This window comes from Capricornis sumatraensis, chromosome 3 (assembly GCF_032405125.1).
Source record: "Capricornis sumatraensis isolate serow.1 chromosome 3, serow.2, whole genome shotgun sequence".
Taxonomy (NCBI): Eukaryota; Metazoa; Chordata; class Mammalia; order Artiodactyla; family Bovidae; genus Capricornis; species Capricornis sumatraensis.
This window is the reverse complement of record NC_091071.1, coordinates 115,106,501-115,250,679: the sequence shown is the minus strand read 5'-3', so window position 1 is coordinate 115,250,679 and position 144,179 is coordinate 115,106,501. Positions and strand designations below refer to the sequence as shown.

Here is a 144,179-nt window from a genome sequence, read left to right as displayed (position 1 = left end):
TCTAAGAATTCCCACTGAAAAAACATAAATCTCAACTTTCAGGTTGTGACTATATTTCTTAGTTGACACCCCTAAAATGCTGTGTATGGGCCTGAGTTAGGCCTCCAGACCCCTGCCTAAGGGCCTCACTAGTAAAATAACAGTTTGGAAACAGGACATTGACAAGCAGTGAGTTCAGCACAAATTGTTTCCTTTTTCAATTCTCCTTTTATCCTTTTGTTTCCCTTGAGGGAACGGGATTTCCCAAGGTTTACAACAGGGGTCCCCAAAATGGGATGCATCAGCCCCAAGGCTGTGCGAGAGAGTCTCTGGGGACAAGAGAAGAAAGTGCAGGAACATGTAATTATAGTGAGCTCTTATCACATAGCTCTCTAGGCGATTCAGTCTAGGTGTGTGAGCTCAGTTGTTCAGCTGTGTCTGCCTCTTTTGTGACCCCATGGACTGTAGTCCACCAGGCTCCTCTGTTCATGGGATTATCCCAGCAAGAATACTGCAGTGGGCTGCTATTTCCTCCTCCAGGGGATTTTCCCCACCTAGGGATGGAACCTGCATTTCTTGCATCTCCTGCATTGTCAGGCAGGTTCTTTGCCACTGAGCCACCTGGGAATTCCGATTCAGTTTATGGGTATGTGCAAAGTACATTAGTAAGACCATGTGTGTACTAAATTTACAAATACCTATGTTGGGAGGTGTTGTTAAAATATTGGGAAATGGAATGGGCAACAAAAATACATTTGGAGTTCATTGACCCACAGAGTAAAAATCCCAAACTCCATGACATGGCTTACAACTGCCTCACCATGGCTTCCTGCTTCCCTCCCTTCCCTATATCCTCTGTTACAGAAGAGCCTTCAGATCACCTACTGTTGTTCACTGTGGGGATGGGGAGTATGGAGACTGCTGGAAATTGTTAATAGACTTTCAGACCTCGGCCTTCCCTGAATCATCTCCCTCTCCCCCCTCCCACACCTGCTACCATCATGTCCAGGACAGATTCCTGAAACACTTCATTGCTCCTATTTATCCCCAGCTTGTCCATCTCCTGTGGTTGTGAGCACCTTGGGACAGGGGTGGTGATTTATTGGTCTTTGGATCTCAGGGTTGCCAGAATTAGCAAATAAAAATACAGGGTGCCTAATGAATAAATTTTTTACTGTAAGTATGTCCCCTGGGAAGTATTTGGGACACATTTATAATATAAAATTATTAATATTTGTTGTTTATGTGAAATTCATATTTAACTGAGATTTTATATTTTAACTGGCGACCCTCTTGTACCTCCAGGGCCTGGCTCAGGTGTTGTCATGGTGGAGATGTTTGATAATTACCTTTTGAAACAACATCTGAATGAAGAAATGAGGTGGCAGTTAGAATGATTCCCTCCATGTACCCTCTAGAACAGAGAGATGTGAGGATTTATCTTTCATCTGTTTAATAATTTGATTCTTTAAAGGGGACTCTGACACCATTAGTAGTGTGTATGTGTATATGTTCAGCTCTGTCCACTTACTGGGTCTGGAAGCAATAAGCAAGGACTCCTTAGCAGCATGAACACACCTAGTGCCCATATCTGGGTTTCTGAATGTCATTTCTCTCTAAAAGTTACATGGAGAAATGGCTGGAAATCTCAAGGACTGCCTGGAACATCTCCCTTTCTCAGAAAAACAGGGTGAACTTAAAGATTAATTGGGTTGATATAAAGGTATGGGCTTCCCTGGTGGCTCAGCGGTAAAGAATCCCACCTGCTATGCAGGAGAATTGGGTTCCATCCCTGAGTGGGGAAGATCCTCTGAAGGAGGAAATGGCAACCCACTCTAGTATTTTTGCTTGGAGAATCCCATGGATAGAGGAGCCCAGTGGGCTACAGTCCGTGGGGTCACAAGAGTCACACACGACTTAGCAACTAAACCACCACCACTGTAAAAGGCATAGGACCCACTAGAAGAGGTTTCAATGCATCAATTTTTGATGATTTGAGCATCAAAAAGTATAATGTCTGTAATGAATATTAACACATTGAAAAACTAATGTATTCATAGTGATGAGAGAGAGAGAGATAGGTGGATATGAGAGAGAGAGAGAGAGAGAGAGAGAGAGAGAGAGAGAGAGAGGGAGAGAGGGAAAGAGTGAGAAAATGAGAGACAGAGAATAAGAAGGTGGAAAGATCCTTGTTTCCAGGAGAATGCTAGCTAATAAATATGGAAGGAACAATAGAGTTAGAAAATCACCATTTTGTAACCAGCAATATAATAGCTGATTCAGGTGAATATAATCAAGGCTGATAAAAAATTTGATAAGAGAACAGGATATTCACATAGACTTTAATTATCCCCCCACAGATTATTTATAATTATCAAGGGGAAGTGAATGTGACCACAGCAACATTCAGTAGCCCTGGCCTAACCATGCAGTCAAACATCACCTACGAGGATCCTGGTATCATATGTCTTCTGATGTGAATCAATAAGAAGTACCAACAATACTTATATAATATTCTTGGCTGAAATGATTAACCAGAATCGACATGAGGAAATAGCCAAATCCAGAATGTGGAAAAATTTAAAGAACAACTGGCTTGAAATCTTCATAAACATCAATGTCATAAAAGGCAAAGAATAGGGCTTTCCTGGTGGCCCAGGGGCTAAGGATCCATCTGCCAGTGCAGGGGACATGGGTTCAACCCCTTGTCCAGGGAGACCCCACGTGCCACAGGGCTGCTAAGTCTGTGCACCACGACCACTGAGCCTGTGCTCTGGAGCTCACGAGTTGCAACCACTGAGCCCATGTACCTAGAGCCTTTGCTCTAAAACGAGAGAAATCACTACGGTGAGAAGCCTGTACGCCCCAATGAAGAGTAGTCCCTACTCCCTGCAACCAGAGAAAACCAGAGTGTAGCAACAAGGACCTAGTGTAGCCATATTAAAAAATGCAAAGAACTACACATGTGTACACACCCCACAGATACACTGAGTGCATGTAAAACGGGTGGAGTCTGAATAACACTGGTGAATGTGACGATGTCAGTTTCTTTAAAAAAAGACAAAGAACAGTGAGAGAGTTGTTCTAGGCTAAAAGACACTAAAGGGACACAGCAACAAAAAGTCATGGGTAAACACTGATTGGATCCTGGATTGATGGAGAGGACGTTTGGGAAACAATTGAGAAAATTCAAATGGTGTTGAATTGCTGTTAATTTTCTCACATGTGAATGCTTTTGGGTAGTTCAGTAGAAGAATATTCTAAATCCAGGAAACGCCTGCTTAAGGATTAGAGTTGAAGTGTGGTGATGTCAGCAACTTAATTTCAAATGGTTCAGAGAGAGAAAATGAATCTAGATGAAGGGTTTTAAAACATTAAAAATAAAAAACACCAAAAAAAAAAAAAAAAAAAGAACATGAGGGTATTCAGAGGAGAAACGATCCAGAAATTGGAGAAAGGCTGGGACAAGCAGAGGAAGGCAGAACGTTTGTGAACTGCCAAACAGGCTGTGGAATGAAGTTGTCCGAGACCCTCCCTCCCCTTTTCATCTCCTTCCAGAACATTCCTCCTACCCAATCCCGGCTGAACCTCCACACTGTAAGATACCCCTGCCTGGAGCAGAGGTGAACAAGTGATGTAGAAGCTAAAAGCTTCTATGACACATTTGGTCCTTCTAATCAGAGCTTAATATTTTGAAGCATCACATTGTCCTTTAATATCTTTATTAAAACACATATGCTAATGCACACGTACATGCTCATAGAAATGTACAGCAATCCAAAGTATATGTGCAGCCCCCTCTTCCCGCCCCAGCCCATCTGAAATGACAGAGTGCACCATCTGAGCAATGACTCCTTTCAAGACAATAATTACAAAACACTTAGCGGTATTTCCAAATGATTATACATTTTATTTAAATATTTATCTTTCTCAAATTTGACTTGAAATCTATAAGTAATTAGTTATCAGCCCAGCTACCAGGCTGATGGGCGGTTTTCTTAATTTCTTATGCAGTCGACAGGTTTTAACTCTGAAATTATTCTAGTCACAACATACTTCAAAGGTCTAAATGAAAAAAAAAAGTTAAATGCCTTAATATCTTTGAGATTTGCAAAGATATTTGAGGATTTGCTGAGGGATTCAGTGTAGGGATGAAGAAAGTGTTTTGTTAGCAGGCAGACAAACTTGCATCTCCAATTTGAAAGGAAATGTGAAATCCAAATGCATAAAGATTATTTAGATGAGAGAGAGCACTGAACAGTCACTGTTATTCCTCTGCACCCAGGGCTCTGAGTCCTAGGTTTTAGAGGTTTGGAGAAAATATGGGAGGATTCGCTTCCCTCCTGGGCCAAGGGTAACTGTGTTTTCACAAGTAAAACATGCAAACTGGCACACCCTAATTATAAGGCGTCTAAACTAAACTGAAGCTCAAATCCTCTCCTGGACAAACACACACCCTCTGGCTACATTTGGGCCTCAACAGTGTGGCTCTGAGATGCTCTGGTGTCCTGGGCTGGGTCACCCACCCAGACCTTCCTGTTGGCCTGGTTCCTGGCTTGTCTGATGCAAGGTTTCTGGGTGTCCAGTGGTCTGTCCCCACCCCTACCTCCCCAAACTTTCTCCTGCCACACCTTTGCACTATCTGTCTCCTCCACTCACAACCCTGCAGTTCAGCTCCTCCAAGCACAAAGCTCACATTTGTTACCAGGAGAGACTAGTCCCAGAAAACCTAGCCTAAGGCCAAGGCATGGGAGTTCCTGAATGAAGATTTAACTTGTCAGCTGAATTTAACTTGGCTGATGGTCTTTGGAAATTACCTTTTGACTAATATCAAATTGTTCACTGCCATATGTCACTGTCCTGTGAAAGCCAAATGCTGAAAAGTGGTTCGGGCTAACTGGGAATTTTGGTCAATCAACAATCAACACTGGTTTCTTTCCTCTGTCTGAGGGTTAAACTCACCTGGAAAAGATGATTTTACCGATTCACATGACTCCCCTAGTGATTCAATGGTAAAGAATCTGCCTGCCAGAGGAGATGCAGGAGACACAGGTTCTATCCCTGGGTCAGGAAGATTCCCTGGAGGAGGAGATGGAAACCCATTCCTGTATTCTTGCCTGAAAATCCCATGGACAGAGGAGCCTGGTGGGATACAGTCCATGGGGTTACAAAAAGTCAGACACAACTGAGCTTGCATGCAATGCAATACAAAATAAAAAGTTTAAAAAAAAAAGTGTTTTGCAGGCCAAACAAAATACATCAGCCAAAAAGCTCCATGAGCTACCAATCTGCCACTTGTAAGGACAGGGAGGATGAGGCCCAGAGTGGGAAGTGATTCGCCCCAGACTGTCCAGCCTGTGCTGGATACACAGCAATCCCAGGAACCCAGTCTTTCTCCCAGGAACCTGACTTAGTACCTGGCTGCCGGGACTCCATTCTCTCACCCCAGCAGGCAGGGACCTGGGAGCCTGAGCCTCTCGTGAGCAGACACTCTTGGTCAGCCCTGCTACATTGTCTGCCAGGACGCAGGAGCGGGGCTTTCTGGCTGTCAGCCCACAGCACGCCCATCACAGTCTAACAGGCTCTGATGAGAAAGTTTTGGTGGGGCTTCCTACGAATCCAGAGTCATCATGAAAGGATTCTTTAGCTCTGGCTCCCACGGGAGCAGGAAGAGGCTTCACAGCCCTGAGGCTCAGCACCTTTCTATACCCTGTTTGCCCTTAGATTACCCCCCCATACCTCAACCCACCTACACTGCTTCCTCCATCACCATACCGAAAGGACAGCTGGAGACACCTCTGAGAAATGGACTTTGGTTTTTATTTATTTCAGTCAGGAGACTGCATCCTCAGATGTCAGAGGGCAGGAGACAATCGCTTTGGTGTGATTTGGGTTCCAAGAACCAGAGGGGGACAAGGGGTCCTCTGAATCAGAGCAGAGAAAGATTGAAACCCCATATGGCCCACTCTTGACGTCTTGAGCCACCTGGTAAGCTGTCACCGGGCCAACCCAGGGACATGGAGGCAGAGGTTCTGGCCCCCTGAGCCCTTTCCTCTACCTGGCCCCATGAGCTCAGCCATGGAAACTGAGAGGTTTGGGCTGGAACCGCAGGTCCAGCTCACCACAGGGGCGAGCACTGAACATGCCTCTCTCCCCTCTTCCATGACGTGGGTCTGCTGACATCCACCCCAGAATATCAGTTCCCCACCCTCAGCCTGCCAACCTCTCCCTCCTGCTTGGTGCAGGCATGCCTCGCTCACTCAGTCATGTCTGACTCTTTGAGGCCCCATGGACTGCAGCCCGCCAGGCTCCTTTGTCCATGGGGTTATCCTGGCAAGAATTCTGGAGTGGACCTACTGATAACTCTCAGCTTGCAGCACACTCTCTCTCTGACCTGGCCTCACCCTTTAATTTCAGTCTTCATGAACCTAGTCACTGTTCCTCAGAATGCGTTTTCTAACCTGAGTTTTCCTGATTTTGCCGGATGAGTGCTTGATACCTTGGACTAGTCAAACTTAAGCAAAGTTCTAACCTCAGAGTTGGGCTTCTTCCTTGCATCAGCCGCTCCCTCCTCTGCCTGGAGCCCCTGCAACCTCCCTACTCTGCTGTCTTTTCCCCAATTAACCCAATCGCTCCCTTGCATCCACACCCACAAAACTTGCTCTCCAGAGAGGTTTGGTTTCCACTCATTTACACCCTGACATGAGCCAGTGGCACCTGTCCCAGGTATTGACTCTAAATCTGGTCCCTGGATATGCAAAATGAACATCAAGTCCCAGGGAGTGGGAAGGAGCTGGTGGTGGTGTGGCCGACCACCTTCTGGTTGGGCGGCCCTCAAGCCATCAGAGCAGGAGTGAGATAAAGAGCTCTAAACTGCTAAGTGAGAGCTTGCTCCTCCTGAGAATCAGCAGGCAGACTGGGAGGCAGGACTCTCCAGTGTTCAGCATCAGCTGTCTGATTGGCAAGGCTGGCAGAGGTATGGCATTTGTTTGTTCATTCAGCAGATATTTGTTGAGAACCAACTATGTGCTGGCTTGGAGAATGAAGCAGAGAACAGGCACACAAAATCCATGCCCTTGCGGAGCTTGTATTCTAGTGGGGGAGACAGCACTTGTGAGCTTCACCTGCCTAGGAAGGCAGGGAGGAATTTGGGCTTTAGATCTAGGGATCCTAAACCATGGAACATTGAATGAGGACAGGCTCACTGTGGCCATGCTGATCACTGGGCTGAAGGAGATAAAATAAGGGGCAGACAGTCTAGATCAGAACTAATGACCCAGGGTCATAGCCAGGCAAGCAAGACAAGGAAACATAAGGAATAACAGTGTCAGGGAGGATGCAAAGAGAGACCTCATGGTTTGTTGGTGGAAATGCAAATTGGTGAGGCCACTGTGTGAAACAGTATGGAAGATAGGCAAAAAGTTAAAAATAGAACTGCCTTGTGACCAGCAATTCCATTTCTATGTATTTGCCCAGAGAGAAAAAACCCCACTAATTTGAAAAGATAGATGCCCTCCTATGTGCATTGCAGCATTATTCACAACAGCCAAGATATGGAAGCCACCTAAATAAGATAAACAAGTAAAAATATGATTCTTTAGAAGGTGATAAGTGTTAAGAAGAAAAAAAAATGAGGAGGATACAGTGTTGAGATGGAGTTGAGTTTTAAACCTGATTGCCAACCTTGCTGAGAAGGTGAATTTTTGAGCAAAGTTCTGAAACAAGCAAGGAAGGCTGTGGAGCATCTATCTGGGGGAAGATTCCAGGAAGATGGAACCGCAGGTGCAGAGTCCTGTGGAATGTGTGTGGGACAGAGAGGAGGCCATCAGCCAGCACAGAAGAGAGAGAGATGGAGAGCAACGGGTGAGGTCAGGGGCTGGGTGGCAAGGATGCCAGATAGGGACTTGGTTTCAACTCTGAGATGGGAGCTATGGCAGGATTCTGAGCAGAGGGAGACTTGGTCTGACTAGTGTGTTAACTGGGTCACTTTAGATGCTATGTTGAGAAAAGACGGCAGAGGGGTAAAATGGTTAGGAGGGTACTCCAATATCCTTTTACACAGTTTATGAGGTTCTAATGGCAAATACACTGGGGTGGTTTGCATTCCCTCCTCCAGCGGATCACATTTTGTCAGAACTCTGGCAAAACACTATGACCCATCTGTTGGGTGTCCCTGCATGCAGGGCTCATAGCTTCATCGAGTTATGCAAGCCCCTTTCCCATGAAAAGGCAGTGATCTGTGAAGGGCTGACAAAGGTCTGTATAGTCAAGGCTATGGTCTTCCCACTGGTCACGTATGGTTGTGAGAGCTGGACTGCAAAGAAGGCAGAGCACCAAAGAATTGTGGTGCTGGAGAAGACTCCTGAGAGTCCCTTGGACAGCAAGGAGATAACACCAGTCAATTCTAAAGGAAATCACCCCTGAATACTCACTGGAAGGACTGATGCTGAAGCTCCAATATTTTGGTCATCAGATGTGAACAGCTGACTCATTGGAAAAGTCCCTGATGCTGGGAGAGATTAAGGGCAGAAGGAGAAGAGGGCATCAGAGGATGAGATGGTGGGATGGCATCACCAATGCAATGGACATAAACTTAGGCAAACTTTGGGAGATGGTGAGGGACAGGGAGGCCTGGCATGCTGCAGTCCATAGGGTTGCAGAGTCAGACATGACTGGGTGACTGAACAACAACAACAACTACTGGTACCACCCCAATGACCCGAGTGAAAGATGATGGTACCTTGGACCAGCCCGGACAGTGGGGAGGTGGAAGGGCTCAGATTGTTGAGGGTGGGAGGGATGGAGGTGGGGGAGGGAAGAAATAAAAAAATGCAGGAAGGAGGGAGGGAGGGAGGGAAGGAGGATGAAGGGAAGGAAAGAAATGTTAACTGTTGGTATTATTCATTAGTATGCTGTTATTTATTGGAGTGCTTTAGCACCTTGATTTACAGCCTACTTATATCAGTTAGCTACTGTGATAATAATGCTACACAATAAACTACCCTGAAATTCAGTGGCTAAAACAACAATCATTTATTCTTACTCTTGCTGCTGAGATCCTGTGGATGTAGGATGGATTCAACAGAGTGGCTCTAGGATGCCCTTGGCTCCAGATTCTTGGACTTGTTATTCTCACACAGCTGCAGAAGCAGGGTAACTTCAGATGAGGACAAAGCCCAATTGTACAAGCATATTTCAAGTCTTTGCATGCATCGTGCTCACTGATGTCTCTTTGTAGAAGTAAGTCACACGGCCAAGCCCAAATTCCAGGAGCAGAGAAATCAACCGTCTAGTGGGAGCAAAACACAACGAAGGGTATGAATGTAGGGAAGGTGAAGAATTCGGGCCAATTATTCAGTCATATCACTCTCCATTGCCTCCTACCTTTCTATGAAGAATCGTTTGGGATCATCAAGGGATAGGAAAGTGTCTAATGGGACCCGAGTGTCTTTTCCACTCCAGCTTCTTCTATCGCTTTCTTCTGCTCAGTTGTGCTTTTTCAGGGCTGTGACTTTGTGTTCCTTTGAAGAAGCATCAGTCAGCCTTCTTTGCTTGCAGGCCACAAAAACCTCTGGTAGACTTCATCAAAAAGGGAATTGGACGAAGTGCTATTAGGCAGCTCACAAAACTGGCAGGTGGCTAGAGAACGAGGCTGGAAACAGAACAGATTATAGGTTAGCTCTGGGGATCCAGGCACTGATGGTGGGGTGGGGAGGGCACTCCAACGGGGCTTTCCATCACCGTGTCTTTGTTCTCAGAATTCAAAGTTTTGGCAGCGAGGGTCCCATTGGCCTAATGCCCACCTCTTGGTTTGGGGTACAGCAGGGCATCACAGCTTATTGCTTGCCAAGATTACCCACAGTAAGGAAGAGGAGTTTTCCAAAAGGAAGTCAGGAAGCAATAGGAGGGATAACCAAAAAAAAAAAAAAGTCAGCGTCCTCTATGTCAGGCTCCTAGGGCAACGGATGTAACAGAAAGAGGCTTGGAGTGCAGACAAGAAGCCAGATTCCCTCCCCCTGCTCTGCTACCAATTTGCTTAGAATATTGCATTCAAGGTGGATTTCTTCTTCTTTAACAAACACTTGAGTGGAACTTACAATGTTCCAGGCCCTGTTCTAAGAACTTGACAAACATTAACTCAGCAGTCCCTGATCTCAAGGAGTCCTTAGCGAGGGCGACGATGTACCTGACCTCACAGCTTAGTTGTAAGGATTAAATGAACAGCATGTGTGAAACATCCAGGAGAACTCTGGCATGCAGAAAATACTCAATACATGTGTTACCTTCTCCCAACCAGCTCTCACTTCCACCCTGACAGAGGACTCCATGAGACAGGGTGATGCTTGAGGTTTCAGGGGCCATCCTAAGCCTCTAATATTGACATCAGGGACACTTCTGCCTCCAACAGCACAGCCAGCCTGCCCACTCAAGTCCAAGGAGCAGTATGGCGTTTGGTGAGCTGTGCTAGGTCATCGTGAGAGTGGAAAGTTATGAAGCCTCAGGACATCTTGTCGCCACCATCTTCGGTATTTCTGATGCCAGGGAAGATCTGGAACTCATTTTCTAGGCTATATGCCCTCCAGTGTGATGGTGGAAAAGTTCTCCATCTGTGAGGTCCAGGGTGGCAGCCAGTAGTCCCTATGGGGCTACTCAGCACCTGACAAATGGCTAGTTTTACTGAGGAGCTAAGCTTCTCTTTAATTTTAATCGTTTGAATTTAAATAGCTGTTTGTGGCCAGTGACTGTCAAATAGGTAGTGCAGCTCAAGTTTTGCTGCTTTTTCTAATTTGTTTATTTGGCTGCGCTGGGTCTTTGTTGCAGCATGTGGACTCTCTAGTTGTGGTGTGTGGGCTCAGTAGCTGCAGGGCACGAGTCCAGCTGCCCTGAGGCAGGTGGGACCTTAGTTCCCCAACCAGGGATCGAACCCTGTTCCCTGCACTGCAAGTGGATTTTTAACCCCAGACCACCAGGGAATTAACCCTCCCACCCCCTCCCCGGCTAGAGTTTTCGATGGAACCACCTAAGAGGTGCTGATGCCTGGAGTGAGAGTGGCGGGATGGAGCCTTTAGAGAAGGACAGAGCAGCTCACTCTCCATTCTGGGAGGCAGCCCCAGAAAGGCCCCCGCCGTGGCCATCGCTGAGCTCTGGCTCCTGCTTCGCCCCTCTCACCCTGTTCTCTTCACTCCCCAGCAGTAACCCCTGGCAGCCGACCGACACCTTGGGTAGGAGTCATCCCGTTTCAATCCTACACTCAGGTTTCTCACAGTAAACAGACCCAAAGGTTAATGGAGGTGAGATAAACGGGAAACACTCAGAGAAAAATTAATTAATCTGGGGTTTCTGCTCCCTTAGTGTGACTCATCCCTCCAGAGCCATCCGTCTACTGGCTGGTTTTGCAGATTGCATTTTATTAATATAAAAGAACAACAATCCCGTTTACATCAATACTAATACCTAGAACCACTGAATGTCAAAGCTGGACGGAACCTTTAAGAGCAGCTGAGTCGGCATCCTTATTTTGTGAATGGGGTGACTGGGGTCTAGGTAGGATGGGGAACCTGAAGAGCTGACTCCAGTCCTGTAGGAGGAGGTGTGGAAAAGGAAGGTGTTTCCCTTCTGCAATTGAGCTGATGGAGCTAGAGGGAAGAGCCAGAGAAGTGTGTCCAAAAGGCATCCTCTGAGCAATGTATGGGGAGCAGAGGTGGGAGGCTCAGGGAATCAGAGGGCTGGGAATGCTGAGGTCAGCCAGTGATATGGACCCACATTCTGGACAAATAGAGCATCTCAAGGGCTGTCTTGGTCTGTTCTGGCTGCCGTAACAAAAATACCATGGACTGAATGTTTGAACAATGAACAACAATTTATTTCTCATAGTTCCAGAGACTGGGAAGTCCATGATCAGGCACCAGCAGATTTGATGTCTGGTGAGAACCCACTTCCTTATTCCTGCTGTGTCTTCATATGGAAGAAGGGATGAGAGAGCTCTGCAAGGTCGCTTTTATCAAGCACTAGTCCCACACTTGTGGGCTCCATGTTCAAAACCTAATTATTCCAAAATAATTATATCTCTAATTATACTGACACCATTGCAATGGGGAATTGGATTTCTATAAGTGGATTTTGTGGGACACACATCACTGTTGTTGTTCAGTCACTAAGTTGTGTCTGACTCTGCAATGCCATGGGCTGCAAAATGTCAGGCTCCTCTGTCCTTCACAAGCTCCCAGAGTTTGCTCAAACTCATGTCCATTTAGTCAGTGATGCCATCCAACCATCTCATCCTCTGTCTCACTCTTCTCCTTCTGCCCTCAATCTTTCCCAGCATCAGGATCCTATACTTTGGTCACCTGATATGAAGAGCTGACTCAATGGAAAAGACTCTGATGCTGGGAAAGATTGAAGGCAGGAGAAGGGGACGACAGAGGATGAGATGGTTGGATGGCATCACTGACTGAACGGACATGAGTTTGAACAAACTCTGGGAGATGGTGAAGGACAGGGAGCCTGGTGTGCTGCAGTCCGTGGGGTCGCAAAGAATTAGACACAACTGAGCAAATGAACAAGAAATTTACAGGAAATAGGCTTAGGAAGACCAAGCAGCTGATTCCAGGATGCACAGCGAGTGGGGGTTCAGAGCTGAAATTTGAGCTCTGTGTGTGTGACTTCATAGCCCGTGCCCTTGTGCGCCTTGGGAGTGTAGTGGGACAGGCTCACTAGCACCATTTGCCAGACTAGAAAATGGAAAGGTTGTGTGACGGTCTGGGGACATAGTGCTGGGGAGTGACATAGAGGTGGGAACGCAGGACTCCTCCACCGAGTTCTGTGCTTCCTCCAGAGCCCATATTTTCGCTTTCTCATACGTACTGGTCTGGAGTATCTTTTGAACTGGGTGACTTCACAGTTTGTTTTATTTGGCAGGTGGGGAGGGATGTGTCCTGCTGTGGTCTCCAGAGCCGCCTGGGTAGTGAGTATTGATTTGGGGAGTCAGGAGTGTGGTCTCAATTTCTGAAAGCAAATGACTTCTTGAGTGGTGTCCCCAGCTAAATTATGATGCCTTGTCCTTTTGGCTGGCTGGCTGTCTGTGAAGGGAGGTGGGGCTCCCAGCAGACGGCAAGGAAAGGTTAGGAGCCCACGTAGCATCCTGGATGCTCGCTGGGGCTTGCCCCACACAAATGAACGTCTCAGCAAAGAGCACTCCTGCCTGATTAATAGGTACACACTTGGCCTTGATGGGGGCTGGGCCCAAGCGGCTGTTAATCATCTCACCTCATGCCTACACAGGAGCTTGAGTTCCCAGGGGGGAAGCGCTGCCATGGCTCAAATCCTTGGAGACGCCACGCCACTAGCCTCCAGTCCACGCTGCTGCTCCCCAGGGGCCCTGTGAGGACTCGGAGGGCCTGGCCCAATGGCGTGTCCCCTGCCTCCCTCACTGTATGGTCACTAAGTACTTCCCCACCCCTCCTGAGAGAGAGCTCAGGGACGACCCCCGGGTGGTGACCCCTGGTGGTGTCCTCTGCCCTTGGGGTTGGGTGAGAAGTAGCAAGAGGCTAAACATGCCTAGGGTCAGGGGAGGTGAGCATTCCACTGAAGCCAGAAGACTTCACTCCCTTTTCCAAAGGAATAAAAAGAGATAAGCTTGTCTTTTGTTTGCTTTCATGTTGTTTTGCTTTACTGTGGTAAGATGCATACATAAAACAATTTACTGGTTCAAGTGGGAGGGGTCATATGTATACCTATGGCTGATCCATTTTGATGTATGGCAGAAACCAGCACAAAATTGTAATTATCCTTCAATTAAAAATAAATAAGAAAAAAATTTACTGGTGCAAGAGGGAGAGGACTTATGTATACCCATGACTGATTCATGTTGATGTATGGGAGAAAAAACAATATTGCAAAGCAATTATCCTCCAGTTAAAAATAAATTAAAAAAAAATTTTAAAACAAAATTTACCATTAGTGACATATAGCACATTCACAGCATTGTGCACTCATGACCAGTATTTCCAGGATATTTTCATCATCCCCAAAAGGAAATATCATACACATTAAGCTGTTGCTACCCATTTCTTCCTCCCCCAACCCCTGGCAACCACCAATCTGCTTTCTGTCTCTGAATTTGCCTATTCTAGACATTTCCTACAAACAGAATCACAAAATACGTGACCTTTTGTGTCTGGTTTTTTTAACTTAGCTTTATGTTTTCAAGGGGCTTCCCTCATAGCTCAGCTGGTAAAGAATCTGCCTGCAATGCAGGAGACCTGGGTCAGGAAGTACCCCTGGAGAAGGGATAGGCTACCCACTCTAGCATTCTTGGGCTTCCCTTGTGGCTCAGCTGGCAAAGAATCTGCCTGCAATGCAGGAGACTTGGGTTGGAAAGATTCCCTGGAGAAGGCAAAGGCTACCCACTCCAGTATTCTGGCCTGGAGAATTCTGTGTACTGTATAGTCCATGGGGTGGCAGAGTCGGACACGACTGAGTGACTTTCACTTTCACTTTCACTATTTTCAAGGTTCATACAGGTAGCATGTGTCAGTACTTTATTCCTTTTTTATGACTGGATATTATTCCATCATGTAGATAAAATAAATTTTATCCATTCAGCTGTTGATGGGCATTCCGTTATTTCTACCTATGGACAGTATGAATAATGCTGCTGTGAACAACTCATGGTTTCAAGTCTCTGCCCTCTGATGCTCTCTTGCAATACCTACCATCGTACTTGTGTTTCTCTTACCTTGGACGTGGGGATCTTCACAACTCAGATAGTCATGATGATGTGATCACTAATCTAGAACCAGACATCTTGGAATGTGAAGTCAAGTGGGCCTTAGAAAGCATCACTACGAACAAAGCTAGTGGAGGTGATGGAATTCCAATTGAGCTGTTTCAGATCCTGAAAGATGATGCTGTGAAAGTGCTGCACTCAATATGCCAGCAAATTTGGAAAACTCAGCAGTGGCCACAGGACTGGAAAAAGTCAGTTTTCATTCGAATCCCAAAGAAAGGAAATGCCAAAGAATGCTCAAATGACCACACAATTGCACTCATCTCACATGCTAGTAAAGTAATGCTCAAAATTCTCCAAGCCAGGCTTCAGCAATACATGAACCGTGAACTCCCTGATGTTCGAGCTGGTTTTAGAAAAGGCAGAGGAACCAGAGATCAAATTGCCAACATCTGCTGGATCATGGAAAAAGCAAGAGAGTTCCAGAAAAACATCTATTTCTGCTTTATTGACTATGCCAAAGCTTTGTGTGGATCACAATAAACTGTGGAAAATTCTGAAAGAGATGGGAATACCAGACCACCTCACCTGCCTCTTGAGAAATCTGTATGCAGGTCAGGAAGCAACAGTTAGAACTGGACATGGAACAGCAGACTGGTTCCAAATAGGAAAAGGAGTACATCAAGGCTGTAAATTGTCACCCTGCTTATTTAACTTCTATGCAGAGTACATCATGAGAAACGCTGGACTGGAAGAAACACAAGCTGGAATCAAGATTGCAGAGAGAAATATCAATAACCTCAGATATGCAGATGACACCACCCTTATGGCAGAAAGTGAAGAGGAGCTAAAAAGCCTCTTGATGAAAGTGAAAGAGGAGAGTGAAAAAGTTGGCCTAAAGCTCAACATTCAGAAAACGAAGATCATGGCATCTGGTCCCATCACTCCATGGGAAATAGATGTGGAAACAGTGGAAACAGTGTCAGACTTTGTTTTTGGTGGCTCCAATATCACTGCAGATGGTGATTGCAGCCATGAAATTAAAGACGCTTACTCCTTGGAAGAAAAGTTGTGACCAACCTAGATAGTATATTCAAAAGCAGAGACATTACTTTGCTGACTAAGGTCCGCCTAGCCAAGGCTATGGTTTTTCCTGTGGTCATGTATGGATGTGAGAGTTGGACTGTGAAGAAGGCTGAGCGCCGAAGAATTGATGCTTTTGAACTGTGGTGTTGGAGAAGACTCTTGAGTCCCTTGGACTGCAAGGAGATCCAACCAGTCCATTTTGAAGGAGATCAACCCTGGGATTTCTTTGGAAGTAATGATGCTAAAGCTGAAACTCCTGTACTTGGCCACCTCATGCAAAGAGCTGATTCATTGGAAAAGACCCTGATGCTGGGAGAGATTGGGGGCAGGAGGAGAAGGGGACAACCGAGGATGAGATGGCTGGATAGCATCACGGACTCGATGGACGTGAGTCTGAGTGAACTCCCGGAGATGGTGATAGACAGGGAGGCCTGGCGTGCTGCGATTCATGGGGTTGCAAAGAGTCAGACATGACTGAGCGACTGAACTGACTGAGCCACATATGGATATTTAAATTTAAATTAATTAAAACAAGGCTTCCTGGATGGCTCAGCATGTAAAGAATCCACCTCTAATGCAAGAGACACAGGAGATATGGGTTTGATCCTTGGGTGGAGAAGATCCCCTGGAGGAAGAAATGGCAACCCACCTCAGTATTCTGATAATTAAAATAAAAACTTCAGGTACCTAGTTGCAATGATTATATTCCAAGTGCTTAATAACCACATGTGGCTAGCAGCTACCATATTGAATGGCAGTGCAGATATAGAACATTTCCATCATCCCAGAAAGTTTGGTTGGTAAACTCTTGTCTAAAATGTACTATTAATGGAAATCCTGCCAGTCCTTCAACAGGTGTTTCAACTCCAATAGCTTTTCAATAACTTGAGCCTCCCTGATCTCTCCCTTTCCTTGGGTTACCTTCTGAGAGCAAGGCTTTTTCCCTGCCATTGTCCTTTCTGGAGGAGGGGGAGTATTTTTTTCTACTTGCCTTTTTTCTCTCTTCTTTCCAAGACAGTAGAAACTAGAGATCTTGTTTTGTCCCCTAACTTGTATACACTGATGGACACACTCTAGCACTCAGCATTGCAGGCACTTTGCACCCACGTCCTGGCCCTTTAACAGCAAACCTCCCAACCCTGATAGGGCTTGGCATTGCCAATGTAACCCAGTGTGGGTAGACGTCCTAGTCTGGGAAAGTTAATGCTGTCACATCAGAATCAATTGTTATAAGTTCTTGCTTTTGCCCCTTCCTGCACTGGCCCATCCAAGTCAAATCATCTCCAGTAGAGCATTCCATATGCATCTGCATGTCGATGTCAGCTGCAGGTACCAAGCAGGGTCGCTGGTGTCTCTCTACTCTTCTGGCAGCCTTTGTGGATACCTACCCATTGCTTTCTTAGGTCCTCAAAGGAGCTCTCTGTCAACAGTGGCCTCTGGAAGAATGTCACTGTCCAATGAGGACAAGGAAGGCTGAGGATGGGCTCCCGGGTCTCAGCCTCTATACCTGATACTGACCTTCATGCTGGGAAAGAGTGAAGGCAAAAGAAGAAGGGGAAAACAGAGGGTGAGATGGTTAGGTAGCATCACTGACTCAACAGACATGAGTTTGAGCAAACTCCAGTAGATAATGAAGGACAGGGGAACCTGACATCCTGCAGTCCATGGGGTTGCAAACAGCTGGAGACAACTTAGCGACTGAATGATAACAACAACCTGATACTCAGTGCCCGAATGGCTGGGGCTCAGTTTGTGCTGTGGACCATGAAACGCCTGAAGCAACCAAGGGTCACACCTGAGAAGACAGTGTCTAAAGGTTAATTAAGGATGCTCATGTGTTGCGGACCAAGAGCTGAGAATAGGGAGGAGCTAGCTGGTCCATGGGCTCTTTGGCCAATCCTGCCTGGGCAGAAGCATCCATTCTGATAAGCTCACTTGACTGAGCCAGTAAGGCATAAACTAGCAGGCCATCTAGTCCAGTTCCCCTGTTTGATAGAAGAGGCTGAGCCCCAGAGAGCCTTGAGCAGCTCCACTGCCGCCTACGGGTGCAATCACGTCGCACCTTGGAGGTGCTGCTGGCACAAGCAGTCCCCATCAGTGTCACCACAAGCCAAGGTCCACAAGCCTACCCCCACTCACCCTGCTCCAGAAAGCCATGGGTATCAGGCTCAGCCAGCCCCCAGAAAGCGGTTGCAAGAGACTCATCAGCACAGCCAGCAGGGACCGAGAAGGCCATCGTAAGGAAAGATACTAATAGAAGCCAGAACATGGCTCAAGACCCTGGCTAACATGACAAGGACCCGAGGTGGGCTTTTGTCATGTGGCGAAGGAGTAGGGGGTAGGTCTGGGGGGTAGTTTTTGGGTGCCAGCAGGTAAAATGGCCATTCCTATGTTAAAAGGATTCTCCACTTCACACTAACAGCACTACTGGAGGAAGGAGAATGAGTGGAGGAAGAGGGAATGGGGTTAGGTCCCGGAGAGCCAGGCTCAATGGCACCTTCCCACCTGGGCTCAGGCAGCAGTCCTGCCTCCCAAATGTGGATGCCCAGTGGGTACTGACCCCAGGATCCTGGTCCTCCCGAGGCGGTCAGTTTGCAGCAGAACCAGGCAGACAATCAGGGGACACATGATGTGCCTGTGTCCAGGCCGTGGGCTACCATTCCACAGGCTCCCTCCCTAAGGCTGCCCAGCCAAGCAGTAGTGATTTGGATAAAGAGATACAAGTCCCCAGCCAGCAGTCTCAACATCACTAGCATAGTTATCCTGTACACGTCCACAAACCCCATAAGAGGACAAAAAGACAAAAGCCCTATTATCTGAGAATAAGTACCTTCCTAAAACTGATTAGGGCAGGGAGAAATATCAATAACCTCAGATATGCAGATGACACCACCCTTATGGCAGAAAGTGAAGAGGAGCTAAAAAGCCTCTTGATGAAAGCGAAAGAGGAGAGCGAAAAAGTTGGCTTAAAGCTCAACATTCAGAAAACGAAGATCATGGCATCCGGTCCCATCACTTCATGGGAAATAGATGGGGAAACGGTGGAAACAGTGTCAGACTTTATTTTTTGGGGGGCTCCAAAATCACTGCAGATGGTGACTGCAGCCATGAAATTAAAGACGCTTACTCCTTGGAAGAAAAGTTACGAGCAACCTAGATAGTATATTCAAAAGCAGAGACATTACTTTGCCAACACATGTCCGTCTAGTTAAGGCTATGGTTTTTCCTGTGGTCATGTATGTGAGAATTGGACTGTGAAGAAGGCTGAGTGCTGAAGAATTGATGCTTTTGAACTGTGGTGTTGGAGAAGACTCTTGAGAGTCCCTTGGATCGCAAGAAGATCCAACCAGTCCATCCTAAAGGAGATCAGTCCTGGGTGTTCATTGGAAGGAGTGATGCTAAAGCTGAAACTCCAGTACTTTGGCCACCTGATGCAAAGAGCTGACTCATTTGAAAAGACCCTGATGCTGGGAAAGATTGAGAGTGTGAGGAGAAGGGGACAACAGAAGATGAGATGGTTGGATGGCATCACCGACTCAATGGACATGGGTTTGGGTGGACTCCAGGAGTTGGTGATGGACAGGGAGGCCTGGTGTGCTGCAGTTCATGGGATCACAAAGAGTCGAACACAACTGAGCGACTGAACTGAACTGAGGCAATGTTAGCTATTCCAAACATCAGCCACTGTGGGCAGCCAGTAAATAATAATAAACCTGAGACTCCAGCCATAGGATGTGAATAAAAGAAGTTGGCACTGAGTACAAAACTGCCTGTTGACAAAATAACTAGCAATATCCAGGCAACACAGAGCTTTTATTTTGTTTTCATCCACAGACTTCTTTTTTTCAGTAATGACAAACATGATGTTTTCAGAAGGCTTTGTTTCACATCTTGACAAGTAGAGATTTTAGACTTTTAAGTCAGAAAATCTTTCCAGACTAGGAAAGTCTCCTTTGGATCTGTGGACCATGATGGAAAAATCTATCTACCCTAGACTTCCATGCTATGAGGAAGCCCAGACCACATGGGAAGGCTGTGTGCAGGCGCTCTGGTTGATAGTCTTGCCTAAACTCCCAGCAGATCACCAGCATCAGCTGCCAGCCTTCTGAGTGTGCCAGCTTGAAAGTCCAGCACAGTCAAGCTTTCAGAGGACTGCAGCCCAGCCAGTCTCTGGCCTTTGCAACCCTACTTAAGTCTCCAAGTTTGAACTGCCCACTGGAGCCATTTCTGAAATCCTAACCCACAAAATAGTGAGCAAACAAAATGATTATGTTAAGTAACTTAAAAAACCCAAAAATAAAAAAAATACCAAAAAACCCAAAAATAAAAAAAAAACAAAATAAACAAAACTACCTTGATACAACTAGAGGTATTTTCAAGTCCACAAACTGGATGAACTTGCCACTAAGGGTCTTAAATTTTATGATCAAGAAAGATACTGAAGGGACTTCACTGGTGGTCCAGTGGTTAAGAATCTGCTTTCTAATGGAGGGGACATGAGTTCAATCCCTGGTCAGGGAACTAAGATCCTGCATGCCACAGGGAAACTAAACCCTCACACCATAACTACTGAGCTTGTGTGCTCTAGAGCCCATGTACTACAATGAAAGGTCTTGTGTGCGCCAACTAAGAGCTGATGCAGCCAAATAAGAAAATAAAATTTTGGAAAAGAAGAAAGATACTGAGTCTCCAAACTGGGGAGCGCCTTGCTCAAGGACACCCTACTCTGGATCCCAGGCTTCCTGTCCCCTGGGCTGTGAGATCTGATTCTTGCCCCCCTTGGTCCCCATTTGCTGGCTGGCTCATCGAACAGAGGCATCTACCGCTGGACCACAGAGCACCCTCTGCCTGTCTCATTTGTTTACAGAAGATTGTGCTCTAACAACTCTTTTCCTCAATGGAAATATCAGTGAGCAGATCTGTCAAATGAAACGCCACCGGCGTCTGAGGCTGCCAGTTCCATAAGAGCAGGGAGGCAGTGTAGCGGTAGAGACAGAGCAGGTGACGTTTCCCTGTGGCCTGAAGGAGGGAGCTTGGCTGGGTCACCGGGCTGGCCTCCTGTCAGGAGCAGAAGTGGAGGAACCACGCTGAACCAGCACTACTTAGTCAAGCAAATGCAAGTGGGAAACCAACCAAGGAGCAACTTGCCAGCTTCCTAGTGTGGGGGCAGTCTCAGGCACCCCACAGGGGGCCCCAAATGGGCTTTTAGGCATCTGGAGGGTAGCACTGCCTTCTGAAAAAGCAGATGCACTCAGGAGAGATAGACAGATCCCAGGAGGTTTGTCAAGCCCTTGACTCTCATCAGAGGACGGACAGGAAAAGTGGCCTTGTGGATACATGGGAGTGAGGGATTGGTCAAAGTCTGTGCCCAGGGCAGAGACAGAGGTCCCGTGGGCCTTTCTATGTGAAAGAAAGTCCTTCAGGAAAGCTCCAGGCCTGGGATCACAGGCCACAGGAGAAAGCCAGGCTGCTGTTGGTCTGGGGCCTGGCCTAACAAGGCTTCATGAATCCAATCAATTCACTCCCTCCTCAGAATCCCATTTTTCTCATTCATATAAGAGAGAGCAAGCCAGAGATGACTGAGATCACTGGTTTTCAGCTTTCTTTCTTTGGTCAAGGAATTCTTTATTCAAATGAAGTCTAATGAAGAATAAAGCAGAAAATCTTCCAAATAATAAAGCAAAATAAAATAAAGCAAAGCTGCCTTGGTTACAGATGATGGTGGTGGTGGTAGCGGCCAAGGACCCAATCACTGGGCTCCAGCTCCACCTTGACTTCTTCTGATTTCTCATTTCTAAGTATCTATGATTTTAAAATCATATTCCCACTAGCTTTCTCAGGGAAATTTTGGACTTGTGTAAACCCCAGGTTTAAATTGCTGTGTTTTCTTTCAGTCTGTTGTAATTTGCACCAAGTAAAACACCTACTTTACACTCTGTTTCTTCATCTGTAAAGTGTGCCCTGTATTATTTACTCTCCAGGGTTCTTAGGAGATTGAAGTGCCCTGGCAGAGAATCTGGCATCCATCACATTTGTCCTGCCTTCCGTTCGCATAGGCTGGTTTTGCATCCCATATCTCCTGCAGGCTCTGTTCTGGATGGATTGTGGGCCAAGGCACTGTGTTGGGTAGTCGGTAGTGGGTTTTTAAAAATAAATAAGGCAAGATCAATTACTTCATGGAATTCAGACAAGAAACTGAAAATTTCCATACAACTGGTTTAAGCAAATGAATATGTTTAAACCTAGATGCAGAACTTATTTATCTTGACTGATGTTCACTTTATAGCTTTGGGCTATGTCTTCTGGCTTGGTTTGAATTTTTTTCCATCTTGAAACTTAATAGTTTTCTTATCTTTCTTATCTACAAGTGTAATAAAGTTCAGTTCAGTTGCTCAGTCCTGTACGACTCTTTGTGACGCCATGGAGTGCAGCACTCAAGGCTTCCTTGTCCATCACCAACTCCTGGAGTTTGCTCAAATTCATGTCCATTGAATCAGTGATGCCATCCAACCATCTCATCCTCTGTCGTCCCCTTCTCCTCCTGCCCCCAATCCCTCCCAATATCAGGGTCTTTCCCAATAAGTCAGTTCTTCGCATCAGGTAGCTAAAGTATTGGAGCTTCAGCTTCAGCATCAGTCCTTCCAATGAATATTCAGGACTGATTTCCTTTAGGATTGGTTGGATCTCCTTGCAGTCCAAGGGACTCTCAAGCGTCTTCTCCAACACCACAGTTCAAAAGCATCAATTCTTTGGTACTCAGCTTTCTTTATGGTCCAATTCTCACATCCCTACATGACTACTGGAAAAATCATAGCTTTGACTAGAAGGACCTTTGTTGGCAAAGTAATGTCTCTGCTTTTTAATATGCTGTCTAGGTTGGTCATAGCTTTGCTTCCAAGGAGCAAGCATCTTTTAATTTCATGGCTGGAGTCACCGTTTGCAGTGATTTTGGAGCCCCCAAAATTAAAATCTCTCACTGTTTCCATTGTTTTCCCATCTATTTGCCATGAAGTATGATCAAAATTGTTCCCATATCTTCCTGTTATCATGACTGAGATGGTGAAAAGCACTAGGCCATGAGCAATGGTGTAGATCTTCCCACCAAACTGGTTCTAATATTTTCATCAACCCCATGGCAGTTCAGCCAGTTTGAAAGTTATCTCTCTCTCTTATGGTCACTCCTATACCTATAAAATAAAATATTTTATAATGCTGTAAAGTGAATTTTTTATATACACAATAATAATTTCACATGTGTGCGTAAATATAACTATTTCATACACATTTTCAGAAGAGTCCCATTTTGTTGGGCTTCTCTTCCTTCTCCAATCTTCTGCTCATGACACTTTCCACTACCAGCACTAGGCCTGCTCTGGGTAACCTAGGTTAACAAACAGTGTGTGTTGTATACACACACACCGTATACACACACACATGCATACACGTGCACACCATATGAACACTGTTGCTTTTTAAAATATTTACTCGCTTATTTCTGGCTGCACTGGGTCTTCACTGCTGTGTGTGGGCTTTCGCTAGCTGTGGTGAATGAGGGCTACTCTAGCTGCAGTGCATGGGCTGCTGACTGTGGTGGCCTTTCCTGTTGCAGAGTACAGGCTCTAGGGCACACAGGCTTCAGTGGCTGTGACACAAGGGCCTGGCTGCTCCATGGCATGAGGGGTTTTCTTGGATGAGGTCTTGAACTTGCGTCTCTCACATTAGCAAGTGGATTCCTAACCGTTAGACCACCAGGGAAGTCCAAACATTGGGGTTATTTTTTCCCTGGTTTACATTAATTGGATACTGTCTTACACACTTTTCTTTATCTTTGTTTTCTTATCATCAATAACTTGTAAAAATTATTCCTAGTCAACCATCAGAGCTCTAATATACTCTGTTAAAGGGTTATATAACAGACTATCCAATGAAAAATGGGTCGTTATTTATTCAACTCTTCCTAATTGGATAGGCATTTACCCTTTTTCTATATAAGCAATAACTATTCTTGCATATATGTCCTCATGAACTGGTGCTTTTATTTCTAGGGGATAAATTATAAAAAATGAGATGGCTCTTAATTTTAATATCTAATTTTAATAGACATTGCTGGCTCATTTCCCAAAATGACCCTAATAATTCAGATTTTCATAGCCAAGCCCAGAGTGGGTGTTCCCACTGATGGTTCCCCAGAGTAGGTCTTTTAATTTTTGCATACCTGGTATATTAACTTCTTATATTTTAATCTCTCTTGTCTTTGTGTTTTTGTTTACTTTTACATTACTAATCTCTTTCATTTCTCCTAATCAAGTTTGTGAGGAGATATTTCACCTTATTGTTCTTTCCAAAATACTGTTTTTAGATTTATTGCCCCTTTCTCTTATTTGAAATCTTTTCCTAGTTCAATTTCAACTTTTGTCTTTATGAGTTTCCTATTCTTAGATTAAAAAATTTTTCTTTACTTATTAATTTCTTGAATTCTGAAATGTTTTAACTTTAATTTTAAATTAAAAAGGCATTTTAAGCATGTTCATTTTTATTAGCATGGCTTTTCTGACTCATAGGTTATGTATAAAGTGTTCTTTTCACTGACTTGTACAGAATTTGTAATATCTCTTTTGATTTTTCTCTCAGTTCAATGATTTTTTAAGATTGTATATTTTAACTTCTGACTGGTTAAGATTCTGGTCATTTTTTATTACATATTTCTATCTTGTTGGAATAGCATCAGAGAATGTGGCCTCTATTTTAATCTATATAATGTCTACTTCTCAGAATATTCAAAACATTTCTTTTGGAGAAAGAACATGATCAATATTTTATATGGTTTGTTAACACAGAATAAGTATATTCTGATTCAAAGCAATTATAGATTTTATATATAGTCAAGATTATTGATTTTAAAAAATTTGTCTATGCCCATATTTAATTTATTGGATATGAAATATTCAGATGGAATTATATTGAAATCTTTCTGTATAATTAAAAAAATCAAGTTCTTCTTACATTTCTAATAGCTTTAGCTTTGTAAGTTTAGCTGATACATTGTTTTGAGCATACCTTTTATGAAATAACTTCTTCATCAATTGCACTACTTGTGTTATGCAACATCCCATTTTTGTCCTGATTTGTGTTTAACCTTGAATTCTACTTTGTCTATTATTAAACATTTCCATTCTTGCTTTTTATTTGTTTGCATTTGCCTGGTATTCCTCTTCTCATTGCTTTAATTTGAACCTTTCATTAACTATTTCCTCTAAGTGTATTTATTTAAACAGTGTATAAATGTTTTTGGTTTTTAACTCTCTGTGACATTTAGTGAGACAATTCTGTTTGTTCACATATGGTTCAATAACTTACATTCCTGCTTTTTCTTCCCCATCATATTGTTTTATAGTTATAATTTATCTCACATTACTTTTCTTTGTCTTTATTTTCATTGGTTTAATTAAATTGTTACTCATCTTATTTTTCCCTTTGTTAATTTATAGGTCTTAACACAACTGTTAGATTAATGTTTTCCTTTACTTTCCTTGTATTCAAAGTCAAACACTGTTCTCTCTATTGTTATTTGAAGCAATAATTTTACCAACTATTTTACCAAGCAAGGCAGTCTATTTTCATGCTACTTCCCTATTCTTACTATGAGATAAAACCATTAGAGTTCCATCACTTTTTTCTCCCCCATTTCCTTTCTCCCAGTCCTGGAAGAGGCATCTGGGATACCTCTCACTCCCTTCCCCATCCATTGCTCCTGTTAACTTGGCGTTGCTGAAATAGTTTAGTGCCATTAATTCTAGATTATTCTTATGATGCATATTTCCATGGAATTCATTATTCTCCATTCAGAAACCTTTTCCTGTTATTTGCTTAACTATTATCTTTTTTGTCATGTTCTTATATTTCTTTAAGAATCCTGATACTAGAGCCCTAATATTAGGTTACACTGTTCCATCCTCCAACTCTTTGGTTTTTTCCTTTGCAATTTTCATCTCTTTATATTTTTACTGCATGCATTAGTATCTACAATTTCCATTATGAGCTTCCCAGGTGGCACCAGTGGTAACGAATCTGCCTGCCAATGTGGGAGACACAAGAGACATGGGTTCGGGAAGGTTCCCTGGAGCAGGAAATGGCAACCCCCTCCAGTATTCTTGCCTGGAAAATTACATGGACAGAGGCCACTAATTCAGGCCTCAACCACTGTCATCTTTTCCTTTCCTTCCCCTGTCATGTTGCTTAGTGGGAAATCTTTATTTTAGCTTCAGAATGTCTTTGTGTGTGTGTTTGCTGCTCTTGATTATCAAGTGCTCTATTTTTCTGTTCTGTCTCAGCAAAAAGGAACTTGGAGGCAGTTATAACCACGGATATAAAAGAAATTAAAATACTTAAAAGAGAATAATATATGCAACATACTGGCCATAACTTTAAAATCTGGAAGAAATGGATGATTTCCTAGCCAGTAGATTTTCAAAATTTACCCTAGAAGAAGTAGAGCACTTCAAAAGACTAATTATCATAGAAAAGAAAGTCATTAAATATCTGCCACCTAATAAACACCAGGGGTGGGGGTCAGAGGTGGGGATTATAGCTGGGCTTTATCTAACGTTTAGGGTCAAGCGAGGAGCTTTCTTTGCCTTGGTATGCATTTTGTCTGGTAGGTCGTCCTTCTCTGGACCCCAGAATGGTGTCACAGGTGAGGTTCCCTGGGAAGAAGACTGAGAGGGAGAAGGGCTCATCCCTGAAGGGGAGGGGAGGAAGCAGGAGTGGGAAGATAGAGAAGTTGGGTTATCATGGGCAGTCTCTACAGAGCCTGTCTCTATGAAGAGTTCTAAAATTATGGCCTTTCAGGGCTGATGTGAGGGGGCTGGGCTTTTATACCCTTACACCAATAAGATGTTTGATGTTGTCTACCCTCAAAAGTGGCCATGACTTTGAATGTACTAAAGTAATCCCCAAAGAGAGTTGACTGGCAGTGGTGTGCTATCTGAGCACACGTCTCTCAGAAACTCAGGGAGGAAGGGAGAGAAGGTCCTTCAGCTCTATAGGTGAGTCCGGGTGGCACATTACAGCATCCACTACAGATGGGTTGTTATTTTCCTCTGTGACTCCCTGAGTTTCTGGCCTGTTATTGGACTATCACAACAGGTATTAGTCCCCAGATTGGTGGACGATGAAGCAGTCCCCTCACCGCGGGCCATTGCTGCTTTACTGTGTAGCAGGTAAAGTGCTGGTCCCTGTGAGACGTCTGGAGGACAACTCCCTGACCCTTTCTATCCTCTCAGCCATCAGAACATGAAAGAAAAGACTCAGATCATTTATCCAGCTCTCTCTTGTCCAGGCACATGGGAACAGAGGGAAGGCAAGGGAGGAGAGGCGTATCCCCTGAAGGGGCACAGATTTCTGTCCTCCCAGGACCTGCTGCTTTATTTACCACGCTTGCTGCCCTCACCGTCACAGGAGAAAGTCCTGTGTCAGTGTCCTTGACCATGACTCCCCTGGTGCCCAAGGCTTTACCCAGTCCTCAGCAGCTGTGTGACTTGGAAAAATCAAACAGATTAGAGTTGACAGGCTGCCTTCTCCTCACAATCCCCTCCTCCCCACCTTTCTCACCTTGTCCATGAGAATCATGTAAAATATTTCTCTAGTTGAGTAGCTGAAGTCAACATGCTAATTCAGCAGCCAGTGGACCCAGTGAGAACTGGGCTGGAGGTGGAAAAGAGGCAAACACAGTTCATCTGGAGGTGAGGGAGAAGTTTACCCAGTCACCAGACAGCTCCTTGAGGCACTCGTGGTAAAGAACCCACCTGCCAATGCAGGAAACATAAGAAAAGGGCAAAGGAAAGGGAAATCGCTGAGTTGTGTCTGACTCTTTGCGACCCCATGGACTGTAGCCTACCGGGCTCCTCCGTCCATGGGATTTTCCAGGCAAAGGTACTGGAGTGCCATTTCGTTTTCCAAAACATAAGAAACCCGGGTTCAGTTCCTGGATCTGGAAGATTCCCTAGAGGAGGGCATGGCAACACACTCCAATATTCTTGCCTAGAGAATCCCATGGAGAGAGGAACCTGGCAGGCTTCAGTCCATGCTGTCTCAGAGTCAGACATGACTGAAGTGACTTGGCACACACAGCTCCTTAATTATGAGCTGAATATTCATTGGGAGAACTGATGCTAAAGCTGAAGCTCCAATACTTTGGCCCTCTTATGTGATGAGCTGACTCATTGGAAAAGGCCCTGATGCTAGGAAAGATTGAAAGCAAGAGGAGAAGGGGATGACAGAGGATGAAATGGTTAGACAACATCATAGTGACTCAAAGGACATGAGTTTGAGCAAACTCTGGGAGACAATGAAGGACGGGGAAGCCTGGCAAGCTGTAGTCCATGGGGTCACAAAGAGTTGGATACAACTGAACAGTTGAACAACAACAGCAACAAAAGTCCTGAGTTAGTACCTGAGTGGAACTCAGAAAAGAACAATTAGCGAATTCCAGAAGACAGCATTCTCTGCATGTACTTCCATCCAAAGAGATCAATGTTTATGTATTTAAGTAAAGCCTTATGTCTTATATATGATTGTGAGCAGGTGGAAATGTTTACTCAGCCTGAATCCCCAGTTGCAGCTCTCTCTGTGATCCCGCTCCTTTGAAATTCAAACATATTCATGAGGCTGAAACAGGAAAGCTCTTTATTAAGGCAGAAGAGGCTCTCTATAAAAAAAGAACTCTCAACCCCATATATATGCTTGAAAATAAATGTGTTAATGGAAACGTCCCTGTCGTGGAGGAGCAAGGAGCTGATGAGTCCTGGGAGGGCTGCCCCGGCACACAGCGGGCGAGGGTTAAACGCCGCCAGCAATTCTGACTTCGCAATCCCAACCCAGCTGGAGAGGAAGGAAGAAGAAAAGCAGGCGGGGAGAGGAACGCACGGAAGGGAGAGCTCTGGGTGCACAGGGAGCTCTGTCTGAGCACGAGTGTGGGGCGGAGACACACAAAAAGCAGACTCACTGCCAAGGACAAATGCTAAAGTACGCTCTGAGGAGTTAAGAGTGGTGGCCAGGAAGCCTCAGTACTGAATGAACTGAGGTTTGGAAGAAAAAAACCAAGGACAAGAAAAATTCTTTCTTTCTTTCATTTTGTTTGGAGCCAGGAAAGTATGGATTTGGCTGCTCCTTGGAGGCACTGGGGTTCTCTGCCGCAGGTGACCAGGTGTTCCCCTGGTCACAGGGGAGGCGGGTATGTAGCAGATTGCCCTGTGAACGGGGCACAGAGGGAAAGCATAAGAACCCAAACCTCTCTCATTGTTTTCATTGTGAGGGGTTTTCACGTGACTTGAGGGGATGGAGAGGGCTTGATGTGGGAGGTGAAGCCCAGCAAAGGTCAAGAGATGGAGAGGGCATAGCAGCTGAGGGTGGCCAGGGGTGGAGGTGGGCAACCACTGAGCTTGCTGCAGGCTAGCCCCACAAAGCCCTGCACGTGTGGGCTCCCACAAACTCTGTTTCAAACAGGACAACAGCTCGATGATGTGACCTCAAGGAATCCACTCTCTGGACTCTTTCAAGGCTCAGAAATGACAAGGGAGGGAGGCAAGAATGCTCATACAACAAATGCAATGTTGATGCTCAAAACAGAAAATGAGAACAAGTCCATTTCCAAACAGGAAACTAAAGGCCATTGACTTTAGTGTTAATTCCTGGAAAAAACCTCTAAATCCAGTCTGTTTGTAAGTGCTTCAGGAAGAAAACAGGCCAGTCAGTGAGCACTCATGAAGAAAGATATGCAAATAGAGGTGACTTTGTTTTATTAGGGTGAATCTGGTTGATCAGGGTGTCTGAACTTCAGCAAACTGTTCTGTGTCTCTCTGTGTAGTCTGGTCTGCAAAGGAAGAGCACGTGGGCTACATGACAGTAAGAGGGTTTGTTGGGGGTTGAAGATGCATCCCAAAGAGTGTTGGTGAGTGGCAGGATTTCCTGTGGTCTATACAAGGATCTACTTTCAGCCAGATTCTGCTCTATTTAATAGGGAGACAGGTAAGCACAGTATTTGAAAGCAGTATTTGACTTGAATGAGCTATCCACACTTAAATTTTGGCTCAGTCACTTACCAGATGGGTGATCAAAACAACTTTATTTTTCTTGGCCTCAGTTTCCCCATTTGTAAAATGGAAGATAATTCTACCCCTACTTACAAAATTAAATACATATACACATACCTATAGGCTTTCCTGGTGGCTCAGTGGTAAAAAATCTGGTTGCTAATGTGGGAAATACAGGTTCTATACCTGGGTTGAGAAGATCCCCTGGAGGAGGAAATGGAAACCCACTCCAGTATTCTTGCCCAGAGAATCCTATGGATAAAAGAGCCTGGCGGGCTACAGTCCATGAGGTCACAAAAAAAGAGTTGGACATGATTTAGTGACTAAATAACAACACACACACGCATATGTTTGTCTACATATATATGAAAGTGTGAAAGTGTTTGTCACTAAGTTGTGTCTGACTTTTTGTGACCCCATGGATTGTAGCCGACCAGGCCCCTTTGTCCATGGACATACGCATGCAAATACATATCTATATTATGTATGTGCATATATATATATATCTCATATATGCTCAGCACAAGTGTGGAATATTGTGTACACTGAACAATGATCTTTGGGTAACGGGTGTTTACCCATGTGCATTATCACCTCTTCTTTCAGAAGGAGGAGCAGGAGCTCATGCTCTTGAAGGGCAGGTCTTGATGGCCCCCAGGGCATGAATGGAAGAGAACATCAAGGATTTTATGAAAGGAAAAAATTTAAAGTTGGAGTAAGTCTAAAAGAAAATAGTAAATCCTGAACAGATTTGCTAAATGAGAATGGATTGCAGCACTCTGGCCAGGGGCAAATTTAGGAGTTAGTGCGGCAATTACAGCCCTCCCAGAGTTATAGGGCACACTAGAGAGTCTTTAACCAATGCCCTGTAGCTGGAAGAGTAATTCACCAAGCTGGGCTGTACGTCTAAAGAGAAGCCTTGCTGGAGACCAAGCGGTTTTTTCCTTCCAAATTAAAAAGCAATTTACATTCTTAAATCACAAGCTGCTGAGTTCTCCCCCACACCACTATGCAAATCTTTTTCTATAGGCAGATAGATTGAGACAGCAGTAAGAAAAATAAGTAAAGCTCCATACATTAAAACCTCTTCTACTCTCTACTTAGGACAAAGTAGAGCAAATGTCCTCATCCTTGCCCACATCACTTAAAGAGCCCAGCTATGTCTCCTCTGTTCCCTCAGTCCAGCCACTTGCTGAACATTTGCTGCTGCTGCTGTGCTGTGCGCAGTCGTGTCTGACTCTTTTGTGACCCTACAGACTGTAGCCTGCCGGGTTTCTCTGTCCATGGGATTCTCCAGGCAAGAATACTGGAGTGGGTAGCCATTCCCATCTCCAGGGGATCTTCCTGACCCAGGGATCGAACCTGAGTCTCCTGCATTGCAGGTGGATTCTTTACCACTGAGCCCTCAGGGAAGCCTGAACATCTGATAGGTGTGAGACAAAGTGGGTCTCCATCTGAACTGCCAGCTCAACATGGGAAGCAGAGAGCTAACCCAGTCCTAGGTGTCCAGCTGGATCCCCAGGAAGAGTTGTGTGTCGTGCTCAGTCACTTCAGTCACGTCCGACTCTTCATAATCCCAAATGGACTGCATCCCCCCAGGCTCCTCTGTCCATGGGACTCTCCAGGCAGGAATATTGATGTTGGTTGCATGTCCTTCTCCAGAGGATCTTCCCGACCCATGGATCAAACCCACGTTTGATAGCTGTTGAGTATCTATTACGCAGCATGAGCTCTTTAGTGGTGGTCCTCATAGAAGAAAGCCCAGTCAATATCATTATTCTCAGTTTACCAAGGAGGAAGAACAATGAGTATCAATGAGGTGAGAATTTTTCCAGGGTCCAGGGAGAGAAACCCAACTCAAAGCAGATTCAGGGGCTTTCCTGGTGGCTCAGTGGTAAAAGAATCCGCCTCCTTATGCAGGAGACAGAGGTTAGATCCCTGATCCGGGAAGATCCCACATGCTGTGGGGCTCCTGAGCCCATGCGCCACGACTACTGAGCCTGTGGTCTAGAGCCCGGGAACCACAGCTACTGGGCCTCATGCCGCAACCAGTGAAGCCCAGGTGCCCTAGAGCCACGCTCGGCAAGAGAGGCCATCACAGTGGGAAGGCTGAGCACCGCAACGCAGAGTAGCCCCTGCTCACTACAGCTAGAGAAAAGCCAGTGCAGCAGGAAAGACCCATCACAGCCCCAAAGAAATAAACAAATAAAATTATTAAATAAAAGCAGATTCAGCAGGAATGGGGGTTCAGGGGAAGGATGCTGGGGTGATAAGGCGTCACCCATCACAAGCCTTACTTTGGCGCTCTGGGCTATATTATCAACAAAACACACTAACTATTGAACACAACAGTTCATCCCCTTCCCCTCATTCACTTGAAGCCTATAGCTCATCATACGGTAGCAGAGAGAGGGCTTATAAAGCCAAAGCATTTCATTACTCTCACTGTCCAAGGCAGGGACGCGATGGAGCAAGCTGGGGAGGAGCAGAGAGGGCAGTTGTTTTTTCCAGAGCAGGGTGTGAGCCCCTGGAAGGTGGGACACAGCATCTTCTCTTTTAGCTCTACACCCCAGGTGCCAGCTCCAGAAATGCAAGATCAGTGATGTGGCTGGTGGTCTTGATGGCTGACCCCTGAACAGGCAGCCAACCTGCTCAGCCACTCCAGTTCTTGCAGCCTGGAGACAGACACCCCTGTCCTAACCAAAGATGTCCTCCTTCCCCCTCTGTCCTCCTGTCACCCAGGCCCTTGTTGAGCTGCAGGAATCCACTGGGTCCTGGGTGAGAAGGTTGAGGAGCCCCAGGCTGTGGCTTCTCTCTTGGGTGGAACATTCCTCTAGAATACCCAGCTTCCTACTGCTTCTGAGCCTTTGGATTCGTAACCCAGTCTCCCAAGTTCTCCCCATTGATGGCGGATTCTCACAAATACCCAGTACCTGGTGCCCCGCTCAGGCCAGTTGCCTCCCACAGAAGGACGCAGTCTCTCAAGCAGCCTGGAAGATGCTGTCCAGCTTCAGTTGCATTGGGATCTTGCCTATTCTTTCTGCAGCCTGATGAGCAGTCCATACATCTGTCATCAGCCAGGTGTTGCCTGTCCACCTGGGTTCCATCCATCCTTTGTCAGGGGTACAGTCTCCAGAGAATGAGAGGATGGAGGTTGCCCCTTGAAGAATCTCTGGGAGACGAAGTGTAGGTACAACCACACCCTAGGAGAACTGCATAGAGCAGTTTGGGTTGCAGGTGGGCTGGACATCCAGGAAGCTGGGAGCTGGAGCAGCTGGTCAGGAAGAACCTCGTGGGTGGCTGGGTGAAAGTTGGTGGGAGAGGATATTCCATGGGGAGGTGAGAGGGTGTAGGAGCTTGGAGGAGGGGAATTTGTAGGGGTGGAGTAGGTGGGCGGCATGTCACCCTCCCCCTACATCTTATGCTCAGATCACGTGTATGGCCCCTGGGACTGCAGGCACTGCTTCCCACTCCAAAGCGTTTGCCCCTCCTGTCCAAATCCTTTCCTCCTGGAATTCCTTTAGAACCCTGTAAAGGGGGCCTTCTCCCCAAAGCCCACAGACCAGGAGTGTGAATCACTTGGACTATACCTCCTCCTCCATTTGCAGCCTCACTTCACATGGCCTCTCTCTCCCTCGGCTGGGGCCTCCCCCAGGACAGACCACATCTTACCTTACCTGTCCTTGACTCTCAGTGCCCAACACGAGGCTCAGCACACAGCAGGTTTGCCAGAAACACCGACTGGGTTAATCTGAGCTGCTGGCCAAGCCCAGCCCGAGGGCCTCTTTCCTCTAGGAGCACACCCAGTCTGTTCAGATGCTGGTCCTCTCCCCTCACTGCCCTGCATCTCCACTCCTCCCCTTCAGCTCTGCCACTTACCCCCAGTGATATTTGGGCCACTTACTTTAAGTCTCGGGCCTCAGGCTCCTTCATGTCAGTCAGTTATAAAGGGATCTCCGCATGGAGAGGTTATGACACTTACAGGGCCCAGAGCCTGGCACCTTGGGGGCCCTTTAAAAGCAGCCATTCCCTTCCCCCGTGCCTGGCTCCCCTCACTGTCCTGCTCCGGTCCCTCCCTCACCCATCTGCTTTGTGGCCCAGGTGAGCCTTTGGGGCTGGCCCAGACTCTGGAAGCTTTCCTAACAAGAGGTTTGCATGTTTGCTTAATAGGAGAAAACACAATCCCGGCGGAGGAAAGACCGGAGTGTGCAAAGGTAGGATGAAGGCCCAGGGAGTTGGACCTTAGTGAGAAAAACACCAGTTTAGCAAGCCCTTCACCTTGTTCCTATTCTTCGGTGCATTTTGTCATGGTCGAAGGAGGAGGGTTTGCCCCGCTGCAGAAGCTCCAATCCCGATGAAACAAATGTGATAGTGGCCACACAGGCACTGGGGACCAGTTCTGCTTTGGCCACTGGCGGGCTGTGTGACCTCTGGCAAGTTAATCTACCTCTCTTAGCCTTAGACTCCCCACGTAGAAAATGAAAATGGAGCTAGAACCATCTTCGAAGAGGGTAATCTGAAGATGAAATGCAATAATGCTAAAGCCGTGATTAGCATGGTGCTGGGGACGTGGGAAGCATGAAATAAATTGTATAAATTAGTGAATATGTGCATTTTTACGGCTTGACCAAGCCTAAAGAACAGGATTAACCTTAGGGTGTATGAGGCCCGAGGAAAGTATTTGATTAAAAATACGTTATAAAATCCATGTGGAGTGTAATGATTTATTGATGAAGATTTAAAATAATGGGCAGAGAAGTGAAACTTAATTGTTTGTTTATTGTCCAATCAGAGCTCATGAAGACTCTTCAATGTCCCCAGGCTCTGTCTCTCCCTGTTCAGGCCCAGAACCATCTCTTTGTATTCTTTATTGTCACGTGCACATTCCTGGCTAATTCCTTATTTCCCACTGCAAGGAAAAAGTGGTAACACTATTTCAATTCTCAGTGCCCTGTCTTTCTGGAACCAGTTCATACACTTTTTGCGTCTGCAGGTCCCTAATGCTGTATAATTCATGCTGGTTTGCACTGTCACTCCCGAAGCTCCATGTGCCATTGTGCTGCTCGTGACTACTGACTTCACTGACCTTAAGTTAACTTTGTGCTTTATTTACTGATGACCACATGGGCAAGTCCTGCCCAAAGATGGCAAGAAAAAAGAGCAATAATTCATTTTCCGGTCATGTTAAATTTGCCTCTTGGAATTTTGTAGCATAAACGTAAAACAATATATATCTTCCACCCACGTCCTCTCTGGAATCATTAGGCTGTGATCACTGTGTCCCCAGAATGCGATCCTTCTCACTGCAGCTCAAGCGCCAGCCTTTCACTCACGGCCCCCAGCCTGGAGCACAGGCAAGGGGGCGTGGCCGGAGCCCGCAGACTGGGGCATGCGCACAGGCGTGATCGTGCCCTCTCAGGCACAGCTTGAGATGCGCTAGGGGACTGTGACGTCACCACACCCGTTGGTCATAAGAGAACGCATCAGTTGGAAAGATCCTTTGGCATTTCTCCAAAGCCTTCAGAGGAGATAGGTGTGGCCATCTGTGTGCTCAGTGTGTGCGTGCTGTTTCTCCTGTCCATGAGATTTTCCAGGCAGGAATACTGGAGCCGGTTGCCATATCCTCCTCCAGGGGAATCTTCCCAGCCCAGGGGTTGAACCTGGAAACCGTGTCTCTTGTGTCGCCCTGCTCTAGAGGGTAGATTACTTACCACTGCACCATCTGGGACGCCTCCTGGCCACCTGTAGAGGCTACCTGACTTGGATCCTGGGGAAGAACTGTGGGTGCCATCCTGTGTGCCAGTGTTGGGAGACGCAAGGGATGAAGGAGGCCTGCCACCACTCCACTGCCCTCAGGTGCCATGGACTGTGGAAGCACTGTGGTGGAAACACACCCAGCAAGACAGCCCACGGACCCACGGTGGCGGCTCAAGCCTGAAGCTCCACTGTGGACTGTAATAGCTCAGAGCCCCAAATTCACCCTCTGTCTGGCATGAATGCGAGTTACCCCAAAGCAGCATGTCAGCTCCGCTTTAAGGGTGAAGGTCCAGGCCAGCCAGAGAAAGAAATACACAACCACCCAGCAATTTGATCTACTCAGCTGTGACCCACTGCTGGAACCACAGCCTGCTCATGGGGCCTTGGGAAGTCCTCGGGGGCTTCAGTTGTCTTGTAGATGCCCTGTATTGGGTAGAGGGCCTGAGAGCACCTGGAAAAACAGGGTTAGTGTCCTCACCAGTCTAAATCTGGTGTAGGGCTGCCCTGCTCAGACGCTCTTCCAGCCCTGCAGATCTCAGGTACTGGAAAGGATCTAAGAAGAAGGGTATGGCTAGAACCTGGGAACACATGAGATCTGGGGATCTGGTCTAGACCTCGGGTACCCCGCTTGGACCCCTAGCCAAGATTGGTCCCAAGTACCCAAGGGGGCCCAGAGAATTTCAAGGAAGGTAGCCCCTTTTAGGTACAGGGCCAGGGCAGGGGTCAGCTTGCCTAGGCCTAAGGGAGGTACTTCCAAAAAAAACACTGAATGAGATTTTAAGTCTAAGGTTCATGAAAGACTGACCTGCATAAGAATTTCTCTGCCCTGTCCAGCATTCAACCTAGTTGCTCTGGGCCTGGTGGGCTTCAGTGGGGCAGATAGACTTGGCCTGGGAAGTGATGGTTCAGGTCTCCCAGGGAGGCCACTGTTTGAAGAGAGTAACTCACTGGGCCAGTGCCTCTCCTCTGGTCCTGCCTTCCTGTGCCAGGGCAGAGGTGCTCAACCAGGATGGGCACTGCAGTTATCTGGTGATGTCCCAGTCCCATGCCAGACCAGTTACACTGAATCTCTGGGGGCTTCTGTGCTCAGAGAATGGATGAAGCGGGAAGAGTGTACTGCACTGGCTTTGAGGTCAGTAGAAAGAGAAAGTGTTGGTTTCTCAGTTGTGTCCAACTCTTTGTGGCCCCATGGACCATAGCCCCACCAGGCTCCTCTGTCCATGGAATTCTTCAGGCACAAAACTGGAGTGGGTTACCATTCCCTTCTCCAGAGGATCTTGCAGACCCAGGGATCAAACCCAGCTCTCCTGCACTGCAAGCAGATTCGTTACTGTCTAAATCACTAGAGAAGCCCCTTGAAGATCAGCAAGACTGAGTTTAAATCTTAGTTCCTCTACCTATAAGCTGTTTGACCTTGAACAAGTTAATTAACCTCTCTGAGGTTCAGTCTCCACCTCTGTAGATGGGATAGGACTCTGCCTCTCAGGACTGTCACAAATGCAGTAATTGAGACCTTGGACTTGGAGGTCAGGCACGTTCTCTGTTCTTTATTAGCTGTGTGACCTTGGGTGATTATCTAACCTCCTTTGAACCTTCATTTCTCCAGTTTTTAAATGGGCATTATAATGTTACCTCCTAGGGCTGTGGAGATGGAGTAGGATAAAGTATGTTAAATACCTAACATAGTACTTGGTGCATTATTAGGAATTTTTAAAAAGGATGATTCTCCTGCCTGCAGACCTGACTATAAGGAGTGGATGACCCAGATCCCTCAGCGGTTTTTGGTTGTTTCCACTTTTGCTTTCCTGTCTGCCTCTCCCGTGCTAAGCCTGACAACACACACCTCATCAATCCTTCTCTACCCTAACTGCTCCAGTCATATTAATCTTCCTTGTTCTTTCTTATCTCCCAGCCTTTGCTCCTGTCAGGTGCAACAGAGTGATATCCCCTCTTCTCTCTGCCAAACTAGGCTGAGCACCTCATTCATGCCTTTGTCAAATTAAAATCTTCTCCATGGCAAAAAAAATAGCATGAAGAAAGTAAAAGGACAAACCACGGGAATCTATTTACAGATTTATATCCACACAACATGAGCTCTTCCAAATTAGTGAAAAAGAATGATCACTCAATTAAAAACTAGGGAATGGACACTTGAGACAACTTCTAAAAAAGGAAACAAATGGTCAATAAACATATGAAAAGCAGCTCAGACTCACGATTAACAAAAATGAACATCAGAGCAATGAGATGTCATTTTCACAATTTTGTTGGCAAAATAATGGTGACCACAAACGATCAGACAAGAGGATGGAGAGAGCCAGTCGGGTACTGTTAATGGGGATGTGAGCTGGTGCAGCCTCTTGGGACAACGGTTTGACAGATTTACCAGTATTTTTGAAGCTTATCCCCTTTGAGAGGGCCGTGCCACTGCTAGGAGCTATTTCACAGTTGTAATTACATGTGCACCTCTGTTCATTCAACGAATCTGCCGCTAACCCCCACTGTAGATGCTGTTCTTGGCAATGAGGGGAGGGCAAGACACAGTTACATCTGGATTAGCTTCTTATGGCTGCCAGAACAGATTACCATAAACCGAGTAACTTACAACAACATGGCTATATCACCGCAGATCTGGAGGTCAGGCGTCCTACCATCAAGGTTTCAGTAGGGCTGAGCTCTAATGCAGGCTCTAGGGGATGATCCTTTTCCCTGATTTCCCAGACTCTAGAGGCTTCCTGCATTCCTTGGCTCACGGCCCCTCATCCTCTCTCTGACTCTGACCTTCCTGCATGGGCTTAGTTCCTCCAAGGCATGTGGGATCTTCCCAGACCAGGGGTCAAACCTGTGTTCCCTGCATTGGCAGGCAGATTCTTCTCCACTGCGCCACCAGGGAGGTGTCATAGCTTTAATCACAACTGTAAAGTCTCTTTTGCTACAGAAAGGAACATGGCCAAAGATCCTGAGGATTAGGATGAGGGCATCTTCCTGGGTGGTGCTAGTGGTAAAGAACCTGCCTGCCAATGCAAGAGACATAAGAGACCCAGGTTCCATCCCTGGGTCAGAAAGATCCCCTAGAGAAAGGAGTGGCAACCCACTCCAGGATTCTTGCCTGGAGAATTCCAAGGACATAGGAGACTGGTGGGCTACACAGTCCACAGGACTGTAAAGAGTTGGATATGACTGAAGTGTGTTCTGCCTGCAACACAGCCTTTTGGGGTTAATATTCGAGTGATATTTATACACAAAGATATTCATAACAGCATTACTTGTAACAGCAAGAACTTAGCAAAGAAAAGCCTAACCATCAGTAGTAGTGAACTAGTTAAGCTGGTTATGATACACCCATTTAGTGGACTCCCAGGCTGCCTAGGAGCTGAACAGTGGAGCTGTATGTAGTCCCAGGGCTCCGTCTCCCAGACACTTTGCTGCGTGAAGAAGTGACTCCAGAGCAGGATGAAGAGTAAGCTGGATAGAAAGAAAAGCACTTGTACTTCTACAGGTATAGACTATATATGAAACAATACACAGGAAATTGAGAATGAAGACTGAGATGGGGAACTAGAGTTTGAGTCAGAGGGAAACTTACTCTTCATAATATATCCAGTCATAATTCTTTTCTTTTTTTTTTTTTACCATTTGTGAAAATAACTCTTCAATTAAAAAGAAATCTAGCTAAAGAAAAGATAGAAATGCTACCTTCAGTGTCTTATCTATCACCTCCATCCCTTCCCCAAAGCTCTACCTCATCCTCTTCCTCCATGACCTCCCCCTCCCAGGTGCCCCAAAGGAAGAAGGAGTTGTCTATGAACTTGAAGCAGGAGACACCCCCATCCTCGGACAACTGGCTAGAGGGCCAAGGGTGCTCAGAAACTTCAGGCTAAGGCAGCGACAGAGCGTGGAGAAGGGAAGTAAAGGCAGGAAAGAGAACCCAGCTAGTCTTCATTCATTCATTCAACACAGAGATGTGTGTGTAGGGTCTGGGAGGGGGAGCTTGGAGACATCCCAAGGGGATGAGTTTGAGCCCCATCTCGTAAGGTCCCCCGTCTCATTTCAGACTCAAAAACGTGTCAGTTGGCTGCCCTCTGCCAGGTCCTGGGTTGGAATTCTGCCCCATGGAATAATGAAGTCAGATTTGAACATTAGAGATCCCTTTGGGCTGCACGGGGCCCAGAGTTTGGATGGGCTGAGGATTAAGGCAGGAGATAAACTGGAGGCTGGTTCAGGGGAGAGGGGACAAAGATCCAGATTGAGACAGTGGCTGCCGGGGAAGAGGGAGAGGATCTGAAGGTGACTTGTGATAGAAATGAAAGGACTCGGAGAACTGGAGTGCTTGTGCCAGGAACTATTGGCTCTCTGAGAGACTGCTTAGATGACAGCATCTTCAAGTGGAAGAAGCGATCTGGTGAGGAGGTCCTAGGTTGGGTCTGTGCAATGGAGGCACCCGTGGGGCCCTCAGAGGGTGGTGAGGCTGCAGCGGTGGAAAGCCAAGGTGGCGCAGGCAGCAGGGGTGACACCCGGGAGGGACAGAGCAGCAGCCTGCTGGAGGGGAGAGGCTGCGTGCGCCTGCGCGGCGCTCTGGCTTAGGTTCCGCCCATAGAAACAGCAAGGCCTTCTAAGGTGTGATCAGCCGGGCTCTGCTGGAGAAGGAGAAAACATGCGCTCCATGTGAAGCACGTCACTCACTCTTTTTTCCTCTCTCCTTTTTCTTCTTCCTCTGATTTTAGAGGGTGCTTTGGGAGGAAGCAGGTGGAGTTGCAGGATAATCATCCCCAGCCACCCCTTGGCATAATCCTCACTAGGGAACGTGTGGACAATGAAGAGAGAGGGAACACCCATTTTTGAGTGACAGGCAAAGGGAAAGAAGCCGGGGAAGAAGGCTGAGGGAGAGTCAGGGAGACAAGTGGAGTGAGACTCCAAAAAAGATTGAGAAAATCAAGGGGAGAGAATGTTTCAAAAAGCTCTATGTGCTTTTTGAATTAAAAAAAAATGTTTGTTTGAAAGGAAGTAATGATTAACACAAGTATCTCCAATATCTATGTATCTATCTATCCATCCATCTACCTAGTCAGTAAATACTTAAGACATGCCTGCCAAGAACAAGACATCATATTAGAATCTGTAGGTAATGCTATTAAGGCACAGTATACTCTAGTCAGTTGAAAACTGAAAATAGCTATAAAATATTTAAATAACATTTTAACCCTGGAGTCACAATGGAAAATACTGAGAAATTTGACTGCACAAAAACTAAAAGCTTTAGTACAAGCGAAAAAAATCTTCAGGACAAACTGTAAATGATTTGTAATGCATATGACAGACAAAAGACTAATTTCCTTCACTTACATTGTAAGAATCATTCTGAGACAGACCTCAAATGAGCAGATGTGAACAGGAAGTTCTCAAAAATGAAAGCTGATATGAAAGTAGTCTCAACCTAACGCATAATTAAAGAAATGTAATTCAAAACTTCATTAACCACATCTCAGGCTGGCAAATATGAAAATGCTCATTACTATCCAGTGCCATGCAGGGTATGGGGAAACAGACCGCCTCTTACTACTGGTACCAGTTCACTGCTGCACAGCTTTTATGGCAGGTGATTTTGGACCAGGTCAACATTTAAAATACATTTCTCATTTGACCTAGAAATCCCATCCCTAGGAATGAGCTTTATAGGTGTCTTGCATTGACACCAAGGTGGACCAAGAAGGGTGCTCCTGGTGGCAAAGACTGCACACAGCCTAACATCCATCAGCTGGTGAGTGGAGATATAAGTTATGCTGTGCCTGACTGTGGAATATCATGTAGCCATCAGGAAGCCATCAGCTCAGCAGAGAACAGTGTATCATCTCTCTTTATGACATGACACTGATAAAAATTATATACACTATATATGGATTATATTTACATTTTGTTTTGGAAGAAGATTCATGATGCTAATAACTGTTTCTGTCTTGAGACACTATGTGAATGATTGTTCCATCAAGCGAGATAACAGATGCAGGTGCAGGTCTTTGGGTGAAAATCATGTCTGTTGACTCTTGAGTTTAAAATACACTTGGGAGGAGGTCTGAGCATCGTTCAATATAGAAACAAAGTCTGCTAGTATCTAGTTTATGTTTCCAAGTTCTATATGAACTTAAAAAATTATGTGCATATACTATATTTTATAATATATAAAATATTTTATAAAGATTTAAAATAAATTGCATATTAAGGCAATACCTGAGCTGTTAGCCCAGGGCCACATGTGAGAAACATCATTCAACTTTTCCGCCAACAAGGGCCAGGATGGGAATTCTTTGTGATCACCCTGATGTACCACAAGTTGTTTCTCTACTTTGTGAAATCCTTTAATCACTTTTTGTTCATGGAGGTCCTTAGGAAAAACCCCTGAAAAATTCCTGAGATGCAACCCCCCCCTGCAACCTCCACAACCAACCCCAACATCTTGCCTCAAGATAACCATAACAGGATTTTGTTCTGAATCATTTCCATTTCCTTGTAATCCCCAAACATCAAAGTATGGTCTTCGCCAAAGATCTAAAGAGTCACCCAAGTGGCGCTGGTGGTAAAGAATCCAGCTTCCAGTGCAGGAGATGCAAGAGACACAGGTTCCATCCTTGGGTCAGGAAGATTCTCTGAGGTAGGAAATGGCAACCCACTCCAGTATTCTTGCCTGGAAAATTCCATGGACAGAGCAGCCTGGTGGGTCATAGTCCACGGGGTCGTAAACAGTCAGACATAACAGAACGCATGTCAACATTAACATTTAACAAATCACTAATGTAGACAACTGTGTGTGCCTGTGTGCCTCTGTGTGTGTGTGCATCCCAAGGTGAACAGAACAGTGTGATCGGTGGACAGAGCAGTGTGATCAGTGGTCCCTGAATCAGGGACCAGAGGACTTGAGTTCTAATCCAGCTCAGCAGTTGACCAGCTGTGTCCTGCAGCCATCACAATGCCTCTCGACCTTCATCACTTGTCTCTTAAAAGAAGAAATCCAACCTAGTCATGGTCTCTAATGATCCTCGCAGGTCAGACATTCTGACTTTTTTACATTTCTTTCCTGGCCCCAACTCAAAGCTTATATATTCTTCCATTTCTTTGCTTTACCTAGAACCTTTTGTAGGGCTGAGCCTGCAGAGGTCTGGTGTGCATGGATTCCTGGGGTGGAGAGTTTGGGCCTTAGAGGCAGATAACGTTGGCTTTGAACTTCATTTCTGCTCCTCAGCAACCATGGAATCAGCCAGTTATCTTCTCTGAGCCTTGATTTCTCCATCTATAAAGTACATTCAAGGTGGTGGTACAGATTAGAGAGTGCCACCTCCATCTCAGGGGCCTGGCACGTAATGAAAGTGAGTCACTTCAGTCGTGTCTGACTGTTTGCGACCCATGGACTGTTGTCCCCCAGGTTCCTCTGTCCATGGAATTTTCCAGGCAAGAAGACTGGAGCGGGTTGCCATGCCCTTCTTCAAGGGATCTTCCCAACTCAGTAATCGAACCCAGACTTCCCACATTGCAGGCAGATTCTTTACAGTCTGAGCCTAACAGGTGCTCAGTAAAAAGGGAATTCTTATAATGGTATCAGAAAGCAATGGCAGAAGGGCACAGGATGCCTACTTCCTTACCTCCTTCGAGTCTTATCCAACACCCTTCCTCTCTCTGGGCATTCGTGTCCTCACTCTTCTGACAGTGTGTATTGTGTTCTATTGAAATTGTCTGTTGATGTCTCTATCTCACCCACTAGACTGTGAAATCCTTGGGATCCTGAATCATGAACACTAGTGCCTGGCACAGTGCATGCACTGTGATACATAGAGGTCTATGTGTCTATCTTCTATGGGCTTCCCTCGTGGCTCAGACGGTAAAGAATCCACCTGTGGTGTGGGAGTCCTGAGTTTGATCCCTGGGTCGGGAAGATCCCCTGGAGACGGGAAGGGCTACCCACTCCCGCATTCTTGCCTGGAGAATTCCCATGGACAGAGAAGCCTGGCAGGCGACAGTCCATGGGGTCTCAAAGAGTCAGACATGACTGAGCGACTTTAGATATATGGTCTTAGCCAAAGATAGAATAAATTACTAACTTGGACAACTGTGAGTGTCTGTGTCGAGTGAGAGTACCCACCTGGTTACCTGACACAGGTAGGTCTGGGAGGACTGCAGACTTTGGGGGTGGTTTTGCCTCAGGCTCAAGCTATCCTCGGCCCACATGTTTCAGCTCTGATTGAGCTAACCTAGGAGGGTTCCTGTATGCAGTGGGGAGTGAGGGGCTCTCTGGGTAAACTGATATGAGAAGTGACCCCTCAGCCCAGTGCCTGGTGGAGATTCAGCTGTCAGCCAGCCAGGAGTCTCAGGGAGAAGCAAGTCCATTCATCCAGGAGATAAAGAGCCTTCAGGTGCACTGGAGAGCATCTGCAAGCGCCACTCACCAGAGAAGGAGGCTCATTTTTAATTAATTGCAGCCTCTTTCATCAATGACAGCAGGGGCCACAGCATCACAGAATCACTTTAATTGCCTCTGAGAACTCCCCACACTTCGGGTGTACTGGGAGGGTCTCCTTGGCAGGCCCAGGCAGGCCCACAGGCTCTCCTGTTCATACCAATTGCACAACTCCTCAAGGGTTCCCACAGGTCAAACCCAAGCTTTTCTCTCCCTCAAAATGCCCTCTGCTTCGGTGACTAGCACAACTACACTCCCGGGCAGCCCAGCCAGGAGCCCAGGAATAAGACTGGAGTCCACCCTCCTCTCCAGGCATCTGGTTGGAGAGGGCCCATCCTGTGCCCCTCTCCCCTGTTCAAGGCCTTGACATCTCTTAGCTGGGCTGCTCTGCCAGTCTCCTCACCACTCTTGACCCCTAAAAGTCCAGCCTCCCCCTCTCCCCCCCCGCCCCGAACCTCACCCAGCTCCCTCTTCCTAGAGCATCTTCCCTCTGCCCTCACTCCCCGAGCTGACTTTATCCACTCCCTGCCCTGGGGTGAACTCTTGCTAGAAGCTGCCCCGGATCTCCGTCACCCCTCAGTGGTTCCGTCCTCCTCTGGGTCCCTGGGCTCTGTATCTAATGGCCTAGCTGTCTGTTGCTGGTTCTGTTTCCCAGTTGGATGGAGAGTTTCGGAGGGTCAGGCTGCAGGTTGCCTCCATCACCATAACCCCCACACCTGACACATCCAGTGTGTCAGGGCAGAGTATGTTGGAACAGAGTTAAATCCAACATGTTTATAGTGGAAACAGCCAGAGAGACAGACAGCTTCTGCCAAGAAAAAGATGAGCTGTTGAGTGCTGGGGGTACCGCCTGATGACAGAGGGCGTGAAGAGTAACCAGCAGCCGCTTGGTCACTGAGGGGCTCACTGAGACCCGGGGTGTGCACCTGTGGTGTGGGTCTCTGCTGCCCTGCTCGCCTACCTTCCCAGACCACTGGCCATCCTCAGGCAGGCCTGGGATGGGGCGACTTTTCAGAGGCTCTGGCCCTCTGGTACCCAGGCCTTAATTCACAGATGGCATAGTCCTGAAACCATATGCATGAAGGCCCCCTCTTGGCTCTCTTCTGACATCTCTGGCCAGTCCTTGGAGGAAGCTCCCCTAGTTAGGGAGTTCTCCATGCACGAACTGTTGGAGATGTTGGGGGTGGGGGAGCTTGGGAAATGACCTAATCTCATCCCACCTTGTCCAAATAAGGAAATGGGTGCCAAAGGGGAAGGACCTGACTGGAGGTCACCAGCTAATATCTGACAGAGTACAGGTTGGGAGTCAGGTCCCTGACTGTTTGATGCCTTTTCATTGTAGAATTCTACCTCAGTCTCCTCCAAGCTTTTCAGAAGTTCTTCAATCAGACCTGCTGTGGTTGCCCCCTCCTCCTGCCCAGCTTCTTTTCCCTGGGCTGTGGGGCACCAGCAGCGATGGCAAGAATGGGGAAGGACATGAGCTTTGGGTCAACCTTGGGACTTGGATTTCTAGCCCTGGTGCATATCAGCTCGCTGGTCCCCCTGGGTAAAAAAATCTACCCTCTCTGAGCTTCTTAGTAGAATGAGAGCTATAGAATATCATGAGATTGTTCTGAATAACTAATATATATAAAGAACCTCACACAGTACCAGTTCACAGTGAGTACTTAATGAATGGGAGTTCCGCAACATCCTAAAATAAAGGTGCTGACCCCCTAAATGGTCCCTTTTGAATGGCTTCTGTCCAGGGCCAGCAGTAGATTGGTTACTACTGGGCATCAGGAGGAGAAACGGAGGAGAGAGTTTCGTGGATGCCCGGACCGGGCACAGATGAAGCGTGTGTATTTCTTCTGAGCGGTGGGCTGCGTCCAGCCCTGGAGCCTTTGCTGGGATCCGCGCAGTGGCAACCCACTCCAGTACTCTTGCCTGGAAAATCCCATGGCTGGAGGAGCCTGGTAGGCTGCAGTCCAGGGGGTCGCTAAGAGTCGGACACGACTGAGCAACTTCACTTTCACTTTTCACTTTCATGCATTGGAGCAGGAAATGGCAACCCACTCGTGTTCTTGTCTGGAGAATCCCAGGGACAGGGGAGCCTGGTGGGCTTCCGTCTATGGGGTCGCACAGAGTCGGACACGACTGAAGCGACTTAGCAGCAGCAGCAGCCTCTCTAGTTCCGTCCCTGGCGGAGCCGGGCAGAGACTGAGGTCGGAGCCTGGCGGGCTGAGCACGGCCTGCAGCGCCCCCTCGTGCCTGCAGCGGGAAGGCGGCCTCCTCAGCGACAGGTCTGCAGGCCTTACTCTCTGAGCGGAAAACAGGGTCCAGTTGATCATGCCGAGTGGGAGGCAGCCAGGTTGTGTTTGTGGGGCAGGAGACTTCCCCAGACTTCCACAGACTGTCCCCTGGTCGCAACCCTGCCACCGTCTGCAAAGGTCAGTCATTGCCCAGTGTTTACCGAGTTCTTGGAGTCCCCCAAGCCTGTGGTACCAAGCACCGTCTGTGTTCCATACAGTATTCTTCCCAGTCCCCATCGAAAGGGGCAGAGGGCCATAGCAGAGCTCCCATCTTCTTATCACAGGACTCCAATCAGAAAATCCAGAAAAATGTTGTTCTAACATGCATTTTAACAAGCATGCAAATTTCTTTTGATGGTTTGTATGATTCTGAGTAGGGCTTCCCAGGTGGATCACTGGTAAAGAATCTGGCTGCCAAAACAGGAGATGCAAGAGACACAGGTTTGATCCCTGGATGGGGAAGATCCCTTGGAGAAGAATTGGCAACCCATTTCAGTACTGTTGCTTGAGAAATCCATAGAGGAGGCTGGAAGGCTACAACCCATAGGATCGCAAAGAGTTAGACGTGACTTAGCGATTAAACAACAACAATGATTTTGAGTGTATTTAGTGAGGAGTTACCATACAGCTGTTTGGTTCCTTAAGATTTTATCATACAGATTTGGGCAAGTGGTAGGGAAGGAATCCCACTGGTCCTGGGGCTGGAAGAGGGGAGTTCAGAGCGGAGACACCTCTGGCCCCCACATTCGTGGGCCAGACCAGCCCATCACTCTGTGCTGATGTGTTCACTGTGGTTTCCCCCCTGAACCCTGACCTCAGAGGTCACGAACTAGGTTTTTAATCTTTGTGTCAGTGGCTCCCTGCATAGCACCTCACATGGAGAAGGCACAGGTAAATGCCAGATTAGCGGGGCAAAGGCAAGTATAGGAAGGAAAGGTTGGGAACACGGTTGTGACAAGTGGAAGGGAAAGAGAGGTTCAGTGCAGAATTAACCACAGAGGGGCCCCCGTTAAAAACACCCCAAACTCCCCTGGTAGGACATGAAACCACATTCATTCATGTACCAGAGCCCCCAAATTTGCCATTCCTGCAGGAAACAGGACTTGACCAGGTGAATACCAGGTTAAGATGGTACCCAGCGGGGTGGATGGAGTCTGACTATGCAGTCTTATCAAGTGCATGTCCAACAGGTGTGTGTGCGGAGGGCCACTCGTCTCTGTCATCAGAAACACCAGGTTCAAATCTGGCCTCTGCCTCTTGCTAACTGTGTGACCTTGAACCCACAGCTCCTTATCAGTGATCCTACCTTGCAGATTGTTCTGAAGTTTGAGAATATGTGCCTGGCAGAGGGAACCTTCAAGATAGTTGCCCCAATACTTCTAATGTTTCCAGCAAAGGTGGCCATGCAGCCCTCCCCACCCCAGCTTCAGATCTTTCTCTCTCCATGTGCCCAGCACCCATTCCTCCCCAGACCCCCTCAGCTGTTGACTTTGGCTCCTACCCTCTGAGAAGATAGAAACAATCAGATGAGAACTCCCTCATTCCTCATCTACCAAATCCACTGGCTTCCGCATCTTTATTCAGATCACCACCTTCCTTCCTGCTATCCTAGAATTATTCCTGTCCCTGCCAGTTGCTCAGAACCCTCTATTCCTCCTAAAGACCTAGCTCCTGAAATCGTGCCTTCCCTCTTGAATTATTAATTGGGCCTATCTACTAGGTCATTCCCATCAGCATATAAACTGGACTTTATCTTGTTACAAAAAATAAAGTCCACCCCTGCATCCCATCTGTCTCCCTCCAGCTGCAGCCCCATTTCTCTCCACAGCCACACAGCCAAAGTGTCTGCTGGGCCCTGTCCTCCTGTCCCTCCAGGGGCCTGTGCACCAGTGACTCAGTGGCACACAGGGACACTGGGGCGAAAAGTCTGAGCTGGGGAGGAGGGTAGACTCTGATGGACTCTGTTGAGTCCATTTATTGTTTACACTAAATAATTTCTTTTTTCCTTTTAAAAAAAATCATGTTTACATTTTTAAATTGGGGGATAATTGCTTAACAATGTTGTGTTAGTTTCTGCTGTTAAACGAAGTAAATCAGCTATATGTATACAAATATCCCCTCCTTCTTGAGCCTCCCTCCCACTCACCCCCACATTCCTCTGCTCGAGGTCATCGCAGAGCACAGATCTGAGCTCCCTGAGTTACACAGCAGCTTCCCACCAGCTACCTATTTTACACATGGCAGTGTATATGTCAATACTTCTTTCTGAGCTTCTGTGAAGGGTCCTGAATAGTCGTAATAACCCAGACTGAGCATTTACCACATGCCAGGCAACAGTTAACATGCTTTCTTTTAATTTATCATTTCTTTTGGTTTTTCTAACCTTTATTTTGTATTTATTTATTTTTATTGGAGTATAGTTGCTCAACAATGTTGTATCAGTTTCTGCAAAAAAGTGAGCCAGTTACATGTTTATTTATAGTCACTCCTTTTTTAGATTTCCTTCCCATTTAGGTCACCACAGATCACTGAGGAGAGTTCCCTGTGCTATACAGTAGGTTCTCAGTAGTTTTCTGTTTTTTACATAGTAGTGTATATATGTCAGTCCCAATCTCCCAATTCTTTCCCCTCCCACTCCGCACCCCCCCCCCCCACCAACCTTGGTAACTGTAAATCTCTACTTCTGTGACTCTATTTCTGCTTTGCACATAAGTTTATCTGTACCATTTTTCTAGATTCTACATATAAGTGGTATTATATGAGATTTTTCTCTTTCTGAGTTATTACACCCTATATGACAATCTCTAGGTCCATCCACATCTTTGCAAATGGCACTATTTCATTCCTTTTTATGGCAGACATAATATTTCACTGTATATATGTACCACAGTTGCTTTATCCATTCCTCAGTTGATGGAATTTAGGTTGCTTCCATGATATTGTAAATGCTGCTACAATGGACACTGGGGTGCTTGCATCTTTTCAATTACGGGTTTCTCCTGATATCTGCATAGGAGTGGGTTTGCTGAATCATATGATAGCTCTATTTTTACTTTTTTATGAAATCACTGTAGTGTTCTGCACAGTGGCTGTATTAATTTATATTCTCACCAATAGTTTAAGAGAGTTCCCTTTTACTCTACATTCTCCCCAGTATTTATTCTTGGTAGATTTTTTGATGATGGACATTCTAACTGGTGTGAAGTGATACCTCATTGTAGTTTTGATTTGCATTTCTCTAATAATTAGTAATGTTTAGCATCTTTTCACGGGTTTGTTGGCCATGTGTGTGTCTTCTTTGCAGAAAAGTCTATTTAGGTCTTCCACCTATTTTTTTTGATTTTTTTTTTTTTTAATATTGAGTGCATGAACATGAGCTGCTTATGTATTTTGGAGATTAATCCATTGTCAGTTGTTTCATATGCAAATATTTTCCCCTAGTCTGAGAGTTTTCATTTTGTTTACAGTTTCCTTTGCTGTGCAAAAGCTTTTAAGTTTAGTTAGGTCCCATTTTTTTAAAATTTGTTTTTATTTCCATTGGATCAAAAAACATCTTATGGTAATTTATGTCAATGATGTTTTGTCTGTATTTTCTTCTAAGAGTTTTGTAGTATCTCCCTTTACATTTAGGCCTTTAATCCATTTTGAGTTTATTTTTGTGTGTGGCACTTGGGAGTGTGCTATTTTGATTCTTTTACATGTGGCTGTCCAGTTTCCCAGCATCACTTATTGAAGATACTTTTCTCCACTGTATATTCTTACCTCCTTTGTCATAGATTAGGTGGCCATAGGTGATTGGGTTTATTGCTAGATTTTCTATTCTATCCTGTTCCATTGATCCATGTTTCTGGGTTTTTTTTTTTGGGGTGGGGGGGAGTACCATACTGTTTTGATTACTGTAGCTTTGTAGTATAGTCTGAAGCTAAGGTGCCTGATTCCTCTAGCTCCATTCTTCTTTCTTTAGGTTGCTTTATCTATTTGGGGTATTTTATGTTTCCATACAAAGGGTACATTCTTTTGTTCTAATTCTGTGAAAAATGCCTTGTAATTTGATAGGGATTGGATTCAACCTGGAGATTGCTTTGGGTAGTATAGTCATTTTAACAATATTGATCATCTAATCCAAGAACATGGTATATCCCTCCATCTCTATCATCTTTGATTTCTTTTATCAGTATCTCATAGTTTTCTGAGTATATGTCTTTTACCACCTTAGGTAGGTTTATTCCTATGAATTTTATTCTTTTCAATGTGAAGTGAAATGGGATTGTTTCCTTAATCTCCCTTTCTGATTTTTCATTGTTAGTGTATAAGGAAGCAAGAGATTTCTGTGTATTATTTTCATATATTGCAACTTTACCAAATTCGTTGATGAGTTCCAGTAGTTTTCTGGTAGCATTTTTAGGATTTTCTATGGAAAATATGACATCTGCAAACAGTGACGGTTTTACTTATTTTCCAATTTGGATTCCATATATATATATATATATATATATATATATATATTTTTTTTTTTTTTTTCTCTGATATCCACGGCTAAGACTTCCAAAACTATGTTGAATGGAAGTGGTGGGAGCAGACAGCCATGTCTTGCTCCTGATCTTAGAGGAAACACTTTCAGCTCTTCACCATTGAGTATGATGCTAGCTGTAGGTCTGTTGCATATGGCCTTTATTATGTTGAGGTAGTTTCCCTCTAGGCCCACTTTCTGGAGAGTTTTATCCTAAATGGATAAAAACTTTGTCAACAGATTTGAGATGATCATATGTTTTTACTGTTCAATTTAATGTAGTATATCACAGTGATTGATTTGCATATATTGAAGAATTTTTGTGTCCCTGGGATAAATCCTACTTGATCAGTGTGTATGATCCTTTTAATGTGTTGTTAGATTTGATTTGCTAGTGTTTTGTTGAGGAGTTTTGCATCCATGTTCAACAGGGACATTTGTCTGTAATTTTCATTTTTTGCAAGATCTTTTTCTGGTTTTGTTATCAAGGTGATGGTGGCCTTGTAGAATGAGGTTGGGAGTGTTTCTTCCTCTGCAGTATTTCAGAAGAGCTTCATATGGGTAGGTGTTAACTCTTAGAATTTGCCTGTGAAGCCATCTGACCTTGGGTGTTTATTTGTTGGAAGATTTTTAATCAGTTTCAATTTCAGTACTTCAATTAGTACTTCAATTAGATATGTTTTCCATCTTCCTGGTTCAGTCTTGTGGCATTATACCTTTCTAAGAATTTGTTCATTTCTTCTAGATTGTCCATTTTACTTGCATATAGTTGCTTGTAGTAATGTCTTATGATCCTTTGTGTTTCTGTGGTGTCTGTTGTAACTTCTCCTTTTTCATTTCTAATTTTATTGATTTGAATCCTCCCCTTTTTTCCCCTGATGAGTCTGGCTAAACGTTTATCAATTTTGTATATCTTCTCAAAGAACGAGCTTTTAGTTTCATTGATCTTTGCTATTGTTTTATTTGCCTCTATTTCATTTATTTCTCCTCTGACCTTTATGATTTTTTTCCTCCTATTAACTTTGGGTTTTGTTTGTTCTTCTTTCTCTAGTTGTTTTACGTTGTTTATTTGTGATTTTTCTTGTTTCTTGAGGTAAGATTTTATTGTTATAAATTTCCTTCTTAGAGTAGTTTTTGGTGTGTCCCATAGGTAGTTGTATTTTCATTGCCATTTGTCTCATTTGCCATTTTTTATTTCCTCTTTGATTCCTGCAGTGATCCACTGATTACTCACTAACATACTGTTTAGCCTCCATTTTTTTTAACAGTTTTTTTTTCCCCCCTGTGATTGATTGCTAATCTCATAGTGCTATGGTCAGAAAAGATGTTTGATATTATTTCAATTTTCTTAAATTTACCAAGGATTGATTTGTGACCCAAAATGTGATCTGTTCTGGGGAATGTTTCATTTTTATTTGAGAAGAAAGTGCATTCTGTTGTTTTTGGATGGAATGTCCTATAAATATCAATTAAGCCTATTTGGTCTAATTTATGGACTGTGTTTTCCTATTAATTTTCTGTCTGGATGATCTATCCATTGGTTTAAGTGGGGTGTTAAAATCCTCTACTGTTATTATGTTACTATTGCTTTTCCCTTTTATGCCTGTTAGCATTTGCCTTATATGTTGAGGTCCTATATATTATATACTGTGTGCATATATATTTCTAATTGTTATGTCCTCTTGGATTGATCCCTTGATCATTATGTAGTGTCCTTCTTTATTTCTTATAATGGTCTTTATTTTAAAGTCTGTTTTATCTGATATGAGTATTGCTACTCCAGCTTTCTTTGGATTTCCATTTGCATGGAATATCTTTTTCTGTCCCTCACTTTCAGTCTGTATGTGTCCTTAGGTCTGAAGTGAGTCTCCTGTAGACAGTGCATATGTGGGTTTGTTTCTGCATCCATTCAGCAACATCTATACCTTTTTTTGTTTTTGGAGCATTCAATTCATTTACATTTAAGGTGATTATTATTTTTTAATATTTTTATTTATTTATTTTGCTGTGCTAGGTCTTAAGCTGAGGCATGTGGGATTTAGTTCCCTGACCAGAATCGAATACAGGCCCCTTGCTTTGGGAGCATGGAGTCTCAGCCACTGAACCACCAGAGAATTTCCCCAAAGGTGATTATTGATATATATGTTTCTATTGCCATTTTCTTAATTGTTTTGGGTTTGTTTCTGTATGTCTTTTTTTCTCTTGTGTTTCTCACCTAGAGACGTTTCTTTAGCAATTGTTCTAAAGCTGGTTGGGTGGTGTTGAATTCTCTTCGTTTTTCTTAGTCTGTAAAGCTTTTGCTTTCTCTGTTGAATCTGAATGAGATCCTGGCCGGGTGGAGTAATCTTGGTTGTAGGTTTTTCTCTTTTAATACTTTAAATATATCTTGCCACTCCCTTCTGGCCTGCAGAGTTTCTGCTGAAAAATTAGCTGATAACTTTATGGGGATTCCCTTGTATGTAATTTGCTGCTTTTCCTTGTTGCTTTTAATATTTTTCTTTGTATTTAATTCCTATTAATTTGATTAATATGTGTCTTGGCATGTTTCTCCTTAGGTTTATCCTATATGGGACTCTCTGTGCTTCCTGGACTTGGGTGACTATTTCCTTCCCCACGTTAGGGAAGTTTTTGAGCATATTCTCTTCAAATATTTTCTCAGATCCTTCTCTTCCTCTTCTTCTGAGACTCATAATTCAAATGTTGGTGCATTTAATGTTGTTGCAGAGGTCTCTGAGACTGTCATGACTTTTTTTCATTTTTTTCCCCTTCGCTGTGGCAATCACTTCCACCACTCTATCTTCCAGCTCACTTATTTGTTCTCCTCCTTCAGCTATTCTGCTATTGATTCCTTCCAGTGTGTTTTTCATTTCAGTTATTGTATTGCTCACCACTGTTCATTTATTCTTTAGTTGTTCTAGTTTCTTGTTTAACATTTCTTGCATCTTCCTGATCCGTGTCTCCATTCTTTTTCTGAGACCTTGGACCATCTTTACTATCATTACTCTGAATTATTTTTCAGGTATATCTATTTTCTATATCTTCTTCATTTATTTGGTCTTGTAGGTTTTTACCTTACTCCTGTGTCTGCAACATATTTCCTCTGCTGTCTCATTTTATCTAATGTACTGTTTGTGGTCTCCTTTCCATGGGCTGTGGGATTGTAGTTCCTCTTGCTTCTGGTGTCTGCTCCCTGGTGGGTCAGCTTGATTCAGGGGCTTCTGTTGGTTCCTGGTGGGAGGGACTTGTGTCTACCCTCCAGCGGGTGAAGCTGTGTCTTGTTTCTGATGGGTGGGGCTGCTTTGGAGAGTGTGTTTTGGGGTGTCTGTGAGTTTAGTATGGTTTTACTGCTGAGAAGTGGGGCTGTGTTGCTGTCTTGCTGGTTGTTTGGAAAGATTCCCTGAGGCCTCTGCTATCAGTGTCATTGTCCCCATGGTGAGCCACAGACAACCCCTTTCTTCCCAGGAAGCCCTCCAAGACCTCTAGGTAGATCTCTGTATCTGCTGTAGGCACTTTGCAGACAGCTCAAACTCTGACCTGGCCCAACACCCACATGTACTTGTCCCCAAAGTCCACAGCTGCTAAAGCTAGACCAGTCTCAGTTATGGGGGCACTTATGTCCATTCATACAGTCTGCAGATGCTGGGTTTACCAAGCTGATTGCTGGAGTTTAATCCATGACCTGTGCAGTTTCTTGGAAAGATTTCAGTTCTCGTTACTTAGCTGCACAGCCCCTGGGCTCAGTTTTGGTTTTGGGCCCACCTCTGCATGTGGGCAACCCTTAGGTGCCTGTCCCTTGCTCAGGCAAGAGGAGGAAAGGCAGTGGCTGACTAGGGTGCTCTTGCTTGCTTAGGTGGGAGGGGCAACAGGCTGCTACAGACTGGGGTGCAGGCTCACTCAGATGAGAGAGTGATAAGGCAGCCATGTATGGGGTGCATGGGTTCACTTTGATGGGATTCCCCTCTAGGGCCTGTGGAGGTGGGGAGGGGAGAGTCTGGTGTGGTGGGGAGAGTCTCCCTGTCAAGGACTCTTGATGGCGACCCCTCCACTTGTGTGCCACTCAACAATGGCACCTTGCTTCTGAAGTAGACCACGTTTCCTCCAGGAGCTTTCTGGGATGTGGAGCTCCTCACTCTTGTCTCCTCAAGCTGTCTCCATGCAGCCAACAGCAGTCTTCTGCCCAGGTCTGCTTTCCTAACCCCACACTTCAGCACCCTGCCACTGCCTGCATTGGCAGACAGCCGTCTCAAGCTGGGGCTCCCGGGGTATGACCAGCCTCCTTCTATTTCAGTGTACTTTGCTGCTAGAAAGGGCGCCTCCCCAGATGCAATAACCTCTCCTCTCCTTCAGCTCCCTGCTCCCAAGGGGTGTGGGCCCCATCCTGTTCCCTCTCTCTTTTTTCTTCCCCTTTTCTCCTCCATCCTACCTGGTCATGCTGGGATCTTTTCTTGTCCTTTAGGGTGTCTAGGGTCCTTTGCTAGAGATCAGCAGGTGCTCTGTGTGAACTTTTCAACTTGTAGATGTACTCTTGATATACTTGTGGGGAGAGGTGAACCCCAGGTCCTCCTATTCCATCATCTTGACCTTGACCTTAACTTATCATTTCAGTGAATCCTCACAAAAAATCTAAGAGGGGGAAGCTGTTACTAGTTTTTATTTTACAGATGAGGAAACTGGGACCCAGAGAGTTTCAATAATTTAATTGTGCAGGTGAAGGCCTGTTAAATGGCAACATTGGATTCTGACCCAGGATATTTGACTCCAGAACCTCGGTCCTGAGTTGCATTTCTAGAGCTAGATGATGGGAAACTGTGCCTGCCTTGCCAGGCCAGTGATGGGGGTCTTGCACACAGAGGGTCCTTCGAGGGCCCTGCCATCTGTCATGCCCAGCCAGTATGCTCAGTGCTGGTGTCTGTGCTGCTGGCCTCAGCCAGGGTCCAGCATCCCCAGGAAGGGGAAGCAGGAGGGAAGAGAGTGTTTTCAAGTGGACGGCAGTGTCACACAGAGGTCATGCCCAACATTTGGCGGCCCCAGGCCCCTAGCCTGCTCTCCAACGGTTGAGAATGCTGTCCTGCTAATTTTACCCAGTTCCTCTTCAGCCCCACAACTAGCCACCAGTCAGCCACAGCACCAGCATGCCACATGCTGCGGCCAAGTTCTGTGGTCACTGTGGTTCCAAAGGGGTTTCCTCAGCTTAGCTCAGCCGGAGAGCTTATCAGAGAACCCACTTGGCAGACGTGCAGGCAGCAACTCTCCTGCTGTGTGAATCCCCCTCTACTTCTTATTAGCTGCATGTAGTTTTCTTAGGCCATTATTGCTATATAACAAACCACCCCTAAACCTAGTGGCTTTCAACCACAACCATCTGTGATTACTTACGGATTTATGGGTTAGTCTTCTGATGTGGGCCAGGCTTGACCAGTCTCAGCTGGGCTCACTAACGTGACTGTGGCCAACTGTATGCTGACTCACGGATGATGACCTCAGCGGGGGCAATTGGGTCATGCTTCACACACTTCACACTCCTTCACATGCCTCCTCCATTAAGTTTAGCCTGGGTTAGTTTCATATCATGGTGGGAATTCCGAGAGAGATAGTGAAAGCCCTGCTTCCTGTGCAGCAGTCACGTTGCAAAGGCCATCAATAGAAAGATGGTGAACTGGAGCCAACATACTACAGTGCCAAACTTCTCAGAGACTCAGTTTGCATACTTGTTAGCTGGGAATGGTGTCCCTTGTATCATGTGCTGCTGTGGTGTGCTGTGTTCTTCGATGGGATAGTTGGTCAGGTGTGGCCTCAAGAGGGGACCCAGAAGAGTTGTAGGGATTACACTCACCAAGACAGAGTCCCTACAGGTTGAGAGGGGCCCCAGGGAGTGGGTCAGCCACTTAGCCGGGGAGCCAGGAGAGGGTGAAGACTCATGGACAAGGGTCTTCACTGGGGGGTCAGCATGGGGTACACAAGCAAACAGTGCGAGGGGATTTCATTGGTGCATTTGAATATCACTAGGTCACAGTCACTGTGGGTAGGGGGAGGAAGGGGAATTGTGGCAGGGTCCCAGCTTATCACACCAGTGCACCTGATTATCTGGGCTGGTGCTCACAGCCTGTTTGTGGCGATGCTGAGACAGTGAGTGGCAAGATAGGATCTTTTAAAATTTACAATTCACCTTGCAAAACTTGGACCCCATTTTGTTTCAAAAGCTAATCTCCTAAAGTGTGAAAGTCCTAGTGACTAGATTTGCCTTTGGAGAAAATCTTCGTATTGAGGAACCACTGCACAACAAGGATATGTCTCTTGCCAGAGGAGAGACTGTGAAGCAATACCAATGTTGAAAAGCTAAGTACTCTGTTTAGCATTCCTTCAGCAAGCCAGTCAGAAAATATTTATCACCAGTTTGTTGTGTAAGAGACATTATGTAAGAGAAACTGAATGAACAAAGGGCTGGATGTAATAGAGGGGAAATGAAACATTAAGGCTGCAGGAAGACTTTGTGAGGTTGTCAGGGGCACAGCCTTGTAAGTCACGATGGTGAGTTTGCCCCACTGCCTAAGGGAATGGGGAGCAATTGAAAGATATAAGCATGGAGCGGCATAGTGAGCTGTACGATTTCTAAAGATCTGTCAGGCTGCCGCCTGCAGAACGGATAGGTGGTTGGTGGAGCATGGTGGAGGAAAGAGACTGATTAGAAGTGCCAAGCCTCCAGGCCACGGGGCAGTGGCCTGGACCATGATGGTAGTAGCGATGGAGAGACCTGAGTGGACTGGAGAGACTTTTGGGAGGTAGAATACTTGGTGCCTGGTGGAGGCGTGGCATCTGACACCCAGTTTCTGTCTTGGACACTGGATGGAGGGAGCAGGTTTTAGCTGCCAAACTTTGAGGTGCTAGCGTGGAGGCAGCTGGTGGACATATATGTAGCCAGAGCTCAGGAGAGAGGTCTTCACTGGAAGTATAGATTGGGGGGTCAACACCTAAGAGATGAAAACCAAAGCCATGGGAGGGAAATTTTGGGTGTGTTAAATCATGTCTTTCAGCTTTCTTGCTGGAGGAGGGGAGGGGTCGGGGGAGGTTGGTCCATTCTCTGTAAGGATTTTTTCAGTTCTGCCTATAAACTATTATTTGTTCCTGTGGAAAGATTGTGTGTGTGTGTGAGAGAGAGAGAGAGAGAGAGAGAAGAGTGCATGCATGCTCACACATCCCTAAGGGTGATGCAAGGGGTCCCCCAGGTAGGAACCAGTCCCACAGTCCATCACTCTTGGAGGAGGCAGATCCTGGGAAAGGAGATGAAAATGGGAGAGTTGGGCCTGATACTGCAGGGAGAACCCTCCTCTATTTCTGTCTCCTCATCTTTCCCGCCTTCCCCAGGGAAGGGCAGGGGGCTTTCATAATACCCTTCCTTCCTGCTTGCTCTGCTCAGACCACCTGGACTTAAAACACTGTGACCAAGTCAGCCAGGCTTGGCTTTTGATAAGTTAAATGGAAAAAACTAGAAAACTGTTTCTGCTTTCCACTCTGCTTTCATGGTTCTTCTGTTTCTAAAGAGGTTCAGGAAGTCAGTTTGAGATTCAGATGGGAGAGATGACCCCTCCTCTCTGTTTCAGGTTGGACCTGCTCTTGACTTTCCTTGTGGATGGGTAGGTGGGGGACTTGTTAGGATAGAAGGAATGGGCAATAAGCTTTGAGAGATAAGGATGTTGATAAGACAGACAAGTTACATTTGTAAAGTATTACATCTTAGAACCCTGACAGGGCCTCCTTCCTCCCTGAACTTCCATTCTTCCATCCTGAAGTGTCAAGGAAACCTGCATCATTATAGAGGTTTCTGCCAAATTAAAACAACCAGCTTTCAAATCCTGGCCCCATCCCCCTCTCCATGCCCAGGTCCAGAGAGCTCTCCCATCCCCCTGTAGCTCTGACCCTGGTGCTGATTTCTGAGCAGCTGCAGCCTCTGAAAGTGCAGACTGGGTCCTGGGTGGCTGGTTGAGCTCTTGAGGGAGGAAGCCCTGGGATGTCCGCTCCGTCTCCCAGTCCTTCCGCTGCTCCTCCTGGGCTCTACCACTTACAAGTGCATGCCGGTGTGCTGAGTCGCATCAGTCCTGTCCAACTCTTTGCGACTCCATGGACTATAGCCCACCAGGCTCCTCTGTCCATGGAATTCTTCAGGCAAGAATACTGGAGTGGGTTACCATGCCTTCCTCCAGCCGGATCTTCCCAACCAGGGATCAAATCCATGTCTCCCATGGGTGAATAAAATGGATGAAAGTTCCTGCATTTATGGAGCCCACATCCTAATGAGAACAAATTTTCATGCCCCTGTGCTTAAAGGTACAGTTCCTATTTTCCATGCATCCTGGTGTCAACTACATGAGGTCTTTTCATTTGCTGGCGAGTAGCTCCAGTGCTGGGGGGACCATCCACTGCTGAGCAAAGAGGCTACATCTGATTGACTGAAGGGCTGGTCATGACTAATTCTGACAACAGGTGAGCCCCAGTTTCACCATGGAATTTCAGCCCCCATGTTCCCCAGTTCTGAGCTAAGATTCCATTGTCCCTGTGCACTGGGTGGGAGTGCAGGGAGCATGAGGACTCAATGAAAGGCTGTGTGCATTGAGTGGGTGCATCCCTGAGGGATAGGAGGGATGAGCTAGTCATTTCAGCCACAGCCAGGCAGTGCCAAGTAGCGCTTTGAGCTTTATTAGCTTTATTGAACCCGCTTCAGAGGCTGTCAGCCACCCCTGGGAGCCCCTCAGAGAGCACCGCCTCCCTTCGTGGGCAGAGTGTCTCGGCTGTGGACACCTTGGGGGAAGAGTGGTGAGTGGACTGTGGGGTCAGCTGCAGTTCACGCCCGCATCCTCATTGTGGTTGCAGTTGTGAGAGCCCCAGCTGCTCTTGTTGCAGTCCCACAGGGTCCATTCTGACCCTGAACATGCAACATCATCCAGCCAGATGTTTCCAGAGCCTGGACACAGAGACAGCAAGGAGAGAGAGGAGTGTGGGATTAGGGTTCAAGCTGTGTGGTCTGTCTGTCCTCGGGGTCTTCCACAGGGAGCTAGACTGATCATTTCTCCTGCAACTGCCCAGGCCCACGGTGCGGACGACTATTCTGCTCTCTTATGATGACTCTGCTTCTGTTCTGCTTTCTACCCTTTGATAGAGGTCTCATCCAAGTATTTAATATGTAATCCAAGCATGATTTGAAATCTCCTGAGGATCTCTCAGGGTTTGTCTCTTCCTTAAATGCCTTTGTAACCAGGTCATTCTCAGTTCCGAAGCATTCTACCTCCTTCAAACCCCGTTCCTTCTGATATAATCGATTTCAGATCAAGAGCTCAGAGAAATTACTGGCTTATTTGATTCCAGGAATTTACACTACAATGTGACAATCTATATAGGCTTAATCCGTGGGAGGAAATGTGTATTTTTAAGGAGTTTTATAATCCAACTAGACTCAGATTAAAAAATAGGTATGCATTTTGGTGGGGTGGAGGGGGAGGGGTAAGGGCAGAGAAGATTTGGGGGCGGGAGGAGGATAAACCAGCCTAGTGTCCTTGCCAGGTCAGCTCTTGGTGGTTGTTGAGTTGTTTAGTTGCCAAGTTGCTTTTGCAACCCAATAGACTGTAGCCCATCAGGCTCCTCTGTCTACGGAATTTTCCCGGCAAGAATACTGGAGTGGGTTGCCAAGCCCTACTCCAGGGGACCTTCCTGACCAAGGGATTGAATGCACGTTGGCAGGCAGATTCTTTACCACTGAGCCACCAGGGAAGCACCCATCTGCTTTTATGGCCAAAGAAAATGACCTTTTCCTGCAAAACATAGTTGAGTCTCCAGCACTCCAGGACATCTTTCCAAAATGGATTTTAGGAAATCCCTGCTCTGATTCACTGTCTCTTCCCTTCTCCTTGAAGATGATCAAGCTTGGGCTGCCCAGGCCTTTAGGCTCCAGAGAGCTGAGATGACCACTGTGCTTGCCTGCCTGACATCTTTGTTCTCCTGGCTTCCACCCCTCAGCTGTCCTTCAGAGAGCATCCCTCACAAACACTGTCGGACACGTGGCATTCTGGCTTTAGGGCTGGGTGGACAGCAGCTTCTGTCCCTGTGGAGGAAGAGAGCCTTCTTTCTCCTGGGGCTGCCAGCCAGAAGGGTGTAAGCTGGGGCCCTGAGCAGTGAAACTTTTCAGTTGTTTGAACCAATCCCTTTCTTTTAAGCCAACCACGATGAGTCACTTGCAACTGACGGGTACCAACACCCTACCCAGGAGAGAAAGCTCACATCAACACCTCAAAAAAAAAAAAAAAAAAAAGACTCCTGGTTGAGGACTGATTCACTCACCAGCTCCCACATTGTAGATAGCACTTCCAGAGGAGTAACCCAGCATGCGGCAGAAGACAGTGGCATCTGAATTGTCCCAGCTGTCATCACAGATTGTCCCCCATGCACCATTATAGAAAACTTCAGCTCGGCCTCGGTTCCTAGAGCCGATAATCCGGACGGTTAACGAGGAGTCACCTGGATGGCAAAACACATGTGGGAGAGGTAAGGAGCAGCACAGGGCTTTGGGCAGATGCAGGTTCTGCCTTTTAATTTTTGGAAGTCCTATTGTTGTTGTTCAGTCACTAAGTCGTGTATGACTCTTTGCGACCCATGGACCGCAGTATGCCAGGCTTCCCTGTCCTTCACTGTCTCCCAGACTTTGCTTAAACTCATGTCCACTGAGTTGGTGATGCTACCTAACCATCTCATCCTCTGCCTCCCCCTTCTCTTTTTGCCTTGGAAGTGCTACAGTTAGGGAAAAGAAGTCTTCTGCTTGGCTGTCATCATAGCAGTAAGATCCCACGTTATGGCGCTGAGTGCCCAGCACTACCAGCGGCCTCTGTGCACTGAGGCTTGCAGGTGTGAGGCCAGAGAGGGAGGTGCCTCTGCAGCTGGCCTTGCAAATCCACCCTGCCATGTTTTGCTTGTGTTGTAAAGGAAAAAAAGGGAGGAGGAAGAAGGGAGGAAGAGAGGGAGGGAATTGGGGATGGGAGAGAAGCAAGGAAAGAAGGGAGAGAGAGAAACTGTTACCTGTGGCTCTGTGACACAGGCAGGCTTATTCAAGGGACAGCCTTTTAGCTTTCCCCCTAAATGAGGAATCTCTCTGAGAACCAAGGCCTGTCCCCCAGAACACATGCAACTTTCAAGTACAGAGTAGCCTCTATAGCATACATTAAACAGAACAGAAATAGCAATTACCTTTTTGACCTTTTTCTCCCTTGGCTCCTTGTGGCCCAGTAGCTCCTGCCATGAGGAGAAAAACCACACAGTTTGAAGGAAACCAAGTCAGGAACCCCCTGTTCTCCTTTGCCTCTCCTCCCCTTTGGGGAGGAGAGGTGGGGGTCAGGCTCTCTCCTCCATCTTTGCCAGCCCCCTGGCATCATGGGGACTGGATATGCCATGATCTCCATGGTTGAGCAAGAAGAGATGGGCCTGAGCTACAGCAGGAAGGACTTGAGCTAGATTAGAGAAGGACATTCAAGAGGCATGGAGGGGGAGGTCTCTCCTGAGGTCAGTCACGGAGACTGTATGGTCCAGGGGCCTTGCTGGGCGTCGTCCAGCACATTGTCACCTGCTGCGCTGAGTGCCCACCTGTGCCTTATTCACCTCTGTAAGCTCCGGGCCGAGGGCAACCCCAGCACAAGACTTCTCCGCAGAACCACTAAGCCTCTCGCCTTCTGGTTCTGAAAACCACTCCCAACCCCTTATAACAGGCTTCTCCTTTGAACTCTTCTGTCAGAAGCCGAGACCTTACCTCTCGATCCAGGCTCTCCCTTTTGGCCACTTGGTCCAGGTGCCCCCTTGAGGCCTCCCAGGCCCGGGCTTCCCTTTTCTCCCTTCATGCCTGCAAGGCCTGGGGAAGAGAGACCACTGCCATCAGATGTTCTGCTCTGCTTTCCAGGGGAAACTAACAGCCTTGGTGTTTAATGAATGAATTGTCCTGAAGGTCCCCCCCACCCCTATCAATGGGCTATTTGGATGTTCAGCCTTGGGGCAGGGGCAGAGTGTTGCCCCTGCCACCCCCTCGCCACCTTCCAGGTAAACTCTGGTTGGGGGCAAGAGGGTGAAAATAGCCGACAGGATTCCAAAGTTGTTGGTCCTCATTGGGCCATTATGTGGAAGCCATTCTGGGAGAATTTTCTAGAACATTTCCAGGCCTCAATTTCCCTGTTAGTAAGTTAGAATAGGAAAAGAAAATCCACCTTAGTAGTAATAAAGACTGCTCAGGAAATGTGTCTGAGGAGTTTTGTTTTGGCTCCTTAGGGTGGGGCCGGCAAGAAGACTAGGAATGCTGTGTGTAAGGGTGGGGACTAAGGAGGACTGCAATGATGGTCCTGTGAGAAGTAGCAGGAGAAGGGGGTGCCTGGAGGGCCAGTGTGAACAGGGAGATGGAGCAAAGAGATACAGGCCAGGCAACCACCTTGGGAACGGGAGAGAAACGTTGCTTAGCTCCACGGCGGCTATGCAGCCTGAATTCACTGCCACGCGGCAGCTCCTGGGGCTTTTTTACTGTTTTCTCTCTCAACTCCACCCCTTTAAACCCTTTCCCCTGGTTTATCATTGGAAGAGCCTGAGGCTTGAAAGACAGAGCCCTGGAGGCCTCAGTGCTCTGGTGGAAAGTTACTGCAGTTTCAGCCCTGCTTTCAGGGTCAACAAAACCCGCCTCAGAGAGTCCTTCCAGTCATTATTGTGGAAAATTAAAATGAAGCCAACACTTTACCTGGAAATCCTGATTCTCCTTTTGTTCCTTTCTGTCCTTGAAGTCCTAAAATCAAAATACAGAAAAGGGAAGAAGATAATAAAACTTAGATATTAAACACTTTTAATCTTAGACAACCTCTACCTTCTGTCTGATTAATGCGGATGGAAAGGTACATTGGTTCTCCTCGATTGTTTAAAGCCTCTTTAGCAGAGCATAAAAGCAGACAGACGCAGATAAATGGGTACGTGTATTGGGGTGAAATAGAAACGTGGTGGGTGAAGGTCTGGATTAGGTGAACAGACCCCACACTCAGTAACTGGCCTTCTTTGTCCAGTAATAACCTGGCTTGATATCTATTCCTTCTTGTTGCAAAAGAAGGAAAAGATTGGAAAAAAGATTTTCTATTGGAAAAGAATTGAGAGATGTTTTGAAAATAAAGTTATTTTTATTTCTAAAAGACTGTGGAGGGGACTCAGTGGCCACTAGAAGCTCTGGGAGTCTCTCACTCTCAGTAGATATTCCGTAAGTCTATTGGTTTATTTCACTGTGGCCCCCACTGTAGCTAAACAGTTAGGCCGCTAAAGGGTCTCATGTCAAGAAAATGGAAAAATAACCACTGCAATTATCTGGGATGATCCTATTTGTAGTTCTGGTGTGAAAGTTCCTCCCTCCTTCCCTCCCTTCCTTCCTCCATCCATCTCTTTATTCACTGACTTATGTAGAAGGCCCAGTATTCCCAGCACCATGATGGGTCATTACTTATTGTGGGATAATAACCTATTGGTTTAGCAACTCCATGATCTCTCAGTTTCAGGGAAACAGGACTCTCCAAGACAGTCACATAAACTTGGGGAAAGTAAAGCTCATTACTGATCATGAAGTAACAGTTTCTTGAGGGTAACAGTGGGATTGTACTTCCACCATGATCTTGACTGGGGTCGCTTCTAACAAGCCAGCTCGGCTTTAACCAAAAACCCACTCATTGGATGGTTACTAGGAGCCAAGAGGAGCTCAGTTACTCTCACTGCCAATCACCTGGGGGACGCTCCTGCCTCCCACTTCAAATTCCTGGCTTTCCTGAGTGCCCACTGTGTGCTGGTCAGTGGAGAGCAGAGGCGGGACCTGGCAGGCCTCTTCAGGATCCCTTCTTGGAATGATGGACAAGGAGTCCTGGCCCCTGGCCACCTTTCAGATGGCTAGCCTGGGAGGAGGGTCAGAGGGCTGAGGAGTTAGGAGCTGCTGCTGCAGGCCTGGGCACTCAGGGAGGCTGGGAGGGCTCGAAAGATCTGAGAGAGCAACTAGTTTTGCCCTTCATTCTTGAGATGAGGACCAGTTCGAGTCTCAGAGAGCTTCTTCTAAAAGCTGGAGGAACCTTTGAGGTCAGCTGGCAGGTAGGCTGCAGCTCACCCCGGGCCAGGTGTGCTTCTTCTGGTCCCTCTGTTTGGAAAGTCTCACCCCTTTGGTCTCCTGGAGAACTGGATCAAGCCTGTGAAAGCTGCTATGATGCTAGATGTTGCCGACTATAAAACCTTCTCTGGCCTTGCCCGTGGAGGATGCGCTTCCTCCCAGGGCAGCACAGGACCCAGATAGCCTGGGTTTCATCTGCCTCTGCGACATTTAGTCCAGTTCCCTCTCCCTCAGCCTAACCTTTCTCCTCTGAGCTTCTGGCTGCCTTGGGGATGGTTATAAGACTGAAATGTAGTCACCTGTGTCAAGCCCTAATCCTCGTGTCTGGCAAGTGGTGCCATGTGGACCCTGGGGAACCTTTTGGTACTTGTATGTACTCTTCCCGGAGAAGGCAATGGCAACCCACTCCAGTGCTCTTGCCGGGAAGGTGCCATGGATGGAGGAGCCTGGTAGGCTGCAGTCCACGGGATCGCTAGGAGTCGGACACGACTTCGCTTTCACTTTTCACTTTCATGCGTAGGAGAAGGAAATGGCAACCCATTCCAGTATTCTTGCCTGGAGAATCCCAGGGATGGGAGAGCTGGGTGGGCTGCCATCTATGGGGTAGCACAGAGTCAGACACGACTGAAGTGACTTAGCAGCAGCATGTACTCCTCCAGTGGGGAGCACCTGGGACCCTGGGGCTAAAGCCCCCACAGGAGCCCCAGCCTTGCTGCCTAGGAAGCCCCCCAAAATGTTTGCTGTTGACCGTAACTGGCCCAGCAGGGGCGGCAGGTGTGTCCTCTCTACTTAGGTGTGTGCTCGGTTGTTCAGTTGTACCTGACTCTTTGTGACCCCATAGATTGTAGCCCATCAGGCTCCTCTGTCCCTGGGATTTCCCAGGCAAGAATACTGGAATAGATTTCCATTTCCTCCTCCAGGGGATCATCCTGACCAGGGATCAAACTTGTCTCTCCTACACTGGAGGGCAAATTCTTTAGTACTGAGCCACCTGGGAAGCTTACCCCTGTGATTACCTGCATCTGAATTGCAGGTGTCAAGATTAGGGAGGAGAAACCACATTCAGAAACCTGTCTTTGGTAGTTAAATAGAAAAATGGTTCATATCTAGACTCTTGATCCCCTGTGTCTCATACTAAAGGATGCCATAGCGCACAAATCTTTACCTTAAGAACCTGTCCCTAGATGCAAGGTTGAAGCCACTTCACACTGTGATCTCTCCTGATTGCCTCCCCACTACCTAAGAAGCCTCCAAAGCACCAAACAACAAATGTCTTGTACAAACAGGAGCCCTAGGTAAGCCCTGGTTCACTAGGTCCATGGTCCCCGAGGCCTGACTCTCCCACCGCATTTCTCACACCCTCCCCCAGCCCCTCACCTCTTAGAGATGAAGCATCTGCTCCTGAATGCGCTATGCTGGACACTCTGCCAGGGGCTTCACATGCATCTCTCAGCTGCCCTGCTAGGTTGTGCCATTTCCCTTTTTATAGAGGAGGATATCTACACTCGAAGATGCGAGGTGATTTATCCCAGGTCACACAGAGAGGGAGTGGAGAAGTTAGATTTGGGAACCAGGGTTGGCCTCCCACTGGGCACTGTGGCTGCCTCTTCTACCAGCGTGCCAGCTTACTCCCGCCTGGAGTTTCACATGGGCTCTCCATGGGATTCCAAAGACTTTCAGTAGCCTTGGGCCATTCCTTACTCCTAAACGAGTAGTCAAACTACAGTGAACATCAGAGTCACCTGTACAAGGTTTGTTAAAAACTTTCTGGGACTTTTCTGGTGTCCAGTGACTAAGACTCTGAGCTCCCAATGCAGGGGCCCTGAGTTCAATCCCTGGTCAGGGAACTAGATCCCACATGCCACACTGAGAGTTTGCATGCTACAACTAAGACCAAGCACAGCCAAATAAATAAATAAAAAGATTTAAGAACACTTCCCCCTTACATTTCTAAAAACAAACAAACAAAAAACAACTTGCTAAGCTCCACCCCAGAGTTTCCGATTCCGTGCATCTGGTTTGGGCATCTGAGACTCTGTGTTTTTAATAAGTTTCCAGGTATTGCTGACGCTGTTAGTCCAGGAATCAAGGTTTGAGTAACCACTTCTCTAAACACATCCCACTCAGTCTTTAGGGACCAGCTCACAACTCAGCTCCTCCAAGAAGACTTCCTGTCTCTAAAGAACCAACGACCCCCTCCCCTGGCTGAACTCTCATGGAACCCACTGGCCCTTGATAAAATGCCCTCTAAGAAATGTATAATAGGTATAAATAGATATATAACAGGTGTAGGTTTTATCTTCAAAACTCCCCTCTTCAAGGGGAGAACACTGGAATTGAGTTTTGTGTGATTTCTCTCCAGGCCTCCCTCGACTCTGAGAGGGTGCTCACTGAGTTACTGTGCATGGATCCAAGGACTAGTAATTACTTTGCTATAATTCAAGGTGATATCCTGATTGGATCAGGGAGAAGGAGAAATGGCTGAAAAACAGAAGTGCATGTTTAGAAATGCATGTTGTAAGCCTACACTGCAAGGGAAGGAATGCTGTTTGTCCTCTTAACCACAAGCAAATAGGATTCCCTGGGTGTCACAGGCTCAAGCTGAAAGGGCCCCAAATGTTTATTTGCAAGGTGCTTATTTAGAGACATAATTTTCTCCCAAGAAAATAGTTTAGTTGAAAAGCACAAGCCTTCGTATTGTTTCATGTTCAGCTGGTGCTGTGCCTAACATCTTTCCCTTCAATCAGGGAAAATTGCTTGTTTCAAATCCAGAATGCTGGCGAATTGTCAGGGAGCTGGGTATTATTCTAGACCTTTCCCCATACTCCAGAGAGGAGCAAACCAAGGCCTTGCAAGTTCCAATATCAACCTATCACCACCTAGCTAGTTTGACAAGTCCAACATAACACACAGGCCTACCGACTCTGATTTAATGTAGAAATTTCCAGTACATTGGGAAACTTCCTTAAATACCATCCAAACTTACAGGCTAAGTGCAGCCTGGCAAACTTATGGTTAATTTAATAACGAACAACTTAGAGTTGTATGATAAGAAGTCAGATGGTAGATAGGGAACCCCAAACTGGGACACATGTAGACTTCTACAGATGTCTCTAAGAAACTTACAGGAAAATGAGGAAAAATCTGTGGCAATTTAGTAATATGAGTTGGGAGAATTTAATAAATTCTTAGATTAACTCAATACTTATACACGGGGAATGAAATTAGCTGAGAAATTGTATTCATGATATAATGCTCAGTTGCTATTATGGATTATTCTTTGCTACTTTAAAAGTAAAACACATCTTAAAATACAGATTTTAAGGAACTAGATTTTAAGTTATTGGCACATTGGCTTAGTCTCAAAAGAAACATAAAAGGACACAGAAAATTCAGATTCTTGTTATGTTTTAGACATTAGTACTGTTGAGATGCAGAAATTTTTATCAGATTGGGATTTTGGAGCTTAAATGTTTTGGCTGCTTCTACTATGACCAACCTAGATAGCATATTAAAAAGAAGAGACACTACTTTGCCAACAAAGGTCTGTCTAGTCAAGGCTATGGTTTTTCCTGTGGTGATGTATGGATGTGAGAGTTGGACTGTGAAGAAAGCTGAGCATCAAAGAATTGATGCTTTTGAACTGTGGTGTTGGAGAAGACTCTTGAGAGTCCCTTGGACTGCAAGGAGATCCAACCAGTCCATTCTGAAGGAGATCAGCCCTGGGTGTTCTTTGGAAGGACTGATGCTAAAGCTGAAACTCCAGTACTTTGGCCACCTCATGCGAAGAGTTGACTCATTGGAAAAGACTCTGATACTGGGAGGGATTAGGGGCAGGAGGAGAAGGGGATGACAGAGGATGAGATGGCTGGATGGCATCACTGACTCAATGCACATGAGTTTGAGTGAACTCCGGGAGTTGGTGATGGACAGGGAGGCCTGGTGTGCTGCAATTCATGGGGCTGCAAAGAGTCAGACACGACTGAGCGACTGAACTGAATTGAATTGAACTGAACATCATTTCACGAGATGGGGAGGTAGAAAGAGAAATGCCATGATCACAAGCTGAAGTGAGCCCTTCCTTATTTCCAAATTAAGTTTACTTTCCAAAATGGCTAAAGGATTTAAAGCTAAAATTAGTTTTGTTGTGGATTTTCTTTTTCCCCAAAGTAAAGTGATTTTGCAATCATTTGACAGATCAAAGGTTAGCAAACACCAAGTTTTGGGGGTTTGTGAATGGTGAAAGGAACTACCATTAGAAAAATTTCTTCTTGGTGATAATGTCCTACCTTAAATATGAGCTATGCAATCTATCTTCCCAACAGAATGGAAGGAGCCTCCTCTTTGCCATCTTTAATCTGAGATGGCTCCTCTTTCTCAAGGGATGTGAACACGGGGAAATATTCCACCAGAATGGGTTGGAGTGTGGTTATTGAGTGTTTAAAACAGTAGGAAGATTTGGTGACTAAACTAGGATTGACCCATCTACTGTGAGGTGGAAAATATGGGGAACTCTGATCTCTCTGTGTCCTATACTCTATGCCATTATATACAACAAAATTTAGAAAAGCACAATTTTGGAATCAGACTTTGGATTAAGTCTTGGACTCAGTGTATATTAACTATGAGATCCCAAGGAAAGGTTTTACTTTCTGGGAGCCTTTACTTCCTCAGCTGCAAGGTAGGTTTGGTGAAACTCAGCTGTGTGGGTGGGTGCACTAAGGTTATGGGAGTAAAGGCCCAAACAGAGTACCTGGCTTAGAGGTGTAATTAATAATAAACAGACCTCTTTCTTTTGGTAATTAATGCACAATAATGGGGCTTCCCAGGTGGCTCAGTGGTAAAGAAACCACCTGCCAATGCAGGAGACACAGGTTTGATTCCTGGGTTGGGAAGATCCCCTGGAGTAGGAAATGGCAACCCACTCCAGTCTTCTTGCTTATGGACAGAGGAGCCTGGTCACTGAAGTCCATGGGGTGGCAAAGAGTCAGACACAACTGAGCAACTGGGCATACATGCACAAAAATGAGATCAGCTGTCACCTAGGTTGAGTCAAGGGACCATAATTTCTCTGTTTTTAATCCCATGCAGCTGGATATTCTTCTGTGAGATTGATGATTTTATTTACAAAATGGGAAATACATCAGTTTGAAAAACTGCCTTGATATGATCAAAACTGAACAAATACTGCAGTACCTCTAGTTTGGGGAACACCAACATCCTGACATTGACAAATAGGAATTGCTTTCCATGATGAGAAGATCTTGTTCCCACCCTCCCTCCCTTCTCCCACTTCAGAAATCTGACCTCTCCAAAAGTCCATTAACCCATGACTTCAGGATGATACACAGCCCTGGCTACAACTAGTTAGGTTATGGTCCCACGAGAACTCCTTCCCGAGCTGTCTATGTAGACCATCGCCTACTTGATCAAGGGAAATGTTTGGATTTGAGTGGGAAACCTTTGCAATTTGGAATAAATTATGATCATCACACACCCCAAATTGAAAATGCAATTCATCGTGTTTACTTGAGCAGCTGGAGTTAAGGAATAACCCTTAGAATTTTCCAGATTTGGTATCCATCACTAGGTTTGGTTGATGGGAGTTCCCATAAAGGTGCCCACCTAATATGCATGTGTGCATGCTCAGTTGCTTTAGTCATGTTTGACTCTTTGTGACCCTATGGACGGTAGCCCGCCATGCTCCTCTGTTCATGGGATTCTTCAGATCAGAATACTGGAGTGGGTTGTCATGCCCTCCTCCAGGGGCTCTTCCCAGCCCAGGGAGAGAACCTGCATCTCTTATGTGTCCTGCATTGGCGGGCAGCTTCTTTACCACTAGCACCACCAGGGGACTTGATAATGGAGTTAAAATGATTCCCAGTCAACCAAAAGTGTCTGTGGGATCTTGGGGTGGGATCTTGGGTAAATAACAAAGAACTATAACAGGGTCTGAAAGCCCTATGTTTCCTTCTAAGAGTGGAAGAAGCTGCTGAGGCTTCTGCTCTGATCCTTCCAGGACTTGGGTAGAGGGAGAAGGTGCTCCTCATCAGACTGCCCTGATGGGGTGGGGGTGCTCTCAGGTTGCTTGAAGGAAAAGGCAGCATGATAAAGTGTAATGGATGAGGTCCCAAGGGTGAGTCAGCCAGGCCTGGATTCCAACCCGAGCCGCATCTCTTACCGTGAAGCAGCTCTAACAAGAGTGTTGATCCTGTTGAGCTATCATGAAAATGCTCTTTGAGTTTTAGGACTCAAATCCTCCCAGGATGCAGAGTGCAAACAAGATTCCCCACCTTTGGACAGTGGGAGACAAAGGCTGGGGACCTGGGAAGTGGGTGCAGTGCTGCCTGTGGGTAAAATCTTGTTTATCACCATGCTCTTGCTTAGTCAAGAATCACTAGTCTGGCAAAGGTGGGATGGGGTGCAGGGGCTCCCCCCAAAATTTATAACTGAGGGAGAAAAGCCAACATCTCCATGAAGCCAAGGAGAAAACTCAGGGGTAAGACATCTTTAGGCCTCAGAATCAGAAATCCCAAGATCTGGGTTCAGGGAAGAGAGAAGTATAAGACCAGAAAGAAGCAGCCAATAAATTGGGGTCGTCTGACCACTACACCCACATGGAGCCTGGAAGGCGAGACTTTGCTGACAGCCTTCGGTGGCATCCACATGGGATTGGGTAGCAGAGCCCCTGCCTGTCCTGACCCACCATCTGTGAAAAGGAAAGCATCTTTGAAGATGGATGGGTTAGAAGGACAGTGTGTATAGGAGTCACATCTGCCAGGGCTCCTGACAACCTTCAGGGGAAACCCAAAGGGCAAAGGCCCAGAGTCCCAGGCTCAGAAAGTGGCCTGCCCAGCTCTCTGGCCAGAGCTTTCTGAACCTCCACCACATCCCAGACCTGGACTCAAGGGATGCCAACCTACAGAGCCCTCCCGCACCTTCCAAGACTTCACCTGCTCTGTTCCCTTTCTCTAGACTTGTCTTCCTCTCTCCATCTGGCCAAGCCCTATTCATCCTCTATGACTCAGCTCCAGCTCTTCCATCACTCCTGCAAGATGCTATACTTTGCTACCCACACCAGGGGCCACTGTGACCTTGAAGATTTGGACAGAGTCAAGTCACATCTGTTTAAAAAAAATCAATCAATCCATTGACCACTTGATCAATGAAAAATGAGAGGGCCTGCCCCTGGTGTGGGTTTCTAACATTGCTCTTGGATGAAGGCATCCAGGTTGCCTAACTCAAGTATAACCTTCTGCACTTGCCGTGACTGTCCACAGACATCCTTGGAAGATGCCCAGCTTTTTCTCAACCTGCACTGGCCACAACACCTCCTGGCCTGCACCTGGCTTCCTAAATGGCACATGGCACTCCTCCATGCAAAACGCTCAGCAGAGTGTGCCTGACGCCATCTGACAAAAGCCTGTCTGCCTGTCTCCTGCACCAGCCTGCATGTCTGAGGGCAGGAACCAGGTCTTATGTGTCTTGGAGGCCCAACACTTTCTAGACTATCCAGTGGACCAGATTTTCTAGACCATCATGGGTGCCTGGACTTACTTAGTGACTAGCAAAGTTAGCAGTTGTTTATAAAGCAGACCACATTGGTAGGATGGTTTATAACCTCGATTAAATTGGCCTAACAGCTTATGACTTGACTAAGTTGGTGTGATGGTTCATGAACTAGTGTCTGTGAGTTGGGTAACTGTGGGTCACTCCTTTCAGCCTGGGCCCCACTGGGAGAATGTGCAATTCGGGTTTTTTGACAAAGTGAAATCGTTCGGTCGTGTCCGATTCTTTGTGACCCCATGGACTGTAACCTACCAGGCTTTTTCATCCATGGGATTTCCCAGGCAAGAGTACTGGAGTGGGTTGACATTTCCTTCTCCAGGGAATCTTCCCAACCCAGGGATTGAACCCAGGTCTCCCGGATTGCAGGCCCACCAGGGTTTTTGACAACTGCTGCCCAAATCCAGAGCGCTGACCCTTGGGGCCCCACCTCAGATCAGTGGGAGAGAGCGGGCTCTACATGCACAGCCGGAAGGCAGGCCAGGAGACAGTGCGAGCAAGGTGCCCACCCCCCTCCTGTTTGACAGTGGAGATTTGATTGTGGCATTCAAGGTCTTCATGGACTCTGGGCAGAGAAAAACAGCCATAGGGCCTTGGACTCAAAGGGCTCTGGCAGAGGAAGGTGCCCTTCTTAATCCAGAGGCTTCGGGGGCCAGAGCTCAGGAGACCTCTGCCTTCTTCTGATGGCCCTGCTTGGAAGTAGTCCTCCTCCGTGTCCATCACTGACACCCAGCAACTCCACTTTCCCACCTACCCACAGCCTCTGTTACCTGTGTCCCCCTTGCTTCCTTTTACACCTTCGACTCCTGGTCTCCCGGGCATCCCTGGTGGTCCTGGACAACAGATAACACAGAGAGTGTAAGGGCTGGGCTGGGTGGGTCTCCAGACATCACTACCCCCCCCCCCCCAACCCCACAGGAGCCAGGACCTCACCTATTGGCCCAGTGGGGCCAGTGCTGCCAGTCTCACCCTTGGCACCTGGGGATCCCACAGCTCCTGGAAAGCCTGGAAGACCCTTCACTCCAGGTGGTCCTGAAAGCAAAGTCGTGACTAGAAGGCTGGGGGTGGTTGGTAGAGGGCCTGGCTGCCTATGCTTTCAACACACCTCTGTTCTCTGCAGTGGCACATGCATCTCTTAACATCTTAAATGTTCCCTGGGCAGCTTAAAAGATCTCTCTTTAGAAGCCTTAAACTAGCCCTATTAGTGGAAGGAAAATTACAGTCTCAGCAATTTATTAATTTATTTCCATTCACTGCTGCAGGGTTTGAAGCTTATGGACTTACACAGAACTCTGGGTGTGAGCGTCTGGCTTCACAAGCCTGAGCAGCAGAGTGACGAGAAGCTCTCAAAAAGAATATCAATTAGGCCTGCCCTCTGAATGCTGCTCTGTTCCTCTTAAGGATGGGCCAGGTTTTACAAAATCTCAGAGGCTCTGGGTTAATATTACAGTCAAATATGAGACAGGGACAGTGGTACCTGGAATGATGCCCATTCCTACAACTCTTACCTTGATCACCTTTGATTCCAGGAATTCCAGCCACTCCTAAAATACAGAAGGATTTTTAGGGATTGTATTTTTACCCTCTAGCTTCAGCCTGCGAGACAAAAGGGGAACACCCACAGGGCAATAGCCCTGCCAGTGCAGACTCTTACCTGGGGAACCTGGCTTTCCTGAGTCACCTTTATCCCCCCGAGCTCCGGGGGGTCCCATGACCCCCATGTCTCCTTTCATGCCCACGTCTCCTTTCATGCCCACGTCTCCTTTCATGCCCACGTCTCCTTTCATGCCCACGTCTCCTTTCATGCCCATGTCTCCTTTCATGCCCATGTTTCCTTTCATGCCCATGTCTCCTTTTCTTCCTGAAAAACCAAGAAGTTGTGGTCAGACATGGGGGGAGGGTGGGGCTTCCCTGGTGATTCAGTAGTTAAAGAATCTGCCTGCAGTGCAGGAGACCCAGTTTCGATCCCTGGGTTAGGAAGATCCCTGGAGAAGGAAATGGCAACCCACTCCAGTATTCTTGCCTGGAGAATCCCATGGACAGAGGAGCCTGGCAGTTTACAGTCCATGGGATCACGAAGAGGCGGACACAACTTAGCAACTAAACCACCACCACCACGGGAGGAGCGCAAGCCAGGCCACCACATCCAACTCTGATACTTCCTGTCCCACTCAAATTCCAAACTCAGACTCCTTGAACTCCCTGGTGCCCAGAAGTGGAAGATACAATGACTGCCCTCAAGGAGCACACCACCTTGCCCAGAGACCAGGCATAAACTTATAAAAAATGGATGAAAGGACCTGGCCTGGCTGATGGGAAGTGGAAGGTCCCAGAAGCTGAGCTCTCCATCAGTATTGCCTGGCTTATTTCAGTGCCTGAATTTGGAGAACTATTTTTTTAAACTTCGCAAACAGAATTCTGAATATTCCAGAAAGCAGATTTGAAGTGCTGAGAGCAGAAGTTTGAGGTGCTGATGGAGAGAAAAGCATCACAGCAGCACTTATCCCGCCAGTGGCTCAGACACAGGCTTGCCTGGTGGCCAAGGTTTCACATTTTCCACTTGGCATCAGTATTCCGAGCTTGCCCCCGTCTATGCTCTCCTCTGTCCTCCGTCACTGCCTCCTCCTTCCTGCCGCTGCTCAGAGCGTATCAATCGAGGGAGGCTCCTCACTGGGCAGGGCTCGACAACCCCTTTCTGAACCTGCCAGCCACGCATAAAGGGCCTGCTCATTGATACCCACTGGCTGAGGAAGCCTGGTGAGGTCCCACCATCAGCAGAGCCCCACTCCTAGCAACTCCCTCAGGGGGCAAGACTGGCTCGTTAAGATGGAATTAGGTTAAAGGGCTCTATTCTATTATTTTCATGATTTCAGAGCTGGAGGGAGAAGGAAATGGCAACCCACTCCAGTATTCTTGCCTAGAGAATCCTATGCACAGAGGAGCCTGGTGGGCTGCTGTCCCTACCGTCGCATAGAGTCGGACACACCTGAAGTGACTTAGCATGCATGCATGCGTTTGAAAAGGAAATGGCAACCCACTCCAGTGTTCTTGCCTGGAGAATCCCGGGGATGGAGGAGCCTGGTGGGCTGTCGTCTATGGGGTCGCACAGAGTCAGACACGACTGAAGCGACTTAGCAGCAGCAGCAGCAGAGCTGGAGAGAACGCAGAAAGGCCCTGGCCTCCTCTCTAATGAATCAGGAAAGTGAGCAAAGTGGTCTTGAGTGGAGGCAAAGAAGCGACTGCCGCACAGAACTCTCTGGATCTAAGATTTGAGCGATGTTAGGTGTAAGTCTTGAGAACGAGTTCTTTGAGGTGGTTAGGATACTTAGAGAATGATTATTCCTTGAAGGAAGACAAAACAGCCATAGAGACCTTGATTACAATAGAAGTCCCTTACAACTGCCTCAGATGCAAAGAGCAAACAAGATTTCCGTTCTTCAGAGCATCCACTTGAGCAGAAGGGCCAAAAGGCTAGGACAATGCAAGGAATTATTTCCCTGAGGCATTTGTTAGTGCCCTGCTGCTCTGGGGCAGTCAGGGTCATCACAATAAGGCAACTGTGTGACTGTATGAGGTTTCTTTTCTCTTTTTTGCTCTCCCACACAGTTTTCAAGATCTTAGTTCCCCAACCAGGGATTGAACCCCAAGAGAATGGAGTCCTCACCACTGAACTGCCAGGGAAGTTCCTGTATGAGGTTTCTTGAAACGGGTGTGGGCCTGAGTGTGTGTTGCGATGACTTCCGTGTCTCCATAAAGAGGACCACCTTGGGAAGCAAAGTAGTACTGGTGAAAGTACCAGAATCTGGCACCAGCTGAGGAATCACAGCTACCTCTGACTTCAGAACCTCCCCATCATCACAGCTAAAGGTGGAGTGAAGGAGACTGACATGATCCCCTGGAACCTCATTACAGTGGTATTACCCATCTTCTGGGACAAAGAGGGGAAAACCTCAGTACTCAATACTGCAGGGGCGGGTCCCACTTGGTCTGCTAACCCCGTCTGTGGGCAGTGGATTGGGCAAACAGTGGGTAATTTGAGAAGAGGAGTCCTGATTTCTGAAGACGTGAAGCCGATGCATTTCCTCTCGCCAGCTGCAGGGCTCCCAGCCCCGAGCCTGAGTGTGGCAGTGGGTGAGTGTGAGGTGGGAAGCAGTGTGGTTCAGATTCCACAGGCAAAGGCTTGGCTCTCATTCCTCCCCTCTCTGGGCCTGCCGGGGCCACCTTGAGAAAGTCTGGGCCACAGAGAATTGTGAAGGGCCACCTTTGGAATCATCCTCATATGTCAACTGTCCGACCGCTTACCCAGTGCAAGGGTCCCCCTTCTGTTCCACCAAGAATTCTGCAGCCCTTTTCCCCAAGTCCCACATCTGCCTGTTTCATTGTGAGGCAGCCCCAAGTCTTAACTGTTTGTTCCTCCCTTACCTCAGCACAACTGATTCTCCAGAAACCTTTGCCCCTTGGCCTCCATTCTTCTGATGGGTACCACTGAGAGCAAGTCTATTTTCTCTTCCACGGGACCTTTCTAGTATTTGAGGATGGCCGACATGTCCCCTATAAGGGCTCACTTCATGAAGGCACCCACCCTCAGTTTCTTCTGATGTAGATAATTCCCACATGCCAGCTACAGTATCACCCATCTTCTGTCTTATATTCCTGTTGCAATCAATCCTCACTGAAGGTTGTTATTACTATCCCCTTTTATAGGTGAGTTAATTGAGGTTCAGAGAGGTTACACAGCTGGTGAGCCATGTTCCAACCCAGATCTCTCTGACCTAGGAACTGAAATCCCTTTCTGCATTACAGGATCACTCACACTACCTACACTGTAGTGGAGTTTGAAAACATAATTTCCAACTCTTATAGCTGTCCTGCAAAGCACATGTAATTTAATTAGTATTATTTTAATATAATTGCCATTCTTTGCTGAAATGAAGTTAAATCTCAGCAAGCTGAGTAATATGGCTTATAACTCCAGTTACACAGGTGAGTATGCCCAGAGCTGGAGTGGCAATCAAGCCTACTGGCTCCACAGCTCCATCCTGCTACTGCGCCCAGAGCCACCCAAAGGCTGGTCTCTGGGGAGGCCAGGAGTCCAGGAGTATGAGCTGCTCAGTTGTGGCCAGAGCAGCAGGCCATGCTTCTTAAAGCCTGTCCCCAACACCTCCAGGGTCTGAATCCTCCACAGCCTCTAAAGCATCTCAAACGGCTTATTCGTGGCTGTTAGCTCGAGAAGCCCTACTCTAGACCAGGTGTGGGCCATCAAGGGAAGATTCTAGATGTCTTATCAGCCCCTTTGTCCTCACTACCAGCGGTCTCCCCTCCTGACCCAGGCCCACCTCAGGCCCCACTTGGATCTCCCACCTTTTTCTTCTCTGGGTTCCCAGCACTGACATGTCTGCCCTTGCCACCAGTTATACATGTTTGCAGCTTTCCCATCCTGTCCTTTGCTCAACTGGACAGAAGGGGCCACCGCTGTGCCCCTGGGATGCCTGGTGACCCACCACCCTCTGTGTGACCTTGCCCCTCCCTGGCCCTGAAGGCTGAGTGAGTGAGTGTGTATGAGTTTGTAGTAGGGGTAGTGAGTGCATGTGAGTGTGTGTGTGGGTGTATATGCTTGTGAGTATATGTGCACGTGTGAGCAGGTGCCCTAGTGTGACCGTGCATGTGTGATTGTGTGCCTGGGTGGGTCCCTGAACTCTCCTCCTACTGTTTGCCCATGCTCCATTCTGAAAACCTTCCCCAGAAAAACCCTGCTGGAGACTTAGAACACTAGGCCTGCTGGGATTTCCCCTTCTATTAAAATCCTTCCAAAAATTAGTTCCTGGAAAAAAAAAAGTTTTCCCTCCTAACAAGTTTCCCTTCTGCAACTAGTGGTGTTTTTCTTTCTGTCTCGGAGTCCTGGAGACTTAGAGGCTCTCAGTCTATTTCCCCTTTTCTTGCAAATCCTCTCATTCTGCTCTTTCTTCAGTAACAGCTTTCTTGGCATCTTTACAACTCAGCAGCCTCCACCCCTCTGGGGATTGGAGGTTTGAGAGTCTAAGTGAAGAGCAGAGTGGATTGTAACAGTGATGAAGCCCCTCTCCCTCAGGGGCCATCCGAGCCCCCACATCCTAGCCTTGCTGTGGCTACTGGTAAGGCACCTGAACATATTAAGGCCACAGACTAAAAAACAGAGCCAATCATGGGCTTTAAGTTATAATTTTAACTTCCCAGAAATCCTCTGAAGCATTCTTATCCCCATTTTACAGACACAGAAACTGAGACTCAGAGAGGTAAAGGAGTGCTCCCCAGGTCGTGCAACCAGTCTGTGGTGAAGGCAGTTGTGTCAAACTCTGGAGTCTGGGCCAACGAGCTTGACTCTCTCCAGGGATGCTCATAGACTTGTACTCTGAGCACCAAGTCTTGGATTGTCCTCACCCTTCCATCCATACCTAGGTGTCTCCTCCGTGAAGCAGGTACTTCCCAGCATCCCAGGACACGTAGGGTCTCACCCCAGGTGACCTCCCTCACACACAGATCCCACTCGGAATTCAGACTCTTGAGGTGGGGTGTGTGTTGCAGCTGCTCCGAGACAGGCTGCTGCTTGGCTGGCACACACACCCAGCCCCTGCTCACCTGCCTCTCCCTTGATTCCTGGTGGGCCTCGGGGTCCTGGGGGTCCTGGGGGTCCTGGAAAGGAAAAGGAATTCAGAACGTAGCCTGGAAAAGGAGGAGGAAAATGGATTATGGGGCCAGTAGACAGAGGCAGTTTCTATGACTTCTCTGCGAGTGCTCCTGGCAGGTGGGGAAGGCGAGGTCCACCCTGGGCCCCTTTGGACCTGAAAGACCTAAGGAAAAGGAGCAGAGACACCATGCCCCAATGACCAAGGTGAGGATGACAGTGCCTCTCACACCATCATTTACTCGACAAGTATCACTGGGCACCACGGATCAGCCAAACGGTATGGAAGAAAGAAAAGATGGAGTGCCTTCCCCCAAGAAGCTCATGGCCCACCCAGCAGGCAAAATTCAGTTGTGTAGATGATGCTCCAGAGGGAGGTTGAGCCGGACAGATCTGGGTTTGAACAGCAGCACTGCCTCTTTAGCTGAGTGACCCTGGGCCTGATGTTTCATTGTTTGGAGCATCAGCTTTCTCATCAATGAACTAGGGTTCATATACCAGTTAAGCAGGGCTGTTCTGAGGCTGCCACATGGAAACCCACATGGAAAGTATGCCCAGGCTCTGATAAATGGCACCCATTGCTGCTGCCACCCATATCAGATCTCTCCCTTTCTAGGACTGTTTTGGGGATGACAGCCTCCCAAAGACTTGGATGGATGTGATGGGGCTGCTTGTCCTGTCTTAGTCCATTCTGGCCATTATAACAACACATTATGGACTGGGGAGGTGGGGCTTAACCAAAGAAATTCACTTCTTACAGTTCTGGACGCTGGAAGCCCAAGACAAGGGGCCTGCAGGGTCAAGTGCAGGGGAAAGCCTTCTGTGTGGCAGTCTGCCACCTCTCTCTGTATCCCCGCATGTGAGAGGAGCCAGGGTGCCTTCTGGGGTCTCTTCTATAAGGGCAGGTCCAATGTCCTCTCCCCTCCACGGTCCCTGCTTTGGCCCACTGTTCCTCTCTCCAGCCACAGACTAGTATTAGTTTGCCCCTTGGAAGTGGTCCTAGGAATTGCTCCAGGCTCTGCATTTTACCTGCCCTCCTGAGCGTTCTGGGCTGGTCTGAGGGCTTCGTGGCTCAGACCTGACCTTGGGATGGTTACTGAAGACCTTGGCTCTTGGATGTCATAATCATTTGGAGGGTCCTTGGCTCCTAGCTTCCTGACCCCACTCTCTCCAGATCTGTCTGCAGCCACCCAGGATGCCTATAATTTCATGCCCTCCTCATTCAGCCTTTACTCCCTCTCTTGGCCTCCAGGGTCTCATGCCAGGCCAGAGTCCGGGAAGCCCCTCTGCTGAAGAAAGGAATTCAGGTCTAAAGACCCTCTTGCCCACACACAAGCAGCTCCCCCACTCTCATTCTCTCTGGAAAGTCCCAGCTCAGTGGGAAGGGACCAACCTGGGATCTGAATAAAGTTGTCCATCCGTTGCTGTAGGCTCTCCTGCTTGGTGAGGACTTGGGTGAGCTGGTCCTGTGTTTCATTGTTGTAGGGCGTCTCCAGGATCCGGAGCCGCTCCTGCAGGTTTAGAACTGGACACCCCACACCCCAACCCTTCAGCATTCTTTTAGGGACTTCATCAAATTCCAAGGCATTTGAACATAGCCCTGACATTCTGTGTTATATGTGCATAACTGTAAGTTCTGACTATGTAAACACATGTTTTGTGTACTGTGAGGACCTAGAGTGAGCACAGAGCTTTGTCTGTATCTCGCACATGGGCACTTTACACTCACAGATGTTACATGTCCATAGAACACACTGGCACAGTCTGTGCACCCACTGCATCCATGATCAACCTGCATGCAGTTAAGAACTTTGTGCATGCTTGGGCGTGAGTGCATGGCCACTAATATGCTGACCTGGCCTAATCATGTGAGGCATTAATGTGTGTTATGACAACTGGGCACACGACACGCTTGAGCAACTTCACTGTCTGTATGATGGATTGCTTCCTGACCTAACCATTTGGACTGGGACCACTTTGAAAGTCAAATGATGTTGAAACAAAACACTGATCAAAAAAGCTCCTTCCTAAACTAGAATTGAAAAAGACACATGTACCCCAATGTTCATCATGGCACTGTTTATAATAGCCAGGACATGGAAGCAACCTAGATGTTCATCAGCAGACGAATGGATAAGAAAGCTGTGGTATATACACACAATGGAATATTATTCAGCCATTAAAAAGAATACATTTGAATCAGTTCTAATGAGGTGGATGAAACTGGGGCCTATTATACAGAGTGAAGTAAGCCAGAAAGAAAAACACTAATACAGTATACTAACGCATATATATGGAATTTAGAAAGATGGCAATGATAACCCTATATGCAAGACAGCAAAAGAGACACAGATGTATAGAACAGTCTTTTGGACTCTGTGGGAGAAGGCGAGGGTGGAATGATTTGAGAGAATAGCATTGAAACATGTATATTATCATATGTGAAACAGACTGCCAGTCCAGCTTTGGTGCATGAGACAGGGTGCTCAGGCCTGGTGCACTGGGATGACCCAGAAGGATGGAATGGGGAGGGAGGTGGGAGGGGATTCAGGATGGGGAACACATGTACACCCATGGCTGATTCACGTCAATGTATGGCAAAACCACTACAATATTGTAAAGTAACTAGCCTCCAATCAAAATAAATAAATTAAAAAACAAACAGACAAACAAAGCTCCTTCCCTCCCAGAGAGAGGGAATTCTTGATGTGAGCTGCATAAGGCACACCTGTGTGAAATCACTTCCTCTTTATGCTCCAGACATACACATGTGTGGTCTATTTCTCCTTGCCTTCCTCCCCCCTACACACACATACACACACACCATGTAACACGTAACACACACTCCCCTTTCTGCTTTCTCCTCCCCTCGCCCACCACCCTGGTCGCCCAGGGCCTGAGAGCTCTCTCCCAGCAGATGGGCAGCAGTGGCCCCAGGGCTCTCCCCTGAACCTGAGTTCTCTGTCAGGTGGGTCCACATTGTTACCCAAGGAAGGAGCAGACAGGACTCAGACGCTTTACCTTGTATCACCAATAGCCCAGCGCCCACAGTGAGCAGAACCAGGTACGTGACCACTAGGACCATGATGCAGTTCATTCCATTTCTCCTCTTGGGCTTTGGATCTGAAGTAGAACACAGACAGAAAGCAGCTGCTAGAGAGGATGGAGAGCAGAGGTCCCTAGCCTGGGCCCAAATCCCCTCTGGGTGAGCAAGGGGCTCTCCATGAGGTTCCATGAGGGGAAAGACACAAAGACCAACGACACCCACATCCTCCCCTTGGTCCTCCTTCCACAAGGCAAGAAGCCACTCGTTTGTGTGGCTGGGTGAAAAACACCTCTGCATATATTCTTTGCTGAAAGAGCACGGTCCTTAAACCAGATATTACATCGGCCTTGCTCACTGTAGAAGCCCCAGTGTGCCACCTGCTACAGGGGGTGTGCAATAGATATACATCAGATTAACTGATGAATTAACATCTTTCAAATTCAAAATTTTTGGAGGAAAATGATTGTTTCCATTTTATAAGCATTGAGTGAGGTTTGGAACAGTTGAAAAACCTATTAGGTTATAAGACAAGATCTGCAAATTTTGTCCAGGCCTTTGCTTTCTTTTTCTTTAGATTTTTAAATTATGAAAGTAAAACATGCATAATATAATTCATCAAACAATATGGAGAGCATTTCAAGGATTAATAATCTCATAATTAATCCCCTGAGGTCCTAGCCTGCTGAGGTAAGCTTCATTAGCTTTCTGGGATGCCGCCTTCCTCCCATTCCCCCTTCCGAACAAACCCATATCCTCGTAGATGGGCTGTTTCTCCTTTTAGTTCACTAATGATATCATGTTACAAATACATACTACTGTAGCACATGTGCTTATCATGTTGTGCTTATCACATGTGCTTTAGTAGTATGTAATCAACTAAAGCACATGTTCCTTCTGCAATGAAGAATTTTCCCATGGATTTTCTTCTAGTTTTCTCAGTCAACAGAGATTTAACTGTGCTCTTTATTAGTTGCTTCATATTCCTTAAAGACGCATGGCTAGTCTCTGTCTACCACAGGGTGTACTCTCTACCTGCATGCACCCTGGAGTCCAGGCCCACATGAGTGAGTTCTCCAACACACATCCTGCCCCAGTTGCTCCCTTGTTTTCAGCCCTTGGGCTCACTGCCCTCAGGACAAACAACTCCCCTGTGGGTACATGTAGCCTGGTCTCCAGCCAGCTATCCTGTGGCCATGCCTCTATAGCTCACCTCCACCCCTGATACTGAACCCTGAGCCCAGACCACTGGGGTTACACCCTTCTGACTTCAGACAGAGTATTTCCTCTGAATACTCAAGGAATGAATATTCCTTCCTTCTTTATGCATAACCTATTATTACTCATCCTTTGGGAGCAGAGTAGAGACTTCCCTGCTCCAAGATAAATCCTCAGACTCCCCTGGGATGGGTGGGACCTTGCTCTGCTTCCCTACATCATTGTGTTTTTATCTGCTGTGACCCGGAGCACCTTGAACTATTTCTATGTCTCAGTCCCCTTTATATGGCCTGGAAGTTGCCAAGGCAGCATTCCACATCAATATGATATGCTGGGAAAATGGCGAATGGCTAGTTGAATGGATGAATGAGTAGTCTGGGTGCCACATGTGGGCAGAGTTGAACACTGCCAGTTTAAAAGTATCGGAAGAGCATCAGGAATGCAACTTAAAACCTCAGGTACCATACAGTCATGACAGTGAGAATGAATAAGTGTGACGGGAAGCCTCACGCTTAATAGAAGTTGGTGGATGGCAAATACAGTCTCATAGACAGCACAAAATGTGATGAAACTTAACATGTGATGGGAATAGAAAGATAAACTAAGTTTCAGAGACACACATATCATAGATGCTAGAGGTAGGGGTGAGGGCCAGCATGGAAGATACAGATATTTTCAACCACATGGTAGGAACATGGTGTAAGGCATTTGAAAAAGGATAACAAGAGGAAAAACAGACATGACAAGGGAGGTGGGAGCAGTTCAGGTCCAGAATGCAGATTGCTTTTTAATTCAGAGCTATAACTGGCATTAAAGGCAAAGTATTTTAGAACTGGGAACTTTAAATCTGTAGGTTTTGTCTTTCTCTATACAAAGCAAAGGATATGATAAATTCTTTACCCCTATGTTGATCATTAACAGAAGCAGAAGATATTAAGAACAGGTGCCAAGAATACATAGAACTATACAAAAAAGATCTTAACGACCCAGATAACCATGATGGTATGATTACTCACAGAGAGCCAAGTCAAGTGGGCCTTAGGAAGCTCATTATGAACAAAGCTAGTGGACGTGATGGAATTCCAGTTGAGCTATTTCAAATCCTAAAAGATGATGCTGTTAAAGTGCTGCACTCAATATGCCAGCAAATTTGGTGATCACAGGACTGGAAAAGGTCTGTTTTCATTCCAATCCCAAAGAAAGGCAATGACAAAGAGTGTTCAAACTACCACACAATTGCACTCATCTCACACAGTAGCAAAGTAATGCGCAAAATTCTCCAAGCTAGGCTTCAACAGTATGTGAACTGAGAACTTTCAGATGTTCAAGCTGGATTTAGAAAGCAGAGGAACCAGAAATCAAACTAGCAACATCTGTTGGATCATCAAAAAAGCAAGAGAGTTCCAGAAAATCATTTATTTCTGCGTCATTGACCATGCTAAAGCCTTTAATTGTGTGGATCACAACAAACTGTGGAAAATTCTTAAAGAGATGGGAATACAATAACACTTTACTTGCCTCCTGAGAAATCTGTATACAGGTCAAGAAACAACAGTTAGAACCAGACATGGCACAATGGACTGGTTCCAAATTGGGAAAGGAGTATATCAAGGCTGTATATTGTCACCCTGTTTATTTAACTTATATGCAGAGTACATCATGCAAAATACCAGACTGGATGAAGCACAAGCTGGAGTCAAGATTGATGGGAGAAATATCAATAATCTCAGATATGGAGATGACAGCATCCTTATGGCAGAAAGCGAAGAAAAACTAAAGAGTCTCTTGATGAAAATGAGAGAGTGAAAAAGTTGCCTTAATACTCGTCATTCAAAAAACGAAGATCATGGCATCCAGTCCCATCACTTCACGGCAAATAGATGGAAAAACAATGGAAACAGTGACAGACTTTATTCTGGGGGGCTCCAAAATCACTGCAGATGGTGACTGCAGCCATGAAATTAAAAGATGGTTGCTCCTTGGAAGCAAAGCTATGACCAACCTAGACAGCATATTAAAAAGCAGAGACATTACTCTGCCAAAAAAGGTCCCTCTAGTCAAAGCTATGGTTTTCCCAGTAGTCATGTATGAATGTGAGAGTTGGACTATAAAGAAAGCTGAGTGTCAAAGAATTGATGCTTTTGAACTGTGGTGTTAGAGAAGACTCTTGAGAGTCCCTTGGACTGCAAAGAGATCAAACCAGTCAGTCCTAAAGGAAATCAGTTCTGAATATTCATCAGAAGGACTGATGCTGAAGCTGAATTTCCAATACTTTGGCTACCTGATGGGAAGAGCTGACTCACTGGAAAAGACCCTGATGATGGGAAAGATTGAAGGTAGGAAGAGAAGGGGATGACAGAGGATGAGATGGTTGGATGGCATCACTGACTCAATGGACATGAGTTTGAGCAAGCTCTGGGAGTGTGATGTGCTTCAGTCCATTGGGGTTGCAAAAAAGTTAGACACGACTGAGTAACTGAACTGACTGACATCGATCATTTGATCTCTTAGTGGTTAGAAGAAACTGTCAAGAATGATAGCCCACAAAATGGGCCAGAATCTGTCTAACAAACCTAAACAGATTATGCAAGAAACTTAAACCTGAGATCATTGAGATGACACAAATGTTGGAATTATTCAATAAAATTTTAAAGCAGCCACCACAAAAATGCTCTAATGAGTACTTACAAACAAAATTTTTTAAAAAATCTCACAAAATAGAAGGTATATAAAAGACTCAGATGGAAATTATAGAATTTCAAAATGCCAAAAATCCTTTTAAAACATCACCACATTGGCTCAATAGTGTAATAAATATGACAAAAGAAAGAATCGCTCAACTAAAAGATAGAACAATAGAAATTGACCAATCTGAAAAACAGAAAATCAACAACAATAAAACAACAAATAAACAGAGCCTCAGAGATGTGAGTCAATAAAAAAGACACACACACACAACACATAATACTCATCATTGAAGTCCTAGAAAGAGTGTGAAGCAAAAAAAAAAAAACAAAAAAACCCTCAAAGAAATAACAATAGCTGAAAATTTCTCAAATTTGATGAAACACCCTACAGATCCAAGAAACTGAGCAAATCCCAAACATGGTAAATTCAAAGAACTCCATATCAAGATACATAGGCAAAAATCTGAAAAATTTAGAGATAAAGAAAATCAAAAATCAAAAGGAAAAGAAAACGTCTTGAAAACAGCCAGAGGGAAAGGAGAAACTACTTATAAGGTAATATCTATTTGGAATGTCAGCAGATTTTTCATCGGAAACCACAGAGGTCAGCTAGAAGTGGCACAATACTTTTTGTGTGCTGAAAGAAACTGTCCGCCGTGAATTCTATTCTTACTGCATCCTTTAACAATGATTGGAAAATGGAGGTTCTCAGATGAAGGAAAACTAATAGAAATTATTGCTCATGAACTTGCCTTTAGAGAATGGCTAAAGGGAATCTTCAAATAGAATGGCAATGATGTAGGCAAAGGTTTGACAACTCCAAAGGAAAGAACAGGAAAAGGGAAAGAAGAATGGGTAAAATACAAGGATATATATTAGATTATCCCTCTCCTCACAGCTTTTAAAGATCACAATTGACGGTTGAAACAAATATATGAGACCATCTAATGTGGCTCTCAGTGTATGTAGGGGAAATACCTCAGACAATTCATTTCAAAAAGTGAAGACAATAAAAAGACATAAATGTAAATAAGATTTTTACACTTGACTCAAAGTGGTAAAATGTTGATACCACAGACTGTGCTAAGTTATGTATGTATATTGTAATGCACAGAGAAACTGCTAAATAAACTATTAAAAGAAATGTACCACAAACAAACTATAAATAAATAAAAATGGAACTCTAAAAAGTACTCAGTAAACCTATAGGAAGATAAGAAAAGAGAAACAGATAAATGGGAAATAGAAGAAACAAAGAGAAAACACAAACTAGGATGGCAGATTTAAACCTAAAGTAACTATAATTACTTTCATAAGTAATCTAACTATACCAAGTAGAGGGCAGAAACTGGCAAGGTGAGTGAAAAACTATGACCCTTTATAAGATGTCTGTAAGAAACCAAACAGTAGAACTTCTATTCACGTGAAACAGAATTGATACAACTGAAAAGAGAAATAGACAAATCCTAGTTATAATTGGGGATTTAACACCCCATTCTCAGCAGTTGCTAGGAAATCAGCAAAAGTATAGAACAACTGAACACCAACAGGATCTAACTAACATTTATAAAATGCTCCATGCAACAGCAACAGAATATGCATTCTCTCCATGCATACATAGAATATTTACTAAGATCATATCTTGAGTCATAAAACAAACCTCAACAAACTGTAAAAGAAATTAAAATTTACAGATATTCTCTGACAATAATGGAATCAAAATAGAAGATAATAACAGAAAAATCTTCAAACAATTGGAATCTTTTTTTAACTTACAAATAATGCATGGGTCATAGGAAAAGTCTCAAAGAAAAAAATCTTAAAAAGAATTGAATGAAAGTGGAAATAAAAGATATCAAATTATGGAATGCATCTAAAGCAGCACTGGAAAGGAAATTCACAGCACTAAAAGTTTACATACATATGAGGAAAGTTCTCAAATCAATAAACTAAGTTCTTACCTCAAGAAAAGATAAAAGTAAGTCATAAACAACCAGGAAAAAAAAAAAAAAGAAATAATAAAGACCAGAGCAGACATCAACGAGATTTAAAATAAGAATACAAGGGAGAAAATGAAAAACCGAAAATCTGGTTGTTTGAATAAAATCAATAAAAATTGATAAAGCGCTCTCAAGACTGACAAAGATAAAAAGAAAGAAGACACAAATCACCAATATCAAGAATAAAACAGGGTGTATCACCACAGATGCTGCAGCCATTAAAAAGCAAACAAGAAAATACTACTAACTTTATGCTAACAACTTGGAATGAACCAATTCTTGAAAAATCACAAACTATAAAAAACTCAACCAAGGTGAAAGAAATAATATAAATATCTATGCCTATTAAACAAGTTTAATTTGTAATTTAAAATCTCTTATAAAAGAAATGTCCAGGTCCAATATCCTAACAAACCTTTAAGAAAAGAATTAACACTAAGTTCAGACAATCTCTTATGGTTTACAGAAGAGTAAAGAGCACTTTTAAGTCATTTTGTGAGTATTATTATAATATGAAAATCAAAGACAGTACAAAAAGGAAACTAAAGATCAATATGTCTCATGAATGTTGACACAAAAATCCTCCACAAAATAGCAGTAAACCATATCCAATAAAGCATTAAAAAGATTTATATACTAAATGGGATTTCCAGGTATACATGACTGGTTCAGTGTTAGAAAATCAATGTAATCTACATATCAATAGACTAAAGAAGAAAAATCATGTAACTGTATAGTTAATTAATGCAGAAAAAGTACTTAACAAAATCCAATTCATGATAAACTATCATAATTATCACTCTCATAATAAATAACACATTTATAATATAACTCTCAGCAAATTAGAAGAGAACATTCTCAAATTTTCTTTTTTAAAAAAAGAGTATCAACAGCTACCTAAAGCTTACATCACTCTTTTTTCTTTTTTTGATGTGGACCATTTTTAAAAAGTCTTTATTGAATTTGTTACAATATTGCTTCTGTTTTATGTTTTGGTTTTTCACTAGAGAAGCATGTAGGATCTCCATTCCCCAACTAGGGATTGAACCCACACCCCCTGCATTGCAAGGCTAAGTCTATACACTGGCCTGCTTATATCACTATTAATGGTGAGACAGAAAACTTTCCTCCTTAGACTGGGAACAAGGCAAGGATGTGTGTTCTCACTCCCTCTTTCTATATACAACTGACAAACAAGTGGAAATCAAAATTTCAAACACATTTATAATTGGTCTAAAGACAATGAAATACTTTGATATAAATTTAACAAAATGTACACAAGATCAGTATGCCCGAAAGTTACAAAATTTTCATTAAAAAAAAAAAAGCAACAAAGACCCAAAGAAATATGGGAACATACCAAGTTCCTGGATTGTAAAACAACATAAAGATGTAAAGCTATCAGTTTTTGAACTATCTAGATGGACAGGGAGGCCTGGCGTGCTGCAATTCATGGGGTCGCAAAGAGTCGGACATGACTGAGCAACTGAACTGAACTGAACTGAGAGGTATAATATAATTCTTACAAAATCCAGCAAGGTTTTTGATGGTATAAATTTACCCCAAAATTTATATGGAAAGGCACAAACCCCAGAATAGTTAAAATCATCTTGAAAAAGAAGAATAAAATGTGAGAAATAACATTACTTTATGTTTAGAGTTACAATAAATCTACAGTATCAAGACAGTGAGGTATTGGTGCAGGGATAGACATGTAGACTAATGGACAGAATGAAGGACACAGAAATAGACTCATACAAGTAAGTAAGTGAACGTGTTAGTTGCTTGGTTGTGTATGACTCTTTGTGACCCCATGGACTGCAGCCCACCGGGCTCCTCTGTCCATGAGATTTCCCAGGCAAGGATAATGGAGTGGGTTGCCATTTCCTTCAAGTGTGCCCAACTGATTTTTGACAAAGGTGCAAAAGTAATTTACTTGAGGAAGGATAGTACTGATTGCTTCAATACCAGCACATGGTATTGAAGCAGTTGGACATCCATAGGCAAAATAAACAAACCTTGACCTAAACTTCACATCAACTCAAAATGAACCATGATATTATATTATAAAACTATAAAAGCTTTGGAATTACACATAGGAGAAATCTTTAGGACCCAGTGCTAGGTAAAAAGTTCTCAGACTTGATACCAAAAGCACAATCCATAAAAGGAAATGTCAATAAATTGGACCCCAATAGAATTAAATACTTCCACTTTGCAAAAGACTTTGTTAAGCAGATGAAATGACAAATTACAGACTGAGAAAGAATATTTGCAAATTGCATATCCAGCAAAGGATATATATTTTAAGTATATGAAGAATTCTCAAAAAGTTTAGCTTTAGCTTAGTAAAAAAGAAAAATCCTATTAAAATATTAGCAAAAGACACAAAGAGACATTTCCCTGAGGAGGGTGTATAAGTGACAAATGAACACATAAAATGATATTCAACATCATTCAGTTCAGTGCAGTTCAGTTGCTCAGTCATGTCCAACTCTTTGCAACCCCATGAATCACAGCATGCCAGGCCTCCCTGTCCATCACCAACTCCCAGAGGTCACTCAAACTCATGTGCATTGAGTTAGTGATGCCATCCAGCCATTTCATCCTCTGTCGTCCCCTTCTCCTCCTGCCCCAAATCCCTCCCGTCATCAGGGTCTTTTCCAATGAGTCAACTCTTTGCATGAGATGGCCAAAGTACTGGAGTTTCAGCCTCAGCATCAGTCCTTCCAGTGAACATCCAGGACTGATTTCCTTTAGAATGGACTGGTTGGATCTCCTTGCAGTCCAAGGGACTCTCAAGAGTTTTCTCCAACACCACAGTTCAAAAGCATCAATTGTTAGGCGCTCAGCTTTCTTCACAGTCCAACTCTGACATCCATACATGACCACTGGAAAAACCATAGCCTTGACTAGACTGATCTTTGTTGGCAAAGTAATATCTCTGCTTTTTAATATGCTGTTTAGGTTGGTCATGACTTTCCTTCCAAGGAGTAAGTGTCTTTTAATTTCATGACTGCAATCACCATCTGCAGTGATTTTGGAGCCCATAAAAATAAAGTCTGACACTGATTCCACTGTTTCCCCATCTATTTCCCATGAACTGATGGGACCAGATGCCTTGATCTTAGTTTTCTGAATGTTGAGCTTTAAGCCAACTTTTTCACTCAACATCATTAGCTACTAGGAAAATACAAATTAAAATTACAATAAAGTATTACTATCACATGCTTATCAAAATGGCTAAAGTAAAAATAGTGATAATACCAATTGCTGGCAAGGATGCAGAGACAGTGAATCAGTTGTACACTGCTGATGGGAATGTAAAATGGAACATCCACACTTGAAAAACAGATCGACTGCTTTTTATAATACTAAACATACCTAGAATCCAGCAATTAATTGCACTTTTTGGCATTTTTCCCAGAGAAATGAAAATTTGTGCTTGCACAAAAACTTTTCCATAAATAAGCATCACAGCTTTATTTGTAATAGCCCCAAACTGGAAACAACTCAAAAGTCTTTCAGTGGGCGAATGGTAACTGTGGTCCAGTCATATCACAAAATAATACTCAGTAAAACTCATTAATAATAGAATCAACTATTGATACATACAACAACTTGGATGGATCTCAAGGGGGAAAAAAAGCCAATCTTTAAAAAGTTACATACTTGTAATTCATGTAACTTTCTTTAAAGAGAAAAATTATAAAGAGCTGATAAGTGGTAGCTGGGGATAGTGATTGTTGGACGGGAGAGAGGGCATGTGCATCTCTAAAAAATACCATGACGGAGATTTTGTGGTGATGGAATTGTTCTATATCTTGATTTTGGTAGTGGTTACGCAGGTATACACATCTGATAAAATTGTAGAGAACCATATTCACACACAGAAATGAGTGCACGTAAAACTAAAGAAACCTACATAAGCTCTGTGGATTGTATGTATATCAGTTCCCGACTTGTCATATTGTACTAGAGTTATGTAAGATGTTATCACTGGAAGAAAATGGGTGAAGGTCACAAAGACTTCCCTGTACATTATTTGCACTTTCTGTGAAATTACAAATATTTCACAATAAAAAGTGGAAAAACACCTCTGGGTAGTCAGAGTTTCAAAAAATGTTGAGAAATAAGGACATGACAAAACACAAAAGTCAGAACAACAATGTGAAATGAAAGTAGTCCTTTCAGCAAGGCTGACCCTGCATAGACTCCAAAGTTAAAGTCTTTTCAGTTCAGTTCACTTCAGTCGCTCAGTCGTGTCCGACTCTTTGCGACCCTGTGAATCACAGCACGCCAGGCCTCCCTGTCCATCACCAACTCCCGGAGGTCACTCAAACTCATGTCCATCGATTTGGTGGTGCCATCCAGCCATCTCATCCTCTGTCGTCCCCTTCTCTTCCTGCCCCCAATCCCTTCCAGCATCAGAGTCTTTTCCAATGAGTCAACTCTTTGCATGAGGTGGCCAAAGTATTGGATTTTCAGCTTTAGCATCAGTCCTTCCAATGAACACCCAGGACTGGTCTCCTATAGAATGGACTGGTTGAATCTCCTTGCAGTCCAAGGGGCTCTCAAGAGTCTTCTCCAACACCACAGTTCAAAAGCATCAATTCTTCGGCGCTCAGCTTTCTTCACAGTCCAACTCTGACATCCATACATGACCACTGGAAAAACCATAGCCTTGACTAGATGGACATTTGTTGGCAAAGTAATGTCTCTGCTTTTGAATATGCTATCTAGATTGGTGATAACTTTCCTTCCATGGAATAAGCGTCTTTTAATTTCATGTTAGCAGAATATTTAAAATTAACTTCAGAGCAAAAAGAAGGGACAGCTAGGTCCAATGCTGGGGCCAATGCTCTATGTTAATTAAAACAAACAATACCTGCCCCCCCATAACTTCTCTATTTGTATTATTTGGGGTCTTCTCTGTCAAGAAGGATGTTGTTCGGATGGTGGGAAGAAATATCATGATAAAGATACAACACCTAAAATAATTGAGGGCTTTGCATGAGAGGGCTAGATTACATTCCACAGAAACTGGCAAGAGCATGCTGATCTGGTAACAGAAGTTCAGATATCAGACACATCCCATAAGGAGAGTGACAGGAAGATGTGAGCCAGAGAAATGCTCATATTTTCAAGAAGGTGAAAGAAGTACATTCCAGAAAGATATGGACCACAGAAACAAGTGTGTATTCTGTCATTTGGGCTCAAATCCTCCATTGTTGAAGGGAAGAGGAACTGATATTTGTTCATGAAGGAAAACCTGGAGTTTCATTGTCTTAAGGGCAGCAAGAGCCTTCAGTCTGCAAAGCCACTTCAGACAACTTACGCAATCTTCAGTTGACAGAGAGATAGGTAGACAGATAGATAATGGATAGATAGATGGGTGGACAGACAGATAAGTGAGGACAGACAGATAGATGAGGCTGGAGCCATTTAGAGCTGAAGCAAATAGTTTTTTTTAGTCTCAGTAAGCCCTGAGGGGGCACTGGTGTTACATAATCTCACAGTGAGCACTATCCATAACGGTATTCATCTAGAAAGTTCCATGCATTCCATATTCTTTGTATGAGGAGATAGGAACTTTGTGGATGCATTTAGGAAAATGGTCTCTCCAAACAGGAGTGATTGTGGTTAGATTTTTATATCATGGTATCTATAACCCCAGTCAAAAATCTAGGGTTCACCTTTGACTTATCCATCATCCTCACTTGTCATGACTCCCCACTCTAGCCTTACTGATCTGACTTCTGTTTTTCCAGAGCATCCTCTCTTTTCCTTCCACACAACCGCTGTCTCTCATCATCTCTGGCTGCCAAGCTCCTCTCTGTCCCCAGAGTTACTCTTTCCAACTCATCCCCCATCTGTGAGGATAAGTAACTGAAGAGCAAACCACTGCCTCTCAGCCAACTTCAGTCTGTACAAAGCTCCCCGCTGCCCTTGCCACCTACAAATTGGCACCTGCCATCTACCTCTACAAGGATTAGATAATGAGCTGCTGCAGCTGTTTTCAACACCCTCTGAAAGGAGTTCAGTGTGGAGGTCAAGAATGAGGCATTCTTGTACTCTGGGGAAAATGGTAGAATTGGTCTTCAGATAGATATTTATAGGATTAGATTTTATGAGCCCAATTCTTTCCTCTCTTCACATCTGAAAAAGCACTAAAATCATTAACAGTGACATCTGCTCTTTGTGATTGGCAGCAAGCCTCTGCCAAAATGTGTACTTGACTGCAAGTACCCCCTTCACTAAAATCATATATAACTCTGACCTTCCCCTTTGCCTCTTTGGAGCATTTTCTCAGAGCTATTTGAAATGCTCTCTCTGGGGCTATTGTCCTTATTTTGTCCCAAACTGCATTGAAATATATGCATTTGTTGTTGCTGTGTTAGTAGCTCAGTTGTGTCTAACTCTTTGTGACCTCATAGACTATGTAGCCCACTAGAATCCTCTGTCCATGGAATTCTCCAGGCAAGAATACTGGAGTGGGTAACCATTCCCTTCTCCAGGGGATCTTCCTGACCCAGGGACTGAACCCTGGTCTCCTGCATTGCAGGCAGATTCTTTACTATTTGAGCCATAAGGGAAGCCCAAAATACATTACCTTGTGTAAAACAGATAGCTAGTGGAAAGTTGCTGTATAACACAGGGAACTCAACCTAGTGCTCTGTGACAACCTAGAGGGTTGGGATGAGGGTGGGAGAGAGGCTCTAAAGGGAGGGGATATACTTATGAACTAAGATGGCTCAGCAGGAAAGAACCCACCTGCAATGAAGGAGATGTGACAGGAGCTGTGGATTCAATTCCTGGTTGGGAAAATCCCCGGTGAAGGAACTGTCAACCCACTCCAGTATTCTTACCTGGAAAATCCCACGGACAGCTCACTGGGTTGCAAAAGAGTGGAACACAGCATAATGACTAAACAACAACAATGGCTGATTCACATTGTTGTACAGCAGAAACCAATACATTATAAAGCAATTATCCTCCAATTAAAAAAAATTAACTCACCACTCTCACATTGTGCATTTTTTTCTCAGTAGACGTTTTCAGGACAAGGTCTGGATTAATCGGTCTTAATCTCAATCCCCATTGAGTTACTCCACCCAATTTTGAACGAAACAATATGGAGTTGGTTTTTTTTTTTTTTCTGAATATTCTTGTGAAAGTATCACAAACATGTGGTGCCCTACCCCTGTCCCAGCTTCCATTTTCTTTCTCTAATGGATCCTCTTTATCCATTAAACTTTAGAAGAGATCTCAGCTCTGCCCTCCAGGGCCCCGCACCAGATTAGGTCTGTCCATAAAGTCCTGTGCAAATCTCAGTGACAGCCAGTGACAAATTGTATGGCAATGAGTTATGGATAGGCTCACTCTGCCGTCCTCCATCCTACACGACTACCTGTGGTCATGTACTATATCCTCCATCCTACACGAGGCCAGAGACTGGGTTGATTCTTGTCTATCATTTTGGAGCGGAGTACAGAGCTCAGCAGGTAGTAGGTACTGAGTCTGTTTGATCACCTGACTTTGCTTGAACATTTTCAGTATCTTAAAAAGCCACATGTCCATAACGCTGCCTTCTCCAAAGTTCTGAATAGCCAACAATTATGAAAATCATCTGTAATTCAGCCTTTATTGTTACCCCATTTGAACACCTAAAGGCAGAGCACCAGACCCTTTGTCACCCTATCTTTCCAGCCACTGATTTGCACAACAGACCCTGGACAAGAGGGACAGTTAAGCCAGGGAACAGAACTGCAGTTGTTCCTACACATACAACTTCCAGAAAAGACTGAGCGTGGGAATGACTAATTGACTTGGAAGACAATTCCAAGAGGATATTCTGAAATAGGAAATCAGAGATCCCCTGTGGGAAGCACTCATTGGTGACTTTCAATGTTATGAATTCTAGGAGATTTTTAAAAATACATCATCTGTGTAACACTGAGGGAGAAAATAAAACAGAGTTGACTGAATTTTAAAATCTGAGTTTAAGACAGACTAGTTATGCCGCTATAACGTATTCTTTGTTGTTTAGTTGCTAAATCATGTCTGACTCTTTTGTGACCCCATGTAGCCCACTAGGGCAGTAAGCTCTAGGCTACATCATTTTGTGACTGAAGCCCACTAGGCTCCTCTGTCCATGGAATTTCCCAGGCAAGAATACTGAAGTGGGTTTCGATTTCCTTCTCCAGGGTATCTTCCTGACCCAGGGATCAAACCCAAGTCGCCTGCATTTCAGGCAGACTCTTTACCACTGAACCACTGAGGAAGCCCACAAGTAGAGAATGCATTCCCTGAGCACCACATGAGTATTCACAGAAGCTATCTTAAAGAATTTTAACAGAATTGCATTAAATAAATATGACACTTGGCCTCAGTTTTGTAAAACTTTTTCATCCCTCTTTTTTTCCATTTTCCTTTTATTACAAACATCACAGACATAATCTGTGTGTCAAAGAGACACTAGTAAAAAGGAGGGACATATAAAAAGCATTAGTATTAATGAAAAGGAAAAATATTTAAATACAATTTAAGTGAGTTGTAAAGCTAAAAGAAAGAAAACCCAACTGTATGCTAAAGACATAGTTTCTATTACTAGCGTTATACAAATTTCCAGTGGAAGCATTCCAGAAATGCATCATTGAATCTCTAAGGCGCAAACCTAGACTTTCAATGGACTTGTCTATTCCTATGTTGCCAAGAGAAAGACATCACAGGCAATGTCATTATTGGGGAGTAGTACTTTACCATTAACTTCAAATGTCTCCATCCTAGACAACATGGTTTGGTCGAGAGCCGTTCCGTCTTCAGTGCTAGCCAAGAGCTCTTTCTCTTTGAGAATTTCCTCATTTTCCATTGCTAAGGTTTATAGATGGCCAAAGTTCTGGAGCCAGCAGAAATGCTCTCTCCAAGAGGAACCACTTGGGGAGAGATTGTTCCCTTTTGACTACTGCTTCTACTTGTAGAACACACAGTACTTCCTTTGACTCTGATTTCTGAATTTGCAAAATGTTTCCTGACATGGTCAGGATTAGGCATTTCTCAAAAATTGGCTATTCATACATGGAGCTCCTGCTTAGTGCAACTGCTTGTTAAGGGGTATGGGGAGTTGGGACACAAATCACAGGTCCCTGAAATCACTGCTTGTTCTGAGGCCCCCAAGAGCAGAACCAATGACCCCCATCTCCTCTGCCTGTCCATACTCTGCCTTCACCCCAGACCCAGCTTATTGTCATGGGACTTCTCCAACCCACAGTGAAATCTGACTCCTCTGACCTATTTCAATCCTTTGAGCTCATCCTTGCTACACAAAGCATGGGCCATGGACCAGTAGCGTCAGCATCACTTGGGAACTGTTGTAAAGGCAGAGTCTCAGGTCCCACCCCATAGAGGCTGAATCCAAATCTATAGTTTAACAAGGTCCCCAGGTGATGTACGTACAGATTCAAGTTGAAGAAACACTGCTCTACCCCATACGTTTTAGCATTTAATTATGTTTCCTCTCATTGCTTTTCCACGTTATCTCTGTGTGTGAAAGTGTGTGCTTGCTCTGGTCCCAATAAGATCTGAGCCCCTTAAGAGAAACCCCTTTGCTCTCTTCCCTACACCAGGTACTCTCTACCAGGGAGGTTATATAGCACAGTAGTCAACACATGGACCCTGAAAGCTTAAATGCCTGAGTTCCAATTTCACTTCCTGCAAGTGGTTGTGTGACCATGGGAAAGTCATGCCAGCTTTGAACATCTCACTTTTCTTGTTCATAAAATAAGGAAGGTGGTAATAATTTGTGTGTGCATTAAATGACTTAAATGGTGTAAGGTGGCCAGGGCTGCATCTGATGGGCAATGAACACTAACATTGTGCTGCTGCTATTATCAGTAGAGACATTGTGAACCCACTGGGTTCAGGCAGGTGAAGGTAATAATAGCCTTTGCCTTAAGGGATATCAGTCCAGTATGCAGAATGGTTGTGGATACAACTGAATTCTAGAAAACTGATGTTGATGATTGGAGCCCCTAGGAGGACAGGGGTGACCTGGAGGCAGAGAAGGCAGGCCTGGGAATGCCACAAAGAGCTTGTCCATTGGATCTGGGTTTGAAGGGGTGACTGGGGGTTAACTATAGAGCAGAATAAGGTGATGGCCTTGGAAGTGTGAAAAAATGGCAAGCGTAGCATCATGGCAGCAGGATACTTGGAGGCAGAAGAATCATGGACCACTGGAATACTGGGGGCATGAGCTGTGACGTGGCAGGAGATAAAGCTCAACTAGACTAAGTCTCTTTCTTCAGCCAGCAGCATATCAAAAAGCAAACTCAGGAAAAGGAGTTACTGACAAGGTAGTGCCCTTCAAGGTAGAGGTCCTACCTTGCTCACAATTTCAGCATTGTGAGGTCACAAGAGGTCACTGGTTTGGGCTGAGACTTAGGAGCAGAATCCAGGACAGGAAAGGTTAAAAGAGAGAATTGGCAGTGAGGAAATGAAGGCAGCTGGTAGCTCCAGTCACAAGTTGGGTAGTGGACCATCCAAGAGGCCAGGGGCTATAAGGGCTTCTTCCGTGGGCAGGAAATCTCCTGGCGAAAGGAACCCATTACTTGGGCTGCTGTGCCTCCCCTCTCTGCCTGGTTATCTCAGCTCTGGCCAAGGGCAGTCCTCACTCGTGGGGGTGCAGAAGGGACTCTTTGGAAAATGCTTGTGTTAATTACGGAGTGTAGTCCTCTTTAGCAGGAACATTTAGTGGATATCAAGTATAGTCAACTAGCTCTGACTCTGGGGTCAGACAGACCTGGGACCCAAAGGCAACTCTTCCACATACTTGCTGTGTGACCTCAGGTGATTGGCTTAGCTTCTCTGAACCTCAGCACAATGTAATAGCTCATAGAAGCATTAACTGTTATCCAAGATGTATCAGGTGTCAGGCACTGTGCCAGATATATATACATGACTCAACACTCACAATAACTTGTATCTTGCCTCAGATCTTGTGGTTAGAAAGTGATAACACCTGAATTCAAATCCAGGACATCTTGCCTTTACAGTTTGGTTTAAATCTAGTTTAATCCAAGGTTTTTAATCCAGAAACTCATACCAGATGAGTGTTTTAAAATATTCGCTGCTCTTCTCCTACTCCAGCCTGAGATCCTGATTTTACTCAGAAGCCTCATGGTTGGTTCTAATGCACAGCCAGGCTGAGGACTGCTGTGCAGAATAATAAAGCAGTCACAGGCAGCACAGAGACCCATGTGAGCCCTCAGGACTCCATCCTAGGAGGACCCATGAGGTTGAACCATAGGAAATTACTGATATTAATCCCATTTGATAGTGGATAAATGGATACTTCATAAGATTCAAGCTAGTCCATCTGCTTAGCAGGGCCAGATAAAGCAAACCAGGCACTAGCTTGGGGTGAAAAAGATTCAGTAATCAAGGTAAGTAATATTTTAACACAATCCTTAACAATCAAAATTAATGCAAAAGGTCTATCATGAAAACAAAGACAACATTTTAAATAGACCACAGGACTCCATGCTGCTTTGTGCAATGACTCTGGTCACCCATTCAACCAGGTCCCAGCACTGCTCCTTACTCTGTTTCAGTATCCTCATTTGCAAAATGGGATACCGACAGTTTCCCTGTTTTTCCATAGTGTAAGTTTGGGGATCAAACTAAATAATAGAAGTCTAAGTGTTTGTAAACAAAAGGGCTTTCAGTGGAATAGCATCTTATACCAAGCAGGTACATAGTGTGAAACTTCTGGATGTGGATGTTACCCTTAAAAATCCCTAAGTCTTCCATAAAGTGCAAAAGACACGATTTGGAGAATCTTGCACAGTTTTTTCCTAAGTCCCACTCAGACACTTTTATCTCCAGAACACAGATCTGGCTGTTACTTTCCTTGAGCACCAGATGAAGTGGTTGACTTGCATTTGAGGACCATGCTGTTCAAGAAATGCAGGGTTTGGCTTTCCTTTCCATGCAGAGTGCATATAATTGCATTGGAGAATTTAAATGTTTTCAGAGGGGTTCTCAAGGTTTGATGTTCCCCAAATTGCCTTTCTTACGCAGGAGTTATGGTGTTGGAGTCCCAGGAAAGCATGACCCCAACTCATGGTACCCTCTACAGAGCTTGACCCTCTGAACTAGTGGCTCCCAAACCACTACAGTCATTGGGACACTTGGCAGATCATCAAGAACTCCTGAGTAACCCCATTCCAGCTTAAAACTGGGGCAACCATGATAACACATGATGTAAAATTCACCTGCACAAATCAAAATATTCAAAACAGACAAAACTTCTCAGCAAATAGACAAGCCAGGTCTCCAAGATGCTCTTTAAGTCCCTGTCACCTCTCACTGACAGTTTGGCCCATTGTTCTGCCATCTCCTTAAGCTCACCAGTGGAGATGATAGAAAGAGGGACCTGGGCTAAAGAAAATAGAAAGGAGACAAATATTAAACATTTCTATCTATTGACCTTATTTTTCTTGCTAGTCATGCATGACAGTGGTGGTCAGTGTCCCCCATGACAAGCTCAGCACTTACTTAATAATTTCATTAATGGTACTTAATGAAGCATAATTATTATGAATTCATTTTAAAAATTAAAAAAGCTCAACAACACAAGTGAGCATCATTAGATTAACAGGTAAATAAATTTTGGTATATCCATTCAATGGGCTACAGCAATAAAGAGAAAGAGGCAGCAACATAAATGAATCTTAAAAGCCACTATGTTGAGTGAAATAAGCTAGACCCCCACAGGACATTATATGAGTTCATTCATGTAAGTGTCCAGAACAAGTAACACTCATCTATAGTGTCAGAAAACAGAACCATCAGGCTTCCCTGGTGGCTCACTGGTGAAGAATCCATCTGCCAATACAGAAGACATGGGTTTTCTCCCTAGTTTGGGAAGATTCTACATACCACGGAGCAACTAAGTCCATGCACTGCAACTACTGAAGCCTGTACGCCCTAGAGCCCATTTTCCACTGAAGCCTGTATGCCCTACAGCCCATTTTCCAGTAGTAGGAGAAGCTATTGCAATGAGAAGCCTGCACACTGCAACAAGAGAGTAGCCCCTGCTTGCTGCAACTAGAGAAAGCCCACACAGCAATGAAGACCCAGCACAGTCAAAAATAAGTAAATAAAACTACTGTTGACTAAAAAGATGCACAACATTTGAGAGTGATGAGTTAAGTTTGGGCAGAGTGAGGACTGCAGCCTGGGAGACAGCAATCAGATAACTCTGAGACACTGCTCCAAAGAGGCAATGGGGAAAGGTCAACAATATATAAGATTTTGGTGAAGGGAGAGTTCAGTGCAATCAAGCACTTACTTTACAAAAGGTTTTCTGTTAGTTACGAGGAGATGATGTGACCATGAGGGATTTTATTGCTTTCCTAGAAATGAAGAGATGCAAGGATTGAGATCATGAAAACAGTTCCTGAAAATATCTATCTAAAGACCTGTTCCACCCGTCTCCCTGGAGCACAAAGTGCCTCGCTCTCCACGCTGAATTCCCTCCAGGGAGTGTTGAAGGTCAGCAGCTGCAGCAGAGCAGGCAGATGGCAAATGCCCTTGTTGTGGTTGTTTGGTTGCTCACAAATGCTCTCGGTAAGTGCCACTTTGTAGTTGACAGGCAAGTGGCAATTTGTAGTTGACAATTTAAAAACAATACTAAAAAAAAAAAAAGAAAAAGAAAAAAAGAAGAAAAACAGAACCATGGTTTCCTGGAGGTAGAGGTAGGGGAGAATTGACTGATCAGGAGCACCAGGGAAATTTCTGCACTGATGGCAGTGTTCTGTGTCTTGATTGGGTGTTTGTTACAAAACTAACCAAATTTTAAATACATATATAGTATGAAATTTGAAATACATATATAGTATGTAAATTATGCTTCAATAAAGTTAATTAAAACAAAAGTTAAAGAAAAAACGGTGACAAAATTATTATTGCTGGACCCTGGCCCAACTTGTAGAAGTTTGTCCTTTGAGAAACATTGGAGGGTGTAGATGAGGTGAAGTGTGTGTGAGACCTTGCTGAGCCACCCACATCTTCTCTTCCCTGGGAAGGGATGCTCACACACATTTTGGGATTGCTGCATCAGGACTGCAGCCTGTGTTCTAGAACAGAGGGAAGAAAAGGGAAGCAGACTGGTCTGTGGTGCAACTTTCCCACTGAACCAGCACTCCATTCAGGGCACACCCAGGGCAAAAGCAAGAGAGGCAGCTGTGAGTTTCTGGTCTGATTTTTTTTTTTTTTAAGTTCTCCTGAACACAGACATCACCCTCTGCCTTCCTGACACATACAATGTTTTCACAGGGGCCAAAACTTTTTTCTGTTGTTTAATCACTAGGTTGTGACTGACTTATTGTGACCACCATGGGCTGTAGCTGCCAGGCTCCTCTGTCCATGGGATTTTCCAGGCAAGAATACTGAAATGGGCTGCCATTCCTTCCTCCAGGGGATCTTTCCGACCCAGGGATGGAACCAATGTCTCCTGCACTGGCAGGCAGATTCTTCACCACTGAGCCATCAGGGAAACCCAAAACTTTTATTACCTTGATTTAAACGTATTTGTTTTGGGGGGGGGATTATTTATACTGAAGAATAAATAAGTAATATTATTCCTTTTCCAGAGAGACTTTTGAGAGTTGGAGGATATGCATGGGCAGGTGAGAGTAGAACAACTCTAGATCCTGGAAGCCTCTGCACAATAAAGTGTTAAATGTGCACTTAAAAAAAAGAGAGAGCGCGCCACTATTAGAAACTGTGCAGGCTTTGTGCCAAGGGTCACCTGTGCTAATTCTCATTGATCTAAAACAATTTTGCCTGAGCAATTCTGGACTGAGAACAATGGGGATGAAACAGAAAAGATAGGAAATCAATCAGAATTGCCTAGAGTTGGTTGTCAGTCATTCCCCATTCATTAAACAGATGTTCATTGAGTGCTAACTCCGACCCAAGCCCTGCACTGGTAATAAAAGAAAGCAGAATCTCTGATGGTCTGGGTCGTCACCCACCGCTCGTCACATGCTATCAGGTCATACCCTACCTTGTCATTTTTATTGATAGTAAATCCTTCATAATCACTCTTCATTCTACTCTCTGGCACACCTCCAATCTTTTCAGTTCTTCCTTCAGTATGCTAGTCCCAACAATCCTTTGCCTTCTGATCTGTTATTCTGCCACACTTCCACTGTCCGTTCCCCACTTCTTGTCCTTTCTCATGTCTAAACTTACAGTCATTTTAATTAGCCCCTGGCACACATCCTCAGCTGTTGCTCCTGTTTTGCTTCATTGTACTCACTTGCAAAAAAACATAGCACAGGTTGGATCCAGCTCTCTGGGCAACTGAATTTAACTGGAGTAAATGATGGGATTATGCTGGTGGTCTCATTGTGACCACCCATCTGGCAATAGGGTATAGGTTTTTATTCAAGTCTCTGCCAAACAACCAATTCATTGTCACTTGATCTCCTGTCTTCACTCTGAACTGATGATCTTGCCCTCTTCCTTATTATGAAAATTCAAGCAACCAGAAGTGAAACTCTGGATTCCCACCATTACTACCATCTCGACCAAGATGCCATCCACCTGCTTCCTTATGACCTAGATGAACTGTTCAACCTCCTGTCAAGAACCACTCTTTCAACCTGTGCACTGAATTCCACCACCTCTTACCTACTTCTGAGTATTTTCGCAGCAGCAGTCCTTCCTTCTCTCTCCTTCACAGCATCAATAATACAATTTCCATTGGATTATTGCCAATTGCTGAACACACATATTGTCAGCTCTCCATTTTGAAACACTTAATCTTGGTACACTTCCTTCAACCTACTATCCAATTTTTTACCCTCCTTTGTGGAAAACTTCCTTAAAATTGTTGTTGATACCCACCATTGGCAATTCCTCTCCTTCTGTGCTCTTTAAATCCACTCTAGTGGAACGTTCATCTCCATGATTCAGCCAAAACTACTCTCATGTTATCACCAATGGGTTGCTCATCCTCTCCTTAAAATAATATCTTCTGTTGTCTTTGAAGACATAGCACTTTCTTGATAGTTTTCCTATTTCACTGGCCACTCTTGGTTTATTTTGCTGATTCAGTCTCTCTTTCCTCATCTCTTTTTATGTTATGGTGCCCCGGGATCTGATCCTTCATTGTCTTTCCCATTTATACTCACTTCTTTGGTGATGTTATCTGGTCTCACAGGTTTAAGTTCCACCTGTGGAATGACACCTATGTGTCATTATTCACAAATCTGCATTTCTAGATCAGACTTCACTCTTGAACCACCGATGCCTATTTCTACACACCTGTCACATAGACATCTCAAGTTCTAAATGCTCCTGAATTTGCTCCATCTTAGTTGATGGCAACTTGTTCACTCCAGTTGTTTTGATTAAAAAACAAACAAACAACTGATACCAACCTTGAATCCTTTCTGTCTCACAGTCTGTTTCTCACCACACTCAATGCATTAAGAAATCTTTGCTTAACCTTCAAAATATATCCAGAATTTGAAAGTTCTCACCATTTCCCCACTACCATTCTGGTATAAGTCACCACAGTCTCTCACCTAAATACTTCATTAACTTTATTTTTGTAAAGAAATGGGATTTTAATATAATATTCAACCCTAGCATTTACTATTCTTTTCCTTTCAGTTTTATGGAGATATATAGTCTAAGGTGTACAGCATAATGAGTTGACTTACATACATCATGAAATGATTATTGCAATAAGTTTGGGGAACATCCATCATCTCATAAAGATATAATATTAAAGAAATAAAACGTAATTTTTTTCTTGGGATGAGAATGCTTAGGATTTACTCTTCTAACGACTTTCATATATAACAGTCTGCAGTGTTAATTACATGTATCACGCTTTACATTGCATTCCTACTTCAGTAACTTTCTAACTGGTGTCCATACTACAATATGGTCCACATTCAATATAGCAGCCAGAGTGATCCTTTCGAAACATAAGTCAGGCATGATGCCAGAGAAGATGATGGAATAGAGGGCTAGCAGGTATCTATTTCTCCAGCCAAATAGCAGTTATACTGGCAGAAACCGTGTGAAGTGACCAAGTTGTAGTTCTGAAGTTTATTTGAACATTTGTGGCTTTTAGGAAACGACTTGGCTGATAAATTGCAGTAAATTTCTATCTATAATATTTCAGCCTTCAGCATGATGGCAGCTACCCATCTCCTACTTGCCCTCACTGGCAGACATTTGTAGGGATAGAAACCCAATTTCTGGCATGACTTTCTAGAACCAGAGTATGCAGTAAGGACCTTGTCCTCCAAATGTTGGGGTTCTGTGTTCTGACTTGATTGCTCCTTCATGTTACTAAGGAGAAGACATGGAGGATGTATGCTATTTTTTCAACCTTCCACAGCTGAATTAATTTCCAGGAGATTTACAGGAGCAGTACCTGCTGTTTTGGGTGTTAAAAAAACAACCCTATATATGGCAGAATTTGGATAGCATACCCAGACAAAGAGGTAGATTAAAAAAGAGCCGAGAAAAACCTTAGGTTTTCACTTTAGGAGACACACTCCAACAATTTTTTAAAAATTAAAAACAACAATAGCAACATTTTTTTTTTTAATTTTAAAAGCCAGCAAATCAGAGGAAGATGCTGATTTACAGATTTAACACATTATAAAATTCAAATGTCCCGGCTTTCAACCAAAAAAATCACAAGCCATTCAAAGAAATAGGTAAGTATGGCCCATTCAAAGGAAGATAAATAGACCGAAAATATACTTCCGGAAGCCACAGATGTCAGACTTAACCATACAAAGACTTTAAAACAATTGTCTTAAAGATGCTCAAAGTGCTAAGGGGATGCATGGACAAAGACAGAAAACAATGCACGGGCAAAGCTAGACTATCAACAAAGAGATAGAACACACAATGGTCAACCAAAAAGAAATTCTAGAGCCGAAGGATATGAAGAGTGAAATGACAATATGCTCAGTTCAGTTCAGTTGCTCAGTAGTGTCTGACTCTTTGCGACCCCATGAATCGCAGCACACTAGGCCTCCCTGTCCATCACCAACTCCTGGAGTTCACTCAAACTCACCTGCATCGAGTCGGTGATGCCATCCAGCCATCTCATCCTCTGTCGTCCCCTTCTCCTCCTGCCCCCAATCCCTCCCAGTATGAGGGTCTTTTCCAATGAGTCAGCTCTTCACATGAGGTGGCCAAAGTACTGGAGTTTCAGCTTTAGCATCATTCCTTCCAAAGAACACCCAGGGCTGATCTTCTTTAGAATGGACTGGCTGGATATCCTTGCAGTCCAAGGGACTCTCAAGAGTCTTCTTCAACACCACAGTTAAAAAGCATCAGTTCTTCTGCACTCAGCTTTCTTCACAGTCCAACTCTCACATCCATACATGACCACTGGAAAAAGCATAGCTTTGACTAGACAGACCTTTGTTGGCAAAGTAATGTCTCTACTTTTTAATATGCTGTCTAGGTTGGTCATAACTTTTCTTCCAAGGAGTAAGTGTCTTTTAATTTTATGGCTGCAATCGCCATCTGCAGTGATTTGGGAGCATTGAAAAATAAAGTCAGTCACTGTTTCCACTGTTTCCCCATCTATCTGCCATGAAGTGATGGGACCAGATGCCATGATTTTAGTTTTCTGAATGTTGAACTTTAAGCCAACTTTTTCATTCTCCTCTTTCACTTTTATCAAGAGGCTCTTTAGTTCTTCTTCACTTTCTGCCATAAGGGTGGTGTCATCTGCATATCTGGACAGGTTCAAAAACATATTTGAGCAAGCTGAAGAATCAGAAAACTTGAAGATACCATCATTGAGATTACTAAATCTGAACAAAAAGAAAAAAGAGTGAAGAAATTAAACAAAGTTTGAGGAATCTGTGGGGCACTGCTGACCAACACATATATTGCGGGAAGAAGGAAAAGAGAAATAGCAGGAAGACTATATGAAGAAATAACGGCTGTCAGCTTCCCAAATGTGATGAAGTACATTCATCTGCAAATTCAAAAAATTCAATAAACAAGTAGGATAAATTCAAAGAGACCCACAGTGATACACATTATCGTCACATTGTCAAAAGACAAGGAGAATCTTGAAAGCAGCAAGACAGCAGTGACTTCAAAGAATCTTCAGTCAGGATCTCTATGAGAGGCAAGAGAACACTACAGCAGCAGAGTTTTCGTTTGCTATTGAAGTTGGTATAAATTCTAATTAGACTGTTATAACTTTAGGATTTGAATTTAATGGTTACCTAAAAGAAAATATTTATAGATTTCACATGTAAGAAAATGACAATAGAAATGAAAACGTTACACTAAAAAAATTCAACTGAACACAAATAAGGCATTAGTGGAGGAAATGAGGGGGAAAGCTACAATTCATGTAGAAAACAAATAGCAGAATGGCAGCAGTAAGTTCCTCTTTTCCAGTAATTATTTTAAATGTAAATAAACTCTACAACCCAAAGAGTTTGGAAGAATGTGGGATTTAAAAAACATAATTCAACTATATGTTGTCTACAGAAGATTCATTTTATTATTTATTTATTCTCCTTGTGGTGTTTTATTTCATGAATTTTTATACCTTATGCTCAAATAATTTTCTTTTCCTGGAGTTGCTTTAAAATATTGTGTTAGTTGCTGTTGTACAGCAAAGTGAATTGGTTATATGAATACATATATCCACTCTTTGTAGATTTCCTTTCCATTTAGGTCACCACAGATTATTGAGTAGAGTTTCCTGTGCTATACAGTAGGCTCTCGTCAGTTATCTATGGTTTATAAAGTAGTTACATATGTCAATCCCAACCTTCCAATTCATTCCATCCACCATTTCCCCCTTGGCAACCATGTTTGTTTTCTACATCTGTGATTCGAATTCCTCTTTGCAAGTAAGTTTATCTCTACCATTTTTCTAGACTTCACATGAAAGTGATATTATACAAGATTTGTTTTTCTCTTTCTGACTTACTTCACTCTTTATGACAATCTCTCGGTTCATCCATGTCCCTGCAAATGGCACTATTTCATTCCTTTTTATGGCTGAGTAATGTTCCATTGCATGTATATACAACATCTTTACCCATTCCTCTGTTGATGGACATTTAGGTTGCTTCCACATGTCCTGGATATTGCAAATAGAGATGCAACAAACACCAGGGTGCATGCATCTTTTCAAATTATGATTTTATCCAGATAGATGTCTAGGAGTGGGATTGCTGGGTCATGTTAACTGTGGTGTGCTGCAGTCCATAGGGTCACAAAGAGACTGGGCGATTGAACAACAACAATGGTAGCTCTGTTTTCAGTTTTTTAAGGAATGTCCATAGTGGCTGCAGCAGTCTATATTCCCGTCCACAGTATAGTAGTGTTCTCATTTCTCCACACCCTCTGCAACATTTATTCTTTGTAGACTTTTTAATAACCATTCTGAACAGTGTAAAATGATACTTCATTGTAGTTTTGATTTGCATTTCTCTAATTATTAGTGATGTTTAACATCTTTTCATGTGCTTGTTTGTGTATGTCTTCAGTGGTCAAATGTCTATTTGGGTCTTTTGCCTACTTTTTGATTGGGCTGCTTGTTTTTTTGATATTGAGTTACATGAGCTGCTTTTATATTTTGGAGATTAATTCCATGTTAGTTACTTCATTGCAAATATTTTCTCCCATTCTGAGGGTTGTCTTTTTGTTTTATGATATCCTTTGCTGTGCAAATACTTTTAAGTTTAAATAGGTACCATTTGTTTGTTTTTGTTTTTATTTCCATTACTCTAGGTGGTGGATTGAAAAAGATTTCGCTGTGATTTTTGTCAAAGTGTGTTCTCCCTATATTTTCCTATAAGAGTTTTGTAGTGTCTGGCCTAACATTGAGGTCTTTAGTCCATTTTGAATTTATTTTTGTGTGTGGTGTTAGGGAGTATTCTAATTTCATTCTTTTATATGTAGCTGTCCAGTTTTCCCAGCACTGCTCATTGAAGAAACTCTCTTTTGTCCATTGTATATTCTTGCCTCATTTGTCATAGATTAGGTGGCCATAGGTGCATGGGTTTATCTTTGGATGTTCTGTCTATTCCACTGGTCTATACATACTGTTTTGATTATTGTAGCTTTGTAATATAGTCTGAAGCCAGGGAGACTGATTCCTCCAGCTTCATTCTACCTCGAGATTGCTTTCTCTATTTGGGTTTTTTTGTGTGTTTTTCCATACAACATGTAAAATATTTGCTCTAACTCTGTGAAAAAATGCCTTTGGTAATTTATAAGGATTACACTGAATCTGTAGTTTGCTTTGAGTATTATAGTCATTTTCATAATATTGATTCTTCCAATCCAAGAACGTGGTATATCCATTTGTGTCATCTTTGATTTTTTTCATCAGTATCTTACAGTTTGCTGAGTATAAGTCTTTTGCCTCTTTAGGTAGGTTTATTCTTAAGTATTTTATTCTTTTTTTCTGTAATGGCAAATGGTATTATTTCCTTAATCTCTCTTTCTGATCTCTCACTGTTAGTGTATAGGAATGCAAGGTTTTTGTGTATTATTTTTGTATCCTGCAACTTTACCAAATTCATTGATGAACTCCAGTAGTCTTCTGGTAGCATCTTTAGGATGTTCTATGCATAGTATCATGAAGTGAAGTGAAGTGAAATGAAAGTCACTCAGCTGTATCCAACTCTTTGCGACCCTATGCACTATAGAGTCCATGGAATTCTCCAGGCCAGAATACTGGAGTAGGTAGCCTTTCCCTTCTCCAGGGGATCTTCCCAACCCATGGATAGAACCCAGGTCTCCCACACTGCAGGAAAATTCTTTACAAGCTAAGCCACATGGGAAGTCCAGTATATTATCATGTCAAACAGTAACAGTTTTACTTTTTTTCCAATTTCAATTCCTTTTATTTCTTTTTCTTCTCTGATAGCTGTGGCCAAGACTTCCAAAACTATGTTGAATAAGAGTGACAAGAGTGGACATCCTTGTCTTAGAGGAATGCTTTTAGATTTTCACCATCGAGTATGATGTTAGCTGTAGGTTCATTGTATATGGCTTTTATAATTGAGATAGGTACTCTCCAGGCCCACTTTTTGGAGAGTTTTTATTCTAAATGGGTGTTCAACTTTGTCAAAAGACCTTTCTGCAACTATTGAGATGATCATATGCATTTTATTCTAGTTTGTTAATGTGGTGTATCACACTTGTGTGTGTTAAAGAATTCTCACATCCCTGGGATAAATCCCACTTGATCAGCATGTGTGATCCTTTTACTGTGTTGCTGGATTTGGTATGCTAGTATTTTGTTGAGGAGTTTTGCATCTATGTTCATCTGTGATACTGCCCTGTATTGTTCTTTTTTGTGATATCTTTGTCTGGTTTTGGTATTAAGGTGATGGTGAATGACGTCGGGAGTGTTTTTAGCTCTGTGCTTTTTTGGAAGGGTTTCAGAAGGGTAGGTGTTAACTTTTCTCTAAGTGTTTGTTAGAATTTGCCCGTGAAGCCATCTGGCCCTGAACTTTTATTTGTTGGAAGATTCTTACAGTTTGAATTCCAGTACTTATGATTGGTCCATTTATATCTTCTATATCTTCCTGATTCTGTCTTGTGAGATTGTACCTTTCTAAGAATTTGTCCATTTCTTCTATGTTGTCCATTTTATTGGCATATAGTTGCTTGTAGTAGTCTTTTATGATTCTTTGTGTTTCTGTGGTGTCCATTGTAACTTCTTTTTCACTTCTGATTTTATCGATTTGAATTCTTTTCCCCTTTTTTTTCTTAATGAGTCTGGCTAAAGGTTTATCAGTGTTGTTTCTCTTCTCAAAGAATCAGCTTTTAATTTCACTGATTTTTGCTATTGTCTAGCTTGTCTCTGTTTCATCTATTTCTGTTCTGATTTTATGGTTTCTTTTCTTCTACTAACTTTGGATTTTGTTTGTCTCTCTCTAGTTTCAGATGTAAGGATAAGCTGTGTGAGATCTTTCTTTTTTCTTGAGGTAAGATTTAATTGCTATAAATTTCCCTCTTAGAACAGTTTTTGCTGCATCCTATAGTTTTGGATTATTGTGTTTTCACTGTCATTTGTCTCAAGGTATTTTTTTATTTCCTCCTTGATTCCTTCAGTAATCCATTGATTATTTAGTAACATAGGGTTTACCTTCCATGTGTTTGTGAGTTTTTTATAATTTATTTTCCTGTGATTGATTTCTAATCTTATAGCTTTAAAAAAAGGAAGGATTCTTGATATGATTTCAATTTTCTTAACTTTACTGAGGTTTGGTTTGGGATCCAAGCTGTGTTCTATCTTGGAGAATGATCCTGCACACTTGAGAAGAAAATCTGCTGCTTCTGGTGGGATATCCTATAAATACTAATTAAATCTATCTGGTCTGATGTGTCATTTAAGGTTTGTGTTTCCATATTCATTTTTTTTGTCTGAATGATCTATCCATGAGTGTAAGTGGAGTGTTAAAGACCCCCACTATTATTGTGTTATTATTGATTTTCCCTTTTATGGCTGTTAACATTTGCCTTACATACTGAGGTGCACCTACGCTGTATGCATATATTTTTCAGTTCTCATGTATTTTTCTTGGATCAGTCCCTTTATAGTTGTGTAGTGTCCTCTCTTGTCTCTTATAATGGTCTCTATTTTAAAGTCTATTTTGTCTGATATGAGTATTACTACTCCAGCTTCTTTTCAATTTCCATTTGTGTGGAGCATTTTCTTCCATCCTTTCACTTTGAGTCTGTGTGTGTCCCTAGTCTGAGGTGGGTCTCTTGTAGACAGCGTATACATGGATCTGTGTTTGTATACATTCAGCCAGTCTATGTCTTTTGATTGGAGTATTTAACACATTTACATTTATGGTAATTATTGATATATATGTTCCTATTGGCATTTTCTTAACTGTTTTGGGTTGTTTTCATAGGTCTTTTCCTTCTCTTGTTTTCCCTACCTAGAGAAGTTCCTTTAACATTTGGCATAAAGTTGGCTTGGTGGTGCTGAATTCTCTGCTTTTCCTTTTGATTCCTCTGTCAAATCTGAATGAGTTCCCTGCTGAGTAGAGTAATCTTGGTTGTAGGTTTTTCCTTTTCATCATTTTAAATATATCCTGCCACTCCCTTTTTACCTGCAGAGTTTCTACTGAAAAATCAGCTGATAATCTTATGGGGATTCCCTTGTATGTTACTTGTTGCTTTAATCTTGCTGTTTTTAATATTTTTATTGTATTTACTTTTGTTAGATTGATTAATGTATGTTTCAGCATGTTTCTCTTTGGGTATATCCTGTATAGGGCCCTCTGTGCTTCCTGTGTGACTATTTCCTTTCCCATATTAGGGAAGCTTTTGATTATAATCTTTTTTTTTTTTTTTGGATCATTTTTAGTTTTTTTTTTAATTTTTATTTTTACTTTATTTTGCTTTACAATACTGTATTGGTTTTGCCATACATTGACATGAATCAGCCACAAGTGTATATGAGTCTTCTCAAACATTTTCTCAGACCCTTTCTCTTTCTATTCTTTTTCTGGGACCCCTATAAATCAAATGTTAGTGCATTTAATGTTGTACCAAGAGTCTCTGAGATTGTCTTCATTTCTTTTCATTCTTTTTTCTTTATTCTGTTCTGCGAAAGTTATTTCCACCAGTCTATCTTTCAGTTCACTTATCCATTTTTCTGCCTCAGTTACTGTGCTATTGATTCCTTCTAGTGTATTTTTCAATTAGTTATTCTATGGTTCATTACTGCTTGCTCTTCAGTTCTTCAAGTTGCTTGTTAAACATTTCTGTATCTTCTCAGTCTGTGCCTTGTTCTATTTCTGAGATCTTGGATCATCTTTACTATCACTATTCTGAATTATTTTTCAGGTAGATGGCCCATTTCTTCCTCATTTATTTTGTCTTGTTGGCTTTTGCCTTGCTCCTTTGTCTGCAACATATTTCTGTCATTTCATTTTCCTAACTTACTGTGTTTGTGGTCTCCTTTGCACCATCTCAGGGGTGGGTGTCTGCCCCCTGGTAGGGGAAGTTGTCCAGGGGCTTGTCTAAGCTTCCTGGTGGTAGAGCCTGGTGCATGCACTCTGGTGGTTGGAGCTGAATCTTATTCCTCTGGTTGGCAGGGCCATGTCAGAGGGTGTGTTTGGGGCTATCTATGAGCTTAGTACAACTTTAAGCAGCCTGTTTGCTGATGGGTGGTGTTGTGTTCATGTCTTGCTGGTTGTTTGGCCTGAAGCATCCACCACTGGATCTTGCAAACAGTTGGTGGAGCTGGGTCTTGATGCTGAGATGGGGACCTCTGGCATTTTAGGTCCAATGACAAAATCAGATTAAATGTGAAAGGATGGTGAAAGATATTCCCTATCCCTATAAATGATAATCAGAAAAGATGCGAATATACTAATATCAGAAAATATACTTTAACTCCAAAAAAAAAAATTACAAGAGACAAAGAAGGATATACTATATTAGCAAAAGGTCAAAATGTTCAACATAGCAAGAAGATATATAATAATTAAAAGACCTAATAACATTTTCATAATAGACTCTACAATTTTTATGCAAAAGTTGACAGAATTGAAGGGAGAAATAGTTTTACAATAATAGTTGGAGACTTCAATATCCAGTAGTTGGACACTTCAATACCCAATTGAAAGACTTCAATACTTTCAACAGATAGAAGGAAGATTAGGAAGGAAATAGAGAGCCTGGACAAATGGTTAACAAATCAGACAAAAAGACATATCCAGAAACTATCCAGTAGCAGTGGAAAGCACTTTCTTCCTAAGTGCACATGGACAGGTTCTAGGATGAATGAATGTTCAGCCACAAAACAAGTCTCAATAGATTTGAAAAGATAAACATCATTCAAAATATCTTTTCTAACCCCAATGAGATGAGGTTAGAAATCAATAACAGAAAGAATATTAGAAAATTCACAAATAGGTGGAAATTGAACAATATGTTCTTAAGCAGCCAATGGGTCAAAAAGAAATCATAAAAGAAGTGATAAAATACATAGAGATGAACAAAAACAAAAGCATAAGATACCAAAACTTATACACACTTTTAAATGATTAAAATAAATATTTTGTTATATGCATTTTACCATAATAAAACAGTAACTCAGGTTGACTGGGATGGCCTAATATCTTACTGGGTAATAGGCCCTACACATGCTACATTTAGAGGTTGGGAGTTTATTTTCACCTCTTTTCATCTCAAGTTTTGTCTTGCCCTGCTCTCCCCAGAGGGTCTAGGTTCAGAGAGACATTGCCTTTGAGGAGAAGCAGGCAGCTTCTCATTTACTAGCTTGTCAGTGGCATGTGACTTCATGGGAAACTCAGGAATGAATGAAGTGATCTGAAACTAAAAAGTCATGAGGAAGTGGGAGTTTGTGAAAGAAGACCCAGGGTTGGATTATTTGCCTGGACGTCTCTTCTTCTGATTCAGATTTATAGATACCACAAGCAGTGAGCTCTGGCACTGGGAGTGCTGAATGGCAGTGTGGACTGTAAACGCAGGGTGAAAAAGCACTCATTTGCAATCTCGTTGTAGTTTGAGGTAACTAACAAATGAGTACACAGATGATATGTGACTGCTGCTTCATGGTGGACAACTAGCTGCACATATCTAAATAGAATTCTGTGTCATTCTTTACCCCATGTTGACTGACACAGGAACAGGGTAATGTAGTCAGGTTGAAGTCAGGGAGGGTAAAATCAGTATTCATTTGACTCTTCCCCTGGAGCTGTCCAATGCAACTGGAGAGGAGGAGGCCTCTCAGGTCCCTCCAGTCATTCGGAACTACTGAAGATGTGCCAAGTACTTACTCAGGATTGCTAGAGTAGACACAAATGGGTGTGGGGGCTGTGCAGCACCCGTTTTCCCTTCCAAGAGCTCCCAATTCCTTTTATCAGTATTACCTTTTCTCTCTTGTCATTCAGACCAACATGGACAGGGGACCTGCAGTAACTCAGCCAAGGAGTAGGCAAGTAAACAAAGAGAGGCCAATAGCATGATCCCTTTCTGGTAGTAAAATCATAGGGAGAGGGACAGTAGCTTAAAAATGGTTGGGGTTTTGCTCCTTTCTGTAAGTGTTGTTCTGAGCTGGTCATTCCTTCTACCTGACATTAAGCCTGCTCTGCTATCTACCATCTCAAACTGCCTCAGTTTCTCTCTTTTTTAAGTCCAATTCTTTCTGTCAAACCTGGAAGTACAACAGTCTTCCAACAAACTACTTCTTGCTACTTTGTCTAGATTTGGTTTCTACTGCATACAGCTAAAAAACACCCAGGTTCCCCCAGATTTTCATAAAGGTTGTCTAGGGTCTTCTTCTTACCTCTTTCTGCTCACTTCTCAGATCTGTATGCCCCTTGATTCTGGATTTCCAGTACTTTGGGTCTGGTATTCCCTTCAAAATAAAGTTCAGTTCAGTTGCTCAGTCATGTCCAACTCTTTTGTGACTCCACGAACTGCAGCACACCAGGCCTCACTGTCCATCACCAACTGCCGAAGCTTGCTCAAACTCATGTCCATCAAATCAGTGATGCCATCCCACAATCTCATCTTTTGTTGTCTCCTTCTCCTGCCTTCAATCTTTCCCAGCATCAGGGTCTTTTCCAGTGAGTCAGTTCTTCATGCCAGGTGGCCAAAGGATTGGAGCTTCAGCTTCAGTATCAGTCTTTCCAATGAATATTCAGGACTGATTTCCTTTAGGATGGACTAGTTCGATCTTCTTGCAGTCCAACACCACAGTTCAAAAACATCAGTTCTTCGGCACTCAGCTTTCTTTACAGTCCAACTCTCACATCCATACATGACTACTGGAAAAACCATAGCTTTGACTAGATGGACCTTTGTTGGCAAAGTAATGTCTCTGCTTTTTAATATGCTGTCTAGGTTGGTCATAGCTTTGCTTCCAAGGAGCAAGCGTCTTTTAATTTCGTGGCTGCAGTCACCATCTCCGGTGATTTTGGAGCCCCCCCCAAATAAATTCTGTTACTGTTTCCATTGTTTCCCCATCTATTTGCCATGAAGTGATGGGACAAGATCCCATGATCTTAGTTTTCTGAATGTTGAGTTTTAAGCCAACTTTTTCACTCTCCTCTTTCACTTTTCGTCAAGAAGCTCTTTAATTCTTTGTTTTCTGCAATCGGGTGGTGTCATCTGCATATCTGAGGTTATTGATATTTATTCTGGCAATCTTGATTCCAGCTTGTGCTTCATCCAGTCCAGCATTTCTCATGATACATGCTTCATATAAGTTAAATAAAGCAGGGTGACAATACACAGCCTTGACACACTCCTTTCCCTATTTGGAACCTGTCTGTTGTTCCATGTCCGGTTCTGTTGCTTCTTGACTAGCATACAGATTTCTCAGGACGCAGGTAAGTGGTCTGGTATTCCCATCTCTTAAGAATTTTCCACAATTTGTCATGATCTACACAGTCAAAGGCTTTGGCATAGTCAATAAAGCAGAAGTATATGTTTTTCTGGAACTCTCTTGCTTTTTAGACGATCCAACAGATGTTAGCAATGTGGTCTCTGGTTCCTCTGCCCTCTAAATCCAACTTGAACATCTGGAAGTTCTTGGTTCACATATTGCTGAAGCCTGGCTTGGAGAATTCTGAGCGTTACTTTGCTAGAGTGTGAGATTAGTACAATTGTGTAGTAGTTTGAACGTTCCTTGGCATTGCCTTTGTTTGGAACTGGAATGAAAACTGACCTTTTCCAGTCCTGTGGCCACTGCTGAGTTTTCCAAATTTGCTGGCATATTGAGTGAAGCACTTTCATGGCATCATCTTTTAGGATCTGAAATAGCTGAACTTGAATTCCATCACCTCCACTAGCTTTATTTGTAGTGATGCTTCCTAAGGCCCATTTGACTTCCCACTTCAAGATGTCTGGCTCTAGGTGAGTGATCACACCATTCTTTTTTTTTTGTTTGTTTTGGTATAGCAATGGCAAACCACTTCAGTATTATTGCCTTGAGAATCCCCTTCAAAGGCCTTAGCGTAATACAGAAAGGGAACAGGCTCAAAGTTTAGAACTGATATGGTTGATTTACTCTTTAGTAACCCAATTCACACCCCAATTCAAATCCAATAATTTTTGATACTTTTTGGCAGTTCTCAATTTTATGTATTTCTGAAAGAAATAATTTTTTAATAGTAAAATAGCAACAAAAAACTTTTAAACCAAAACAACAACCCAGAAAAACATCAACTGGTGGTGAGTAGGGTTTCCCTTTCAAATAGCCCCAAGGAAATGACTCAGAAATGGCTCCCCATCCTGTAACTCATGACTTAGTATCAAGTCAGGAATGCACCAAAGACTGCGGATGAGGCTTTTTTTCTGTTTGGTTCATTATAATCTCCTTTAGGTGGTTGACATCCTTCCCTCCTTTGGAGGGTCAAGACACAGCAGAAACCATGTTCTAGCAAAAGAGACTGATGAGTCTAGTTACTTGAATTCTCAGTCTTACCGGCAGCCAGGCATGGGTATGTGACCAGCCAGGCACACCTTCCATGTTATGATATGGATAACTAGAATGCTAGGATAACTGCACACAGAGAAGGGGCAATAGCTACAGCAATGCCAAGGGTTTTATCTTAGCCCTCCCTGGTAGCATAGGCAGGAAGAGAGTGATAACAGGAAATGGGTCCTCACTGGATGGGTTCTGTAGCATGATTCTGGCTTGCAACCTACACCCTGACATTTCTCCCACATCTGGTTCTGCCATCTTATCAGCAATTCTGTCAGTTCCCAGTAGTTTTCTAATAATTTCCTTCTCAGCTTTAATCAGTCAGCTTTCCATTTCTGTTCTTTGCAATGGACAGTGGAGACTGTTGCAGAGAGCAAGAGATACAGTCAGCAATCAGACTTTAGAAGGCCCTGGTGTTTAGATTTTTGGAGAATAATAGGGTCTAAGTTCCTTATTTGCATGACAAATAAGGGCCTCTATAATTGTGCCAGTACCTCCCTCCTAGACTATCGTTGCCCTCTCCTCCATTTATATATGTTTCTCTGGTCATCCTTGCAGGGAGCCAGCGTGAGGAACTCCGCCCATGGCAAAGGTCATGAGGAAGGAGGCTTGGCATACGCAAAGGCGTGATCAAACCTCAGGAAACCCCCTGTTCCCGAGCATCTAACCCCAAAACCAGAGTCTGTTTTATGCTCTCACCTACGCCTCTGACTTTACGGGGGGCTCTCCCCCATAACCGTGTCTCTCGGAGAAGGAGTAAACGTGCAGCTCCAAGGCAATAAAAATTCTTGGGCGTGACAAGAGTGTTTCAGCTTACGGACTCCTCTGAAGGTTATCTAGCCCACCTGTATAGGTTCGTCCCGCCACATGTGATTGTTTACAGCCTCCCAACCTGAGAGGCACGAGATGTTTTAGACTTACTAAAGGCAAATTCTTTTGGGGAGTTAGAAATTATTAGTATAGTAGGTTGGTTAGGAATATATTGGTGAAGGGTTTTTTCATTTGTTGTGTCAATAATTGCTGCTAATTCCCTGCTCTGGGTGGGACAAGGATGTCTCAGGTCAAACCTCTCTGCTGACAGGCCAGCTTGTGTGACAGGATTATCCATACTCCTGCCACATGATTGTTTACTACCTCTTAACCATAAACAGCACAGAGAGTTTTGGAGTATTTTGAGAGTCTTAATTAGCATAGGGCTTTTTCTTCTTGTTGAGTCAGTGATTGCTGCCAGGCCTCCATATCCTTAGGCACCTGGGAATATATTAATCAATGTATTTGGAATATAGAAAAGGAAATATAGTAGTTTTTGATGTTAGCATTACTAGACTTTTTGAGTTAATGAATTTTCTCTTTTGTAATAGATCACTGTACTTTGTTATAAATCACTGTGTCCTTGCTATGTAAAAACGCAACTTTATCACTATCTTAAGACTAAATAGATCTTAAGGGGAGCATTGGTGAAAGGATTTTCATTTGTTGGGCTGATGTTTGCTGCTAAATCTCCATGTTCCCTGCCCTTATAATGAATATAACTAACATATAGGAGAAATAAGTATTAACCTTTAAGCATATAGGATAAATAAGTATTAACCTTTAAGATTAATCATGTTAACCTTGGGTTAAATAGATTTCTTTCTTGATTGTAACTCACTACACCCTCACCCTATAGGAATGTAACTTTATTTGGAGGGTGGTGCCTGGTTTAAGAAAAAACACCCTTGGAAGAAATAAGTTTTTTGGTTATCAGAAAGAAAGGATCATAAAATGTCAGCAGGTCTCACTCATGGCCAGAAGATGATGTACCTTTTTTTATACATTTATGTGAAGCACCTGATTTTGATAAAGGTCAGGACTGCTGACCCCCACGTGACTCTGTATTCATCCCTATGTGTAACAAAAGGTATATAAGCAAACCCCAAAATAAAGAAATCGGATCAGTTTCCGGAAAGACTGATTCCCCCATGTCACTTCTTTCTTGCTCCCGTTTTTCTGGCTGAATTCCCATCTGGAGCATGGATGCTATTCCACGTAATCCAAGTTATTCAGCTTCTTTTTCTCCACTAATCTTCCTACTACACTATCCATTTCTAATCTCTCTATATCTGTGATTAAATATGTATTTTTCCAAAGACGCCGACTCCGTCCCCACCTTCGAATCACCCTGGATCCACTGGGGCTGGACCCCGGCACATCCTCAATTGCTACAGTTTTTTTTTAACCAAGGCTGGTGGTTTAGCCTGAAGAGACTTTCCCACTCCTATATCTCATCTGACAAAAGCGTGCCTGTGTGCTCAGCTGCCTCAGTTGTGTCTGACTCTTGGCAACCCTCTGGACTGTAGCCCACTAGGCTTCTCTGTCCATGGGATTCTCCAGGCAAGAATACTGGAGTGGGTTGTCATTCCCTCCTCCAGAGGGTCTTCCCAGCCCAGGGATTGAACCCATGTCTCTTGCATCTCCTGTATTGGCAGGCAGGTTCTTTACTACTACGTCACTTGGAAAACCCCTGACAAATGACCATTATTCAACAAAGGGCACCCGGTCTGTGAAGTCCAATGAGTAGAACTGACCCTCTACACTCCCTACTCACCTTTTCAAGTTACATTCTGCACAGAGACTTGAGAGGAATATGAATAATTGTGGTATTTGTGTTTATTGGTTTCCTCCTTAAGCTGTGAGCTCCCCAAGAGCAGGAACCACACATTCCTGTTGCTTTAACCCCAGTTCACACAGAGTGAAGAAATGAAGGATTGATTGGGAAACACAGATGATGAGAAGGAGTTACCACACAGCATGTCAGCAGCACTGGAATTGCTTATTTTCTCCCATGATATGAGGAAGGAGGCAGGAGGAAAGGACAGGACCAAGGTCCTTTTATTCTCTTATTAACTTGTTCAGTTCAGTTCAGTTCAGTCACTCAGTTGTGTCCGACTCTTTGCAAACCCATGAACTGCAGCACGCCAGGCCTCCCTGTCCATCACCAACTCCCAGAGTTTACCAAAACTCATGTCCATTGAGTTGGTGATGCCATCCAACCATCTCATCCTCTGTTGTCCCCTTCTCCTCCTGCCCTCAATCTTTCCCAGCATCAGGGCCTTTTCAAATGAGTCAGCTCTTCACATCAGGTGGCCAAAGTATTGGAGTTTCAGCTTCAACACCGGTCCTTCCAGTGAACATCCAGGACTGATCTCCTTTAGGATGGACTGGTTGGATCTCCTTGCAGTCCAAGGGACTCTCAAGAGTTAGATTGGGTCAAAAGAATGATGATCCAAAAAGGCTTTGTGGGTATCTGTGGTTTGTTCGTATATGGCACAAAATATTATCTTGCAAAAACTAAAGAATGTTATGGTCAATTGCATCTGAGATTCATTCTTCAGAGTCTTCAACCTCAACCCCAGGATAATAACAGCTGGATAATCACCTTCCCAAGAACTGGACACCTTAATAGGGACCTTACACTGTTAACTGACTACATTTCTGCAGAAGTGAGAGACTGGGTGCCGAAGGTCTTTGCTGAGGCTGTACTTTCTCACTTTCCTGCTCTTGTGGGTGAATTGAGTAAACACATGAGGATAGTTCTAGTGATTTGAAGCCAAACTCTGCCTCTATCTCCATTCAAACTATTTTTTGGGTGCAATAAACAATACAACTTTGCCTCCATAATTTGGTCTGACTCTGTGCTTTTCACTAGAGGAGGCCGAAATCTTGGGGCTCATGATTCTAAAATCTGTCCTGAGTATGGTGAAACCATGTAAAACATGCATGTAAGAACTTATTAGTCTACAAAATTTCCAGACTATTACTGTCTCCCTTATGTCATTTCTGATCACAGAGAGGAGTTAACTAATAATGATTGTGCAAAATATATACAAATAAGAAAAGAAGTGAAGTGCTGATGCAGAGTTTTTAAGACTGGGTGGAGGGATCTAAAGTAATTGCATTTCCCTAGACTCACTTTCAAAGTGGTCAATTTTATAGAATCACTTCCCCAGCAAAAGGAAGTGAGTGTTCACATTTTAGGACCTACTCTGAGCCTGGCATAGTTGGACATTTACATAGGTTCTTTCACAACAATCCTCTTTAAATGTTAATGTCACTGTTTCTTTTTCACAGATGAAGAAACTAAGGGACCGGGCAATTAAAAATATATGCCAAAGGTCACACAACAAGGTTCATCTGATTTCAGAGCCCAGATGTGGTCTACCACATGCCCACGGAATGTCACTGGGCCTAAAGGGGGTTAGTTATTTGAATGGTGCAGTTATAAGGGAATTTTTATCCCAAGAAATAAAGCTATCCATCATAAGAAATACAAAAAACTAGAAGCTAATGAGCCCATAGGAAAATCATGATCTATGTTACATATGTCTGATTCTCTTTGCCCTGATGGACATCCTCTTTTGAAAGAGGCTGTGTACTCAGCATTTCCACTGCCAGAGTTAATTCTAAGGAGATACTCACAGAAGGCTCTGTCACCCAAAGACACTGCAGCACTTTTTTTGATCACAGCAAAAACCTGGAAGTAGTTGAATGGCCTTTAGTGGGAGATACATCAATAATACATCAGGCTTCCTTGGTGTCTCAGCTGTAAAGAATCTGCTTGCAATGCAGGACACCCCAGTTCTATTCCTGGGTTGAGAAGATCCCATGGCGAAGGACAGGCTATCACTCCAGTATTCTTGGACTTCCCAGTGGCTCAGATAGTAAAGAATCCGCCTGCAGTGAGGGAGACATGGGTTTGATCCTTGCATTGGGAAGATCCCCTGGAGAAGGGAATGGCTACCCACTCCACTATTCCTGCCTGGAGAATTTCATGGACAGAGGAGTTTGGTGGGCTACAGTCCTTGGGGTCACAAAGAGTCAGACATGCCTGAGCGAATTTTACTCACATCAGTAAATTGTGAAATATTGTTGTTGTTCAGCTGCTAAGTTGTGTTGGGCTCTCTGATCCCATGGACTGCAGGACACCATGCTTGCCTGTCCTTCACTATCTCCTGGAATTTGCTTGAGTTCATATCCATTGAGTTGATGATGCTATTGAACCATCTTATCCTCTGCTGCCCTCTTCTTTTGCTTTCAATCTTTCTCCTCGCCAATGAGTTAGCTCTTCGCACCATGCGGCCAAAGTTTTGGAACTGCAGCATCCATCCTTCCATAATTTTCAGGGTTTATTTCCTTTAGGATTGACTGGTTTGATTTCCTTGAAGTCCAAAGGACTCTCAAGAATCTTCAGCACCACAATTTGAAACCATAAATTCTTCAATGCTCAGCTTTCTTTATGGTCCAACTCTCACATCTGTACATAACTACTGGAAAAATCATGGCTTTGACTATATGGACCTTTGTCAGCAAAGTGATATCTCTGCTTTTTAATATATTGTCTAGGTTTGTCATAGCTTTCCTTCCAAGCAGCAAGCACTTTCTAATTTCATGTCTGCAGCCACCATCTGCAGTGATTTCAGAGCCCAAGAAAATAAAATCTGTCACTGCTTCTACTTTTTCCCCTTCTATTTGCCATGAAGTGATGGGACCAGATCCATCTAGTCAAAGTTATGATTTTCCCAGTAGTCATGTATGGATGTGAGAATTGGACTATAAAGAAAGCTGAGCACCGAAGAATTGATCTTTTTGAACTATGGTGTTGGAGAAGACTCTTGAGAGTCCCTTGGACTGCAAGGAGATCAAACCAATCAATCCTAAAGGAAATCAGTCCTGAATATTCATTGGAGGGCCTGATGTTAAAGCTGAAACTCCAATACTTTGGCCACCTGATGTGAAGAGCTGTTAAAGCTGAAACTCCAATACTTTGGCCACCTGATGTGAAGAGCTGACTCATTTGAAAAGGCCCTGATGCTGGGAAAGATTGAGGGCAGGAGGAAAAGGGGACAACAGGGGATGAGCTGGTTGGATGGCATCACCGACTCAATGGACATGAGTTTGGGTAAACTCTGGGAGTTGGTGATGGACAGGGAGGCCTGGCGTGCTGCAGTTCGTGGGGTTGCAAAGAGTCGGACACGACTGAGTGACTGAACTGAACTGAACTTGCTTTCTCTATGATATAATGGGTATTGGCAATTTGATCTCTGGTTCCTCTGCCTTTTCTAAACCCAGCTTGTTATCTGCAAGTTCTTTGTACATGTACTACTGAAGCCTAGCATGAAGGATTTGGGGCATAACCTTACTAGCATGGGAAATGAGAGCAACTGTCTGGTAGTTGGAACATTCTTTGGCACTGTCCTTCTTTGGAATTGGAGTGAAAACTGACCTTTTCCAGCCCTGTGGCCACTGCTGTGTTTTCCAAATTTGCTGGCATATTGAGTGCAGCACTTTAACAGCATCATCTTTTAAGATCTGAAATAGCTCAGCTGTAATTCCATCACCTCCACTAGCTTTGTTGGTAATACTGCTTCTCAAGACCTAATTGACTTCACGCTCCAGAAACTTATGTAGAATATTACACAGCTGTTACCAAGAGCAAGATAGATCTGATCATGTAAATTAAGAAATTATTGCAAAAGTTATTATTAAGGAGGAAAAAGGGGGACAGAACAAATGAATAGTATGATCTCAGCAATAAAAATTTAAAAGTATATGCATATAACCCACTACATGATATCATATAACCCACTACATGATAGGATTATTTTTAAAATTTCTCAGAAGTAGAACTGTATGCAAAGACATTTTAACAGTGGCTGTCTTTGAGATAAGAGACTGGGGGTGGGAGTGATATAACTTTAAAGTCATTTTTAATCACATCACATAATAAGAATTGTTAAGCTTCATGCCATGTTTATATTATCCTTGCACTATTACAAGTGTTTTGTGTATTTGAATGTATTTAATCCACATGATATCCCTAGGAGATTGATATCACTTCTAGCTCTGTTGAGCAGATGAGGAAATCTGGTTCAAGGAATTTATGTAATTTGCTCAAAGCCTCATAGATATTAACTGACAGAGCAGGGATTTGAGCTCAGACACTCAGACTCCAGAAATTAGGCTTATAACCACTGTCTTACACTACCTCTTAGAAGTAATATATACACATAAATTAAAAAGTAAAAATTGATGAAAGGCTGATAGCTAAAAAGGTGTAGTTTGCTGTGCCACATTTCTTCCCCAGGGGCAAAACTTTCAAACTCTTCTAGTTGTTTCTTCTGGTTATTATCTTCATGTTTTTATGATAATGTATTTATGCTGTTATATTTGATTTACCAATTCTAGAACATAATCTGTTGGCTTCTTGTAATGGAAATTCAGGTTTTAGCTTTCTTCTACTGTCCTTTACTTCTCCCAACTATGCTCTGCCAGAATTTAACTTAATCAATAGTCCAAGGTTAAATCTCCATGACCATGTACCTATGTTCATGGGTGAGCTAAACTGTCAACTATAATTGCCTTCCCTTTATTTTACTTGTTTTTCTTGAATTAGTACTTGGCTTATTTTTTTTTTCCATTGGCTTAGTTTCCTATGTATCCATCCTTAAGTTTTTCAAATATTTCATCAAATTTGTTTAAAAACAATAAACATGTTTCTAAATGATCAAATATATCCCTGTGAATTCTGTTTTTCTGATAACTCTCCTGAACTTCTTAATCAAATAATTTTCAATACTTCTTGAATTTTTTAATCATGTGGCTATATTACATTAAAATACTAAACAGGGGTTTATAGAGGTTTAATTGACATATATTAACTGCAAATGCAAAAGTGTACAATTAGACATGCTTGGCATATGTATACATCTACAAAACCATCACCACCATCGGAATACCCATCACCCCAAAAATGTTTTCCTGGGTCCCTTGTAATGCTTCCATCTTGTATCTTCCCACATCTCTCATCCCCAAGCAATCAAGGATTTACTTTCTATCATTTAGATTGCTTATATTTTCTAGAGTTTATATAAATGGAATGAATCATGCAGTATGTAGGCCATTTGTCTGACTTTTTTCATTGAAAAGATAATTATTTTGAAATTCATCCATGATTATCAATGGATGGGTTATTCTTGTCATTACTCAGTGGTTTTCCATTATATGTATATATCAAAATTTGTTTATTCACCTACTGATGAACATTTAGCTTGTTTTCAGTTTTGCACTATTACAAATAAAGTTGTTATAAACATTTGCATGTAAGTCTTTTTATGGACATATATTTACCTAGGGGTAAATACCTAAGGGTGGGATGGCTGGATCATATGGCTAGATGTATGTTTAACTTTTTTAAAAACTGCCAAACTGTCTTCCAAAGTAGCTGTACCATTTTACATTCCTTGTATGAGGTCAGATCTGTGATTATATACCTGGAAAACTCAAAATAATCAGATAAAAAAATGAAAACATCAAGAAAATCTATTGAAGTGGACCAGTAGAAAAAAAAAAAAAAAACAATTCGGAGAAGGCAATGGCATCCCACTCCAGTAGTCTTGCCTGGAAAATCCCATGGACGGAGGAGCCTGGTGGGCTGCAGTCCAAGGGGTCGCTAAGAGTCAGACATGACTGAGCGGCTTCACTTTCACTTTTCACTTTCATGCATTGGAAAAGGAAATGGCAACCCACTCCAGTGTTCTTGCCTGGAGAATCCCATGGATGGAAGAGCCTGGTAGGCTGCTGTCTATGGGGTCGCACAGAGTCAGACACGACTGAAGCGACTTAGAAGCAGCAGCAATAGCAAAATTAACATGCAACCATAGCTTTCTTTGTATAAACAACCATCCATTAGAAAACATAATAAATATAAGAAAATATTTCATTCATAACAGTGTTAAGCTCTATGTGAAGAACACTTTGAAATCCTACTGAAATACATTTTTTAAAGATTTGAATAAATGTCTTAAATAAGAAAATTCAATGTTATCACAATGCCAATTGTCCCTAAATGAATATACAAATATAATGTAAGCTCAATCAAAATAGTAACAGGGTTTTCTGAGAGCAGGGAGTTAGACAAGCTTTTTTATGTGGAAAATAAACATGCAAGAATATCCAGAAGATGAAAATTAGGAGTTCTGAAGGAAGACTAATCCTACCAAATAGCACAAAATATTATGAAGTTGCAGTAATTGAGTTTGTCCTTGTCTACCTACGACAAGGCAACAGCAACAGAAGAGAAGAGACAGTCCACAAATATTGAAAACATACATTTGAAATTCAAGGTACCAAAAGGCTATATTTTATATAAGAAAAAAAAAGAGGGACTATTTGATAAATTATGTTGAGACAGCTGGTTAGTGACTCCTTGCAGAAAAATTAAAAACTGTTAAGTCAGAGATATAAATGTACAAAGTTTAAAGCTAATAGTGGCAGAGGAAATGTGATCTATTTTAGTTTGTTTTTAATATTCTTAAGTAAGTAAGAACTTTCTAAGCAAAGCCAAAACACACAGGCTGGTTTGAACATATGAAAGTTACAGTTAGCAGTAGGGGAAGAAAATCCTGTAAAGAAGTTTTTTCATTTTAATAGGCTAGGCCAAAAAATATTTAAAATACATTTTACAAAGGGCTAATTTCCTTAAAATGTAAAGAATCTGTATATAAATTAAAAACACTAATAGAAGAACAGGCTTCCCAGGCGACTTGAGTGGTAAGGAACACACCTGCCGATGCAGGTAGGTGTATAAGAGACGCATGTTTGATCCCTGGGTCAGGAAGATCCCCTGGAAGAGGTCATGGCAACCCACTCCAGTACTCTTGCCTGGAGAATCCCATAGACAGAGGAACCCGGTGGGCTACAGTCCATAGGGTCACACAGAGTCAGACACGACTGAAGCAACTTAGCACACATCCACAAAAGAACACAGAAAGCACATGAACCAGCAGTTTGCAGGGCAAGAAATGAGTCACAAACAAATAATAATACAAATCATATTTCCAGTTTTTAAATATCAGATTGGAAAATATTAGTAAGTTTGTCAAAGCATTATTGTCAGAAGTATAAGGAGGGTAGTAGGCACTGCAGTGTAAAGCTGATGGGGGAACAAATTGCTGTATCTTTTTTGAGGAGCAATTTCACACCATCTATTAAAATAGCTATTTTGAGGGAAACTAATTGACATGGCTACACTGCTATATTTATTTATTTATTTTTGACTGCGCTGGGTCTTTGTTGCTGCTCATGGGCTTTCTCTGCTTGCGGCGAGTGGGGGCTACTCTAGTTGTGTCCACAGGCTTCACCTTGCGGGGGCTTCTCTTATTGCAGAGCACAGGCTCTAGGCTCAGTAGTGAGCGTGGTTGCCCCACAGCATGTGGGATCTTCCCAGACCAGGGATTGAAACCGTGTCCCTTGCATTGCTAGCCAGATTCTTAACCACCAGACCCCACCAGGGAAGCCCCTAAAGTAGCCAGCTTTTGACACCATAATTCCACTCCAGAGCATTTATTTACAGGTATTCTCATACACATGTACAGGATATTCACGAAGGCTGTGTTTGTAAGGAGAAGACTGGGAGCAACCTGAAGCCCTCTCAATGGGGAGCCAGTTGAATAAATTATGATCCATTCATACAGTGATATCCTGCTATGGCACAATAGTGATTTTGAAATATCACCCATTGTATCAATCTTCCTGCTATTTCTTTTTCTTTTCCTTTTTCCTCCTCTGGTCTTGGGCCATCAAGGTGAGGCCCAGGGGGCTCAGACTTGTAAGAGGCTCTTGCACTACCTCCACGTAGAGAAGTTTGATACAGCCCAGAGCAGAGAAATAATTTCTTGGCTTTGATTTCTGGACCTCATAAGGTTCACAGTGAGGCTATAATCTTGAATGTTCTACATTTCTTGAAATAGAACTCTCAGACTTAGAACTCCCAAAGCTAAATTTTTCATATTTCAAGAAACAAAATTTAAAGTGAAAGTTGCTCAGTCGTGTCTGACTCTTTGCAACCCCATGCACTATACAGTCCATGGAATTCTCCAGGCCAGAATACTGGAGTGGGTAGCCTTTCCCTTCTCCAGGGCATCCTCCCAACCCAGGGATCGAACCCAGGTCTCCCGCATTGCAGGTGGATTCTTTACCAGCTGAGCCACAGGGAAGCCCAAGAATACTGGAGTGGGTAGCCTATCCTTTCTCCAGCCAATCTTCCCAACCCAGGAATAGAACTGAGGTCTCCTGCACTGCAGGCAGATTCTTTACCAACTGAGCTATCAGGGAAGCCAATAAAAGACAATGAAACGGCATTAAAGGAATGACTGGGATGACACCCTCCTAGTGTTGGAGATGTCAGCCAGCAAGGAGGTGCTACGTGGAGAGAGGTGAGGTGAGGAGGGTGACTGTTTGAAGGGGCAAGTCTGGCTCCTTTTTCAAGATCACCCAGAACACCTCGGGGCTCTTGTATTGATTTCCAGGACACTTCTAAGGAGATGACAAGCCTTTAGCGTAATGTCATGTCCCACCTGGCCTGGTGAAACCAAGAAGGACCCTGTGTGGCCCTTCTGGGTACAAAAGCCCCTCCGTGCCCCCCATTTCTTGTTTGTAGTGTTGACAAAAAATGAATCAGTCGATATAAGAAATAAATGGAAAATTTAATTTGATCTAAATTGAGGATTATCACCTGGGCACAAGATCTCAGAAAGCTCTGAGAACTGTTCTGCCCTTAGAATTCAAGGCACAGTCATAAACATTTTGAGACAGAGGACTATATACATCAAGTGATGTATTATTGAGTTTGCACAATCCAGATCTAAGTGTTGTCATAGCAGGTCATGTGACCCCTTACAAGATCAAGAAGGAATACTGTCTTTCAAGGAGTTGTCTTGTTCTTCTTTATAGTTAAGCAGGTGTTTCTACGGATGGGAGAGGTCAGGTCAATGCATAATATATATACACAGTGCACAATGCAGCAGAGAGAGGAAGCCAAAGGGATTTTTTATATTTAAAATTTTCTTATTTTGCCATAACATATGAATAATTTCACAATAGAAGAAAAAGGACTTTAGTCTCCAAGGCCTTCCCCAAGTTCCAAAGAGCAGTTTCAATCAGTTAAGGATCAGGACAATAGAGTCATTGATTTCTGTGACTCGTTTCTTTCTACTAGAATGTAGGTAACAATCTGATGCATATCTTTGAATTGTTTTGTAGAAACTAAGACCTCCACCCAGGTGGAAGATGGTCACTACATGCTGGCTACAAACACATAGACCCCAGACTTCTTGGAACCAGAAGGTTGAGATTCCTAAAACATCACCTGTTACCTCACCACCCATCAATCAGAAGGTTCAGGAGCTGATCATGCGGGTATCGTGTGAACCTCCCCCTAACCCTGTCTTTAATCATTGTCTAAATGATCACAGGATTTGAGTCATGAGTACAAGCCACTTGTTCTCCTTGCTCGGCCTGTGCAATAAACCTTTCTGTTCCAAACTCTGACGTTTCAATTCAGCCTCACTGTGACAGGCGCATGGAATGAACTTGAGTTCCATAACATTGGAAGTGACAGGGGCACCATACCTGAAGGCACTCCCCAAAGCCCACAGACCCCAGTGTGACACAGGGAAAGGACCTAGGACAACGTGCGGAGCTATGAAAACACCAGTGGACCAGAACTGAACACCTGGAAATGCTTGGGTTTAAGGCAAAAGACTCTTGATTCAGAAGGCACTGGCAATCCCTGAGCACAGTGACAGAGGTGGCAGCACTCTGTGGGGCCAGCCCATCTCAGTGGATGCCAGTGGGGGTGCCCAGGGCCAGCATTAATTACTTTTCAGGGGATGCCACCAAAAATGTGTAAAATTGGGTATCCTTCTATTTGCAATGCCTGCTTACAGAAAGAGGCATAATAAACTGATTCCAGTGATTACACCTGGGGAAGGGGCCTGTGGGATTGAGGGTCTGGCAGAGTCCAGGCAGGCTCAGAGCAGATGTGAGCTCCTCGAGGCCAGGGTCAGACTAGTCAGTCATTAAGCTGAAGGCCACTGTCTCCCCTATTAGAAGAGGGCTTTGCAAAGGCACACGGTGAGTCTCTCCCATCAGGAAGCTCCCATAAACCTCTTATCCTTATCCATCAGAAGGCAGACAGAATTAAAACCACCATCACAGAAAACTAATCAAACTGATCACATGGACCACAGCCTTGTCTAACTCCGTGAAACTATGAGCCATGCCATGTAGGGCCACCCAAGACAGGCAGGTCATGGTGGAGAGGTCTGACAAAACGTGGTTCACTGGAGAAGGGAATGGCAAACTACTTCAGTATTCCTGCCTTGAGAACCCCATGACCAGTATGAAAAGGCTAAAAGATATGACACTGAAAGATGAACTCCCCAGGTCAATAGGTGTCCAATATACTACTGGAGAAAAGTGGGAAAATGTTTCCAGAAAGATTGAAGAGACGGAGCCAAAGTGAAAACAACGCCCAGTTGTGTAAGTGACTGGGGACGGAAGTAAACTCCAATGCTGTAAAGAACAATATTGCATAGGACTCTGAATGTTTGGTCCATGAATCAAGGTAAATTGGAAGTGGTCAAAGAGGAGATGGCAATAGTGAACATCGACATTTTAGGAATCAGTGAACTAAAATGGACTGGAATGGGTGAATTTTACTCAGATGACCATTATCTCTGCTACTGTGGGCAAGAATCTCTTAGAAGAAATGGAGTAGCCATCATAGCCAACAAAAGAGCTTGAAATGCAGTACTTGGATGCAATCTGAAAAATGACAGAATGATCTCTGTTTGTTTCCAAGGCAAACCATTCAATATCACAGTATTCAAGTCTATGCCCCGACCAGTAATGCTGAAGAAGCTGAAGTTGAATGGTTCTATGAAGATCTACAAGACCTTCTAGAACTAACACTCATAAAAGATGTTCTTTTCATCATAGGGGACTGGAATGCAAAAGTAGGGAATCAAGAGATACCTGGAGTAACAGGCAAATTTGGCCTTGGAATAGAGAATGAAGGAGGGCAAAGGCTAACAGAGTTTTGCCAAGAGAACGTTCTGGTCATAGCAACCAACCACCCCCTTCCAAAAACACAAAAGAAGACTCTACATATGAACATCACCAGAGGGTCAATGCCAAAATCAGATTGATTATATTCTTTGCAGCTGAAGATGGAGAAGCTCTATACAGCCAGCAAAAAGAAGACTGGGAGCTAACTGCAGCTCAGATCATGAACTCCTTATTGCCAAATTCAGACTTAAATGGCAGAAACTAGGGAAAACCACTAAACCATTCAGGTATGACCTAAATCAAATCCCTTACAATTATACAGCGGAAGTGACAAATAGATTCAAGGAATCATTCACTCTGATAGACAGAGTGCCTGAAGAACTATGGACAGAGGTTCCTGACATTGTACAGGAGGTACTGATCAAGACCATCCCCCAAAAAATGAAATACAAAAAGGCAAAATGGTTGTCTGAGGAGCCCTTACAAATAGCTGTGAAAAGAAGGGAAGTGAAAGGCAAAGGAGTAAAGGAAAGATATACCCATTTGATTGCAGAGTTTCAAAGAATAGCAAGGAGGGATAAGAAAGCCTTCCTCAGTCATCAGTGCAAAGAAATAGAGGAAAAAAATAGAATGGGAAAGACTAGAGATCTCTTCAAGAAAATTAGAGATATCAAGGGAACATTTCATGCAAAGATGGGCACAATAAAGGACAGAAATGGTATGGACCAGAAGCAGAAGATATTAAGAAGAGGTGGCAAGAATACACAGAAGAACTATACAAAAAAGATCTTCATGACCCAGATAACCATGATGGTATGATCAGTCATCCTGGAATGTGAAGTCAAGTGGACCTTAAGAAGCATCACTATGAACAAAGCTAGTGGAGGTGATGGAACTCCAGCTCAGCTATTTCAAATCCTAAAAGATGATGCTGTGTCAATGCTGCACTCAATATGCCAGCAAATTTAGAAAATTCAGTAATGGCCACAGGACTGGAAAAGGTCAGTTTTCATTCCAATCCCAAAGAAAGGCAATGCCAAAGAATGTTCAAACTACTGCACAATTGCACTCATCTCACACACTAGCAAAGTAATGCTCAAAATTCTCCAGCCAAGCTTCAACAGTTCATGAACTGAGAAATTCCAGATGTTCAAGCTGGATTTAGAAAAGGCAGAGGAACCAGACATCAAATTGCCAACATCTGTTGGATCATCAAAAAAGCAAGAGAGTTCCAGACAAACATCTACTTCTGCTTTATTGACTATGACAAAGCCTTTGACTGTGTGGGTCACAACAAACTATGGAAAATTCTTCAAGTGATGGGAATACCAGACCACCTTACCTGCCTCCTGAGAAGTCTGTATGCAGGTCAAAAAGTGACAGTTAGAACTGGAAATGGAACAATGGACTAGTTAAAATAGGGAAAGAAGTACGTCAAGGCTGTATATTGTCACCCTGCTTATTTAACTTATATGCAGAGTATATCATGTGAAATGCCAGGCTGGATGAAGCATAAGCTGGAATCAAGATTGCCAGGAGAAATATTAATAACCTCAGATATGCAGATGATACCACCCTTATGGCAGAAAGCAAAGAATTAAAGAGACTCTTGATGAACGTGAAGAGGAGAGTGAAAAACTTGGCTTAAAACTGAGATCTTGGCATCTGGTCCCATTACATCATGGCAAATAAATGGGAAAACGGTGGAAACAGTGGCTGAGTTTATTTTTCTGGGCTCCAAAGTCACTGCAGATGGTGACTGCAGCCATGAAATTAAAAGACGTTTGCTCCTTGGAAGCAAAGCTATGACCAATCTAGGCAGCACATTAAAAAGCAAAGACATGACTTTGATGATAAAGGTTCATCTAGTCAAAGCTATGGTTTTTCTAGTAGTCTTGTATGGATGTGAGAGTTGGACTATAAAGAAAACTGAGTGCCAAAGAATTGATGCTTTTGAACTGTGATGTTGGACTGCAAGGAGATCCAACCAGTCCATCCTAAAGGAAATCAGTCATGAATATTCATTGGAAGGACTGATGTTAAAGCTGAAGCTGCAATACTTTGGCGACCTGATGCAAAGAAAGAACTGACTCATTGGAAAAGACTCTGATGCTAGGAAAGATTAAAGGCAGGAGGAGAAGGGGACGAGAGAGGATGAGATGGTTAGGGTTGCCAGGAGTCGGACACAACTGAGCGACTGAACTGAACTGAACTGCAAAGACATCGAACATGCCTTCACCAGCAGGTGCTGAGTCAGAGGATTTTCTGATTGTTTCTGTGAAGACCTCCTTGTGTCTGTCAAGACCTCCTTGAGTCCTGCAAAGACTCCCAGACTCAGCAAAGTCCTGCTGAAGATGATGGTAAGTATTCAGTGATTTCTAATAATGTCCCCTTTTGCTCTTTAAAATGCCCCAGTTCATTGATAAATAGTATAGCTAATATTTCCTGCTAAATAATCTGCAAACAGAATATCTCTTGAAGCTCATGGAAGGGAGAGTTAAGATTCTTCCTCTACCTGTGGTTCCCAGATACTTCAGCTTGTCTTCTATTCACCATCCCCTGTGAGAGAGGTAGGCTGTGTTAGACACAGTGACTGGCCTTAGGGAACTTCTAGTCCACTGAAGGAGGCAGGAAGACACACAGATAAGGAACAAACATTACCAGATGGGGCTTGCTGAGGCTTCACACATGTCATAAGAGCTCTAGAGTTCCTAATTTGTTTCCTCCTGGAAGCAACAATGCAACAATGATAATAATATTAGCTATGATAATAACACTGAATGCATGCGTTCTGAGTCCCTTCAGTCATGTCTGACTCTTGTGACCCCATGGACTGTAGTCTGACAGGCTCCTCTGTCCATGGGATTCTCCAGGCAAGAATTCTGGAATGGGTTGCCATGCCCTCCTCCAGGGGATCTTCCTGGCCCAGGGACTGAACCAGAGTCTGTATGTCTCCTGCATTGGCAGGCAGATTCTTTACCACTAGCGCCACCTGGGGAGCCTGATAATAACCATAGCTACCCATTATGTGGGGCTCCCTTCCTTGCGGAGCTCCCAGACCAAAGTGGTGAACAGCCTGACTCTGACCTGGGAGAGACCACTCTTCTGGGAATGCATAGCTACAATCTTTTGGAGTTCTAACACTGGTGAGAGAAACTAGCCAGGTGCGTCACCAAGAGATTGATAGAAATTCTTCATAAAACCCTTCAGGGGAACTGTCCTTATGCCCATTTTACAGATGAAAAAGTTGAGGTTCAGAGAAGTGATGCAGGAATTTAGTGGCATAGCTGAAATTCATGCTTCAAATCCTTGCTGCAGCCTCCAAGTACAGGTGCAGTGCAGAAGCACAACCATCACTTACCCTGTGTGTATGGGCTAGTGTTTCCTCAGAGACACCAAGTACCACCTCCCAAACCTTCTATTTGAAGCCTGAGCACAGGCTAGGCTGCCTGCAGCACCAGGAACTGGGCTCCCTCCCAGCGACTCTGCCACCAGCACAAGGTTAACAATTTTAACCTATAGCGACCTGAGTTCTGTTTTGTATAATGATGTGACTCCCTCATTATGTTAATTTTCAATTTTTAAGTTGTCTGGGTATCTCTGCATACGTGCTGCTGCTGCTGCTGTTGCTAAGTCACTTCAGTCGTGTCCGACTCTGTGAGACCCCATAGACGGCAGCCCACCAGGCTCCTCCATCCCTAGGATTCTCCAGGCAAGAGTACTGGAGTGGGTTGCCATTTCCTTCTCCAATGCATGAAAGTGAAAAGTGAAAGTGAAGCCACTCAGTCGTGTCCAACTCTTAGCTACCCCATGGACTGTAACTCACCAGGCTCCTCCATCCATGGGATTCTCCAGGCAAAAGTGGGTTGCTATGTCCTCTTCCAGGGCACCTTCCTGACCCAGGGACCAAAGCTGTATCTCTTATACAGATGGGTTATTTACCATTACATCACCTGGGAAGCCCTGTGTATCTCTATGAAAACTCAAATATTATTTGGAACAAGTTGAGAGAGAAAATGACCAAAAGAAATTGGTAACTGTGGTTGGGAAAGGGTCATAGACTCTCATGGGTCTGCCTATTTACACAAGCCCCTCCTCATGTCTCAGCATGATGTGTGGTCCTGTAGGTCAATATCCCTATAGTGCTCTGAGCACGAGTGTGCATGTGTCAGCACACAGCACCATCCTCAAGTGTTTGCTCAGCCCAGGTGTTAGGTACAGAAAAACTAACACCAACTCCCACTACCCAAGAACTTTCAGAGACAGAAGAATCTAGGCTCCGAAACAATCAAGGTCACTTAGGAGGGACAACAAGAGATGACACAAGGGAGCAGATAAAATCCATTTCTCTTTTGAGAAGAACTTTCTTTCCTCCAGAACACAGGGAAGTGGGCTTTGGCAATGATCCAGGCAGAAACCTCAGACCACAGCTCACTGGGAGAGCAAGAATGTTGCTTTGGCTTCTGGGGACACAAAGTCCATATTGATCTAATAACTCAGAGAAGTGGCTTGGAAACTTGAAGATACCCTCAGATGTTGACTGTTGACTGGACAGAATGTGCTGGTGTCTGGCTGAACTCTTCCTTACTCCAGCTGATGTCCTAGAGTCAGACAGTGGATGGGGATACTCTGAATACTCAAAAGGCCCTCAGTCATTACAGGAGCTGGATCCTTTCTGGGTCAGGACTCACAAGTACCTGGTCTTCTCTTTTTTCAAGGCCCGTGGGGCATTTACTACTTAGTGTTGTTGATTTACATGGAGCCATAATACTAGTTCTGACTAACGGCCCATGAGTACAAATTACATGTAGTTAAAAGCTGATGTGAAGGTATAAGATGGTGGAGGAGTAGGTGGATGCGGAGTACATCTCCCTTCACAGATACATCACAAATACACCTTCAGACACAGAAGCACATGCAGAACACCAGGTGAGAGCAGACAGGAGGACCTGACCAGTGGAAAAGGATATATAGAACCACACAAAACTCAGTAGAAAGAAGGAACTAGGGGAAAGAACAGGAGTATTAGCAGGACTGGACCTACCCTCAGCGGGAAGGTAGCAGGGGTCTGATCCCCACAGTGGGGCAAGTGTCTGAGTCAGAGGAGAAACATTTAAGGCTGAGAGTGAAACAGTTGATTTGTGACAACCTTAATGGAATGAGAATCAGTCCTTGCCGCAGCTATACATATGCCAGGCAGGAACACGGGTCTCCTGGAAGGGACAGCAGCTGGGAGCTGGAGTTTAGGGATTGTAGAGCAATCCCAGTGAGAGAGCTGCTGTTGACTGCAGAGAGATGGATCGAGGGGATGTGAGGGAGGAGAGCATGGTGGGAAATGCCTGTGGTAGAAAGCCAGGCAGCCATGGAAGCAAGGTGATACTGCTGAGTCATGCGTAGTGGGTGGAGCCATCACCATAGCCTCTCTCTCTACACACCAGCATTGGCAGCTGAACAATAAAGAGGCTGGCCCATCAAATGCCTGATGCACTGAACTACACAGTAGGATCCCACCCAGGGTGCCTCTTTAAGTGCCTGATGCACTGATCTACACAGTAGGACCCCAGTCAGGGGGGGCCCCTCTATGTGCCTGATGCACTGAACAACAGAGAAGAACCCCAGGTAAGGGATCCCTCTAAGTGCCTGAATGGGCAGAGCTGCGGAGAAAGACTGGCCAAAGAGGCCTTCTGATTGCCAGCTACAAGAGGCTTGAAAAAAGACTCTGATAGGGCCATAACTTCTGCCACGGAGGCAGTTTGTGTCCCTGAACACTTGGTGCCACCAGGGTCCTTGCAAGCCAAGCAGCTGCACCACCTTCACGCTCAACTCTCACTGGGGCAGAGCTGCCACAGGCAAAAAAAAAAAAGTCTTGTGTTTATGAGCGCAGGGTCGCTTCAGTCCTGTCCGACTCTTTGCAACCTGTAGACGGTAGCCTGCCAGGCTTCTGTCAGAGAAGGGATTCTCCAGGCAAGAATACTGGAGCATATTGGCCAATACGGGTTGCCAAACCCTTCAAAAACACTATTTTTCCTGCTGCCCTAGCCACCAACCCCACTGAGTAACTGGTGCTGCCAGACACCTGTGACCCAAGAAGCTGCATCACTTCCACACCTGGCCCTCACAGGGGGCAAACCCAAGCCTTCCAGGGCAGCCTCAGGAGCTAAACCCCAGTGGACGACCCACACGTAGAGGTGGAAATAAAACCACAATTGAAACCCAGGGGCAGTGTGGCTAAGGAAGAAGACCCAAAACCTCCCCACCAGCTGTACAGGCTGCAGATTAAATCCACACGGTCAACTAAGCAGACTCTGTGTCTACGGAATATATAAAAGGCCATTGAGAGCTCCCACAAAAGAAAACGCACTAGCTCTGATAGCTGTGGACATTGGAGGCAAGAACACACAGGAGTAGGACCCAATTAGAACCTGAGCAGCCCCCACAGCAGGTCCAGAGATCAGTACAGTGTTGGAGGGCATCCCAGGAAGGTAAGGTGGACTGTGATTCCCAGCGCAAGAAAGGACTCTCTGAGAGCAGTGACTCAAGAAAAACATTTATTATTATTTTTTGACTTGTTCTGTAGATTATTTTGGATTTTTTTCTTTTTTTCCCCTTTCTCCCCCTCTGTTGTAGATGTTGATTTTATTGGCACTAAGAAATCCAATTAAGCTTTTGAGCTTTTTTTTTTTTTCTTTCTCCTCAGTCACATATTTTATTGTTGTTATAAAACTCTGCCTCTATGATGGGCTTTTTAATTTTTTACAGTTCTGTGGAGTTTTCCTCTTTTTTTCTCTTTTCTATTTTTTTAATTTTAATTTTTTAAACCTATTATTATTTTTTTCTACATTTATTCCTTTTTTATTTTTTAAATTTAAATTTATTTATTTTAATTGGAGGCTAATTACTTTATAATATTGTATTGGTTTTGCCATACATCAACATGAATCCACCATGGGTGTACACGTGTTTCCAATCCTGAACCCCCCTCCCACCTCCCTCCCTGTACCATCCCTCTGGGTCATCCCAGTGCACCAGCCCCAAGCATCCTGTATCCTGCATCAAACCTAGACTGGTGATTTGTTTCTTATATGATATTATACAAGTTTCAATGCCATTCTCCCAAATCATCCCACCTTCTCCGTCTCCCACAGAGTCCAAAAGACTGTTCTATACATCTGTGTCTCTTGCTGTCTCACATACAGGATTATCATTACCATCTTTCTAAATTCCATATATATGTGTTAGTATACTGTATTGGTGTTTTTCTTTCTGGCTTACTTCACTCTGTATAATCAGCTCCAGTTTCATCCACCTCATTAGAACTGATTCAGATGTATTGTTTTTAATGGCTGGGTAATACTCCATTGTGTATATGTACCACAGCTTTCTTATCCATTCATCTGCTGATAGACATCTAGGTTGCCTCCATGTCCTGGCTATTATGAACAGTGCTGCAGTGAACATTGGGGTACACGTGTCTCTTTCAATTCTGGTATCTTCAGTGTGTATGCCCAGCAGTGGGATTGCTGGGTCATAAGGCAGTACTATTTCCAGTTTTTTAAGGAATCACCACACTGTTCTCCATAGTGGCTGTACTAGTTTGCATTCCTACCAACAGTGTAAGAGGGTTCCCTTTTCTCCACACCCTCTCCAGCATTTATTGCTTGTAGACTTTTGGATCACAGCCATTCTGACTGGTGTGAAATGGTACCTCATTTTGGTTTTGGTTTGCATCTATCTGATAATGAGTGATGTTGAGCATCTTTACATGTGTTTGTTAGCCATCTGTATGTCTTCTTTGGAGAAATGTCTATTTAGTTCTTTGGCCCATTTTTTGATTGGGTCGTTTGTTTTTCTGGAATTGAGCTCCAGGAGTTGCTTGTATATTTTTGAGATTAGTTGTTTGTCAGTTGTTTCATTTGCTATTATTTTCTCCCATTCTGAAGGCTGTCTTTTCACCTTGCTTATAGTTTCTTTTGTTGTGCAGAAGCTTTTCATTTTAATTAGGTCCCATTTGTTTAGTTTTGCTTTTGTTTCCAGTATTCTGGAAGGTGGGTCATAGAGGATCCTGCTGTGATTTATGTTGGAGAGTGTTTTGCCTATGTTCTCCTCTAAGAGTTTTATAGTTTCTGGTCTTACATTTAGATCTTTAATCCATTTTGAGTTTATTTTTTGTGTATGATATTAGAAAGTGTTCTAGTTTCATCCTTTTACAAGTGGTTGACCAGTTTTCCCAGCACCACTTGTTAAAGAGATTGTCTTTTCTCCATTGTATATTCTTGCCTCCTTTGTCAAAGATAAGATGTCCATAGGTGCATGGGTTTATCTCTGGGCTTTCTATTTTGTTCCATTGATCTATATTTCTGTCTTTGTGCCAGTACCATACTGTCTTAATCACTGTGGCTTTGTAGTAGAGCCTGAAGTCAGACAGGTTGATTCCTCCAGTTTCATTCTTCTTTCTCAAGATTGCTTTGGCTATTCGAGGTTTTTCGTATTTCCATACAAACTGTGAAATTATTTGTTCTAGCTCTGTGAAAAATACCGTTGGTAGCTTGACAGGGATTGCACTGAATCTATAGATTGCTTTGGGTAGTATACTCATTTTCACTATATTGATTCTTCTGATCCATGAACATGGTATATTTCTGACGAAGATGCCACAAAAAAAGAAAACTACAGGCCAACATCACTGATGAACATAGATGAAAAAATTCTTAACAAAATTCTAGCAATCAGAATCCAGCAACACATTAAAAAGATCATACACCATTGCCAAGTGAGCTTTATCCCAGGGATGCAAGGATTCTTCAATATCCACAAATCAATCAATGTAATACACCACACTAACAATAGAAAAAGAAAAGCCATATGATTATCTCAATAGATGCAGAGAAAACCTTTGACAAAATTCAACATCCATTTATGATAAAAACTCTCCAGAAAGCAGGAATAGAAGGAACATTCCTCAACATAATAAAAGCTATATATGACAAACCCACAGCAAACATTATCCTCAATGGTGAAGACTTGAAAGCATTTCCCCTAAAGTCAGGAACAAGACAAGGGTGCCCAATTTCACCACTACTATTCAACATAGTTCTGGAAGTTTTGGCCACAGCAATCAGAGCAGAAAAAGAAATAAAAGGAATCCAAATTGGAAAAGAAGAAGTAAAACTCTCACTGTTTGCAGATGACATGATCCTCCACATAGAAAACCCTAAAGAAGGTAATGGTATCCTACTCCAGTACTCTTGCCTGGAAAATCCCATGGATGGAGGAGCCTGGTAGGCTGCAGTCCATGGGGTCGCTAGGGGTTGGACATGATTGAGCGACTTCACTTTCACGCATTGGAGAAGGAAATGGCACCCCACTCCAGTGTTCTTGCCTGGAGAATCCCAGGGACGGTGGAGCCTTGTGGGCTGCTGTCTATGGGGTCGCACAGAGTCAGATATGACTGAAGTGACTTAGCAGTAGCTTAGCAAAGACTCCACCAGAAAATTACTAGAGCTAATCAATGAATATAGTAAAGTTGCAGTATATAAAATCAACACACAGAAATCCCTTGCATTCCTATATACTAATAGTGAGAAAATAGAAAGAGAAATTAAGGAAACAATTCCATTCACCATTGCAACAAAAAGAATAAAATACTTAGGAATATATCTACCTACATTTATTCCTTTGTTTGCTTTTCCTACTGTTCTTTTCCCTTTTCAGTTAATCTTTAACGTGTATAAATCTTCTTTCTCTACCTCTATTTAACTTTATGTACTATTCTTTCTTTATTTTCTTTCTCTCCTTTCTTTTTAACATATTTGTTAGTTTTATTTTCATTGCTTTATTCCCCAATTGGCACCTTGCTTTAGTTTTATTTTCCAGTTTATGCTTTAATTAGTTTTGTTCTGATAGATATAATTTTTGGTTTCCTTTGTTCCCCAGGCCAATCTATTGTGCTTAATTTTTGTTGGACTGTTTTGATTTTGCTTATGGGTGTATATGTGTATATTCAGTCACACTTTCTATTGTTATAGATCTCTGCTTCTACGTTGGGCTTTTGCAGTTCTGTGGAGTTTTCCTTTTTTCCTCCTTTTTTTCTTTCTACTTCCATTATTTCTCTTTTTTTATAATTTTAATTTTTAACTTTTAAAACCTATTATATTTTTTGTACAGTTATTCCTTCATTTGCCTTTCCTACTGTTCCTTTCTCCTTGCAGTTAATCTTTAATGTATATAAATCTCTGTTATCTACCTCTATTTAACTTTGTATATCTAGTCTTTCTTTCTTTTCCTCTCAACATATTTGTTAGTTTTGTTTTCATTGCTTTATTCCCCACTTGGCACTTTGCTTTAGTTTTGTTTTCCAGGTTGTGCTTAAGTTAGTTTTGTTCTTAACTGGTAAATATAATTTTTGATTTCCTTTGTTCACCAGATCAATCTATTGTACTTTATTTTTGTTGGACTGTTTTCACTTTGCTCATGAGTGTATTCAGTTCAGTTCAGTCACTCAGTCATGTCTGACTCTTTGTGACCCCATGAATTGCAGCACGCCAGGCCTCCCTGTCCATCACCAACTCCTGGAGTTCACCCAAACCCATGTCCATTGAGTCAATGCCATCCAACCATCTCATCCTCTGTCATCCCCTTCTCCTCCTGCCCTCAATCTTTCCCAGCATCAGGGTCTTTTCCAATGAGTCAACTCTTCATATCAGGTGGCCAAAGTATTGGAGTTTCAGCTTCAACATCAGTCCTTCTAATGAACACTCAGGACTGATCTCCTTCAGAATGGACTGGTTGGATCTACTTGCAGTCCAAGGGACTCTCAAGAGTCTTCTCCCACATCACAGTTCGAAAGCATCAATTCTTTGGCACTCAGCTTTCTTTATAGTCCAACTCTCACATCCATACGTGACCACTGGAAAAACCATAGCCTTGATTAGACGGACCTTTGTTGGCAAAGTAATGTCTCTTCTTTTTAATATGCTATTTAGGTTGTTCATAACTTTCCTTCCAAGGAGTAAGTGTCTTTTAATTTCATGGCTGCAATCACCATCTGCAGTGATTTTGGAGCCCAGAAAAATAGAGTCAGCCATTGTTTCCACTGTTTCCCCATTTATTTATGTATATGTATATATTCCATTATTTAAATTATTTGCCTGATTTTGTAACTGCCATTTGTCTGGGGTCCATCTTTGGCTTCTCATTTTTGGATATTTGTTTTACTCTCCCTTGATGCCATAGCAAACCACTTGTGGAATCTTCATTCCTGACCAGAGATCAAACCCTGAGCCTTTGGAGTGGGAGCACTGACTCTAAGATCCTAGACTACCAGAGAACTAACCCTAGGGAGTATCAAATAGTGAGAATTCACACAAAGGAAACCACTTGAGGACAAGACCTGGCATCACCCAACCACCAGTAGCATCCTGTGCAGGATGCCTAATCTAAACAACAAACAAAACAAAAACACTAACCCAGTTATCAGCAGACAGGAGTACCACCTCACTCAGTCTTGCCCATCAGAGGAAAAACAAACAAGCAAAAACTCAGCACAAATTTCACCCTGTACAAAGCTCACACAAACCATTGGGCCAATCTTAGGAGGGCAGAAAGCAAAAGCAAGAAAGGATTCAACCTTCTTCAAGGAAAGAATTCAACTTTCTTTTAAGTTTTGGAAAAGGAGACCTCAAACAATAATTTGAAAAAAAAAGAAAAGGCAGAGAAATACTGCACAAATGAGGGAAAAAACTAGGAACACAGAAGTCCAAATAAATGAAGAAGAAATAGGAAAATTACCTGAAAAAGAATTCAGGATAATGATAGTAAAGATTATCAAAAACCTTGAAAACAAAATGGAGAAAATGCAAGAATCAATTAACAAAGACCTAGAAGAATTAAAGAATAAACATACAGAGACAAACAACACAATTACTGAAATTAAAAATACTCTAGAAGGAATTAATAGCAGAATATCTGAAGCAGAAGAATGAATCAGTGAGCTGGAAGATAAAATGGTGATAATAACTTCTGAAGCACAGAATAAAGAAAAAGAATGAAAAGGCCTGATGACAGAGTCCTCTGGGACAATATAAAACACACCAACATTAGAATTATAGGGGTCCCAGAAGAAGATGAAAAAAAGAAAGGATATGAGAAAATTTTTGAAGGGATTATAGTTGAAAATTTCCCCAGCACAGAAAAGGAAATAGCCAATCAAATCCAAGAGGCACAAAGAGTCCCATACAGGATCAACTCAAGGAGAAACATGCCAAGACACATACTAATTGAACTAAGAAAGACTAAACACAAAGAAAGAATATGAAAAGCATCAAGGGAGAAGCAACAAGTGACATACAAGGGAAACCCCATATGCTTAACAGCTGATCTTTCAGCAGAAACTCTTCAGGCCAGAAGGGAAAGGCAGGATATATTTAAAGTACTGAAAGGGAAAAATCTACAACCAAGATTACAGTACTCAGCAAGGATCTCACCCAAAATTGATGGAGAAATAAAAAGCTTTTCATACAAGCAAAAGTTAAGAGAATTCAGTACCACCAAACCTGCTTTATGACAAATTTTAAACAGACTTA

General features: G+C 43.9%; 1 protein-coding gene across 2 annotated transcripts; it reads right to left on the bottom strand.

The window, feature by feature from the left end:
- Positions 1-59,604: 59,604 nt before the first annotated feature.
- Positions 59,605-97,084, bottom strand: MARCO (macrophage receptor with collagenous structure). Of its 2 annotated transcripts, XM_068968545.1 has the most exons (13): positions 96,960-97,084; positions 82,270-82,371; positions 80,642-80,773; positions 79,203-79,256; positions 74,242-74,448; positions 74,096-74,131; positions 73,521-73,619; positions 73,358-73,420; positions 63,633-63,677; positions 62,667-62,765; positions 62,111-62,155; positions 61,211-61,387; positions 59,605-59,840 (listed from the first exon to the last, which is right to left on the bottom strand). In XM_068968545.1, the coding sequence occupies exons 1-13, from the start codon at positions 97,066-97,068 to the stop codon at positions 59,710-59,712; spliced, it is 1,299 nt and encodes a 432-aa protein (XP_068824646.1). In that variant the 5' UTR covers positions 97,069-97,084; the 3' UTR covers positions 59,605-59,709. The 2 variants fall into 2 exon arrangements, with proteins under 2 accessions (XP_068824646.1, XP_068824647.1); XM_068968546.1 differs by lacking the exon at positions 74,242-74,448.
- Between the last annotated feature and the right edge of the window lie 47,095 nt (positions 97,085-144,179).

Excerpts from the sequence above, each read along its gene's own strand:
- MARCO (XM_068968545.1), bottom strand. The coding sequence starts at position 97,068 with ATGGAAAATGAGGAAATTCTCAAAGAGAAAGAGCTCTTGGCTAGCACT. Across the intron at positions 79,257-80,641 it reads CAACTTTATTCAGATCCCAG|GACCCCCAGGACCCCCAGGA; the intron begins GTTGGTCCCTTC and ends TTTCCTTTCCAG. Across the intron at positions 62,156-62,666 it reads GGGAGAGCCTGGATCGAGAG|GAGCTACTGGGCCACAAGGA; the intron begins GTAAGGTCTCGG and ends TCCTCATGGCAG.